At 47.3% G+C, this 136,090-nt stretch overlaps 2 protein-coding genes and 1 long non-coding RNA gene across 18 annotated transcripts in view; 1 reads left to right on the top strand and 2 right to left on the bottom strand.

Moving 5' to 3' along the window:
* The window catches only part of RIC3 (RIC3 acetylcholine receptor chaperone), a 70,983-nt gene extending 38,717 nt beyond the window's left edge, over window positions 1-32,266 (top strand). For 5 of the 13 annotated variants that reach the window (XM_045038910.1, XM_006937071.5, XM_045038912.1 and 2 more), the window contains 2 exons: window positions 11,585-11,733; window positions 29,212-32,266. In XM_045038910.1, the coding sequence (XP_044894845.1) occupies window positions 11,585-11,733; window positions 29,212-29,684 (622 nt within the window). In that variant the 3' untranslated portion in view covers window positions 29,685-32,266. Of the gene's footprint in view, window positions 1-11,584; window positions 11,734-12,377; window positions 12,466-28,930; window positions 29,005-29,211 lie in introns of all 13 variants that reach the window. The other 8 variants (XM_003993084.5, XM_045038916.1, XR_006586354.1 and 5 more) reach the window with 7 other exon arrangements.
* Window positions 32,267-33,396: 1,130 nt separating this feature from the next.
* On the bottom strand, window positions 33,397-120,806 carry TUB (TUB bipartite transcription factor). Of its 4 annotated transcripts, XR_006586352.1 has the most exons (13): window positions 120,626-120,806; window positions 47,796-47,847; window positions 47,137-47,299; window positions 45,024-45,167; window positions 43,458-43,625; window positions 42,316-42,437; window positions 41,655-41,852; window positions 41,259-41,371; window positions 40,267-40,384; window positions 38,638-38,736; window positions 38,235-38,406; window positions 37,412-37,798; window positions 33,397-35,980 (listed from the first exon to the last, which is right to left on the bottom strand). XR_006586352.1 is itself a non-coding variant. In XM_023239531.2 (12 exons), the coding sequence occupies exons 1-12, from the start codon at window positions 120,679-120,681 to the stop codon at window positions 37,665-37,667; spliced, it is 1,539 nt and encodes a 512-aa protein (XP_023095299.1). In that variant the 5' UTR covers window positions 120,682-120,806; the 3' UTR covers window positions 33,397-37,664. The 4 variants fall into 4 exon arrangements, 3 of the variants coding, with proteins under 3 accessions (XP_023095299.1, XP_011285004.1, XP_023095300.1); XM_023239531.2 differs by having other exon boundaries at window positions 33,397-37,798; XM_011286702.4 differs by lacking the exon at window positions 120,626-120,806 and adding an exon at window positions 57,368-57,663 and having other exon boundaries at window positions 33,397-37,798.
* LOC123380501 lies at window positions 77,400-101,126 on the bottom strand. The gene is made up of 3 exons (XR_006586355.1): window positions 99,093-101,126; window positions 98,519-98,566; window positions 77,400-83,581 (listed from the first exon to the last, which is right to left on the bottom strand). It is a non-coding gene; the product is annotated as an uncharacterized LOC123380501 (long non-coding RNA).
* Window positions 120,807-136,090: the final 15,284 nt, after the last annotated feature.

Raw genomic sequence — 136,090 nt, 5'->3', positions numbered from 1 at the left:
ACCATCTATTTATTTATTTATTTATTTATTTATTTTTTTTATATGAAATTTATTGACAAATTGGTTTCCATACAACACCCAGTGCTCATCCCAAAAGGTGCTCTCCTCAATACCCATCCCCCACCCTCTCCTCCCTCCCACCCCCCATCAACCCTCAGTTTGTTCTCAGTTTTTAACAGTCTCTTATGCTTTGGCTCTCTCCCACTCTAACCTCTTTTTTTTTTTTTTTCCTTCCCCTCCCCCATGGGTTCCTGTTAAGTTTCTCATTATCCACATAAGAGTGAAACCATATGGTATCTGTCTTTCTCTGTATGGCTTATTTCACTTAGCATCACACTCTCCAGTTCCATCCACGTTGCTACAAAAGGCCATATTTCATTTTTTCTCATTGCCACGTAATATTCCATTGTGTATATAAACCACAATTTCTTTATCCATTCATCAGTTGATGGACAACCACCATCTATTTAATTGCCCAAAGCAGAAATCAGATATTGTTCCTGATTTCCCTTTTCCTTCACTTCTGTGTCTTACCAATCACCATGTCTTATTATTTATTCCTAGTTAATAATTCTGTCTCTGTGCAAAATATTCTAAGCTCTGCTAGGGCAGGGATTATCTGTATTATTCCCAGAGCCTAGCATAGGCCAACAGTAGGCCCTAAAAAAGTATTAGCTGAAAGGGAAGAATGAGTGAATGAATGAAAATGAATGAATGCCTTTACCTTTTTTTTTTCTTTTTTGAGGTTGGCATACAGTGTTCCGTTAGTTTCAGTATAAACACAATGCCCACCATAATAAGTATAGTTACCACCTGTCACCATAAATCATTACAATATTGACTAAATTCTCTGTGGTATACTTTTCATCTACATGACTTTGTTATAAAATAAATAAGTTTATACCTCTTAATACCTTTGCCTATTTCACCTACTCCCCCCACCAGCAACCACCAGTTCTGTGTATTTGAGTCTGTTTCTGTGTTGGGGTTTTTTTTTGTTTGTTTGGTTTTGTTTTTTAAGATTCCACATGTGAGGGATATCATGGTATTTGTCTTTCTCTGACTGATTTCACTTAGCATAATAACCTTCTAGGTCCATCCATATTGTCAATGGCAAGATCCCATTCTTTTTTATGGCTTAGTAGTAACATTCCTCTGTGTGTGTGTGTGTGTGTGTGTGTGTGTGTGTGTGTGTGTGTGTGTGTGTGTGTACATATATACACACCACATCTTCTTTATTCATCCCATTGATGGACACTTGGGTTGCTTCCATGTCTTGGCTGTCGTAAATAATGCTGCAGTAAACATAGGGGTACGTACTTTCTGAATTAATGGTGCTGTTTTCTTTGGGTAAGTGCTGAGTAGTGGAATTACTGGATCATATAGTGTATCTATTTTTAATTTTTTGAGGAACCTCTGTACTGTCTTCCACAGTGGCTGCATTGGTGTACATTCCCACCAACAGTGCAGTAGGGTTTCTTTTTCTCTACATCCTTGCCAACACTTGTTACTTCTTTTTTAAAAAAAATGTTTTTTAATGTTTATTTATTTTTGAGAGAGACAGAGACAGAATGCAAGTGGGTTAGGGGCAGAGAGGGAGGGAGACACAGAATCCAAAGCAGGCTCCAGACTCTGAGCTGTCAGCACAGAGCCCGACGCAAGGCTCAAACTCACGAGCTGTGAGATCATGACCTGAGCCCAAGTCGGATGCTCAACCAACTGAGCCACCCAGGTGCCCCGACGCTTGTTATTTCTTATCTTTTTGATTCTAGCCATTCTGACAGGTGTAAGGTGATACCTTATTGTGGTTTTGATTTGTATTTGCCTGATGATTAGTGATGTTGAGCATCTTTTCATATGTCTGTTGGCCATCTGTATATCTTCCTTGGGAAGATATCTGTTCAGGTCCTCTGCCTATTTTAAATGGATTATTTGTTGGTGGTGGGGAGGTGGTTTGGTGTTGAGTTGTAAAAGTTCTTTATATATTTTAGATATTAACTCATGGAAATATCATTTGTAAATATCTTCTCCCATTCAGTAGGTTGCTTTTTCATTTTGTTGATGATTTCCTTTGCTGTGCAAAAACTTTTTAGGGTAGTCCTGATAGTTTATTTTTCTGTTGTTTTCCTTGCCTGAGGAGATCTACCTAGAAGAAAGTCACCAAGGCTGATGTCAAAGTGATTACTGCCTATGTTCTAGGAGTTTATGGTTTCAGGTCTCACATTTAGGTCTTTAATCCATTTTGAGTTTATTTTTTGTGTATGATGTAAGAAAGTGGTCCACCTTTATTCTTTTGCATGTGGCTGTCCAGTTTTCCCAACACCATTGATTGAAGACTATGTTTTCTCTGTTGTATATTCTTGCCTCATTTGTCATCATAGAGTAATTGACCACATAGGTGTGGGGGGGTTTTCTGGGATTTCTATCCGCTTCCATTTATCTATATGTCTATTTTTGTCTATTTTTGTGCCAGTACATACTGTACCATAGTGGATAACTACAACTTTGTAGTTTATCTTGAAATCTGGGATTGTGCTACCTTGAGCTTTGTTCTTCCTTTTCAAGATTGCTTTGGCTGTTTGGGGTGTTTTGTGGTTCTATTCAGATTTTTATATTCTAGTTCTGTGAAAATGCCATTGGTGTTTTGTTCTTTAAAAAAAAAAATTTTTTTTAACATTTATGTATTTTTGAGAGACAGGGCATGAGTGGGGGATGGGCAGAGAGAGAGGGAAACACAGAATCTGAAGCAGGCTCTAGGCTCTGGGCTGCCAGCACAGAGCCGGACACAGGCTCCAGGCTTGAACTCAAGGACTAAACCATGAGATCATGATCTGAGCTGAAGTCAGACGCTCAACTGACTGAGCCACCGAGGCGCCCTGCCGTTGGTGTTTTGATAGAGATTGCATTGAATCTGTAGGTTGCTTTGGGTAGTATAGACATTTTAACAATATTCTTCCAGTTGGTGACTGTGGTATATCTTTCCATTTGTTTGTATTGTCTTCAGTTTCTTTCATTGGTGTCTTATAGGCTGTAGAGTATAGGTCTTTCACCTTATTTATGAAAGGGAGATATATGCAAAATGACCCCCAAAGGCCTGAGGTGACATAAGATCGAAGAGGAAGGATGAGGAATCCAGATGCCAATAAAGGGTTTATTAAAAGGACCTATGAGCAGAAGTGTGTTGTGGGTGGCTGCAAAATGAGTAGATCTCCACAACCCACTTCCCATAAGACCTGCTTTTATAGCCCTGGAGATTGGGCAGTATTTCTGGGAGAACTGGGAAGAAATGTTTCAGAATCACAGTCCTATCTCCAGAGAAGATTCAAGAATTTTGTACCCCAAGGGTCTACTTAAGGGTGTGTCCAAACAAAAAGAATATGTGTGTGAGGGTAGTGCTGTACTGAAGAAGGCTTCAGGTCACAGAGTGGTCATCATAGTGGATTTGTACAAGATGGTGTTAGTCTTGTTCACACACACTTCCTTCCTTAAATGTATTCCTTGGTGGAATAAATTTATTCCTGGGTAGCTCAGTTGGTTAAGCATCTGGCTCTTGGTTTCGGCTCAGGTCACAATCTCACAGTTCGTGGGTTCAAGCCCTGTGTTGGGATTCGTGGGATTCTTTCTGCCTCTCTCTCTGCCCCCTCCCCTGCTCTCATTCTCTGTCTCTGTCTCTCTCTCAAAATAAACAAGTAAATAAATATATTTTTTAAAATTTATTTCTCTTTTATTTTTGGTGCAATCGTACATTTTATTTTTCTTTCTGCTACTTCATTATTAGTATATAGAAATGCAGGTTTCTATAAAACAGATTTCTGTATATTTTGTGTCCTGCAGCTTTACTGAATTCATTTATTAGGTGTAATAGTTTTTTGGTGGCGTCTTCAGGGTTTTCTGTATATAGTATGTCATTTGCAAATAATAACAGTTTTACTTTTTCCTTACCGGTTTGGATGCCTTCTATTTATTTTTGTCTGATTGTTGAGGCTAGGACTTCCAGTACTATGTTGAAAATAAGGGGCAAGAGTGAACATCCTTGTCTTGTTCCTGATCTTAGAGCAAAAGCTTCCACTTTTTCACCATTGAGTATGATGTTGGGTGTAGGTTCATCCTATATAGCCTTTATCATGTTGATAAAGCTCCCTCCAAGCCCACTTTGCTGAGAGTTTATTGTGAATAGATGTTGAATTTTGTCAAATGTTTTTTCTGCATCTATTGAGATGATCATGTGGTTTTAATCCTTTGTTTTGTTAATGTGATGTATATGTTGATTGATTTGTGGATATTGAACCATCCTGCATCCCTGGAATAAATCCCACTTGATCATAGTGAATGATACTTTTAAAGTATGGTTGGATTTGGTTTGCTAATATTTTGTTGAGGTTTTTGCATCTTTGCTCATCAGGGATCTTGCCCTGAGCCTTGACTTTTGACATAGATCAGGACTGTCCTGTGTGGTATCTCATGTGGTTTCCTCTTCTCTAATTTTGCCTCTCTTTGATTCGCTTTCTCTTCCAAACAAATGGATTATCTTTTTTTCTCTTAACCCTTTAACGGGTTCCTATTGCTCTTGTTAAAGTACAGAATCTTTAACCTGGCTTACATGGTGTGGGTGACATGACTCTACCTACCTTTGTTGCTTTCTCCATCACTCCCTCTGTGTTCCAGCCACAACGACTACTTGCTTTTCCTCTAAAAGACTCATCTGCTTTTGCTTCTAGGACTTTGCATATACTTTTCTCCTTTATTGAATGTCTCCCTGACCCCTATCCCATATATCCTCATTTTTAACTCTCTCTTGTAGGTCTCAACTTAGACATCATTTTTTCTCAGCATCCCTGAACCTCAAACTCAGACATCCCTCTGGTGTGCTCCCATGCCACCTAGGTTTGCTGAATATATTAAGCATCCTATTACTTTCTGATCTTCCATTAACGTTTCTGTCCTCCCTAATGCCCTATAACCTTCTTGAAGACAGGAAATTTTTATTGTTCAAATTTTTATTCCTAGTGCTGGTGCACTGACAGTGTCAGTATATGTTGAAAGAATGAATGAGGTAGATATAAAGAAAGTACTTTAAATAAAGCAGGCCATTTCAGCAATAATAAGAATATCTTCTTTGGCACCTAGCTTGATTTGTTCTGTGCAGCCCTGTGTGGTTGTCAATGGCAGGTATTATTTTCTCTATAAGGAACTATATCTCAGGTAACTATACTCCAGGGATGTATATTAGTTTTGTATGGCCACTGTGACAAATGACCACAAACAATGCCTTAAAACCACACACAATTATTATTTCACAGTTCTCTATGTTAGAAGTCTTAAACTGGGCTAAAATCAAGGTGGCAGGACTGCATTTCCTTCTGGAGGCTCTGGGGGAAAATCCATTTCCTTGTCTTTTTCAGCGTTTAGAGACCACATTCCTTGGCTCAGTGGACCTTTTCTTTCATCTTCAAGGCCAGCAATAGTGGATTGAGACCTTCTTACATCATATTACTCTGACCTCTTCTGCCTCTGTCCTCCATCTTTAAGGACCTCTTATAATTACATTGTGCCTTCTCAGGAAACCCAGGATAATCTCTCTATTTTAAGGCCAGCTGATTTGCAACCTGAATTCTATCTGCAACCATAAGTCTCCTGATATATAAAGTAGTATCATTTTAGGTTCCAGGGTTAGGATGTGGACTTATTTGGGGAGTGGAGAAGGGAACATCATTCTGTCTACCACAGAAGCTCTATGGAAAAGAAATAATTTGTATAAGCCTTTATAGGATGAAAGGATTTCCACAGGCAGAGTTCGGGGGGTGGGAATGTTTCAGAGTGAGAGGGTGGCATAAGCAGCAAACAAGGTGAAAGAGTCAATACATGGTTTTGGAATAGCATGTAGTCCTAGGTAACTAGAGTGGAGAACATCAGGGCTGCGGTAAATGGGTAGGGAGGTAAGTAAGGGGAGAAGAAATTAGAAAAGTAAACTAGGCCCAGACTGTAAGGCCCTGAATGGTAGGCTGAGAAATTTGGAATTCTGTCTTTATAGTGGAATGCCTCTGAAGGCTTTTGAAGAGAAATGTCATGATCACTAGAAATTCTTCTAGTGATATGTAGAGTGACTACATGTTAGAAGGTTACTGAAAAAGTTCTAGCAAAAGGTAATAAACAGGCCAGTGGGAGTGGAAATGAGGGGCCAAATTAAGGGGACTTGATGGAGGGGGGAAAAAGTCCTAGGCTGGGGGCACCTGACTGGCTCAGTCAGAAGAGCATGTGACTCTTGATCTCAGGATTGTGAGTTCGAGCCCCATGTTGGGCATAGAGGTTACATAAATAAATGAGTGAATAAAAACTTAAAAAAAAATCACAGGCTGTTTTCAGGGTTTCCTTGATAGCAAACAGCCAACTCTGGGTAGCAAAAACTTGGAGAAGGTGACAGAATTTATTGGAAAAGTATGGGGTAGGTCACAATATCAAAAGAATAGCTGAAGATCCAGGTTTTAGAGTGGGAACCAGAGCAGCTCTGGGGATTTAGAGGAAGGAACAAATGGACAGTCTCTTCAAGGACTGATGCTAGAATGAATTAATATGAAAAGTTTTCAGATCTGGCTTTGCTGCATTCAAGACCGAGTCTTAGGAGAAGTACAGTTACCCTAACTTGGATCCTGTATATATCACTGAATCAGTCACTGCAACCAAGGGATGGAGTGTGATGATTGTCTATGGGCCATGTGGCCACCCTTGAAGGGGAGAGGTGAGGGGATGCATAGCCTCATTGTAACCTTTGCTCTATGAGCAGAAAAGGAATTTATTCCCCCAAAGGAAAACTAGGTAAGAGCAGTGAAGGAGAAGAAAGAACTAAAGATGAGTTGGGAGGACTTATAGCCCAAACTATAAGGAAGGTTATGATATCAACCAAGATAAAAACACAGAAGAGGAGAAAGAAGATGAGACTTTTGGATTGAGATCATGAGTTCAGCTTTGAATTTGGTTGAGGTGCCATCAGAACATGTTATGTATGATCTACAACAACAATAGGAAACTTGGGTATTGAAGTCAGGAACAAGGACACAAATTTGGAAGTCATTTGGTTGGAGGTAAGAGTAAGGGCCATAGGGAAAGATGAGATCAGATTCGTAAGGCGCATCATACTGTGTGGCAGTAGCCTGCAGTCTTTTGCTGGTCTGAATTCTGTTCTAGTCCTGAATGGTGTTATAAGAAACTGTTTCATTCTCTCCATGCTTTACTTTTGGATTCAGAACTTGATGGCTCCTCTGATTTTATAAAACTTAAAAGTTCCAACTTGAACTTCCATTTTTCTAGCATCTTAGAATCTGCCATTCCCAACTTCTCCAAACCTGGCTGCTCATGCAGCTTTTCCTTATCCTGGGCCAACTAGGACCTGGAAGAGTGAATTTAAGGTTAACTTCATTAACGGCAAGACCTCTAAGTGGAAATGCCTAGATGATACTGGTTTTCATGTGAAAAGTCAAGATTAGAGGTAGAGTTTGGGCATCATCTATGTAGAGGTGGTGGTTTAATTTGTGATACTGGGTTAGCTTCCTGAAGGCATGACTATAAGAATGAAATGAGAGCCCAAGGATCAATCCCTCAGGAAAACCATGTGTTTAGGAGGTGGGTGGGGGAAAGTGAGCCAGGATCAGAGCTCCAAGGGATGGTTAAAAGAAGTGGGAGGAATTATGAATGTCTCAATGGCCAAGGGAAGAGAACATTTCAAGGAAAGGATAGTTCACAGTACAGAGAAGAATGAGATGTGAAGAAAAGATTCTTGGACTTGAGTAAAGTATCATTGATGATTTTCACAAGTTGTGGTAAAATGATGGAGTGGAAGCCAGATTTCTAGAAGATGGGAGAAAATGCATGGTAAGGAAATGGGGACCAGTTAAACTAACACATATTTATTGAGCACTTGCAATGTTCATGGCACTGTGCCTACACCATCCTGAACTTATCAGTGCCTTCCATGACTATCAAACCAAATTGAGACAATGAGGAATCTATGAAAACATTCATTACATAAATTCAGAAGATGTAAGGTGGGCCATGATTAATTGCCTAATACATGATATGGACAATAGGAATATATTTGTTCAGAGGTAAAAGAGGATGCTTTAACTTAGATTCTGAGAATGCTTCGGTTGCCTGTTTCTGCTTCTAGCCTAGCAATTCCTTTTAAAATTAGGGGTTCTGGTTTTCTAGAAGTTAGGAAACATAGTCCAGATTGTTTCATTAAGTAAAAACCAAAATGCCCTGGGGACAGTCCAGAGAAGTAACATGTGCAGCCCAAGAGTAAGAGCTTTGTGATAAACACATAGGCTTTTTTTTTCTTCCAAGTTTTTATTTAAATTCCAGTTAGTTAACATACAGTGTAGTATTCGTTTCAGGTCTAAGATTTAGTGATTCATCACTTAACATAGAAAACCCAGTGCTCATTACAAGTGCCCTCCTTAGTACACATCACCCATTCAACCCATCCTCCCATCCATCTCCTCTCCAGCAACTCTCAGTTCTCTATACTTAAGAATCTGTTTTAGGGGCGCCTGGGTGGCTCAGTCGGTTGGGTGTCCGACTTCGGCTCAGGTCATGATCTCGCGGTCCGTGAGTTCAAGCCCCGCATCAGGCTCTGTGCTGACAGCTCAGAGCCTGGAGCCTGTTTCAGATTCTGTGCCTCTCTCTCTGACCTTCCCCCATTCATGCTCTGTCTCTCTCTGTCTCAAAAAAATGAATAAACGTTAAAAAAATTAAAAAAAAAAATCTGTTTTATGGTTTGCCTCTCCTTGCCTCACCATGTTCCTCTGTGTCTTAAATTCCACATGTGAGTGAAATCGTATGGTATTTCTCTCTGACTTACTTTGCTTAGCGTAATACTCTCTGACTGCATCCATGTTGTTGTAAATGGCAAGATTTTATTCTTTTTTATGGCTGAATCATATTCCATTATATACATATACCACATCTTCTTTATTCATCAGTTGATGGACATTTGAGCTCTTTCCATAATTTGGTTATTATTGATAGCGCTGCTATAAACATCAGGGTGCATGTATCAGTATTTTTGTATCCTTTGGGTAAATACCTAGTGGTACAGTTGCTGGATCATAGGGTAGTTCTATTTTTAACCTTTTGAGGACTCTCCATACTGTCCTCCAGAGAGGCTGCACCAGTTTGCATTCCCACCAACAGTGCAAGAGGGTTCTCCTTTCTGTGCATCCTCACCAACATCTTTTGTGTCCTGTGTAGCTAATTTTAGCCATTCTGACAGGTGTGAGGTGGTATTTCATTGTAGTTTTGATTTGTATTTTTCTTACAATGAGTGATGTTGAGCATCTTTTCATGTGTCTGTTGGCCATCTGTACGTTGTCTTTGGAAAAATGTTTTTTCATGTCTTCTGCCCATTTTTTAACTGTATTATTTGTTTTGGGGTGTTGAGTTTTATAAGTTATTTATATATATATTTTTTTAATTTTTTTTTTCAACGTTTTTTATTTATTTTTGGGACAGAGAGAGACAGAGCATGAATGGGGGAGGGGCAGAGAGAGAGGGAGACACAGAATCAGAAGCAGTCTCCAGGCTCTGAGCCGTCAGCCCAGAGCCCGACGCGGGGCTCGAACTCATGGACCGCGAGATCGTGACCTGGCTGAAGTCGGACGCTTAACCGACTGCGCCACCCAGGCGCCCCAGTTCTTTATATATTTTTAATACTAGCACATAAGCTCTCTTAGCTAGGGGTGCCCTAGCTGCCCCAGATGCCCCTCATAGAGGGGGGCATCTTGTTTTAATAGTAAGAATTAGGAGTTATGTAGAGCTGATGAGCAGTTGTGACAAGTCAGGACTCCTGTACTGATAGGAATAGAGCTGTAAGAGGCCCAATAAATGTAAGATTTTAGCTGAATATGTAACAGACAGGCTTCTTCAGTTCATGGCTTTGAGGCCATTTAGTGTCGAAAAAGTAGAGCTCATGGTGGTTTTGTTTTCCTCCCACTGAGGTCTGTGAAAATGTTGCACCGTCAGTTACCATCTTTTTTTTTTAATTTTTTAATTTTTATTTTTTTTTCAATATATGAAGTTTATTGTCAAATTGGTTTCCACACAACACCCAGTGCTCATCCCAAAAGGTGCCCTCCTCAATACCCATCACCCACCCTCCTCTCCCTCCCACCCCCCATCAACCCTCAGTTTGTTCTGTTTTTAAGAGCCTCTTATGCTTCGGCTCTCTTCCACTCTAACCTCTTTTTTTTTTTTTTTTTCCTTCCCCTCCCCCATGGGTTTCTGTTAAGTCTCTCAGGATCCATCCTAACACTGGAGGGAGAAACACTTTTTTCCTGTTAGTCATTAAGGTTTAAGTTTGTTACACTAAGGATAAAAACACAGGCTTCAGACGAGCTGATTAGAAAAATTGATGGCACCTCCATGAGGCCAGTATTGAATGTCATTTTTCCTTCAGGAGTGTTATATGGCCTCTGAATGTTCTGGATTTTTAAGAAGAGAATAAGTAGCTTCTGTTAAATCCTGCTTAATACCGGTCCCAAACCAGTTCTCCATCTTCCAGGTAGAACCTTGTCTGCCTATGAGTGTGATGCAGTGCTTCTGTCTCAAAGAAAATAGTCCTGCCTTTATCCTTGAGCCTCATCTTATTTTTACAGACATGTACCTAGAACTGTCCAGTTAAATTGGGACTCAAATCCAGGTTTTCTAAACTGGAACTCGAGCACTGTGCTTTAAGAATTGCATAGAGGGATGCCTGGTTTGCTCAGCTGGTTGATGTCCAACTCTTGGTTTCAGCTCAGCTCATGATCTCACAGTTGATGAGTTTGAGCCCCGCATCAAGCTCTCTGCTGACAGCATGGAGCCTGCTTGGGATTCTCTCTCTTCCCGTCTGTCTGTCTGTCTGTCTGTCTCTCTCTCTCTCTCTGTCTCTCTCTCTCTCAATAAACTTTTTAAAAAAAATGTATAGAATGCTATCAGAAGTCAGGGGACTTCAGTCATAGTTCAAGTGCTGACATTAACTAGACATAAGAATAAATGTGGAATTCCCCCTCTGTGGGCTTCAGTTTCTCTGGTCTAGGTGATTGATTCAGAATGACCTAACTCTGAAATGTTAGGGCATTATCTTTATTTCTGCACAAATAGATGCAGCCTGGTGATTCCAGGGTTGGCCTAGTAGCATATTTTTCCCTAGTTAAGGCTAATGGGCCAGCATATTTTCTTTTAATGACCTTGCTTCAAAGAAAAGTGGCTTGTAGTAAATGGGTAATAAGAGTAATGGTGAAATTTCTTAGAGATTGAACTGAAACTGAAAGATGAAACATCTGGGTCTGGTCCCAGTATTGACCATAATTCATTGTGAGACCTTGAGCAAACACTTGATCTTTTCTGGGCCTTAGTGTCTGCATTTGTAAAATCAGAACACTGAACTAACATACCTAGTCATCAGCTATGCAATTCCATAATCAATTCCTAGAATACTTATCTGTTGCTGTTGGACTTCCTATTCTAGGATCCAGACAGATCATAGTATTGCCTATATTTATTGCCCAGCAGTATTTACCATTAAATGGCTGGGTTGTCTGATATTTCTAAGCAGAGCACAGACTGTGACTTCTGACCAAGAAAAACGTTTGCTGCATCAGCTCCGAGAAATCACCAGGGTCATGAAAGAAGGAAAATTCACTGACAGACCCACTCCAGAGAAAGAAGCTGAGGAAGCCCCTTACATGGAAGACTGGGAAGGTAAACAATGTCTTATCATTTCTTGGTTAGCTGTCAGCCCAGAAAAGAGCTCTTACAAATTTTTAAAAAATAAAACGTAGGGGTGCCTGGGTGGCTCAGTCAGTTGAGTGTCCAACTCTTGATTTCGGCTCAGGTCATGATCTCATAGTTAAGTGGGTTTGAGCCCCAGCGTCGGGCTCTGTGTGGACAGTGTGAAGCCTGCTTAGGATTCTCTGTCTCCCTGCCCCTACCCAGCTTGTACTCTTTGTCTCTCTGAAAATAAATAGTAAATAAAAACCTAAAAAAACATAAAATGTAAATACAATAAAATTCACCAGTTTTAAGTGTGTGGTTGGATGAGTTTTGACAAATGTGTCAAGTGGTATGATTATACCACAATCGTGATAACGTTAACATCTTCTCAGTAAGTTCCCTCCCCCTTGGCAACTAATCCCTTACTCTGCCCTGGCAACAACTTAACCACTTTCTGTTCCTACAGTTTTACCTTTTCTATATAAATGGATCATATTGCACATGTGCTTTTGTTTCTGGCTTCTTTGATTTAGCATAATGCTTTAGAGATTCACATGTTGAGTGTGTCAGCACTTTTTTAAATTGCTGAGTAGTATTCTGTTACACTGATATACTGTGGTTTGTTTCTCCAGGCACTAGTGTAGGAACATATGGGTTGTTTCCAGCTTTGAGCTGCTATGAATCAAGCTGCTATCAACTTCTGCATACAAGTCTGTGGACGTATGTTTTTATTCCTTTTAAGTATATACCCAGGAATTAGGTTTCTGGGTTTTTATTTAAAAAGTGTGTATTGAACATTTTTAGAAACTGTCAACCTGCTTTCCAAAATAGCTTCATCATTTTGCCTTCAGCCAGCAACGTATGAGTATTGTAGTTACTCCACATCCTTGGTAACACTTGGTATTGTCAGTCTTTTTAATTTTAGCCATTCTAGTGAATGAATGGTGGTATCCCACTTGTGATTTTAATTTGCATCTCCCCAATGATGATGATGATGATGATGATGATGAACATTTTTTAATGTGTTTATTTGCCACCTCTATATCATTAGTGAAGTGTCTGTTCACATTGTTGGCCAGTTTTTTCATTGGGTTGATTATTTTTATTGAGTTGCAAGAGTTCTTTACATATTCTGGATATGTTTATTATCAGTTATGTATTTTACAGATATTTTCTCCTAAACTGTGGTTTTGCTGTTTCTTTTCTTTTTTTTTTTTTAATTTTTTTTCAACGTTTATTTATTTTTGGGACAGAGAGAGACAGAGCATGAACGGGGGAGGGGCAGAGAGAGAGGGAGACACAGCATCGGAAACAGCCTCCAGGCTCCGAGCCATCAGCCCAGAGCCCGACACGGGGCTCGAACTCATGGACCGTGAGATCGTGACCTGGCTGAAGTCGGACGCTTAACCGACTGCGCCACCCAGGCACCCCTGCTGTTTATTTTCTTAGTGGCATCTTTCAAAGAGCAGAAGTTTTATTTTGATGTTCAGCTTATCATTTTTCTTTTATGATCTTTTCCTAACTGAAGGTTTGCCTTCTATGTTTTTCTTCTAGAAAAGTAGTTTTAGCTTCTGTTTAGGCCTATGATACATTTTGAGCTAGTTCTTCTATCTTGTGTGAGGCATTAGGACTGAGGTTAATTTTTTTCCAAGTTTATGTACAATTATTTCTACTTATTTTGTTATATTTAATTACTTTGGCATGTTGATATTCAGTTGACTGTGTATGTGTGGGTCTATTCTGGATTTGCTTTTTAAGAATTCTTTTATTTTTTTTTTTAATTTTTTTTTTTTAATGTTTATTTTGGGGGCAGAGAGAGACAGAGCATGAATGGGGGAGGGGCAGAGAGAGAGGGAGACACAGAATCGGAAGCAGGCTCCAGGCTCCGAGCCATCAGCCCAGAGCCTGACACGGGGCTCGAACCCACGGACCGCAAGATCGTGACCTGAGCTGAAGTCGGACGCTTAACCGACTGAACCATCCAGGCGCCCCGAGAATTCTTTTATTCAAGTATAATTAATACAGTGTGATTAGTTTCAGGTGTAAAATATAATGATTGAACAATTCTGTATGTTATTCAGTGCTCACCATGATAAGTGTACTCTTAATTCCCTTCACCTATTTCATCCATTGCCCACCCACCTTTCTGGCAACCACCAGTTTGTTCTCCCTAATTTAAGAGTCTGTTTTTTTTTTTTTTTGTTTCTCTTTTTTATTTGGTCATTTGTTTTCTTAAATGTCACATGTGTGAAATCATGCCTATACTTAAACCAGTATCACAATATCTTTATCACTGTGTCTTTATATTAAGTCTTGAAATCCAGTAGTGTAAATTCAACTTTGTTTTTTTCCTTTTATTACAGAATTATTTGGTTATTCTAGCCCTTCATTTTCAGATAAATTTAGGATCAGTATGTCAATTTCTATGAAAAAGCCCAATGAGATTTTGATTGGCATCACATTGAATCTTTAGGTCAATTTGGAAGAATTAACATCCTGGCAATACTGAATCTTTAAATCCATGAACATTTTATATTATACCATTTATTTGATCTTTAATTTCGCAGCAGCATTTATAGTTTTCAGTGTATAGGTCTTGCACATGTTTTGTAAACTTGTGCTTAAGTAGTTCCTATTTTCGGTGATAGTGTAAAATTTCTAATGGCTTACTGCTACTACCTAGAAATACAATTTATTTTTGTATTCTGAGCTTGTTTCCTATAACCTTTTTAAACACAGTTCTAGTAGCTTTTTTTTTCTCTTTAGATTTCTTAGGATTAGATTTTGTAGAATTTTCTACATAGAGAATCAAATTGTGAATAAAGACAACTTTACTTCTGAGTTTCCAATTTGTATGTCTCTTATTTTTCTTGCCTTATTGCATTGGTTAGAAACTCTAGCACAATACTGAATAGAAGTGGTGAGAGCAAACATCCTTGCTTTCCTGATATTAGGGGGAAGCACTCACACATTCTCCATTAGTGTGATGTGAGCTGTTTGTTGGTTTTTCACAGATGCTCTTTTTCAGACTGAGGAAGTGTCCTTCTAGTGTTACTTTGCCAAGAGTTTTTAATCATGAATAGATAACGGAATTTTGTGAACACTTTTTGTCAACTGAGATCATATTATTTTTGTTTTCATCTGTTAATCCAGTGAATTACATTGATTTTTGAATGTTTAAACAACTTTACATTCCTGGGATAAACTCTACTTTGTCATGATGTTCTATATGGCTAGATTCAACTTGCTAAGGACTCTTTATTTCTGTGTTTAGGAAAATTGGTCTATAGTTTTTCATTCTTGTAATCTTTTTGGTTTTGATTTCATGGTAATGCTGGCCTCATAAAATGCATTGCAATGTGTTCCTTCTTTTATTTTCTAGAAGACTTTGCATAATTGCTATTTTTTTCTTAAGTATGGAATTTTCTGATGACACACCATTGGGGCCTAGAGTTATCTTGGTAAGATTTAGATAACTATTAATTTAATTTCTATAATAGATACAGTGTTGTTCAGGTTATTTCTTCTTGACTGAGCTTTGATAGTTTATTTCTTTCAAGGAATTTACGTATTTCATCCAAATTGTCATATCTATTATTAGTATAAAGTTGTTTATATTACCTTATTATTCATTTAATGTATGTAAGATCTGTAGCGATGTTCTCTGTTCTGTCCTGATACTGGTAATTTGTTCTTTCTCTAATTTAAATTTTTTCTGGTCAGACTGGTGACAGGTTTATCTTTTCAAAAAACGATGTTTTGGTTTCATTTGTTGTTGTTTTACTACTTTTATGTTTCCTGTTTCATTGATTTCTGTTGTTTACTATTTCCTTTCTTTTGGTTTAATTCACTATTTTTTTTCTAGTTTCTTAAGGTGAAAACCTAGATCCTTGATTGATTCCCCTGCCCCAACCACTTTGGCTGTTATTAATGACCCCTCCCTCCCTCCCTCCCTCCCTCCCTCCCTCTCTCTCTCTCTCTCTCTCTCTCTCTCTCTCTCTCTCTCTCTCTCTCTCTCTCCCTCCCCCTCTCTCTCTCCCTCCCCCTCCCCCCCCTTCCCTCCTTCTTCTGGTTCTTTAGTTGTACATTTGTTAGACCTTTGATATTGTCCTTACAGGTCAATATCAATGTATGGTCCGTTCTTTTTTTTTCATGTTGTGCTTAATTTTGAATAATTATTCTTACTGTGCCTTTAAGTTTGTTAATCTTTTCAGTAGTATATGATCTGCTCTCCATCTCATTTAGTGTATTTTTAATTCAGATATTATTATTTCTAGAAGTTCCATTTGGATCTTTTTTAAAGATTTCATATTCCATTTTTTTTTTTTTTTCAACGTTTTTTATTTTTATTTTTGGGACAGAGAGAGACAGAGCATGAACGAGGGAGGGGCAGAGAGAGAGGGAGACACAGAATCGGAAACAGGCTCCAGGCTCTGAGCCATCAGCCCAGAGCCTGACGCGGGGCTCGAACTCCCGGACCGCGAGATCGTGACCTGGCTGAAGTCGGACACTTAACCGACTGCGCCACCCAGGCGCCCCCCATTTCTTATATATTCATATAGTCTTCTACCTTCTTAAAAATTTGGCATATTTGTAATAGCTTTTTAACAGTCTTGGCTGCTGATCTGATCTTCTGGGTCTGTTTCTAGTGAATAATTTTTCTCTCTGCTATGGCCCCTTATTTCATTGCCCTTTTTGCGTGCCTGCTAAATTTTGACTGGATGATAGATATTGCCAATTTTACACCATTGGATTCTGTATTTTGTTTTAGTACTTTACATAGCTGTTGGACTTACTTTGAACACACAGTTAAGTTACCAGAAATCCATTAAAATACTTTTAACACAGTTAAGTTACCAGATTCCTTCAGGCTTGTTTTTAAGATTTGTGAGAATGGGTCCAGAGCAACCTTTACTCTGGCTAATTTAGCCCCACTAGTAAGGCAATAACCTCAAGATTCTGTCTGATGCTCCACAATGTCTTTCCACTCTGGCTAGTAGGAACATGAACTATTCCCAGCTATGTATGAGCTCTAAGAATCTTGAGGCCTTTCAGTAGTTTTTTCCTGGCCTTGGGTAGTTCCTTCACATAGATGCACAGGTCAGAACTCCATTAAAAGCATGAAGAGTTGTCTCTGAAGATCCCTGGGGATCTTTCTCTGCAAAGCTTCTTTCTTTCTAGTATTCTTCCCTGTAAATTCTAGCTGCCCTGGTCTCCCTAAATTGTAGTCTATCTTCCCAGCTCGGTGGGACCACTGGCTCGGTTTCCCTTTTCTCGGGGATCATGCTACACTACTTAGTAATGCTTAGAAATCAGTGCGTCATATTTTTCATCTGGTTTTCTAGGTGTTTAAAGAAAAGGGTCCCCTTGTCTCCATCATTGCTAGAGCTGAAGAGCCTACACATTTAACAGTGAAGTGATTCTGGATATACTAAGTTAGGGATAAAGAAGAACCTTTAAAAAATAGAAAAAATGGTTGTGAATATGTACTGGCTTTTTAGCAGGAAAGGATTTCTTGAGCATAAAAGTATTACAAGACCCGTTCATAATAAAAACTTTCAGAAAACTAGGAAGAGGGGAATTTCATCAACTGGATAAAGAGAATCGACAAAAACCTACAGCTAGCATTATGTTTAATGATCAAAGATAAATGCTTTCCCCCTGAGATTGGGAACAGGCAAGGGTGACTACTCTTATTCAGCATAATCCAAAAAAATAGGTAGTGTAGTAAGGCAGGTAAAGGAAATAAAAGGCATACAGATTAAAAAGGAAGAAACAAAACTGCTCCTCTTTGAAGATTACGTGATTGCCTTTGTAGAAAACCCCAAGGAATCCATTTTTAAAACTGCCGGGGTGCATTCAGCATGTGTTAGATTACAAGATAAAAATACAAAAATCTTTGTATTTCTACATAATAGCAAAGAACATGTTGATATCAATTTTATTTATATATTTTTGAAAGTTTATTTTGAGAGAGTGCGCATGAGTGAGAGGCCAGAGAGATGGGGAGAGAGAGAATCCCAAGCAGGCTCTGCATTGTCAGCACAGAACTCATGAACTGTGAGATCATGATCTGAGCCGAAATCAAGAGCTGGAGGTTAACCAACTGAGCCACCCAGGCTCCCCTGGGCAAGATTCTTCTAAAATGTTGGGGCGCCTGGGTGGCGCAGTCGGTTAAGCGTCCGACTTCAGCTGGGTCACGATCTCGCGGTCCGTGAGTTCGAGCCCCGCGTCAGGCTCTGGGCTGATGGCTCAGAGCCTGGAGCCTGTTTCCGATTCTGTGTCTCCCTCTCTCTCTGCCCCTCCCCCGTTCATGCTCTCTCTCTGTCCCAAAAATAAATAAAAACATAGAAAAAAAATTAAAAATAAAATAAAATAAAATAAAAATAAATAAATAAAATGTATACGGAGGAGCAGAGAAAATAGAATAGCTAAACAGTTTTGGAAAATTGGAGGAATTAGTTTACCTGATTCCAACACTTACTATATAGCTACAGTAATCAAAACTGTGTGATACTGGTATAGGACCAGACACCTAGATCAAAGAACTGAGAACCCAGAACCACATAAATATGTACAGCTGATATTTGACAAAGTTACAAAACCATTTCAGTGGAGTTAACAAATGGTGCTCTAGCAACTGGATATCCGTAGCAAAAAATAATCATCAAACCAAGGTCTACATGTTACACAAAAATTAATTAAAAACGGGTCATCAACATAAATGTAAATGGTAAAACTATAAACCTTTTTTGAAAAAATTTGCCTAATCCTAGGTCCCAAGGATTTTCTAAAGAGTTTTTAGGCTTGACATCATAAACACAATTCATAAAAGGAAAAATTGATAAGTGGATGTCATCAAAATCCAGAACTTTTGCTCTGCAAAAGACCCCGTTAAGATGATGAAAAGACAAGCTACACAGTGAAAGAAAATATTTGCAGATCACATGTCCAACGAAGGACTTATATCTAGAGTATATAAACAACTCTCAAAACAGGGAAAAATAAACAATCCAGTTAGGAAATGGGCAAAAGATATGAACTGACTTGCACCAGAGAGGAGATACACAGATGGCAGACAAGCACATGTAAAGATGTTAAACATCATTAGCCACTAAGAAAATACAAATTAAAATCACAATAAATACCACTACACATCGAGCAGAATGACTAAAGTAAAAAAACACAACACCAAATGCTGACAAGGATGTGGAGAAACTAGATCCACTGTCCAACCTGAAAGTTGCACTCCTGGGCATTAACCTCAGAAGTGAAGACTTATGTTCACATAAAACTTGTACGTTAATATGCATAGCAGCTTTATTAGTAGTAGCCCCAAACTGCAAACAACCCAGACATCCTTCAGCAGGTGAATGGTTACAAACTATGGTACATTGATACTTTGGTATACTACTCAGCAATAAAAGTAAATTATTGATATATGCAACAACCTGGATGAATTTCCAGATAATTATACTGAGTGAAAAAGGCTAATTCCAAAAGGTTCCATACCGTGTGATTATAGGACATTCTTGAAATGGCAAAATTATAGAAATGGAGAACAGATTGGTAGTAGTTGCCTGAGGTTGAGGAGGAAATGGGGCAGGAGGGACTAGGTGTGGCAATAAAAGGGAAAGGGAAATATAAGGAATCCTTGTGGTGATAGAAATGCTCTGTATATTAATTTCATCAATATTAATATACTGATTGTCCTATTGTAGGATAGTTTTGCAAGATACCATCATTGGGAGAAGCTGGGTAAAAGGTACACGGGGTTTCTATATTTCTTATAACTACAAGTGAATCTACAATTACATTTTTTAAAAGCAGTGAGGGGATGGAGAACTGTCCTGCTACTGGAAGTCAAAAGAAAGCTGGAGTTGCCATACTTATATCAGACAAACTAGATTTTAAATTAAAGGCTGCAACAAGAGACGAAGAAGGGCATTATATAATAATTACAGAGTCTATCCATCAGGAAGAGCTAACAATTATAAATGTCTATGTGCCGAATATGGGAGCCCCCAATATATAAAACAATCACAAACGTAAGCAACCTTATTGATAAAAATGTGGTAATTGCAGGGGACTTTAATACCCCACTTATAGCAATGGATAGATCATCTAGACACAGGATCAATAAAGAAACAAGGGCCCTGAATGATACATTGGATCAGATGGACTTGACAGATATATTTAGAACGCTGCATCCCAAAGCAACAGAATACACTTTCTTCTCGAGTGCACATGGAACATTCTCCAAGATAGATCACATACTGGGTCACAAAACAGCCCTTCATAAGTACACAAGAATTGAGATCATACCATGCATACTTTCAGACCACAATGCTATGAAGCTTCAAATCAACCACAGGAAAAAGTCTGGGAAACCTCCAGAAGCATGGAGGTTAAAGAACACCCTACTAAAGAATGAGTGGGTCAACCAGGCAATTAGAGAAGAAATTAAAAAGTATATGGAAACAAACAAAAATGAAAATACAACAATAAAAACGCTTTGGGATGCAGCAAAGGCAGTTCTGAGAGGAAAATACACTGCAATCCAGGCCTATCTCAAGAAACAAGAAAAATCCCAAATACAAAATCTAACAGCACACCTAAAGGAAATAGAAGCAGAACAGCAAAGAGACCCCAAACCTAGCAGAAGAAGAGAAATAATAAAGATCAGAGCAGAAATAAACAATATAGAATATAAAAAAAAAAACTGTAGAGCACATCAATGAAACCAAAAGTTGGTTTTTTGAAAAAATAAACAAAATTGATAAACCTCTAGCCAGGCTTCTCAAAAAGAAAAGGGAGATGACCCAAATAAAATCATGAATGAAAACAGAATCATTACAACCAATCCCTCAGAAATACAAGCAATTATCAGGGAATACTATGGAAAATTATATGCCAACAAACTGGACAACCTGGAAGAAATGGACAAATTCCTAAGCACCTACACACTTTGAAAACTCAAACAGGAGGAAATAGAAAACTTGAACAGACCCATAACCAACAAAGAAATTGAATCAGTCATCAAAAATCTCCCAACAAATAAGAGTCCAGGACCAGATGGCTTCCCTGGGGAGTTCTACCAGACATTTAAAGCAGAGATAATACCTATCCTTCTCAAGCTGTTCCAAAAAAATAGAAAGGGAAGGAAAACTTCCAGACTCATTCTATGAAGCCAGCATTACTTTGATTCCCAAACCAGAGACCCAGTAAAAAAAAGAGAACTACAGGCCAATATCCCTGATGAATATGGATGCAGAAATTCTCAATAAGATACTAGCAAATTGAATCAACAGCATATAAAAAGAATTATTCACCATGATGAAGTGGGATTCATTCCTGGGCTGCAGGGCTGGTTCAACATTCGCAAATCAATGTGATACATCATATTAATAAAAGAAAAGAACCATATGATCCTGTCAATCAATGCAGAAAAAGCATTTGACAAAATTCAGCATCCTTTCTTAATAAAAACCCTCAAGAAAGTCCGGATAGAAGGAACATACTTAAACATCATAAAAGCCACTTATGAAAAGCCCACAGCTAATATCATCCTCAATGGGGAAAAACAGAGCTTTCCCCCTGAGATCAGGAACACGACAGGGATGTCCACTCTCACCGCTGTTATTTAACATAGTGTTGGAAGTTCTAGCATCAGCAATCAGACAACAAAAGGAAATCAAAGGCATCAAAATTGGCAAAGATGAGGTCAAGCTTTCACTTTTTGCAGATGACATGATCTACATGGAAAACCTGATAGATTCCACCAAAAGTCTACTAGAACTGATACATGAATTCAGCAAAGTCGCAGGATACAAAATCAATGTACAGAAATCAGTTGCATTCTTATACACTAATAATGAAGCAACAGAAAGACAAACTGATCCCATTCACAATTGCACCAAGAATCATAAAATACCTAGGGATAAACCTAACCAAAAATGTAAAAGATCAGTATTCTGAAAACTATAGAAAGCTTATGAAGGAAATTGAAGAAGATACAAAGAAATGGAAAAACATTCCATGCTCATGGATTGGAAGAATAAATATTGTTAAAATGTCAATACTACCCAAAGCAATCTACACATTCAATGCAATCCCAATCAAAATTGCACCAGCATTCTTCTCGAAGCTAGAACAGGCAATCCTAAAATTTGTATGGAACCACAGAAGACGCCGAATAGCCAAAGTAATATTGAAGAAGACCAAAGCAGGAGGCATCACAATCCCAGACTTTAGCCTCTACTGCAAAGCTGTCATCATCAAGACAGCATGGTATTGGCACAAAAACAGACACATAGACCAATGGAATAGAATAGAGAACCCAGAATTGGACCCACAAAAGTATGGCTAACTAATCTTTGACAAAGCAGGAAAGAATATCCAATGGAAAAAAAGTCTCTTCAACAAATGGTGCTGGGAGAACTGGACAGCAACATGCAGAAGAATGAAACTAGACTACTTTCTCACACCATTTGCAAAAATAAACTCAAAATGGTTAAAGGACCTGAATGTGAGACCGGTAACCATCAAAACCCTAGAGGAGAAAGCAGGAAAAAACCTCTCTGATCTCAGCCGCAGCAATTTCTTACTTGACACATCTCCAAAGGCAAGGGAATTAAAAGCAAAAATGAACTATTCGGACCTCATGAAGATAAAAAGTTTCTGCACTGCAAAGGAAACAATCTACAAAACTAAAAGGCAACCAACAGAATGGGAAAAGATATTTGCAAATGACATATCGGACAAAGAGCTAGTATCCAAAATTTATAAAGAACTCACCAAACTCCACACCCGAAAAACAAATAATCCAGTGAAGAAATGGGCAGAAAACACGAATAGACACTTCTCTAAAGAAGACATCCAGACGGCCAACAGGCACATGAAAAGCTGCTCAACATCACTCCTCATCAGGAAAATACAAATCAAAACCACACTCAGATACCACCTCATGCCAGTCAGAGTGGCTAAAATGAACAAATCAGAAGACTATAGATGCTGGTGAGGATGTGGAGAAATGGGAACCCTCTTGCACTGTTGGTGGGAATGCAAACTGGTGCAGCCACTCTGGAAAACAGTGTGCAGATTCCTCCAAAAATTAAAAATAGATCTACCCTATGACCCAGCAACAGCACTGCTAGGAATTTACCAAAGGGATACAGGAGTGCTGATACATAGGGGCACTTGTACCCCAATGTTTATAGCAGCACTCTCAACAATAGCCAAAGTATGGAAAGAGCCTAAATGTCCATCAACTGATGAATGGATAAAGAAATTGTGGTTTATATACACAATGGAATACTACTTGGCAATGAGAAAGAATGAAATACTGCCTTTTGTAACAATGTGGGTAGAACTGGAGAGTGTTACGCTAAGTGAAATAAGTCATACAGAGAAAGAAAGATTCCATATATTTTCACTCTTATGTGGATCCTGAGAAACTTACCAGAAGACCAGTGGGGGAGGGGAAGGAAAAAAAAAAAAGGGAGGGAGCCAAACCATAAGAGACTCTTAAAAACAGAATAAACTGAGGGTTGATGGGGGGTGGGAGGGAGGGGAGGGTGGGTGATGGGTATTGAGGAGGGCACCTGTTGGGATGAGCACTGGGTGTTGTATGGAAACCAATTTGACAATAAATTTCATGTTAAAAAAATAATAAAAGCAGTGAAAAAAATTTAAGGGAAAGGATAGTGTACTCTGAATACATAGAACTTTTACTTTCTGTAGATTAGAGAATACCACAAAACTTAAAGCCAACTCTAAACAGGAAATATATTTGTGACAAGTATGACTGAAAAGAAGTTGATACCTTTTAGTACATAAAGAATTCTATAATTTATAAAACACTGAAATCCTCCTACGTAAGCAGTACACAAAAAAAATGCACCTTGCTAACAAAACATTAAAAAGTATTTCAGTCTCACTAGTAATCAAGGAAATAAAAACTGGAATTCATTTTATCCTCCAGATTGCAAATCTCTTTATATAACCTTGTCCTGATATCCCGTTCATTTTCTGTCTACCTCTCAGGTGTTGAAATTATATAGAATTTAGGTCCAAGTGATATTAACTTTTAAGTATAGTAGCCTGTTTTAAGTATTTCTGAACAATGGCATTAAATTTCTAACCACAGTTTCAATTATTTTACATTGATAATTTCTACCGATTCATTGTTCAGTGCTTTCTCATATGCAGTATGTTCTTTCTCAATTTTTTTGATTTTTTTTCTTTGTATCAGAGTTCCTAAGTGTTTCCACCCCTACCCTGTCACCCCCAAGTGTACTTGACGAGTACTTGGATATCTATCTGCATATGCCATTTTTCACTTTGATACAGGTAATTTTGTGCTCTTTTTCCTTACACAGCTGAAGACGATTTGCTTCAAGATGACTTGCAAATAAAGTTGCTTTATTTTTCTTTGATGTTGAAAATGAGAAATCTTACCACAGTCTGATTCTTCTTCTCTGTAGGGAACCTGCTTTTAGTTAGCTAGTTTGTTTTCTGTCTGAAAATTCATAATCTTTTAATCCTTACACATTTGAATTTGGGCAGGTTCATTAGCATATCTGAGTGTATATGAAAATGTGGATTTTTCGTAGTATTTCTGCCTAGCATTTAGTGAGTCTTTTCCATCTGAAGACTTGAGTCTGCAGCTAAGTGATCTTTTGTACCTTTTTTTTTTTTTTCTGGTTCTTGCTTCCATTCAACCTACTCTGCCCTCATTCTGGAATTCCAGTGATTTGGAGATTGGGTAGTCCTGGGCCAGCTTTCAGTGCAGTGTGTATTTTCTCACAGTTTCGATCTCCTTTTCATTTTTACCTTTGTTTAGAAGAATTTCTGGACTTTGACTTCTAATATACTAATCTGCCTTTTAGCCATGTCCATTTTGTTTGTTTATTTAAAAAAATGGTTTTTTTTAATTTTTTTTTTTTTTAGGGTTTATTTATTTTTGAGACAGAGAGCATGAACAGGGGAGGATCAGAGAGAGAGGGAGACACAGAATCGGAAGCAGGCTCCAGGCTCTGAGCTGTCAGCACAGAGCCTGACGCAGGGCTCAAACCCACAGACCGCAAGATCATGACCTGAGCCGAAGTCGGATGCTTAACCGATTGAGCCACCCAGGCGCCCCTGTTTTTTTTGTTTGTTTGGTTTTTTTTGTTTTTAATGTTTACTTTGAAACAGCAAGTGGAGGAGGGACATAGAGGGAGAAAGAGAATCCCAAGCAGGCCCCATGCTGTCCATGCAGAGCCCAGTGCAGGGCTTGATCTCACGTACTGTGTCCATTTCAGTCTATTTTCTCCCTTTCTCAAGTTGAAATATTTTCTTTTTTTTTTTTTAATTTTTTTTTTAATGTTTATTTTTGAGACAGAGAGAGACAGAGCATGAACGGGGGAGGGGCAGAGAGAGGGAGACACAGAATTGGAAGCAGGCTCCAGGCTCTGAGCCATCAGCCCAGAGCCCGACGCGGGGCTTGAACCCACGGACCGTGAGTTCGTGACCCGAGCCAAAGTCAGACGCTTAACCGACTGAGCCACCCAGGCACCCCAATATTTTCTATTTCTAATAGTTCTTTTTTTTTTTAATTTAAATCTAAATTAGCATATAGTGAAACAATGATTTCAGGAGTAGATTCCTTAATGCCCCTTACCCATTTAGCCCATCCCCCCTCTCCCAGCCCCTCCTGTAACCCTCAGTTTGTTCTCCATATTTATGAGTCTCTTCTGTTTTGTCCCCCTCCCTGTTTTTATATTATTTTTGTTTCCCTTCGCTTACATTCATCTGTTTTGTCTCTGAAAGTCTTCATATGAATGAAATCATGTGATTTTTGTCTTTCTCTAATTTCACTTAGTGTAATACTCTCCAGTTCCATCCATGTAGTTGCAAATGGCAAGATTTCATTCTTTTTTTTTTTTTTTCAACGTTTTTTATTTTTGGGACAGAGAGAGACAGAGCATGAACGGGGGAGGAGCAGAGAGAGAGGGAGACACAGAATCGGAAACAGGCTCCAGGCTCTGAGCCATCAGCCAGAGCCCGACGCGGGGCTCGAACTCACGGACCGCGAGATCGTGACCTGGCTGAAGTCGGATGCTTAACTGACTGCACCACCCAGGCGCCCCAAGATTTCATTCTTTTTGCCGATTCTTTTTGATACTCCATTGTATATATATACATCTTTATCCATTCATCCATCAATGGACATTTGGGCTCTTTCCATACTTGGCTATTGTTGATAGTGCTGCTATAAACATGGGGGTACATTTGTCCCTTCGAAACAGCACACCTGTATCCCTTGGATACAGTAGTAGTCCCTAGTAGTGCAATTGCTGGGTCCTAGGGTAGTTCTGTTTTTAGTTTTTTGAGGAACCTCCATACTGTTTTCCAGAGTGGCTGCACCAGCTTCCATTCCCACCAGCAGTGCAAAAGAGATCCTCTTTCTCTGCATCCTCACCAACCTCTGTTGTTGCCTGAGTTGTTAATGTTAGCCATTCTGACAGGTGTGAGGTGGTACCTCATTGTGGTTTTGATTTGTATTTCCCTGAGGATGAGTGATGTTGAGCATTTTTTCATGTGTTGGTTAGCCATCTGGATGTCTTCTTTGCAGAAGTGTCTATTCATGTCTTTTGCCCATTTCTTCACTGGATTATTTGTTTTTTGGGTGTTTTTTGAGTTTAAGAAGTTCTTTATAGATTTTTGGATACTAACCCTTTATCTGATATGTCATTTGCAAATATCTTCTCCCATTCTGTCAGTTGCCTTTTAGTTTTGCTGATTGTTTCCTTCGCTGTGCCGAAGCTTATTTTGATGAGGTCCCAGTAGTTCATTTTTGCTTTTGCTTCCCTTGCCTCTGGAAATGTGTTGAGTAAGAAGTTGCTGCAGCCAAGGTCAAAGAGGTTTTTGCCTGCTTTCTCCTCAAGGATTTTGATGGCTTCCTGTCTTACATTTAGGTCTTTCATCCATTTTGAGTTTTTATGTATGGTGTAAGAAATTGGTCCAGGTTCATTCTTCTGCATGTTGCTGTACAGTTTTCCCAGCTCTAATGGTTCTTATTGCCTGTTTGCTCCCCCTTTTATAATGAACCCTGGTTGGGTTTTATCAATGCAGTATTATTTTTAATATTACTGGGAATATCCATTATAAGTTGATATTAACTCCTGTTTCCTACATTGACTATTTTGTTTTTGTTTTTGTTTTTGTTCTTTTAGGGCTGTTTACATAGTTTGCTTAGTTTGGCTCCCCTGCTGACTTCCTCTTAGGATCAGTGAGTTTTGCTCATATTTTTAACGAAGTTCTTGAATAGCCAGTAGTGTTGGCAGATAATGGGCTACCTTAGAAGCCCATTTGTGAGCCTATTTGATTTTCAGCAGGCCTCCCCCTCTTAAACTAAAGCAGATAGCCATGGAACTCCAAAGGTAGGCTTTGTTCTTGGTGTAAGGAGAAGGCAGGAACATGCCAGAAAATGGACATCTCTTAAGCATTCAGTGACTAGGAGCTAACTAGCAGGTAAGCCTCCCCAGGACCCCCTGCCCTTGACCAAGGAGGCAGTGAGGGCCTTGGGTAGCTAAACTCTTTTACCTAGCATTCCACCCACACACAGTAAGTTAAGCTTGGGAACTAAGATAGCATTGGCAAGATTCTTAACCTACTACTATCAGTGATGATGAGGGTATAAGATGGACAGTTGTATTTTTGTGTGTGTGTTTGTTTTGTTTGTTTTGTTTTTTTACATCACTGGTAAAAATAAAAGTGTATACATTCTTCTGGAAAGTAATTTGGCAGGGTGTAAAAAAGGCTTTTAAAATGTCTAATCCTAAACTTTAGTTCTCATATTTCCAGAAGTGTATCTTTTTTTAAGTTTCTTTTTGAGAGAGAGAGAAAGAGAGAGAATGCACCCACATGTAGGAGAGGGGCATAGAGAGAGGGAGAGAAAAAGGGGAGAGAGATTCCCAAACAGAGCCCAGCTCGGGGTTTGATTTCATAAACTGTGGGATCACGACCTGAGCCGGAATCAAGAGTCAGACGCTTAACTTAGCCACCCAGACACCCTCTAGAAGTGTATCTTAAAGAAATGGGGAAGTGGACATAGATTAATATTCAGAGATCTTAGCTGCTGTGTTACTTACAATAAGGGAGCATAGGAAAGAATCTACAGGTTTTACAGAAAAGGCATGGTAAGGCAGGTGAGTTATGTAGCTGTATGATGGGATATTTTGCAGACTTTAAAATGCCTAATGACATGGAGAAGTGCTCATGATCTAATATTGAATGAAAAAATGAGTATAATATATGATGAAAAGGCCAGAAGCAACACAACAAATTATCATCAATGGTGGGATTCTAGGTGACTTGTGTTTTCTTTTTAAAACTTGTCTGTGTTTTTCAAAATTTTTACACTGAGTCTGTATGATTTATGATCAGAAAAAAAAAAAAAACAGTTCATGTTGTTAAAATATGTCTCTCCACACTCTACACTGCATCAAAAAAAAAAAAAAAGACCCTTTTCAGAATTTGCAGGCAAAAAGTGGTTTGTATTAGGGTTGAAATTTGCCAATTATCATAATGTGCAAATGGATTTTGAATTCTCCGGCTTTTCACATCGTGTAGCGTGTACGGCTGCTGTTGCCAGCTCTGGCATATGAGCTCCAGCGAGGCCCATCTGCTGCTCTGGCGCAGCTTGCCTGACACAGATTTATTTCATTTCGTTCTTTAATTTGGCAACATTTTGTCTTTTCTCATTATCATAGCTGGAATTCAGTACCAGTACTACTTATTTTGTTTACCGGTTTGTTGTCTCTTTTGTTCTATTTTGTGAAGACGAAGAAGCCAACAATAGGGATTGTGTCTTGTGAAAACGCAGTTCCTGTCCTTCGGGATCTTGGGCATGTCTTGCTGGAGTGTGCGCGCGCGCGCGCGCTCTCTCTCTCTCTCTCTCTCTCTCTCTGACACTTGCAAGCCATTTCAGTTCTTTTGATTAGTGGAAGCCTTCATGGTATATTTTTTCGAAGAGCTTAGTGTTCCTTTTCTTCTCCTCTCCCCACCCAGGAAGATTTGGAAATGGTTCCAAATAGAAATTATAAACATTAGCCTTGAGCTATGCTCTCTGGTGTTTGGTACTTTTTGTTTGTTTGTTTTTAACCGAAGGCTCATGTTTGTTTAATCTTCATCACTACAGCAGAAGTTGGTGGTGTGAGACTTCCGCTCCGCCCTAAGCACCCTGCACTTAAGAAGAGTTTTTCTTCTGAATTGGTTTGTATTTCAAAGAACATGGGGGTAGTCTGCCAGATTGCTAAGAATTTACTCAAGTGAAACTTTAGAACTGTTAGAGTCCTCTTAGAGATTTCTTGAATGGATTTGTTGGGACAGGATAGCTGCTGCCCAAGAAGCCTCTTTGAGCCTAATACAAAGAATGTCTCTTCAACACAAAGTAAGACTTTTTGCTGCTTTTTTCTCTAGGTTACCCTGAAGAAACTTACCCAATTTATGACCTTTCAGATTGCATCAAGCGTAGGCAAGAAACCATCTTAGTGGATTACCCTGACCCCAAGGAACCGTCTGCTGAAGAAATAGCTGAAAGAATGGAATTGCTAGAAGGTGAAGAATCAGACCATTTGGGGTGGGGAGTGCCTACTGACCCCAGAGTCCAGGAAGATAATTCTGTTACCTCATGTGACCCAAAGCCAGAAACATGTTCCTGCTGTTTTCATGAAGAGGAGGATCCTGCGGTCTTGGCAGAGAATGCTGGATTCAGTGCAGACAATTACACTGAACAAGAGGAAGCCACCAAAGAAGTATGGCCCCAAGACTTCAGGGATAAAGGGTTGGGCATCAGCACTGATAAAGCACATACAGATGGTACATTGAGAAAGCGGAACCCCCAGGATTTGGAGTTGAAAACAGCTGGTTTGGGGAAGTATCCATTACTCTAGTCCCAAGGTGACCTTTCTCTCCCTTCTCCGATTTCATCCTTGGCCCTGTGCCCTATACTTCATTCTGTGTTTAAATATCCTAGCTAATCAGGCCACTACCATGGATATCATGTATCCTTCCTGGTGCTCAGACACCTGTCACCTTGTAAAACACGGTAGCAATTAGTATGAACATAATACAGCTTCACTCTTTATGCCTTTCTTCCACCAGAGAGTCGATCCACTGAGTAATTATGTTTGATCTATTGTACACTCAGGGACAGGGGTCTAACTCCTCGTGCTAGGAGTAGCAGATGGTTTACCTGTGAACGAACATCAGTTTACACGTGATGAGGACTTATGGTTGCAAAAGTGAAGATTTGAGAGTCCAAGATGTCTTATTCTTGGGCCTTGAGCAGGTTAGTGGTCTCCTGGGTTCAAGAAGAGAACATTTTTTGTGGGTATGATGGGGCCAGAGCAGGGTAGGACTCTGCTGTGTGAGCTGAAGCCCGTTTGCCACAGCAAGGGCCTTTTTAGGAGCACTGTTGCTGCCTCAGATACCTGCTTTTCTTCAGAGTAGCAGAAGCCCCCAGTGATTTGTGAAGGAGCCTGGAGACCTGTTGGGGGACTGTTTTGCTCCAGTATTGCCTGGATCTCTAGCTTCCTTTATCCCTGTTGTGTTCACAGAACTGCCAACCCAGAAGCACCTTTATACCTCTGGCCCTCAGTGGCCAGAAGAAGGTTTAAATAGAGACTTTTTAGGCCTTGCCCTCCAGATCCAAGGTTTGAGGCTGTTAAGGCTACAAGAAAGCCGTGTGAGAATGCTGGTCCTCCATGAGATGCGCAGGTGGCCAGAGAGCCAGGGATAGGGAAAGAATCCATGTGCTTACAGCAGTCCTGGCCTGGAAGCTATTCTAAATGTGCCCTCTGCAGCCACATGAATTGAAACAGAAGTGAGGACAACTGAGCTTGTAGACAAAGTGCCAGCCCCAAAGGGAAGTTGCAGCGTGTGTCTTTTGCAGAGAACCAATATAGCAGGGGCATATAGCCCCTATAGCTATATAGGCCAGGGTAAGAGACTATTTGTTCTCTATTCAGGTATCTGGGTCTTTTGAGAAGGGTCGGGAAAGTAGGAGGTAGGTTATGACTGGAAGGATTTTGACCAAACTAAAGACCTCATCTCTAAGGTGCCATCTGCCATGTGTCTTCTGGAGATAAAATGGCACCCAGGTATCCTGGCTAGTAAAGATGAGTGAATTCAGTTTACATGTAAGACCGGAGTTTAAAGAAGACACATTCCCAAGAACATTCCCAATCATAAAATGCAGAAGACGTGAAAATTAAATTATGTGAGGGTAGATAGAGCTTTTGGAGTTCCATTGTTCCTAGTTGTCTAAGATGCCAGGAAAATAGTTAAAATCACACATCTAAGCCTATAGACTGTCAAAAGGTATAGGATCATATTAATATGTCAGCTACCACTAGGCATTTCTTGTTGATGAAATTAACATTTTTGTTAGAGAAGTCATTGAAGACTGAGTCTGTAGGAAGTATATTGCATCTATCTCTGTGTAGAATATTTGATTCACTTTAAAGAATGTAGTTTAAAACGTACTATAAATGATCTAGATGTAATGCTTAAGGTAAAAAATAATGTAGGTGCTCTGAACTGTTTTGATAAATTGTTTTCCATTATTTCCTTTTATTCACTGTGAGGGGTTGACTTATGAGGAGTCCTGGGTCCCTGGTTCTAATTTCTTTTTTGCCTTAGTATATATGTTTCCATTATTAAGATGTGTGTGTTTCTAGCTTGTTCGTTCGTGTGTTCATTTAGACACTGCCCAGGGGTAGGCAGTGGGAGCAGGGGCTCAATTCCTAACTTTGAGAAACAAAATTTGGTGTGGGAGCCTTGTCTAATTTATTATTTTCAGTGAACTATTAACTATAAAAGGGCTCAAGATGGTGAATTCTGCAAGCAGAGAAATGTCGGTCATGATTCCATCCATGCCTATTCTGTCCATAGAGTCTTGTTGGGTCCTTAACCCTTCTGAGTCTTGGTTTTCTCTTATCTAGTGCAGGGGAGTACAAGTCCAGGTCTCATAGGGTAGTTAGGAGGATTAAACGTGAACTCCTCAGTGCATATAAAACAGCATTAGCCCTCCTGTCTCATACATAACCACTCAATAAGTGGTAGATAATTTACTTTTCTTGTACAAGGCTTTATGCTCTAATTGAGACATGGACCCAAATCTATAGAAACATAAAGATCATTTTGGCCAAAGTACTTCCAAGACACTTGACGGGCGAGTTGGATCTTGAGGCGTGCTGGGAACTTCAGGTGGCCAAGGAAGAGAACATTCTTGGCAGAAAGGGCAGTGTTAGACAAAACTGGTGTGAAAAGTGTATGGATGTTCAGGTATTTTTGAGGATGGTATGTAAGGTGTTGCCTAACCAACTCTTTAATTTTGAATGTTAATCTTTGGGGGAAATGGCTTATGGGAATAGTTCCTGCCAGAAGTACTAAGAGCTCATGACGGTTCTTGCTGCCCTAGCTCTTGGTTGGCTTAAACGGCAATAATAAATATTAACATATTTATATTTTAGAAATTTTGATTATTCACCAGTTGTTTCGTCTTTTGGATTTTCCAGAATTATTTTATCCTTCAGGGATGACAATTATGTGTACATACAACTCAGGATGACCAAATCCTAGCACTGGTTTTCGTTGTCATGCCTGCTCTCGCTCTCACCATTGTCTTCATTTTTCAGAACTGGTCTGGGCTGTGAACTTGGATGAGCCCCCAGGTACTAGTTTTCAGTGACCTTTGAGCACTGTGGCAGAGCATGGAGGACAGACAGTTGGCCTAGGAAGCCACTGCGTCACCTGGGACCATGCTTGGTTAAATCAGGTGGGTGATCCAGCCAGGAGATGCTCTTTCCTGTCCAATAAGAGCAAAAGAAAGCACCTTGCTAGCTCTAGGACTGGCAGTATACACACTCCAGAAACTACACCCAGGAAGGAAGGTGTGTTGAAGAATGGAGGCATAGTTGACCTTTAGAAGAGATGGCCTAGAAGAACCACACTGTCTGTACCTCCTAGGACTTGGGTGATCAATGACTCATGGTACAAACTAAGACACTTTGGGGAAAGGGGACTTTAATTATAATTATGCCAGCACAATAGGTGTAAACCAGGACCATCCTGGATGTATTTAAAAGACTTGTTTTTAACCTAACCACTAAACAACAAAAACCTCTTCCCTTTTTAGTAAGAACCTGTACTGTTGTTTTCCACAGAGGCAGAGCCAAGGAGATATAGGCCATGATTGAGGCAGGAAATTATCTTAGCCACATAAAAACTCCAAATCTAGGGTAAAAAATAAACCAACCCTATTTTTGTTCCCAAGGGCCGGGCCCTCAGGGCGACACTCAGGAACCAAACAGCCCATTCTTGCAGAGGACTGTGATAACCTAAGTAACTTCTATCCTTAACTATTCTTCCAGCCTTTCCAAGCCTGTGTGTGTGTGTGTGGTTCTCACCATCCTTAAATTTGAAGAGCACAGCCAGAGACAGGACAGCCTCAACCCACATGATAGTGTTTCCAACCAAGCCATGATGCCTTCCCACCCACCCCTGAGGCTCTTAGGACAGAAGGAAATGAATGGTGTAGGAAAAAAACTTTAGGTAAGAAAGGTTTTTTTTCTCCTTTTCTACAAAGAAAAAAATGCACAGTCATGTTGAAACAGTTCAAGTTTAATTTGTTGATATATGGTCTGTACTTAGACAAACACTAAGTTCTACAACATATATAATGTCAACATGGGAAAATACCAACTTTGTCATTGCACATACCAGTAAATAAATACATTTGCTCAAGAATACCAAAGAGTTTATTCAAAAAGTCACTTAATAAAAGCACAGTTTTGCAAGTTTGTCTAAAACTCCAGATAATTTTGAACAAAAATGTCTGACCACTCCAGAATAGGAAAAGACAATCTTGTGCAAACAGACATACACATTCTAGGCATTATGAAAACTGGCTAAATGTATATTCCCAGCAAGAGAAGTGCCACCCATCCTGACCAAGTCCTCTTTGTAACTCTGGCCTTCATGAGGCCAGAGTCGGGCTTCCCTTTCTAAGCCCCTCAGAATTACTCTCTAGGAAACTCTGGATCTTGGCCTTATCTATAGCTCTGCCTGGACCTTGATGGGGGGAAAAGGAGAGGGACAGGAAAACAGAAGAGAAGAAAGGGGTGTGACATGTTTCTTAGGAAAGAAAAAAGGCACAGTGATGAGCCAGAAAAGGTAGTGATGAAAGCAGGGATCAACTTTAATTCACCCTCTTACTGAAGGCTTGGACAGTCCAACCTCCTCAGCTGTAGACGAGAAAACCACCTAGAAAAACGTGCTTTGCTCAGAATCACCTAGCTACTAAGTGCAATAGTGCTCTCTATAAGACCAACTTGCCTCTCAACTTGGTCAGAAAATTAAACCTATCCCCAGTACTTCTGGGGTATTGCTTCTCCCTCCCCCTAATCCTGAGATGACAGAATTGCAAACTGGAGGTACAGAAGGACAGGTAACCAGTAAACTCAAAACAAGAGCCCATCCCTTGGCCTGTTCCTGGGGGCTGCTATAGTTCAGTGCTGGGCACGAGATCGCAGACTCCTTAAGCTATCTGGAAAAGTGTGCTCTGAGGGCCACCTGGTATCCTGAGGTCACAGGTATAGCTTAGCAAAGAATTCTAGAAAGGGAAGGCCAGTGTTAGCACAGTAAGGGAAAAGCAGGGACTCCAGATAGGAAATGTCATTTGTGCTTGCATAACAGAGCCATGGTCATGGCTCACTGCAGACCCCACTGTGAGGAAGCATGTACTTACTAGGTTTGAAGTCCTCACTGCTGCTTATTAAATTTAGAACTGCCTCTAAATGTAAACTGGCAGAGCATTTATCTGTAAGTATTTCCAGACCCAAGACAAGCTTCTGCTTCTATAATTTTGCTGCCCTTTTTTGTCACTGAAGGATGCAGGCTCCGAAGGTCCTCTTCTAGCTTGTGATTATTACACTTGCTCGCTTCCAGTGCCTGTCCTCAGCATGAGTCTGGACCTTACCTGCTCCTCCTAAACTAGTGTCGTGATTTTTAAGGCACATTCACTAGAGTATGTTCAGATTCATCCAAAAGCATGCATATTTCTTCAGGTAATGCAAAATGGAACTGAAACTAAAATTTCTTGGATGGTATCCTCCCAGTCAGAACCCCTGGGAGAAGGAGCTGCTACTTTCCCAGGTCTACTTTCTGATCAAAGAGCGTGAAATGAAAAAAAAAAAAAAAAAAATCCACAGGTGATCATAACATCCTTATTCCTTTCCTACTCATCCTTAGAACTATAATCGTAGTAAGAAACCTCAGTTGGTGATTTGCAGATTGCCCTTTTCCCCAGTTACACACAGAGACACAGACACACACAGACAGACACAGAGCACCTTGGAGCCAGAAGGAAAGAAAAGCTAGATTTGGAGAAGAGTGGGGAAGTGAACATCACTGCTCTGTAGAAGAGCTGTTTGGGGTAAGAGGGAGTAGAGTTTTGGGGTGTGGCCCCAGGAGCAGTACAGAGGAGCTGCCGAAGGTCCCAGCTGCCCACCACCCTCGGGGCCTGCTCATTTCATCATCCAGTCACCAGGTGCGTAGAGGGTATGAAGGGCAAGAGCTGTTCCCGTGGGAGATGCTGAGCCCAGATGGTTTCCAGGGGCCCTGGCAGCTTTTTGAGTCTTTGGGCCCATGGAGAGGCCAGTGGACAGGGAAACCCAGCGTCACCAGGAGTGGGGCCTTAAGAAAAGACCTTGTGAGGCTGGAGCTCAAGCACCCATCACCCACTGCTCACCAGAGCTTTTTTCCCCAGGCCCGGGCCACACCAAGTTCCTGACCCCACCAGACTATCCAACCACCCTGCTCTCCTGCACATTTGCCCCTGGGCTTCTACCTTTTCCACATGGCCACCTGGATTCCCCCCTCCCTAGGATCTAAAACAGCTCATTCTACTTTAAAATCAGAGACGCCGCTTGACCCAGACTTGGGAGGTCTAGTTTTCATCATCCCAACTGTCAGCAGGTCTCTTCCCAAAGTGAGGAGAAGAGCCAAACTAGAACTATGGAAAGGAGGAGGGCCCCACAGTACCTCATCAAGAAGTGGATCAGCCCTGGTAAACAAAAGTCTCGTGCCCTCAAGAGTGGTCCGGAAACTAGACCAGTGGAAGGGCCTCGCACATATTCACACTAGAACAGGTGTCCCTTGCTGTGAGCACTCAATGTAGGAAATCCTAGATTAGAAGGAAATAAGAACTCAGTACCTTCCACTTAGGTCAGAACAACTCCCCCTCACTACAGAACCTCACTAGAGTAGTTAGGACTTATTTAAAAAAAATTTCTACACCACCTTTCCAAGCACACCTACTCTGAAGGGAGAAGCTATTCCTCCTTGCTTCCCCTTGACTTCTGACCACCATCTGGGCGAGTAGCCGGGGGAGGGGGGGTGGTGGTGGTAAATGACAAAACAGGTAAGGGCTTGGCTTAGCGTTTCTAAGTCTTCAGGGTAGATGGTGCCATCCCAAGAGGAGGAGGATGGAGGGGGGAGATCAGGCCCAGCCCTGGAACACTCACACCCCACCCATCACACCCGAATAGAGAAAGGGGCAGCAGCCTTGCTAAGGCCTGCCCTCTGAGCCAAACACAAGCCAGTCTCAGAGTGATACCCAAAAAGCCAGCTTTCAGTCTCTGTAACCAGACAAAAGGGTGAGGGTATGCAGACTGGGTCCCAGGAAGGCCAGGAACCAGTTTCTTGGGGGACGGTAGGAACAAAGAAATCAAGGGAGCTGAACTTTGCCACTAACCAGCCAGGTGACCCAGTGCAAGTCCCATTCCTGTTATGATTCACCTAAAGTACTACTAGCTCATCACTAAAGGCCCTGCCATCTCTGAGCTCTCGTGGTTCTAAAATACTCCCTGCTTTCTTCACCCTGCCCCACTCCCACCCAGGAAGAGCCACACCTTGACTGACCATAGGAGGAGCTGAAGCACAGGCAAGAGCACTGAGCTGGAATTTCTTCCCGGAGCATGCCAGGGTTCAGGAGTAGTGCTCTGCCCACTAGAGTCCCAGGCCCGCCTACCTGTGTGCACTCAGGCTGACAAGCTGGTCCCCGTCCACATTTACTGGGGATAGTGCAGGAACTGCTCAGTAGAAAGCTCCTCCGGCAGTTGACAGGACTCCCGAGATAGCCCTAGTCCAGGGAGCCTCTCCGTGTACCTCTTGCACGTGGACCTGTGTCCTACAGGCCCCATCCTCTAAGACATCTGGCCTGGAGGCCCAGCCTCCTACTGCCTGTCTCTGTGCACATGGAGAAAACCTCCCACAGCCAGGCCCCTACAGTCCTGACAAGGTCCTGCCACTCACCTTTCCCAAACCCCTATAACTCCTCCCAGCCTGGCTGAGGCCTCCTGAAGCCAGAGGACTTTCTGTAGTTAGCAAAGGACTTGGTAGCCGATCCTTGCCCTTCTGTGTAAAGTTGATGTACCCAACACAAACACTGTGCCCTTCACGAATGGGGGACCCGTTGTCCCCTGACTCCTAGGCTGAGGGGATGGCTGGGCCACAGGAGCCCTGCATTGTGCTTCCTCTCCCTCTACACGTCTTCCTACCTTCCAGCTGAAGAGGCCACCCAGCTTGGCAAACATGATTGCAGCAGGATACTAACCCAAGAGTTGGGGGGGTGTGTGTGTGCAGCCCTTGGGGCACAGGAAGAATTCATTCTGGTCCATTCACACACACCTCCCCCATCTAGTCCTCTGTCTCAGCAGTGGAGGCCGGTCTGAGCTGGCTGGGCCAGGGAGCCACCGAGAACAGAAGGTTCATCTGGCAGGAGGCCTATGTACAGAGGGTAGGCAGGGCTGTCTCTGCAGGCAGCTCCACTCCAGGCTGGGCAACCCCAACGGGCACAAGGAGGCCCTCTACTCGCAGGCCAGCTTGCTGTCGAAGCTGGACAGGGCGATGGCGAAGGCCTGCAGCGCACACAGTGGGTAGTTGTAATCCATGGTGAACACATCCTCTGCTACACGGCCAAACTGCATCACAATGTAGTCCGCTGGAGGCAGGCACAAGTGTGCACAGAGAGGACAGGGCAGGGATAGTAGAGATGAGGAAGCGGGAAGAGAAGGAAGCCGAGATGCCAAGGGAAATCCCAAAGGAGGTAAAACACAGACCAATGGGGAGAAGTGGTGGGAAAGGGGGAGCAGATGACACAAGGAGAAAGATGTATAAACACCAGAAGACAGAAGAGAAAAAGTCCATTCAGAGGGTGTTTCCACACCTGAGACTGCTGACTAGGGTTAGGGCTCCAAAGAAGGTTCTTCCAAAGGCCTCCCCGTCATTATGGTTAGAGAGCTCTTGACATCTGACCTAAGCCGTATGACCCACGTCCTTAAGCTCTGGCCTGTAAAGGCTGGGCTGGGTGAGTGAATCCTGAGCTACAGGCCATGGCTACCACGTGGATGATAATGAGTAAGGGCAGAAACACTCACGGTCATTGCCATGGATGATCTGGAAGTTCTTCACAGAGGCCTGTGTGACACGCCCATGGAAGTTGAGTACGTAGGACTGTGTGTCGTCATTCCAGACAGGCGTCTTGTTTTGCAGCTCAATGATACTCTCCGTGTTCTTATTCTGCCAGCGTGCTAGCAGCGTCTCATGCTCCTGGGAAGGCAGCCTCCCCTGAGCCAGGCCCAGCCCTGTGCTGCCGCACCACAACCACCCTGAAGAGGGATGTGCCCTGGGGGTGGGGTTCTTAGATTTCCCTAGACCTCCACAGCTTCTTACACTGTGTCTCCTCCACAGACACAAGCCAGCTACAGTTCTGTCCACAGAAGTGCATGCAGAGGCTGGGATGATGGGGAAGGCGGGGGGGGGGGGGGGGCAGAGACTCACGTTTCGGGGCCGGATGGAGACTCTCTCATGAACCATGTTCATGCCTGGGACAATCACACTCATCTTCCGTGGCCCCTTGAAACCTAAGACGTTTGTCTCCTGGGAAACAAACACAGAGCGAGAACTCAACACTGGAGAGGACTCTACTTACCTCACGGAGAGATGGCAGGGGCGTGGGGAGAGGGAATAAAGATGATGAGCTCGTTTCCAGCCTCTCCACTTGAATGTCTAACAGGCATCTCTAAACTTGACACATGCAGAACCAAGCTCCCCAATCTCCACTCTGCCTAAACCAGCAACACCTACAGTCTCTCACTTAATTCTTCCATTTGTTCATGCTTGACTCCTCTCTTTCACTCACAACCCACTTCTAATCCATCAGCAAATGCTGTCAACTCGACCTTCAAATTATATCCAGAACTCAACCACTTTCTACCAGCATCACGTCTCACCAAGATGACAGTAATAACCTTTATCTGGATTCCTTGTTTCCAACCTTCCCTACCCCCCATCTTTTCACACAGCAGCAAGCAGTCAAGTCCCATGCTTTGCCTCCACTGTTCATTCACATTAAAAGCTGAAGGCCTTACCCTGACCACAAGGCCTCACATGGTATGGCCCCATCACTGTCCTCTCCACACCATCTGCTCTCCTCTGCACTCACTCTGCCCTCCTTGCTATTCCCCATACATGCCAGTCACTCAGGACATTAGCACTGGCTGTGTTCTCCCCTACACCTACATGGCTGGCTCCAACTTCCTTCCGGGCTTTACCCAAGTGCTACCTCAGGGAGACCCTCCCTACCATCCTTCCTAAAAGCTTACACACACCTAATATTTCATATCCCTCTTCCCTGCTTTGTTGTTTCCTCTTCACATTCATCAGGAACATTATTTTGTTTATATGTTTTATAGCTTGTCTCCCCTACCAGAGGCTTAAGGTATAAATTTACATCTCTCTTCTTCACTATTGTATCTTCAGTGCCTCAAACAGTACCTGCAACACAGCTGGGGCTCAGAAAGCATTTGGAGTTTTGGGCTGCCTCCCCAAAGGTGACCAGCAGGTGGCAGCACAGGATCATACAAAACAGCTACAGAGCTCCCAGACTGGCCACCTTAGAAGTATCCGTGCCCAGGTTAATGGAGGTACCAATCCCCCATTTTAAAATGGAGACAAATCCCCTGTATTTATATTCCAGTTTGGTCATTTAGAATCTATAGGACACTGGCAAGTGACCCAACCTCTGAGCTTCAGTTTCATCTATATGATAAAAGATATAAGACTGAGCTCTTAGGTTGTACATTCAGTGAAGTGATTATGCAAAGGGCCTTGTAGTCCATGAGGGCCTACATACCAAAGGGAGGACATGAGGGATGACCCAGGCCTCCTGTCTCCTTTCCCAGAGGCTCCCAGGCTGGGCTATATAGAGCTCACCTGGTTCCCAAGGCTCCCTGGCCAGATGGCCATCTGTGGTCTGAGCTCTGAAGACAGGGGCCACTCCAACAGAGAGCAGCCCAACTCTGTACAGTCTTGTCTACTCACAAAGCGAGATGGGAAAGCCCACAGGTGGGGCAAGTCCTCCGTGTCATGTCTAACTTGGAGACTAGAGACCAGGAATGCAGGACTCACATAGCACACGGCTGCCAACTCCTGACGCAAGGCTCCACTTTCCAAAGTAGAGGATGATGCCTTCTGAGGGTTGACTCCATTGTCATAAACGGTGAACTTAGTGCCCATGAGGTTAGACCTGAAGGACAGGCAATCGATAAAGGATCATACACCCTAAGGTGCCCTAAGGCAGGGAAAAGCTCAGTCTGTCCCATGAGGAGCCTGCAGAACATACTGGATTGAGCCAGGAACAGACCTGGGTGGGGGGGACCCCGCTCACTGAATCCCCATGTTTGATCATGGGCACAAGGCCTGGATTTGCTCTGAAGAGAATCAAAGGGCATCTTAGTTCAGTGAGGGAAATTCCAGGAGGTAAATCTGGGATCCACAAGTTTCCCTCAAGGAACAGGAGTGCTCCTCTCATGGGAGGTGAGCAAGCACAACGGCATGTGGCAAGACTGTAAAGGGGACTCAACATCCTGTAGAGAGTGGGTATCACAGATGAACTCCTCTGTCCCATCCAGCCCATGGTGTTGGTCCAGCCCCATCTCCAGCATTACCTCCTCATCTCTAAGCTTGACTTCTGTTTCCCCGATCTGGCACTCTGCTCCTCAGCAAACATTCCCCAAGAACTAGCTCAGAGCCCTTCTCCGATCCCAATTCTCTTCCCTCAAGGGCTCTAGCACAGACCATGGGGCCACAGCAGCTCTTCCATGGTGGCCTACATCTTCAATGACTTCCTGAGATTTTGATCCACCACTCTTGGCAGGCCTGTGCCCCACTCGCCTGGGAGCAGCTTAGGGTAGGGTGCGCAAGGTCCATCCCCAAGTCTGGCTCTAGACTGGCACAGACCTGGGCCTGTGGTTGGATCTGATGGACAGACGGAATTCCATGAGCGGATCTGACCCCTAACCTAGAGCTCCTTCAGGGACAAGACATGGCCTGTCCAGGGTCAGGGTCTGGCCCTGCCCCTCCCTCCCACCCCTGCCTGCTTCCCAGGGGAGCGCTAGTACCGCAGTTTCCCGATGTAGCTGTCCCCTCCTCGAGACAAGTCTGTTGGGTCCACAGAGATGAGGTAATTGGAAGTTTTACTCTTCTTTCTCTTCCTTCCCGCCAAGAGGAACACCTTGGGGAATGGAGCAAAGTCACGTTCCAGGCCCAGCCTCTGGTCACAATTACGGGTGCCCCTCACACACACGACTCTCCTTTGCGTCGGCTCCTGAACATATGTGTGTGCATGCACACATGCGCACCAGCAGACACAAAGGTACGCACCGACCAGGTACGGAGGCTTCTGTCCCTTTGGGGGAACTGAAAGGTCAGTGCTGGATCTGAGGCTTCCGGTCACATCCCAGCCCCGGGACCTCAGGCCATCCCCCGGCAGAACTGCAGGTGCAGGCCAACCTCACCTTCTTCCCATCCTCGCGGTCCAGGTGCAGGAAGTAGGTGGGGTACATCCCCCGGTCCATCCCCTTCTTGTCCCGCGTGATGCGGCACTTGATGGTGATACCTTGGGGGGCCGGCCTCAGTGCAAACTCCTCAAGATCCTGGACCTCAACATCCCCCGAGGGTTCTGGGGCTGTTGGGCTGGGGGCCGAGGCTGCCTCCTACCGGGGAGAGAGTAGGAGCCTGATGCCCCAGAGATCTGGAGCAGGTGCAGTTGGCAGTCTGGGATCCAAAGCTGCCCTCTGGGGTGGTGGTGGTGGGAATTGGGGCAAGGTCCTTGGGACATGGGCCTGGCCATGCTGGCCCTGGGGTCAGCAGCCAGCACCTCAGCCCTTCTCCCACCTCAGCTGTCCCTGGGGGTGGAGACGGAGGATGTGGGCAGGTTCTCAGGGCCATCCTGTCCAACTCGAGCCCTACCCCTCCGCCCCCCGCGCCTGGCCTGACTGGGGAGGAGGCAGGATAGGAGGACAGAAGAGCCCTGGTCCAGAGAAGCTCCTGGTGGGCACCTAGGCCTAGTCCCAGGAGAGCCAACTATCATTTCTTCACACCCATTCCCCTGCAGCCCAGATGATCACCCTCCGAAGACTGCCGTCCACACCCCTGCTGGGCAGGAGAGCGCCTCACCCTGACAGACTTCCTGCTGGTAGCAGAGCTGGGGCGGGTGTTGCTGTTTAGCTGGGAAGAACTGGAGCTATTCTCGTCCTCATCCTCCTCTTCCTCTTCAAAGCTCATGCTGCTAGAGACACCTGGGCCAGGCAGGGGAGCAGGCAGGGCCGAGGGGTCACATATACACGCCTGGACAAACACCTGTTCAGAAGCACTGAGCCACCCGTACACGTACAGCCATATGTACACACGTGGGTACACACACACACTCAAATATACGCAACGACACATTCTCTCAAGCGCACACGTGAGCTGGGGATGCTCACAGTCAGTGTGTGACCCCGCCCCAGCTTTAGCTCAGTCCCCCCATGAGTTTCCCCCAAACCCCCAGTCACAGTGCCCAACTCCTGGGTAGTGAGGCCTGAGCAGAGCTGACCCTGTGCACGGGGCCTTCATGACCACCAGAGGCCTCAGCTGGCACAGGCAATGGCATCTGCTTGGGGGAGGCCCAGTTCCTCACCCAGCCTGATGTGCAGGGGCTGCCGACTCCCCTCCCAGCCTGTCTGCGGCCTCTGTCTACGCATTGCTCCCCACCTGGAATGCTGTCCCCAGCCTCACGCTGCCTCAGTGGCCCTTTCTCCAGGAAGCCGGCCCTGATCTGACTTGTTGGAGCATGTGGCACTGCCAGGCTTCCCTCTACCACCGTGTGCCAGGGACTCCCTCAGGCAGGGCTCACGGAGGTGCAACTCTGGGCAGCAGGTTTCCCGGGAGGATGTGCCCTGCCTCTCGGCATTCTGGCTCTGCTCCCCGAGCTGAGCAGGTACAGGGGAAACATTGTGCAAAAGGAGCTTTTTCAAAGGAACCAAAGGGAAAGGAAATCTGTCTCCAAACCCAGACCTCCCTGGGGACAGGAGATGGAAGTAGGGAGAGAGGGCTGGGCTGTGGACAGGTTGCTCACTCCAGTTCACATCTATTTCCCTTAACTTGGCTTTATCAGGGGCCCCTACACCCAAGTTTCTCATTGGTGTCCAACTGTGCCCCCCTACCAGGGCCTAGGAGGGACCGCAACAGACACAGGAGGACCATGCTCCTCCAGAAGGGTACATCTATGAACCTGGGACTGAGCTTCGGGGGTGTCACTGAAACCCCACAGGGCTCACCCTTCCTCTGCATCGTGGCACGGAGGTCCTGCCCGCTGGGCTGTGCGCCCCCACCAGCTGCCGTCTCCCCTGCGTCCTGGGCGTGGTCTGACTGGCCCACAGTCAGGATCTGCACCGGGCCTCGGGCCTCACACTTGTCTTCTGCCAGTGCTGCTGGCCCGCTGGTGCCTGCAGGCCACGGACACTCCTGAGTTCCGTGGGGATTCGGGGGGAGGGAGAATCTGGATTCTCAGACATCCTTAAAGTGGGTGAGGGACGAGTGGGGAGACTCTCTGCAAAACTTTATTTGCAAAACTGATCTTTAGAAAAAACTAATGATTGCTGCCAGCCTGTTAACGATCGGTAAGCTACGAAGGGACATGGACTTCGTTTCTTCTGCTGTTCCCCCAAGTTAGCTGCCGAGGGTTGGTTTGAAATGCTTCACATCCCTATGGAAAAACAGCCATCTACAAAACCAACTGCACAGTGAAAAGGACAAGATGGAGAACAAAGATCGATCGTGACCAGACCCAAGGCCACCACTCGTTCACAGACGTGACCAGCTCCTGGTTACCAGTGCTGATCTCTCTCTCTCTCTCTCTCTCCAACACAGACACACCCGTGCTGCTCGCTCACTCACGCGCGCGCGCGCGCTCTCTCTCTCTCTCTCTCTCTCTCTCTCTCTCTCTCTCTCTCTCTCACACACACACACACACACACACACACACACACACACACACACACACACGGTAACTCATAGACATCATTCGAAACATATGGGGCCTCCTGAAAAAGGTGGGGTTTGGCATACACTCGCTTTCCCACATGGAAGATCTCCCGTCCCACATCACCCAGCCCCAGGTGCCCAAGTAACAGAAGGCCTGGCCCACACAGGTGGCAGCTGCCCTGCCTGGTTGGGCTGTGCGCCAAATGCTGCTGTCAGCTCCAGAAGCCTAGGAACCCGGACATACCACTGTCCAACCATGGCCCACAGGCCTGGCAATCACTGGTCCCTGCCCAAGGGTTGAGGACACAGAGTGTCTAGCCAGCAGAGACAGGACTCGTGGCAGGAGCCACTATAAAACTGTCCTCGATCTCTGGGGATCTTTTCTGGAGAGAGAGGAGCACAGAGAACAGACTGGTTTGTGGGCCCGGAGGCTGGAGTCAGGACTCGAGCAGAGAGTGGAGGAAGCCCACAGGGCAACCATGAGCGCTGCACAAGGATGGGCAGGCGGCCCGGGAGGCTGTGACACCTGTTGCAGGGAGCGTCCTGGGGCAGGACACAGGCAGCTGGCCAGGCAGGCACTCAGGCCGGGTGGGGGAGGGACTTCCCAGGCCTGACCCAGCCGAGATGCATGTCACTTCTGGCAGCAGGCAGAGCTTGCCCACACCCACAGGCCAGCGCAGGAACCCCATGAGCTAGACGAAGCCTATGAGCCAGCTGGGTGGGGGCCTGAGTGCCATTCCGGGCCTTCGTGGAGGCCTCCCGCCCTGTCCCTTACCTCCAAGTCTGGAGGAGAAGCCTCCCCCCAACCCTCCAGTGGGAGCCAGGCCTCCTGAGGAGGGCTGTAGTGGAGGCAAGCCAACCTTTGTGCTTCCCCTTCTTCTCCTTCCTAGAGGCCCCGCCCTGGCCTCCTGCTGCTGCGGCTGCCTTGGTTCTCTTGGCTGAGGCTGGTGCTGTTGGGCGGGCAGCTCCCAGCTGTGCACTGGTAACTGGGTCGGCCTCTTGAACTGCTCAGGAGACAGCCAGAGAGAGAGCAATGGGTGAGATCTAGGTGAGAGCAGAGGTCCAAGTGGAACTCACTTCTCAGCACAACATTTCCCAGGGCTGCACCACCACCTGAGCCCCACCGGGGCCTCTGAACCACCCATCTTGACAAGGCACAGGGGCCCAGGGCAGGCTGGGCCGGAAGGAGGTGGCACCCCCACTCCAGTGTGATAAAGTCACAGCAAGCTGGCCCACACCATGATCCATCAAGAAGCACTGCAGTCAGTCTCTGGGCCAGCAAACATTCTGAGCCTGGGCAGGGGAAGGGAGAAGATCCGGAGAATGTGGGTCACTGAAAATGGTAAAGACAGAAAAGGCTGCATCTCCTAGAAGAGCCCAGAACTAGCAGGACAAGCACGGCGGGGAGCCTGCGCTGGCCCTCACAGGACAAGTCCACAGGAGCCTGGATGCTGGAGCACCCCCAAGGCAGGAGAATAAGTCTGGGACATGAAGAGTTACACACACTGACAGAGAGGCCTCACAAGGATCACAGCTGGATGGCTTCCAAAGTCTCCACACATCAGGACCCCAACCTGCTCAAAGTCCCTGAATGACTTCTCAATGCTCATAACATGAAGATGACCAACATGCTCTTGTGAGTCTGGCCCCTCCAGCTCCCCTCCACTTGGCCTTAGCCTTAATCTCACACTCCTCACTTCTCAGGAGACCCAAGTCCCAGCCACACCAGGCTCTTTCAGTGCCTTGTGCACCCGGTCCTCCCTCTTGCCACAGAAGCCTTGCTCCAGCTGCCTGAACCGCCCTCACTATTGACTGTCCCCTAACCCCAACTGAACTCCCACTCAACCTGTGCCCTCCTCAGGGAGGCTTTCCCTGACCCCAGTCTGGGAGTAGGCTCTCTGCCATTCACTCCCAGAGCCTGGTTTCTTTCTGCAAAATACACCTGTTTCTGCAAAATACATCTGTTTAACTCTCTCTGCCCTCTGAGACCTTAAGGTTCATGCATGAACAGAGACCACACCTGTTTTGTGGTTACCCAGCACCCTCAGCCTCTAATCCAGAGCCTAACATAAACCAAGCCCTCAAAATATATTTAAGAAACAAATATTTAACATGAATGAGCATGGCCAATAAATCAAAAACCACTTGCTGGGATAAACACTTCTGATTTACCTCAAACTCCCCAATCATCCTCTGGAAACGATCCCATTGTACTTAACACCAGGAGCCAGCAGAGGGCAGGGCGGGAGACAGCTAGGGCCCCAGGTGGGGGTGGCAGGTACTCTAGGACATCCCCAGCCCAGGCCAGCCAATCACCTGTGAGGCCGCCTCCTGGGGCCCTGCCCATTGCTCAGAGCTGGGCAAACACTGGCCCTCCAGGGCAGCAGGAGGCACGCAGCCTGGTCTTGAGTCTCAGCAGGGAACAGCACTCAGCAGACTGGACTACCGTGGAACACACCATGGCCGCTTCAATGTTTCAAAGCCCCGAGAAACAGAATTATCCTCACTTTGCAATGGGAGAAAACAGACCCAGAGAGGGGAAATGACTTGCTCACAGTCACAAATGAGCAGGTGACCTATGGTGGTGCGACCAGAAGCTGTGTCTTGTCACATGGGAGGCACACTCCCTCCGGAAGGGCTGCTGTCCTTCTGCGGGCCTGGCCCTGCCCCGGGCACACAATCTGTACTCAAGAAAACAGCTGCTGAAACAGCTGCATGGCAGTGACTTACGAGACTCCCAAAGCCTCAAGATGCCTGAGCATATGCAGGGGCCCCGGGCTCCAGGCCCCAGCCTCCCTCGGCCCGCCTCCCTCCACCTGAGCTGGGAGCCGCAACCAGCCTGAGCACACCCTGATGGGGTGAGCCCCTCGCCGGCGCAGGCAGGCAGAAAGTCCCTGAGGGGCTCCCCAAAGCAAAGCCAGGGTATGAAGCCACAGCACAGGGGCCTGCGCAGGCTGACCCAAGGGCAGATACCTTGGTAGCTGGTGCTGCCACTGCTGCTGAGGTAGGACTCCACCAGGGGGGCCTGCTCCTCCGACTGCCGGGCCCGCCGGCTCCGGGGCCGCCCATCCGCATTGGCCTGCACCATCAGGGGTTCCTGACGCTTCTTCTTCTGCTTCTGCTCCAGCAGGGCCCGCTACAGAGGCACCGGACAGGCAGGGAAGTTGGCGGGCCCTGAGAGGGCAGCCTATCACTTCCGCAGGCTCCCAACTGGGAGGCTCCAGTTGGGCAGGCTCCCAACTGGGATCAAAGAGAAGGCCCTACTCGTTCAGCTCAGTTCTAGAGGTTGCGATGGGATCCACAGCCCACTCCGGACCAAGGTACCTTGAGACTCAGGGTCCAGGAAAAGGAGGCAAAAGTGAGCCCGGGGAGTTGCCCTGGCAGGACCCCAGCACAGATGTCCAGGGTTCCACCTGCAGTGGTCCAGCTGCCTATCCCACAGAAGCCCTGGGTTCTGGGGCAACGCTAATGCTGAGCTGGCAGAGAGGGCTTGCCTGTCTTCTGTGAGAGCCTCCTCCTCCCCAGACAGAGCCACCCCAGGAAGGGAGACAATCCTCCCTCCCCACCCTTGGAGACTCAGGCCAAGACGCCAAATGCTGACCACGCCTCCACCTGGCCCCAGCCCCACTCACCTGCCGGTCAAGCTTCTGCTGCCTCAGGTTGCTGCCCTCATCATCTAAGACACTGCAGAGGGAGAGAGGGGCACTCAGGGCCTGCCTACCATGTGCCAGGATGGAGCCCAGAGCCCACCCCCAGCACATCTGCATTCTTTAAACCCCTCCTGTCATGACTCCTGGGTACATAGGAGAGGGAGGAAGGGTGGAGCCACCCTCTGGAAATTGGCTCCAGACAAAAAGGTGTGAGCCATATTTTAGCCACTTTAGAGCTTTCTCCTGCTGGGATCCCTGATGATTCAAGGAATTCCTAGTCAGCCTGGCCCCAGTAAGTACAGGAGGAGACTTTCCCTTTGCGCCCATGAGCAGGAACATGCCTGAGATCCAGGAAACCTGTCCCAAGGCACCAGGCAGAAGCTGGGCCCAAGGCCGGGCTTCAGAGTCAGGTGCCCGTCCGTTCCAGGTGCCTCTCGGATCTCACCAGCTCTTCCCCTCTCTTTCCATCCTTTCTGGAGGAGGCTGGATCCTCTGGGGCAGACACCTTCCCCTTCTGTTCAAACTCCTGGCTCTCCGGGTGGCAGAATGGAGGTGCTAACACTGCCCACTCCCCTTCCCCACTTAAAGAGGGTTGAGGGTCCCCTCATTTGGGAGAGTGAAGCTAAAACACCAACCAGTCCCTCAGGGCAGGGCTGGGTGGGCATGTCTGCAAACAGACACAGCATGTCAGCACATAGCCCAGCAACCAGCCAATATGGCGCAGGGGGCACCAGGGCATCAAATCCTTGAGTCCCTAAGGTCTTAGAACAGGTAGCATCACCTCACATACACCAGACCTGCCTCCCAGGAAGGTAAGCATAATCAGCGAGCTCCAACCACTTAGCCTTCCTTCTCGTCCAAGACACATACATGAGACCCAAGCCCAAATTCTATAAAAGCCAAGGTTAAGGGGTAAGATTGGAGCCTGAGGATCTGAGCCCTGGGAATCCCCAGGCTGCCCTGGCCCAGTTATGCTGGAGCCTGCCCCTGAACCAGACCTGTGTGGGCACCTGCACAGGCTTGCCTGAGTGCATCAGGTCTGTGTGTAAAGCTCTAAGTGTATCTCATGCATGTGAACACACGGGGATGTGTGCAAATATAGGAGTACATCTACGTGGATAAGCACATACCTGGATATCAATGCATGTAAACACCTGCGTAAGAAGTGGGTGTGCTTGTGTGCAGGTGAGTACAGTGTGCATGTAAGGGGGAAAGATGAGGTCAAGTCGCCCCACAGACAAGGTAAAGCCATTTCCACCTCCTCCTGACAACAGCAGCTCTTTCTAGCTGGACCAATCATTGACTTGAAAGGACCCTTCAGCTCATTCAAACTACCTGTGCATCCATCTACTGGGGCAGCCGGGCTGGGGGTGGGGGGTGGGGGGCGGGGGGGGGGGGCAGGAAGTCCACGGATTACACAGCTCACTGCCCACCTCTGGCTTCACCCACACACCTCCCTGGCCACAAGCTATAACGACTGCATGTTTTTAACTGGCAGCTGTCCTACCTACTTGAAGGCCTTTCCTGATACCCAGGGACTGCTGTACACTCAAGAGGAGCCCTAACTGTGACCTGGGGCCATGCACAGCCTTATTCACCAAAATCCTTGGCTGCCAGAGCACAAGAGAAAACACTACTAAACAGACATGCTCGAAGTCAAGGGCTCGGCCCACCTAAAATAGTCTAGAGCTGCATGTGGGACTCCCTGAAAGCATTGCCAGGGCCGAGGACAGGGAAGAAGCTCCTAAAAACGCAAGCTGTCTGGGACAGTGAGTGCCCCATCAGAGAAAACAGGCATGACGGGAGAGTGGCAGCAAGGGTCTTGAAGAAAGGATGACGGTACTAGAGTGAGCAAGATGCCTGGGGGCCCTGCCAGGTCTGAGAGGCTACATCTCTGCCACTGGTCTCTCCACCTAAGTCAGTGGTCTGACTGAATAACACCAAGGCAAAGCGTCTGCTCCCACAGACTTCAACAGGTCAGTCCACAAACACCACTGTCTACCCTGGGCTGCTGCACGAGCAATGCATATTCATTTATAACTTCCCGGATACAGATGGAGACTGCAGTCTGGACTCCATGTGGCACCTGGCTGACAGAAGCGACGGGGCCTGAAATCCACCCGTGCTCTGCTTGCCAAGCTCTGTGCCTGGGTGCACACGGGGCGGCCTGTAATCTCAGTCACGTGCCAGTGGCCTGGCTACAGGCGACCGTGTCACCTCTGCCAGACTGCCGGCTCCACCTCCCGCCAGCAGGAGAGGCAGTCTCATGGCTTGCTGGGATGATGCGAGTCGCTCGTACTTTCACAGGACAGGGCAGGGCAGAGGGCACTCATCTGGGTCATCCTGGCACTGGGCTTGCTGAGCAGGGCAATGAAGATGCCTCCCATGGTGCTGACACTAAAATCTAGGGTCATTGAGAAAAGGGGACATCCAGGGGCGCCTGGGTGGCTCAGTCAGTTGAGAGTCCGACTTTGGCTCAGGTCATGATCTCACAGTTTGTGGGTTCGAGCCCTGCGTCGGGCTCTGTGCTGATAGCTCAGAGCCTGGAGCCTGTTTCAGATTCTGTGTCTTCCTCTCTCTCTGCCCCTCCCCTGTTCACACTCTGTCTCTGTCTCAAGAATAAACATTAAAAAAAAAAAAAAATTTTTTTTAAAGAAAAGGGGACATCCATCTGAGGGTTAAGCTGACATTAGCAAAGCCACCTCCAGAACTTCTGGGTCACACTGGCAGCTGGATGGACAAAAGGTGGCTCCAGCCATGGTGGCCTTGCTGCCCAGTGCCTCTAATGTCCTTATTCGTGCAGGAGGGTACATTCCTACCCCAGGCTACTGTCCACTGCCACGGTCATTCTATAGTCACACCCAGGTAAGGAAGCTGCCTTCCTCTTCCTCTGGCCCCATCTCCTTTCCCTGATGGAGGAGAAAGATGAAGAGCTGCAGGCTTTAGCAACAGTGATAAGATTATAAGCAGAATGGACTTCACCACCGGAGATGGATGGATGAACAGAAAGATGGATGAACTAGGGGTAGGCTTCTGAAGAGATTCCAGAAACTCAGCCTGGAGGTGCCTAGAGAGCCATCCACCGTGCCTGTTGGAGCAGCCATGGGGGCGGGGGGGGGGGGGAGGGGGGGGTACGTGCAGGCTGGGGGCGGCAGTTGGGAGAAGCAACTTGTGGCCGGTGAGTCACAACGTGCCTGGCTGAGCAAGACCCACCCAGGAGGGCCGGCAATTAAAGGACCTACATGGAGTGGCTCCGACAGCAGGCAGCAGCAGGTACAGTGAACAGGCTCCTGGCACAGCACTGTTTCTAGGAAAGCCGCAAAGGCACGAGGCGAACCACGGTCCCCCAGCAGGGATAGGCTTGCACTGCCTAACCGCAATGTATCCGGGGCACACGACACCCGTCCCTGGTGGATAACGGAATCCCCGCAAACCCCAGCTGCTGAGGAGCACAATGACAACAAGGATGGCTGTCTCCAGGGAGTCAAGGAAACCCCTCTCACCTCCTCAGCAGGCCCGGGCTCCACCCCTCCAGACAGCCCTGCCTCTCAGCTCCCGCTTCAGCACCTTCCTTTCTCACCGACACTGCCTCTGTCTGATGGGCACTATTCTAGGCAGCATTAAATGATAACCACAGAGGAGACAGTAATGGCTTTTTAACAACTCGGGCTCCAATTATGGAACCACTGCCAAGCCCAGGCTGCCAGCTGCAGCCCCGCCAGGAGCCTCGGACAGGAGACAGGACACTGATGGATGGGGCCTCCAGCTGACCCTGGTGGCTCCTTCATTACAGGCATCTCCTGCTGGGGACGAGACCAGGGAGACCCAGGAAAGCACCATAAAATGGCTATGGGCACTGGGGCCTGACTTGGTAATCCAGAACTGCTGGGGAAATTACCCCAGAGTCAATCCCTCACCTCACCCTCGCTTCTACAACAAGAGATGTAATGATGCTAATGCTCAGCCATACAAATGAGGACCACGAGCCACACTGGCTCATGAGGGTCAGAGAAACCCAGGCTGCGGTGTCCATCAATCCATCCACTCTGCCCAGGACCAACAAGGTGGCCCCTTCACCTCCCAAGGAGAGCCCCTCCATACCCTCTTGCTTCCCTCCAAGATGCCCAACAGATATCTGGAGAGAAAACTGTGCTTGACAACAAATGAGAACGGGGCACTTCTTCTCCCATGGGATGGAAGGGCCAGACAGGGACAACACATTTAGGAAGCCGGTTCCCTGCCTCTCATCTCAGACGCCACCCTACATGCTCAGCTGACCAGAGGCCTGGGGGTCAGGCTACCCAGGGACAGGCCCGTACTCCATGGCCAATTCACTCTCCCCTTTTACTCCCTCATTCCTTCCACTCAATCACAGTGGAAACTGCCCCTGTCGGACCCAGGGAATCAGGGAAATGGCCTACCAGAGTTGGAAAGACCACCCAGGGGGCCAGGCCACAACCCCTGTACCCAATGCCAGACTCCCCTACCCCCACCCCCGGCACATTCAGATCTGTGGCTTTCGTTGCTTAGTGGCTGCTTGGAACATCATGGAAACAGTACGGCTGGGAACAGAGGGAGCCCCAGAAGGAAGAAGAGTCCCAGCCTCCCCGGATGGACCCTCTCCGTTCCAACCGCTGATTCCCAAACTTAGCAGGTGCGTTAAAACTGCTATGGGCACTAGGGCCTGACTTGGTAATTCAGAACTGCTGGGGAAATTACCCCAGAGTCAATCCCTCACCGCACTCTCTCTTTTAAAACAAGAAACGTAGGTGATTCTAATGCTCAGCCATGCAAATGAGGACCATGAGCCACAGCTGGTGCTCTCTAAAGAACAAAAAAGAAATTGGAGAGTTGCTGGAAGTATGCAAATGCAGCCTTATGTTCAGATGGGGGAAGAAATTATAGCCTGCAGATCAACGAGTCTTATGTAGGCCCCAGGTTAAGATCACGGGACAGGCCAAGTGAGCAGCTAGAAGACCCAGTGACCACCAGGAGCAAGCCCAGGCCACTGTCAAGTCAGGGCACATGCCCCCAGACCTATCAGGGAAAACGGGAGGATAGCACAGCCAGGCTTCCACACGGACTCGCAGGGACCAGTGATGGTCACCCATGGGCACGACGAAGCCACATGAATGGCATGCTTCTCCAGTAAGACAGACACTCAAAGATCTTTGCAACAATAGGGCATGCCATAGTCAGAGAAGGTTTCTAGCATCCTGCTTGCCCTGGTTGGCATGTTTACTGATGACCTAAAGACAAGGCAGGCCTCTCAGCAGACTTCAAATGATGCAAAGTAGAAGTGATACTAAACTGTTCATTAAGACAGTAGGGCTTCAGGGGCACCTGGGTGGCCCAGGTCATGATCTCACGGATCCTGGGGCTCTGTGCTGACAGCTCAGGCCCTGGAACCTGCTTTGGATTATGTCTCTCTCTCTCTCAAAAATAAATATTAAAAAAAAATTTTTTTCTTTTTAAAAAGACAGTAGGACTTCAGAAGACACTGGAGAGCTAACAGAGTCTAACTAACAGAAACCTAACAGGAGAAGGTCATGTCTCACATGTGGGTCCCCGAACCTAGGTCTTCCCGACACAGGCAGAATGGGGGAGACAGGGCTTGACATCAGCCTGATGAGACTTCAGGGTTCTGTTTACAGAGGCCTCAAGGTGACTAGTCAGTGAGCCAAAGCCATTCCCCGAGATGGTGAGGACTCAAGGTCAGCCACGGCCCGGGCCAGGAAGTAACAGCCTCCCTCCACTGCTGTGGGACAGGCCACACCCTGCAGGCTGCAGGTGCCTCTAGGCCTGTGCCGGAGGAGGGCAGAGACCAACCTGAGTGTACCAACAGGATGCCTGCTCCCCAAGTCCACTCTTTCACCCCTGTGTTTCCTTCTCCTTCTGCCCTAAGCAACATCAGGAAGACTTCCCAGGGGGGTTTGGGCGGGGAGTGGAGAGAGATTCTGCTCCTCGCCCCTGCCGCCACAGGCGAAGCAGCAGGCCACAGCATCCAGGGCGCCCCGAGGCTCCCCACACAGGCAGAACTGAAAGAGTCAGGTCTTGCTTGGTCAGCGGCCATTCCACTCTCCAGAAAGCGTAGTGAGGAAGTGGTGAGAGGACCCCAAAAAGAGCCAAGAGGAGGGAACACCCAGAGGCATGCTGAGGCTCACCCCAAGGAAGAACTTTCTACTGGTCATAGCCATCTGATGGCAGGCTACTGCACAGAGCATTCGCACCGAGGACTGGACAGCAAGGGCCCTTCCAGCCGAGCTTCTCATTCTCTAACCTAGGCCCACACTCTTCCAGAAGTATTCCTTTTTCTGAGAGGGGAGTACTACATCCCTCGGGTGTGCTGACAACCTGGGTGTGGAGCCAGGAAAGCCGGGAAGTCCTAAAAGCTATCTGGGGATGCCTCTTTGATTCAAAGTAGCAGGCATCTTGTCTATGCTGGCTCATGCCAGGCACACAGCCAAGAACCAGATGAGGTCCCTGCTCTCCAGGAGTTCAGGGCCTGGCTGGAGACACACCAGACAACGGCCGCACGACCATGCGGACAGAGCACTGAGGACAGGGGCTGGCCAGCACGCCCCACTCTGAATACTCCACCTGCAGCTCATCGAAGGCTGTGAAGTCAGGAATGAAGGGCATTTAATACTCAAGAACAACACAGACGGACAGAAAATGGCAGAAGTGGAAATTAGTAGTAGTAATAACAGAAACATATCAAAAGGCAAAACGCTCTTCTAATTGTTCAAACTTTATAAACTAAACGGCTCCCTTCTGAGTCAGAATGTGAGATTAATCCATAATCATTGTAAACTGAGCCACAATTACCCTTAAGAAGATTATCACCGACTGGCGTCGCTTAGAAGAAAATGAGCCGGGCCTAGGGAACACAGGTGCAACCATCACAGAGGGAATCAAACCCCCACCAGGAGAGCTAATAAGAAATCGACCGGCTTCTCTCCCCCAAACCAAATAACACGTTCCAGTTCTGACATGCTGTGACATCGGGGGGAAGACTCATACCAAAGCGCGTGCACACGTGCCCATCCCCCTCATCTGCAAGTAAACTGCCTTGCCAGTCTTCTGCCCCAGTTTTCTGTGATCACACAGGCATGTGGCTTTAACTGCAATCAGCAGCCCAGTTAACGCAAGGAGGCAACTTGCATCTCCTCCTCTCAGCCCAGGCCTCCCCATTCTGGAAGTCTACACCCAAAGTCCAGTGCCGTCCCAGGCTCGGCGCACGCTCAGAAAGACCCCAACAAGGCACGAGAGATTCGGGCAACTTCTGACTATAGCCTGCTCCCAGCTTGAGACCCACCCTCTTGGCCACAGAGCAAAAAGGCAGGGGTGACAGAGCAATGGGACGGCAAGCAGGCAGGGCCACAAGGGTGCCAAGCTGCTCCTCAGGGGTAGTCTGCCAGGGTGATAAGATTCCGTGCTCCAGGTGCAGTGTGCGGGCCCAAGAAGGGGATGGGGCGATGGAGTGGTTGGACCTGGGCTGGAATAAGTGCCAACTCACTCCTCGAAGGATGCCAGTGCCCTGGGGATTGCTGGAGGACAATGCCACTTCCCAGAGACAACCCCACTTCTCCAGGGCCCCCTTTCCTAGGGGCAGGATTAAGCCTCCCCTATTTGAGACAGGCTTTCTCTAAGACCTATGCACTTACTCTATGCATTGCTTTGGTCTTTGGCTCCTGGGAGAGGCTTCCTTGAACCACGATCTGGCCCGGCCCCCAGTCGGCCAGACCCCAACCGCACCGTCGTGTCTGTAAGTGCTGTCCCTTCCCTCCCTCCGAAGTTAGTCTGTGGCCACCACCTGCCACCTGCTCCTCCATACTCGGACTCCCACAGCACTGGAGGCCACTCAGCCCACAGGCACTACCCCAGGCACCTCTGCTGAGTGGCTAGAAAAGGTTAATGATACTCCTTGTGGCTGCACCCCCTCAGTACAGGTGTGTCAAGAAAGCCAGGATGTTCCAGAAACTACCTGTGCCCCTAGCCTGGATGCCCAGTGTAGGGTAGCAGCTCTTCTGAGTCAGCAAAGCCCCAGTTTCTTGATAGAAATATCTCCCTGATATATGGGAGACTCTGAGGTGTGACTGCATTAGGTCTTCAGGAAATCCTAGGAGTGACTTGTGTATGTGTGCACGTGGGTATGTCGGTGGGAGGAGCACCCACAAATTCTAACTTGGGAAACCCTAAAGCCCCCAAAGGAGCTGAGATTAGAGACAACAGTTCTTAAGAGAAACCCTGAATCCCCAGGCCAGTTGACAGGTGCTTGTTTGCAGAAGGATCTGCTTTTAACAAGCCTCAGGCGGTTTCAGCTGGTTTCCATTTTGGATGCTGTCTGGACAGATTATAGAAGAGCTCGGTCAGAAGTATTTCCTATCAGTGACTGGACTCAGGTCCGTCCCTCCCCAAGAGCTGGCTGTTACAAGGCGGGTCCTGAGGGTCTGTTCCTACAACCCACGGGCCTGTGCACCTAAGCAGACACTAACATAGTGGACCCTAGCAGTCCAGCACCTATTTTACACACATGCCTCTCTGGGAGGCCTAGAGACAGCCCCGTAGCCCATGGCAACCAGGAGCCAATAGGTGGCCAAGGATCTGGCGCTGCCATGACGATGAGATCTATTCCAGTGGTAAGGGAGAGAATGGAGTGCATGGGGGAAAGGCCTGCACCTGGGTGAAACCCCCCCCCACTCCTCCCCCACCCAGACCTCCACACAAGTAGCAAAGCCCAGCCGTCCTTGGGACAGACCAGAGTCTGGAAACACAGGGTGGCTGTGCTTTCTGTGTTTTCATGAGTGTTCTTATGCATGTAAAGGCAGTTCTATGTATTGTGAGTTAGTGTGCGTCCAGGTATGGACCTGTTAGCAAGTGGATTTCTTAGTCTCTGAAAGATAGGAGTAGTATCCGTGAGTGGGTAGCAGGTGTCAGGTATCGTCCCATACAGGATGTGTATGTGCACAGATAGTAGTACACCCGTGTGAGCCCAAGAATCAGTGTGGGGGGAGACGTACAGGGTGCATGTGTATATGAGCAGCCAGTGATCTTGGTTCAGAATAACTGTCTCCAGGAATTCATGCTTTGAGTGTGTGAACCGACCAGCAGGATCATCTTTGGCTGGATGCACTCACGGAAGGTGCATGCCTGCAGCTTGTACCGGGGGGTCTGTCCACGGCTACACTGGCATGTGACCCGGTGCGCTGGGCCTAGGAGGGGGCTTAGAGCAGTGCGCTCCTTCCCCAGGCGGCCACATGGCGCTGCCGGACCCAACAAGGGCCCACACAGGCCCAGAGCTCTGGACCCTTTCAGCAACCCCGGCGGACGGGAGATGAAGCAGGGCAGCCAGGTTCAGTCCGCCCGGGGCCCAAAGTTGGGATAGGAAGGCCCAGCGCCTCCAGCCCGCGCCCGCAGTGTTGGATGGGATGGATATGGGAGCCCTGCGCCCCGGGTCGGGGTGGAGGGCACCCTCGCCCTCAGCGCTGGAGGGTAGTGGGCCGGGCCCGCGTCCCGGAGCCGAAGGGGAGGTGGGACGGGCTCCCGCGTACCTGTAGGGAATCCAGTCGGAATGCGGCTTGGAAGTCATGTCTCCCGGGGGCGGGGCGGCGGCTGCGGCTCTGGAAGCCGGGGCCCGCGGGGGCCGGCGCGGGGACCCTGCTCAGCTCCCGGGCCGCCCCGGGCCGCATCCTCCCGGGCCGGGGCGCTGGGCCCCTCCGAGGCCCGCGCTGCACGCCAGGGCCCCGGCCGCGGGCTCGGCGAGCGGCTGCCTGCGCGGCGCGACGGGCGAAGCGGCGGAGTGCGCGGGGCCGCGGCGGGCGGACGGGCGTGCGCGCGCGTAGAGGCGAGAGAGGCCGGCCCCCACGGCCCGGCGCTGCTAAAGGGGCTCGGTCCCGCGCCGACCGCCGGAGTGCTGCGTGGCGGCCCGCCCCCTCCCCCCTCGCCCCGCCCCGCCCCCCGGCGGAGACCCCACCCCCGGGCCGGCGCTGGTGTTGCCAACGCCCCCGCCCCCGCGCCTTCCCGGGAGCCGCGGGGCTCCAGCTCCACACACGTGACCGCGCCCGCGCCCACCCGAGGCTAAGACCAAAGCCGCTGGGCGGGTCCCTAGACCTCCGAGCGTCAGTTTCTTCCTCTGTGAAGCCGAGATAATTCTAACTCCTACCTGCCTGCCTAGCATACCTATCTCCGCTAAGAGATGGGAACCGCTGCTCAGCTCGGGGGTGGGAAGAGGGATGGGGGAGGGGAGGGGATCCTTCGGTGCCGGAAAGGATTGCGGTCTGGAACAGAAGAGGTCCCAGGGAACCCGCTGGTCCAAACTCTGGAGGCTGGCCTTCCCTTCTTGGCCCCTTCCACTTCCCCACCCTCCCCACCCCCTCACAGGTCCCCGGGGAACCTCTGGTTTTCTGTGAAGGAGCTGCTTCCTAGCAGCAGTAGTCTTTCCCCTCTAAGCTATAGCAGTCAAGGAGAACATAAACCGTCTATTGCATTCCCAGCCCTTATGAATTTATATTATTTAAGCTACACAACAGCCTTGAGAGGCAAGTGTTTTATTTCTATTTCTGGAGAATAAAGCCTCAATAGTGCTAAGATGCCCAAGGACAGAAAGCTACAAAGCGATGGAGCTGAAATAGAACCAGGGTCTCTGTCCTCCAAAGCTCTTTCTAGGGGCTACACTTAAAAGAAAGCAAAAACTTCTTAACAAAGGTCATCTTAAAGTCTCTGAGTGCTGAGGAAGTCTTGGCTGTGACTCACATCAACTTTAAAGCAAGCCGTGGCATGATGAGGTGAAGGCTAGTGAATCCACAGCCGGCTGACAGAAGCAGGGAAGCGAGGACAGGTGATCTGGCAGCGGTCTGCTGAGGGGCACTTTCTTCCCACTACATGTGGGTGTCCTCATGTGCGCCCTGGATTCAGCAGCGCACACACCCGGGTAACCATGCCAGAAGAGGGTCTGTGTGGTGACTCCACGACACGGCGGGGGGGGGGGGGGGGGGGGGGGGTGTCGGAGGTGGAGAGTGTGAGAAGAACCAGCTCCGCTGAAGGAGGGCCCCATCCTGCTGCCCTAGGTCCACGGCCAGGATTTCCCATCCCAGGACTCTCCCAGGCTTTCCTCCTGGCGGCCTTGCCCATTAACTATAAAAACAATAACCAAATGTGTGGAGCATTTGCTGAGCTCCAGGTGCTATCTCTACACTGTAACTGATTTCATCCTCACAACCACCCCAGGAGGGAGATGCTATCATCATACCCATTTTATAGCAGAAGAAACTGGGGCACACAAAAGGCAAAGATCTTGCCCAAAGCCATAGAGCTACTCAACGGTGAAGCTAGGATTCACACACAGCAGTCTGGGTCCACAGCCCTTGCCTTTCGCCTCCTTCCTCCCTATCACCGTTCGTGCAGTGCACATGGATGCACACCCAGCCTCTTTCTTCTGATTTCTGGAGCGCACGACAGGTTAGATCCATCTCTGTCTGGTACAGCATTGACACTCTCTGAAGGCTGTGACCTCTGATTATTTATCAACCTCCAAGAGCTATCCCTGTCACAGGGGACAGAGGGCAGACAAAAGAAATCACCTCAGAGTGAGTGCAAGGGGGCAGAAAGCAGGGCTGTTTCCTTGCCTGCTGGGACATTTGGCATAGGCCTCGGTTCTGCCGATCAGGCTCCCAGGAAGGTCAGCAGAAAGGGACTGGTCCTTGCCTTGGAGGCCAAACAAAGCACTACCCTGAGGGCCTCTGTCCTGTAGGACTGGAGGACGGAGCCCTGCCCAGCAACAGGAGACTGGTCCCACCATCCAGACCATGTTCCCCAAACTTCCATCAGCAGCTGCCACTTTGGTGATGACTAGAGCCTAGAAGATTTTCCCTTCAAGAATTTGAGGCTGCTTTCTCCCATTCCCAAATTATCTGACACCTTAAAGCAATCAAAATCAAGTTGGAAGGTCTCAGGAGCCTGAAGTAATTGAATCTATTAAATAGATACTGTAGATTCTGTCCTAAGGGAGTAAAATCTGGAGGCAGAGTGAGGTGCAGAAATAAGACAGCTCCCCATGTCCTATAGAGGCTGTGTGTGCCCATGGGATGTGTGGGAGCCAGTGGGACTGTGCCATGTACGTATGAGTGTGCGGGAGAGAGAGAGAGAATGTGTGTGTGGTAAGGTGTCCCTGCCTCTGAATGGGTCTGCACAAGAATGTTTGTTGGATGGTGTGTTGATGTGTGTGCATGGGGAGGATCTAAGTGTGTGCTTCTGTGAGTTAAAAGGGGTATGTGAGAGTTCACACTCAACTCAGAACTGCCAATGGGTTTTCCTGCTCAAATAGCTCCCCTGGTTGACATTTTATGTGTATGCCCTTGGCTTCCATCGAAAAGCCACTTCAGAAAGCCACATGAGGAATACTGTACTAGGCCATGGTTAAAATACAACTGTGCTATACAATGACCCTTGAGAAAGGGCCTAAGCTTTTCAAATTTAGCCCGCGGAACAAGGTGATCTGTACCGAAATGCTGCCATGTAGCAACCCCCAACGGCCTCCTCACCACTGTCCAAATCCTGCAAGGGTGAGATATTTTCTGTGAATTTAAATTCTCCTTGTTGCCTTTTAGGCATTCTCAGACAGGGCCATGGTTTGTGAGGGGAGTGAAAGAGTTTAGCCCCAAGGAGACCCTTGTTTCTGCCACCGCAGCCGAAGGACCCCAGTGCAAGCTGCTCTCAGCGACACTCATTCAGCCAGGGAAGAAAGTTAGCACCTTCTTCTGGCACTTTGCTACTTCCATGTGAAGTCTTAAATTTTCTGTTTCTAATTTAACAGTTTTATTGAGTGTGGCTCACCTCTAATCAATTTTAGAAACAAACGGATATGAATAATAAGTGAATACCTATTCAGATTGGGCACTAAGTCCCAAGGTGCCCTGCGTAGTAGCTTGGTGTCGCATCCTTGCAGGGTGAGGAAGGCAATTCGAATCAATCATATATCCACTGGACCCGACCGGGCTCGCAGGTCCACGCAGGGCTTGGGCAGGTGTCAGGCCGGCCCAGTGCTGCTCTTGGGGAGCATTCCATCTGGCAGGAGGGACTGAAAGCACCAAGGTGCTGGGGTTACAGTACCGGTGTACAAAGTACTGGGGGCACAGAGGAGGGGCAGCCAGTGGTACCAGAGGGAGGGGAAGTCAGGTTAGGACACATCTGTCCTGAGAGTGAAAAAGATGACATTGGAATCGGGCCTTGAAGGATTCTGAGAGACTAATAAGAAAGGAAGGGGGAAGCTTACCAGTTACTGAGATTTTACAACTGGCCCAGTGCTGTGCTGGTCTCTGACCAAAGGGCATTCCAGACAGAGAAGATGACGTGAGCGAAGGCATCAGGATATGAGAATATGTGACCGATGCACTTGAAAACCAAAATGCAAACCCGTGTGGTGGCATGGAGGGTAGCTGTTCCACGTGGCAGGAGAAGGGCCTAGAAAGTTAAGGTAGGGCCAGATCCCCTGGCACCCTGGACACCAGGCTGAGGAGTGTGGATTTTATTCTAGAGCTAATGAGGCATCACTGAGGGTTTGAAGCCAAGAGTAACCTTCCCAGATGTACTTTTAGAAAGACATACTTGGGAGCAAAATGGCGGACAGAGGGAGACAAGGCCAGAGGTATTGGCAACTGCTAGCGGGCTATTTGGAAAGTCCAGGACAGAAATGAGCGGACGCTAGACCAGAGCCCAGTGTCTTTTCAAAGCCATTGGGCAGACATCATGGCAAAACTGTAGCATATGTGGACAGCCGGACAGTGCCCACTGCCCCATTTCTCCACGATTAAAGTGAGGCAGATAGGCTTACTGACATATTTGAAAAAATGCAGGCTAAGCACTAGAAGAATTAAAAACAAAATGTGTAGGGGCGCCTGGGTGGCTCAGTCAGTTAAGCGTCTGACTCTTGATTTCGGCTCCAGTCATGATCTCACGGTCTGTGAGTTCAAGCCCCACATTGAGCTCATGCTGACAGTGTGGAGCTTGCTTGGGATTCTCTCTCTCTTTCCCTCTCTCTCTGCCCCTACTCTACCCACCTGTACTCTCTCTCTCTCTCTCTCTCTCTCTCTCAAAATAAGTAAACTTTGAAAAAATAAAAACAATACGTATATTTTTCCAAATAACTGCAGAAGATAATAGCAAATTAAAATCACTACCAACATCACCACAACCAGCACAGTCCACGGGAAAAATAAAATTGTAAAGCATAAAACAAGGTAATAGGGATAAAGTCAAAAGGAATAGTGACGAAATGAATGTAAGTGGGGAGCCTGTGAGCTGGGGTCACACGAGACCATCACTTGTTGAGTACATGCTATGTGCCTGGCACTTCTCCACATGTTCCATAAAAAGCAAATAAGGGCAGCAGGTAATGATGAAATGCAACTCTCCAGTCGAGGCTCCGCGTTAACAGATACCACATACCAAAGTGAGGTGGGATGCCCCAAATGGGACTTGGAAGAGAGGCAGTGAAGACCTGGGTCTGTGACCAGGTGCCCATCACCTGCCTCTAATACATAAAAAAATATGCAAGTCTGCAAAAAATGTTGCTGGAGGTCTAGGAGGAATTTTAGAAGGAGCCTCGGGGTCCAGCGGACTCTCAGTGGGAGCACAGCAGGGTACATGGCCTTTGCCTCAAGTCCAGGGAGTGGGGCTTGGAGACCCCCCCCCAGGATGGCTTCACATGTGGCCATAATGGTCCTGAGGCCATGGGGCACAGGCAACTGATTCATGCCTGCAAATCCAGAGAGCAGGTGGGGGTGGCTGCCCTGATGGCCAAGAGGACTCTGCCGCCTCAGGGTCAGGTTTGTGGGCAAAGGATACGTGAGTATTTTGGGGGGCCCACGCGGGTCCCAGCAAGAGGATCAGATGTGGTTGTCTTAGATCCCAGTCAAGAGGACCCCCTTGTGGGAGGAGGTGACAGTGGGCAGAGGGGACAGGCCCAGGCTTCCCAGGGCCTGAGAAAGGAACCAGAGTGTCCTATGGAGGATAGAGAGCAAGCATCACTCACATCGAGGGAGCTGTGCTTACGGAGACACCCCAAACGATGGAATGGTCTCCAAGAACCTCAAAAGGCACTCACGTGAGAGAGAGGAGGAAGAATTTTCCTGCCCCTCTCCTCTCTTCTTCCCCTCCTTCCCTTCACCTTAGACCTTAGAAAGAGTCAGAACTGCAAACTGGACCCTCTCCTGCAGGCAGCTGGCTTTCAGCAGATCATGATGGGTAACTCCGCAATTTAAGATTTGCTTATTGCAAAAGACAGGACATATTAATTACTCACAGGACAACTTTTGGTTCCCTGAAAGTGGCCAGAGAAGTCATGGGACTTACCGTCAATTTCATCTAGGTTTGCGGGGGGCGGGGAAGCAGCCCCATAGAATAAAATTAAAGAGACCGTGGGAGACAAAAATAAAGTTTGCTTTATGACGACGTCTCATGAGTCATGCCTATTCACACACATGGTTCCTCTCATTGAATCCTAACAACACTATGAGGTAGGTACTATTATTATCCCCATTTTACAGGTGAAGAAACAGGAGGTTACATAACCTGCTCAAAGTCACACAGACAGTAAGTGGGAGAGTTCAAATTCAAGCTCAGGCACCAGAGAGTTCTAGAGCCACAGGCTTAACTGCAATCCTCTAGAGAAAACCAAATGATGAGAGTCTTAGCCCTTTGACTCATTAATTCCTGTTCTAGAAATCTAGCCAGGGAAATATGCAATGGAATCAAAAGTTTATGTGGTAGGGATCCCCCCCTAAGGAAAGAAAAAAAAAAAACAACCTCAAGGCAACCTGACTATTCCTGTATGTGACAACATTCCTCACAACCTTGTAACATGAGACCACTTAATCAGACTGCATATTTGTGTGTTACCATATATGGGAGACAAAAAAATAGAAAATGTATAAAAAAACTATGCCACGTGGCATTCAGGGCTCAGTTCTTCGGGGACGAACCCAACTGAGTGGTGTCGGCACGAATAAAGTTGCTTCCTGGAAAGAAAAGCCTTGGTGTCACGACTCTGTGCAAGAATCCTGCTACGTTTATGTACAGATAGTCATGACAGCTTTATTTCTAATAGGAGAAATTGGCAGGAGTTGGGGGTACAAAATGTCTATCAGTTGGGACTCGGTTAAGTAAAGAATTCTGTATTCACAGGAGGCATCATTAAGCACCCTTTATGGGGAGTTTTTAACGACAGAGGAACAGGTTTATGGGATGGGATCCTCTATTGCAGGAAATAATGTCCTATAAAGAAGCTCCACGTGCTGGCACACACATGAATGGTCTCATAAAAAGTTGCCCGGGGTGAGAGAGACACAGTCTAGTGCCATCAGCTAGGCCACCCTAGGACCACAACCTTTTGACACGTGGCTCCTCTTTCCAGGTGCTGGGTTTCCTATAAGGTCTGGTTTTCAGCTCCCATGAGCGCCTAGTAACCCCTAAAGAGCACAGAAAATACCCCTGCTCCGGTTGGGGGAAATGAACAGTAAATAAATACTGTCAGTGCACCGTGGATGTCATAAACAAATAAATAATATTTTAAAAGCTGTGCAGTTGAAATATCCTTAGTCACCTAGTGGAGTATGATATAGCAGGAAGATGACACCCAGGTGACCACACTCTAAGCCTGCAGGCACAAGAAACGCCTGCAATTTGGGGCCAGGTTATTTATCTTGCAGGGGCACAGGGTATGTGCAGGCAGGATGCTGGATCTTAATACCTGCTCGGTCCCCAGTTCCCTGGCTCCGCTCTGAGAATCTATAGTTTCCTGCTCAGAGGGCCCCCGGACTGGGGCTGGGGGCGGGGAGACCCATCTTGGGAAAACTGTCACTCCCAGACAAGTTCTCCTGCCCACTTTCTGACAGGGCTTCTGAGCCCTGCTCTCCAGGGAGCAGGAACTGAAGTTATAAACACAAAAAGGCTTCTGAGGAGGAGCGTCCAGGCCCCTGAGCTCAGCCTGCCCGAGGGGTTTGTTTTACTGGCATTATTGGATTTGCAGATAAGCAACAAGGAATTAAGCTGATCAGGAAGAGAGGGACACAGTTCTCATTTGTTCATAATGCAGGATTTATCTAGCAGAGCCCTCTCCTTTGTCAAACAGAGAGCCAGTGCCTTCATATCCTCCAGCAAAGAACATTTTATATTGTAACCTTTCAGAAAAGCCTATGAGTGTGCGTTTTTGACCTGTTATTCTTTCTCACCTAGGAAAACCATGGTTATTTAAAATGTGAAATGCATTTTAAACAATCCTACTCTGAATTCATAAACCAATCTCTCTAGCAAGAGGAATCAGACCCTGAAATGCAATTTGAACAATTTGCAAAGCGTGTTACTTCCAATACGGCAACATTTCACTCCACGGCCTTCCCTTTTGCTGCAGATGGTTCACAAATATCAGACTAGAGCCACCAGGTTACTGAAGAAGCAGTGTCCTGAAAGGCAGTGCTATGGGACTGGAGTCAATAGTTTTACCTCTATGGCTCAGTTTTCCCATCTCTGAAATGGGGATAAAAGTTCCAAGACCTATAATAGTAGCGAGTATAGAGGAAAGAACACCTTAAGTTCCAGTGCTGGCTCTGTGCTGTGTGACCTTGAGTGAGTATGTAGCCTCTCTGTGCCTCATGAAAATCAGTGGGTAGAACCATTTTGAAGGCTACCTTCCGGTACTAAATTTCTCTGATATTTTGACTTTACAGGAGGACTGGTAGCAGACAAAGGGTTATGGTTTGCTCTACTCTGAAATAAGGATTAAAGTCTTATATTGTATAGAAGAAAGTGAACATATGCTAGACTTAGGAGAGCTAAACTCTTGTCCTCTCTGTACTGCTAACTCACTGGGTAGCTAGGGACCATGGGCCCAGACTTGCCTCAGTTTCTTCATCTGTTAAGTGCATGTCTTATACTGCACAGGGTGTGTGAGGCTGAACTGAGAGAAGGAGTGTGAACCTGTGACCGCTGGGTCGAAAGTCCAAAGCACCATGAAGAGGTGCCAACAATTAGTAATTAGAGCTCCCGCATGCTGAGCCCTCACCTGGGACTGGCACTGTGCTAAGTGTTACTGTATTCTCTCACTGATGCTCACAGCAACCCCGAGGGGCCACCGGGCCCTCAGAACAGCGAGGATTTACTCGGTTCAGGCCAAAGAACTATGCCTCAGGGCCCGTGCCAGGCTTTGCTGAGGATGAGAACAGGAAGTCCCAGAGGCGGCCGCTTTGCCCGGGCCGCCTACCCCCCCGGCACTGCCCAGCTCTGGCACAGGGAGGAGGCCATGTGTAGCCCCTTCCAGGCGCTGAGGGGAAGTCTGGAGAGCTGGTGGCATTGGGCGGGGCAGGATCCATTGTTGCCTTTCTCCAACTCCAGGCTGCTTCGGATCTCTCTCTTCATCTCTCCCTGATTCCTAGTCTCCACCACAGCCCACCTTCCTGCACATCTCCTCTGCAGGCACCACCCTCCCTGCTGCCAGAGAGCCTGCGCCTTCCTGATCCTGCCACCTTGAGGCTGGCAGGGAGCAGGGGCCCTGGAGACAGGGAGGGGTTCCACTCAGCAGCATGAGGCCCTGGATTCTGACCTGGTCATTGTAGGTCATCGTTTTGGGGGTTTTTTTGTTTTGGTTTTTTTTTTTTTTTTTTTACAGTTGACTTTTTAAAATTGTATTTGAGAGAAAGAGAGTGAGGGAGGGAAGGGCAAAGAGAGAGAATCCCAAGCAGACTCCTGTCAACACGGAGCCCGACACAGGGTTGAACCCACAAACTATGAGATCACGACCTAAGCCGAAGTTGAATGCTTAACCGACTGAGCTACCAAGGCACCCTTACAGTTGACTCTTGAACAATGGGGGGTTAGGGGCATTGACCTTCCCACACAAGCAAAGGTTCACATATAACTTTTGATTCCCCCCAAAACTTAACTGCTAATAGCTTACTGTTGAGCCTTACTGATAAGGAGTCAATGCATGTTTTGTATGTTATATGTATTATATACTGTATTCTTACAGTAAACTAGAGAAAAAAGATGTCAAGAAAATCATATACGTGTGCATTATTACACATGACATTTACAGTACTATACTATATCCGAAAAAAATCTGTGTATGACTAGACCCACACAGTTCAAACTCATGCTGTTCAAGGGTCAATTGTATACCCTGGATTCTGACCTGGTCATCGTAGGTTAGTCGGCCCTGTCCTGGCTCTCACATTTGTAGGGCTTTGGGTGTCTCTCTGGAGACAGGCAAGCTGGGCCTGCCCTCCAAATGAACTTCAGAGGTCTCCATTCCCCAGTGGGCAGGACCCTGGGAGGTGCCCAATCACACACCCGGTCACCCTCTGCTCTGCCCCAGCCTCCTGATCACCTGCTCCAAAATCCCCCAGGTCTCTATAATGTGTCCCAGCTCCCCATACCCACACCTCAGCCCGTCTGGTTTTCATGAGCTATTGGTACCCATTTCTCTGGCTCTACCAACCTGTCCTCAGCTTTGCCCCACCCCCACCTCTTGGCTGTGACACACTGCAGGATCCTCCTCTGGCCCCCCACCAGGACAGACCCTTGCTGCTCCCTCAGTAGCACTGAAGATGCCGCTAATGTCTTGGATGTTGGGAAACCTGAGTTCCAGGGCTCAGTCCCTGGCCTCCTATGACACCAGACAAGTCCCGTCCCAGTTTTCTTGGCCTCAATGTATCAATTTGTGAGATTAATGTCCGGGGCCTTCAGTATCACTAGAGTTCCATTATCTAGGGCCCCAACAGTCAATTTATATGAAAAGGACACACATTTCCAATTGCCCTTGGAGAGTAGAGTAGAGAACACTCAGATCAGGCTCACCTTGATCTCATACCCCCCGAGCCAAAGGTACGATGAGCAGACACCTATCCCTTATTCAGTCACACGCCCAGAAGACACACGGACGGTGCAGAATGCACCCTGGCAAGTGAGTCTGATTTCCCTCCCTCCCCATGAAAAAAAGTAGGGGTGAAGTGTGCATGTGAACAACCCAGTGGAAAAGTGAACATCCATGTCCCAGAGAAACTCCAAATGGCCACGAACGTGTGGTAGAATGGGTACTTGATATCTCCCCCATCCTGATATCCAATCCATCACCAGGTCCCGCTGATATTAAGTACTAAGTATCTCTTTAGCGGGTCCCCTTCTCACCACCGCCAATGCCACCACCATCATCCAAACTACTTTGTCTGTGGATGGGACAAGCTGTGGTGCTTCAGAGTGGACCCTGGAGCCGGGTCTGCTGGTTCCAGACCGGGCTGAACCACCAAGTACCTGCGTGCCTGGGAACTTGATAGTTAATATATATGAGCCACCGCAAACAGCGCCTGGCACATAGTGAGGAGACGTGTGACTTAGCTGTTGTTACATAATGCTGTGCACCCCCTTTCCCTCTGGCCGCCCTGCAGTCTGTTCTCACATGGCAGCAAGAGTGATCTTTTCACCGAGCAAATCTGCCATTGCACCTGCTGCTTAAAATCCTTACTGACTTCCTTGCTCGCAGACCAAAAATGTTAAAGTGTTACCAGGCTGATCATGCTTCTGTTCCCCATACTGGCCTGCTTCCAGACAAGCCAAGCTCATGCTCTTTCCAGGCCTGCAGGTGCCATCTCCTTGGTCTGGAATCTACCTCTCACCCCACTGCTCCCGGGCCCTGGGCCCTGTTGCCGAGCCCAAGGTTGTGGTTATGTATTTTTTAAAAGTTCCTGAGGGCAACACTGATGAATAGTCATTAGTCTACTGTATTAGAAAGGAGTCATAATTTATGTTATTGCAAGTGATATGCTGTATGGGGATCCTGAAAAAACATAAAGGGATCAACGAGAAGATCTCTAGAATCAGAAAGTTCAATAGAGTTGCCAGATAAAAAGATAAAAAGGGGAACCTGGGTGGCTCAGTCAGTGAAGCATCTGACTTTGGCTCCAGTAATGATCTCATGGTTTGTGAGTTCAAGCCCCCCATCGGACTCTCTGCTGTCTGCACACAGCCCGCTTCAGATCTCTCTCTGCCCCTCCCCCTCTTGCACCGTCTCTCTGTCTCTCTCAAAATAAATAAACTTTAAAAAAATACATAAAAAAGAAAAGCCAATAACATTTCTGTTATTACAAAATAATAAAGTTTAACAGAATGATAATGAAGACGATATCATTTACGATGGCAAGACTGTGTGTAAAGGGTTTTAAAACAATATTGATGAGACTTATTTGTGATTCATATGCAGAAAATGACAAAATAATGGAGATTCTCAGTATATTCCTATGTGATTAGAAGACCATTTTAAAGACAGTACTCCTTCCTAAATTACATTTCATTTAGTTCCAAGCAAAATACCAAGGGGATTCTGGAACTTGATAAGGTGCAGGGATTTCTTAAGGTTCCCTTGGATGGCGATCTAAAGAAAGGTGGCTGAGCAAGCTGGTTTGTGAACGTGGGCTCTATGAGAAGAAAGCCAAGGGACCCCCCCCCCCACCCCGCCTTGACTTGCTAATGTCACTCAACGGTGTTTCTAAATTTTGTCTCACAAAGCAGTTGGGTCAGTGATATAATTAGGTGTCCACTCTGTACCTCAACTGAGTGTTTTCAGCAGTAACAGGCTCTTAAGAGGAAAGGTAACAGCCCTTTGGGAGAGTGGGCAGTGAGAGGCAGAGCCTTGCACCAAAGCAAAAGGATCGAGGGGTGCAGACAGACTCATCAGGAAGTCAGGCCCGGGCCGGGGAGGTGGGGATGTGGCCAGAGACAGCGGTGCATGTGCAGAGCTCCCGTGAGCCAGGCCCGCTCCCCAGACTTCCCCACTACACAAGAGGCTGCCCAAGGGGTCCTAGTCTCAGGAAAAGCCACAGTCCCAGGAGAGCAGAACAGGGGACGATGGTGGGGGGCGGGTAGTCAGGGAGCTGGTGCCACTACTTCCTTGCTTGCCTGTTTCACCCAGTCGAGGGGCCTCTTCTGTTTTCAGAGACATGAGCTAAGAGTGCTCAATACAGGGGCACCGGGGTGGCTCAGTCAGTTAAGTGTCCGACTTCAGCTCACGGTTTGTAAATTTGAGCCTCTCATTGGGCTCTGTGCTGACAGCTTGGAGCCTGCTTGGGATTCTGTCTCTCCCTCTCTCTCTGCCCTTCCCCTACTCTCTCTCTCTCTCTCTGTCTCTCCTCTCTCTCTCCCTCTCAAATTAAATCATTAAACTTAAAAAAAAAAAAAGAGTGCTCAATTCAGGGGCATCTGGGTGGCGCAGTCAGTTAAGCATCTGACTTCAGCTCAGGTCATGATCTCATGGTTTGTAGTTCGAGCCCCGCGTCTGGCTCTCCACTTCGGCATGGAGCCCACTTTGCATCCTCCCTCTCCCTCTCTCTCTGCCCCCTCCCACAAAAATAAACAAACACTTAAAAAATTATTAAAGAGTGCTCAATTCAACTGACCTATGTCAATACTCCAGATTAGGGCAGCCTGGGATAAAGTCGTCACTGCCCTTAATTCCTGTAGAAAACCCAGGTGAAGCTATTCTGGAAGCCAAAACAAAAGTAGGTAAGAAAACAAAGAAATTCTGATAGTGACAGTTAACGAGAGGAGGACCAGTTCCACTAGATACTAAAATACATGCTAAAGCTACCACGACTCAAACTGTGTGGTGATGGACACGGATCACACAGCAAACTTCAAGGGAAGAAAATAAGTAACCCAGAAACACACCCCATTCTCCCCAAGAACTTAATTTAAATGTCAGTTACCCGAAAAAGGACACTCAATAAGATAATGAGAACGCCCAGTGGTGAAAACAAAGGGGTGAAGTGTGCACGCAGTTATCTGGAAAGCTGGGAGGACGCTGCCGCTCTAAGGAGACGGGTAACTGCTGTTACCACGGCAGGTGGCTGATGTAGAGAAAGAGCAAAGAGAAAATACAGCAGCTCAGCAACACAGCCAGGACTCTGGCTCAGAGGCCGGGCTCTGAATGCTGCCAGCTTCCAGGGCTTGCCCCCTTTCTGGGCCTCAGTCCAACGTTGCAAAGATAAAGGATTAACGCAGATGACCTCTACTGGCCCTTCCAGCTCAGCCATTCTGGGACCTGACAAGGTGGGAATCATTCCCACTTCTGGCTTCTGCAGCAGGACTCGATGGGAGAACAGAAAGACGCCTGGCCCTTTCCTGCCCCAAATCACCAAGTGACGCCATAGGCTGGCTCTGTTCATTCAGCGTTGGGGCTCGCTCGGCACCCAGCCTGTCGGTCACCGGGACCCAGAGATGAATGAGACACGGCGCCAGCGTGTGAAGCCCACCGGGCAGTGGAGGACACGGCCCGGGTGGACGCAGACACAACAGAGGATAATCCCAGGTGGACAGAAGTCGGAGGTCTGGGCCAGTGAAGGTCCAGAGCTGTGGGGGCACAGGGGAGAGGGAGGTGGGGTCTGGCCGGGGTGGGGGGTATCACGCATGGCTTTGCAGCAGAGGTGGCATTTGAGGCTGCATTGAAGTTCTGTTTGGTTTGTTTGTTTTTAAGAATGTATTCTTTTTATTTTAAGTTATTTTTTTATTGTAGGGAGAAAGAGAACAAGCAGGGAAGGGGGCAGAGGGAGGGAGACGGAGAGCTAGAGGGTGAGGGAGAGGGTGAGGGAGAGGGAGAGGGTGAGGGAGAGGGAGAGGGAGAGGCAGAGGCAGAGAGAGAGGGAGAGAGAGAGAGAAACTCCCAAGCAAGGTTCACACACACTCAGTGAGAAGCCTGACACGGGGCTCAAACTCATGAACCGTGAGATCATGACCTGAGCTGAAACTAGGAGTCGGACCCTCAACCAACTGAGCCACACCCACATGCCCCCAGACTGAAGTTTAATAAAGGTAAAGGGGGAGACACAGGAGGCAGGAGGGTGTTGAGGTAGGTGGTGTGGCTGGAACCCGTGAGCAGGAACTGAGGGGGAGGATAAAGGGGAGGTTATTTGGGGCCAGGCTGAGTGCTTGGCCTTGAATCTCTTACCAATGGGAAACCCCAGGGGTTGCTGGCACTGGGGACATGACATCGTCTAGCTCTGTGAGGGAGAAAAATCACAGCAGCCCTTGGAGCAGGGATCTGGGAGCGGGCTCACCACTCCAGAGTGGCCTGGCCCATGGCAGAGAAGGGGGCGGGGGGTGAAGGGTCCAGGTGAGCCCGCGGGACCAAGGCAGGATTACACAGGGGTAAGAAAATCACAGCCTTTGGAGACAATTTCTGAGGCCAGATTGCCTGGGCTTTTTTCCTGGCCCTATACTAATGGGGTCTTGGTCTATTTATTTAACCATCCTGGCCTCAGTTTTCTCATCTGCAAATAATCGGAACTATTTCTTAGGCATGTCAGGAGATTAATGATTTTATAGAGAAAGACAAATATCATATGAGTTCACTCATATGTGGAATTTAAAATACAAAACAGATGAACATAAGGGAAGGGAAGCAAAAATAAGATAAAAACAGGGAGGGGGACAAACCACGAGAGACTCTTAAATACCGAGAACGAACTGAGGGCTGCTGGAGGGGTTGTGGGTAGGGGGATGGGCTAAATGGGCAAGGGGCATTAGGGAGGACACTTGTTGGGATGAGCACTGGGGGTTGTATGTAGGTGATGCATCACTAAACTCTATTCCTGAAATCATTATTACACTATATGCTAACTAACTTGGATGTAAATTTTTAAAAATTAATGTAAAAAAAAGAAAGCCTTCAGAATTGTGCTGACGTAGTAAGCGCTCTGTAAGAGGTGATGCCCTGATAATGGTGATGATTAGGGGAGAGCTGCACATCTGAGGTGGGGCTGGAGTGCATGGGGACCCTCTCCAGGAATGTGGTGGGAGGAGCAGGTTTGAGTCCCTGTTTGGATGTACTAGGTTCCAGCACCTAGTACACGGAGCTTAGTTGGGGGGGGGGGCGGTCAGAAGATGGAAATTCAGGGAGTCGTGGGGGAAGGTGCAGACTGAGAGCTGGGGAGGGCTGACGGCAGAGGTTTGAGTTTGTAACTGTGGAAACAAGAAGAATCGGAGCTCCCTGAGGGCAGGCATCTTCCCTGTTTCGCTCCCCGCTGTATCCCCTGTACCTGGGATAGCGCCTGGAACAAGGCAGAAGATTGATAAAAAGTTGCTGAGTGAATAAGTGAGCGGAACTGTTCCAGTCATCCACTCCAAATATTAGGCACAGAGTGATAACAGGAGCTAGCATGTATTAGACACCTACTACGTGCTAGGCACTGTGCTAAAAAGCTGCATGTGCAAGGTCTCATTTAATCTTTATGGCAGCCCTACAGAGAAGGTTCCCATTTTACACTTGAGGAAACAGGTTCCAGAAGGTGAACTTGCCCAAGTTCTGGCACAGCTAGTAAGGAGCAGAGCAGGGTCCGAACCCAGGGCCATGTGATCCCTGTAGGTGCTCTCCTTGACACGGGTGAGCAAGAAGGAATCTGGGGAGAAAAGAGTTCGCGGACGATCCCACCGTGCTAGAGCCCCAGTGCTCAGTAAAGAGTGAGTGTTACTGATCTTGTTGGTGGAGGAAGGAGCCAGAAGCAGGAGCTGGAGAAGCAGGACCTAGTTAGTGTCAGACTTACAGACCAGTGTCTTCCTGGAACCAGATGCTGGGCGAATGGGGAGCAGATGAGGAAGTGGGAGAAGAGATTGCTGGGGTTCCAGGTTCAGAATGGACGTCAGCAACACAGGGAGAGCAAGGACGCCCACCTTTCCACGGGGATAGCTGTGCACAGGTGTGTACAGGTGTGCACATGCTGTCAGGGGATCCAGGGAGCCCACAAGATCCTGAGTCTTCCCAGGAGGTGGAGACAGGAGGCCATTTGCAAGGTGCATGTCTGTCTACCCAGCAGGGACCGAGCTAGTGCAGGCAGATTTACACGCCTTCAGAGTGGTTTTGTGACCACAGCCAAAGTCCCGAACACTGCCGGTATTATTGGTGTAACAAGTAGTCTAGTTCCTAGACCATAAACTCCATGGGACCAGGTCCAGCTCTGCCCCCTGCTGCACGCCCAGCACAAGCACAACATCTGACACATGAGGGCATTTTCCAGAAAGGGGCTCAAAGAGTCAGACAGGCTAGATCGCCTCAGGTCTCCAACTTGCAGGTGACAGAATGGGATTCAGAAACCCGGAATCCTCTTGCCCCACAGCCCTGGTGCCTAGAGCAAGGTGGCTCTGGGGGAAGGCTGAGGCCGCTTCAGGGCCTGACTCTCCAAACATCTGCATCCTTTGCATGGTCCTCCTGCCCCCAGAGAGGAGTAAGGTCCAACCCCTGTGCACAGTGAGGCACCAGGTGTGGGATCAGGCCCAGGGCACTGGCAGATGACGTGTCCAGAGACAGAGCCCAGGGCCAGCTCCCTCTGGACTGCACGGACTTGCTTGGTACCCCTATCCTCACCTACTCCTGACCTGTGCTGGGCACTCCCTAAATCCATCACCTCTCTGCTGCCTGCCTCTGGTAACGGCTCCTGCAGGGAAAAGGCTGTCCCACCAGGGGCCAAACCAGATCTCGGCCCAGCGCCTGAGCAGACTAGCTGGCACTTGCCACCGTCAGAATCCCCTATGTGAGAGAGAACTGCTGAGTGTCCCCTGGGCCCCCACAGGTTCCAAGGACTCCAGGGCAGCTTCCTCCTGGGCCCTCCCTCCTCAGCCACCTCTAGGATGACACGATCAGACAGAGTGAACACTAACCACCATGCATGTGCCCTGTTCCATGTCTGTCAGAGCCCAAGCTGGGCTCGGGGTCACAGAGAGAAACTCCCCAAGTCGATATGATTCTGGAGTCAACAGAGGTGTCAGCAGCCACAGAAACCACACTGCCACGAAAGTATGGGCCCCTGCTATGTGCATGAGTGGTCCTAGTGAGCGGTACATGTATTCTGGCTACTCTTCACCCAACCTCTGGGAAGTGAGATGTGAATATACCCGGTTTTCAAATAAGGAAACAGAGGCTCAGAAACCTGCCAGCATTTAACCCACCAACTTGCTGCTTCCCATGTTGTACACCCAACCTGAGCCCCAGGTCAAATTAACCCAGAAGCTGAGGTTCTATTCCAGCTTAGCAGGGAGCATGCTGCCCCTTCCACCATGCCCCCCCGCTTCCCCACTCCCCCACCCGAGGACCTCCTGGCCCAGGGAGGAGGTGTACCTGGGCCTAGCAGACATTCAACCTGCTCTAGGTACGTGAAGAGGCAAAAGGAAGGAAACCGGCATTTGCTGAGCAATAACTACGTGTGCTGAGCACTTTAGTGTATTTTTTTTTTTTTTAGAGGGAGAGAGACAGAAAGAGAGAAAGAGAGAATCCCAAGCAGGTCTATGCTCAGTGTGGAGCCTGATGCAGGGCTCGATTCCACGACCCTAGGATCATGACCTGAGCTGAAATCAAAAGTCAGACACACAACCGACTGAGCCACCCAGGCAGCCTCATGTATTCTTTGCTAATTTAATCTTTTCAACCATGCTGTAATGAGTATCTCCATTTCACAGAAGAGGAAACAGAGGCTCGGAGATGTTAAACTGAGGTCATGTGTAGTACCAGGATTAGACCAGCTTATTTGAATCTGAAGTCCATACTTCTGCTGCACCAAACCATTTCTCAACTCTGTCTAGTTGCCACTTGGGGATTCTGGGGGTACCTACACGTCTCCTCTGTCCATTAGCACCTGCCTCAGCCCCACCAAGCTGGCCCCATGAGCAGCAGGCCAGGAAGGAGAGGGAAAGGTGATTTGCTGACTGCCCAAAGCCTGGAGGACCTAGGTGGGCCCAGGAGATCTCCCTGTTACCCAATGACATGCTTGCCTTACCTTCAGCCTGACGCCCACGATCTGGGCTTGCCCTCTGCAGACAGGAGCCCTGGCCAAACACAGCTGTTGGGCTGGAAAGTGGATCCCCTGGCCAGCTTCTGCCGATTCCCCTCTAAGAAGCTTGGCCCTCTTGTCTGTACCATATACTGACCCTGTGTCCTACCCTCCCCCAGCATCCTGCTTCCCCATGGAGAGGCCCTTAGTACAGAAACTGAACCCCCGTGGTTGTACAAACTGCCTACTGCTACTGCTCCAGCCTGCCCAGAATACCCTGGAATGTCCATATCTGTCTCTCTGTTCTCAGGTTTTCTGAGTCCTTTGACACTGTGACTTCAGCCTCACGTGCTATGCAAGTTGCCACTGCCCACCACCCACGTCTGCTCAGACTTGTCTTCCTCCCTCATCTGGCCTGTTCCGAGATCAAAGGGTGCACCGTGGCCCTGCCTGTGACAGCTATGGCATCCCGATTTCTTTACTGGGTATTGTGCCCTGAACCTCACTGTCCCTGACTTGAGTCCCTGATTGCATGATGATTGCATTGACCCTGTCTGCATTATCTTCAGGCCACAGTCTGGGACGCTGAGACGAGGCAATGTTCCCTAATGCCTATCTTGTCCCAAACTCCCCGTGCTTGGACCTCGGCCAAGACCGAAGGGCCCAGACCTCAATAAACACTCCTGGTCTTACCCAGCTGACCTCTGGTCAACATCCTGGTCTGACAGGCAGTGGACAAACTCTGGGTGCAGCTTCCCCAATGATCTTCAGGATCAAGACAACAGGCAAGTGTGCTATAAAGCCCCACACCTGGTTTATCTCCATGCCCACAGCCGCAAGCACAGCATGGCGATCTGTGCACCCACGAGGCCACAGCCAGGCAGGCGGCTGTGTAGTTCCCCCAGCAGAGCATGCCAGGCCAGCGACAAGCATAGGGCCACGGGATTTCCCTCTTCCCTTCATTTCAGTCTTCTCCCCAGGACAAGTGCTTCTGCTTCCAAAGCGCACCCAGCATCAGAGCGTTTGGAACAGTGGTCCCGGGGTGCATGCTGGCCTCCTGCTGGGGGCTGTGAACTGAGTTAAGTCTGGAGAACCAAAACTTTCTGTTTCCAGGCCCCGGGCCAGCTCTTTGAAATGACCGCAACGTAATTCCTGTAGAGCAAATGATGCCCATCAGGTTCTCGGGGTCCTCCAGGGAACACCACACTGAAAACAAGGTTATAGCGCCACTCCTGACCAATATGGCAATGGGGACAAATCAAAACAAAGTAATACAGCTCCCAACAAGTAAAAACAATGAACCTTAATATTGGAGGGCTGTAGGGACAGCCATACATAATCGGTGTCATGGTAAACAGGCTCAATATTTCTGGAGAACCATCTAGTAATATGTGACAAGAGCTATAAAATTGCTTGTGCCCTTTGACTTAGTAATTCCACTTGGGGAATGCTTCCCAGTAAAATACTAAGAAAGTAATTTGCCCAGAGATATTCATAGCAGTGATATTTATAATAGCAAGGAACTGGAAGGAGCCCAGAGGTTCAGCACTTGGGGATTGATGCAGCAAACTGGGTCGAGTGAGCACCTCAGATGCTCCACAGCCAGGAGGCCGGGAAGTGTGCAGCGTGGGGTGATGCGAATGCATGCCCCTGGACAGGCCGGACAGGAAGGAAATGGGCTCAGACCAACTCCGACTCCAGCTTCACCATGCAAATGTCCTGGAAGCTACCTCATGTCCATTCAGTGAAGTCAGGAAACTTCGTGTTAATGATGAGGGCTTTAAGGATCATTTTAAATTAAGTGGATTCTTTTTTTTTTTTTTTTTTTAATGTAGTAAACATGTTAAAAAGCAACTCCACCAACTAAAATCCACAACTATCCTTGGGATGCCTACCTTCTAGAAGTCCACTCTCTGAGCCCTATTCTTAGTCGTGTCTGTCCTAAAAGAGCCAGGCTCCTCCACAGGACTGGATGGGGGGCCATGCAGGGGTTGCCTCATGGGTGCCCTGGGCTCTGAGCCACCGGTCCGTGAACATAGCCCCAGACACTGGGATGCAAGGGTCCTTCCTCCTGAGACCAGCCCTTCCTGAATTTCTTCTCCTTCAAGGGCCCGCCCCATTCACCATGCTTTCTCTTCTTGTGCTCCAGGAAGAGGTTACTGAAAAACACATGGGGTCTTCCCCTCATGTGAGATTCTGGATTGTCAGAGCATCTGTAAGGGTCAAAGCATGAGTGTCTAACGGTTCTGTAGGCAGAGGCCCGAGCCACCACACGCCTAAAATAAGACTGGCCCAGGGTAGGCGTCCCTCCAGAGCAATGGTTTCCTCACTCAGCTACAGCAGTCTTCAACATCACCCAGGGCAGGGGGTTAAAATGGAGATTCCTGGGCTGCATTGTAGACACTCTGGTGGTAGGGTCTGGGATATGTATTTTTCAAACCCTCCCATAGGTTCACATGAGACAAATCACTTTTCTAGAGACTTTGATGTCTAAGAAAGAAGTCATGGGCCTGCCTTCCTAGGCTTCTAAGTTCAGAGGGTTCTTAATTTGGGCCAATGGAGTCAGAAATCATGGCAGATACCACAGCCCCTCATGTGTGTGAACACACACACACACACACACACACACACACACACACACACAATGCTCAAGGGAATACCCCAGCCCGGCGGCCTTGAACACTGGGGAGCACCTGGCCTCCCCCATTCCCCAGAGGCCCAGAGCCAGCCTCTGCCTTGGCCCAAGCATTTGTGTTTCCTTGACACCAGCAGCCTCCCATCTCTCCAGGGTCCCCCACTCCCTGCTGCAGGGTCGCCTGCAGCAGGTGCTCCTGGTCCATGCCCATGTCCCAAGTGGGGCAGTGGGGGCCTGTGGCCCCGCCTGCCCAGGCCATACTTACGGAGTCATTTTATAAAGCTGCGTCCTCCTCTCAAACAGCGACCCTCCCCAGGCCCAGGGCCACACCCCAGCCACGGACGTGGCCTGGGCAGACTCCGTCTCACCGCCCCCTGTCTCCACGACACTCTTCAGCTTCACATTGGTGCTTGAGTCCCCCAGCCTGTTGTCAGGAAACACCGAGAGTCGTCACCCCTGCCCCCATGCAACCACCCTGCCAAGCGAGAACTGGTTGAAGTGGACCCTGTGGTCTGGGGAACCCTGAGAACATGGGCAAGAACAGGGAGGGACTCCAGGGTGGGCTGGAGGGGGCTCTTCTCAGGAGCCTTGGAGAAACTTTCTGAGTCCATCTAGGATACTAAGGAGAGCACAGGGAGGAAGCCATTCTGCTGAGCTCTTCCCCCAAACAGTTCCTCAGGTAGCAAGAGACCCCAGAGCCTGGAGCACCCCAAAGGCACAGTTTGAGCCTGGAACCCTGTGTGCTCTAGTTTGAGGGACAGACCACAGCCCCTCCCTTAGGGGGTAGGGTCAGGGGCTGAACCACCTTCCCAGCAATGGGAGGGGTGTATATGCTGGGACAAGAGCTTGGGCTGAAGGGGCATGGGATCTCTGGCTCCTCTAAGTTGACTGCCCCCCATCCTGCACCCCCTGCCGCAGGATGCCAAAACCAAGGTGTGGGGCAGCTGTCCCTACAGAGCTCCTACCCCAAGGGAGGGGAGCCATGCCTGGGCTTCTCGGGGATGTGAAGTCACACAGGCCTGTTTCCCCGTGGAGGCACTGGAAGGGCATCCTGTTCCCACTTGAGGGTCTCCCCTCTCATTGCTCCCCCCCCAACTAGTCTGGACCCAGCCTTGCCTCCAGTTTGCTGATAGTACCTGGCTGTCAAGGGCATTTGGGGGATGCCGGGTGGGGCTGGAGGGAAGTCAGGGCAATACCCACTGAGGCCTCCAGCACAACAGTGGGCATCAGCACTGAGGCCAAGCTCTGGGAGCAGCCCAAGTGTTTTTTGTGTCCTGTTCTGAGAACCTTTGCTCTGTCTAGGTAGAGACCATGGACAGAGCACATCAAGGGACAGGGAAGCTGACATGCTGCTTCACAGCCAACCTCACACTGCATTTGCCCTGGGAGCAGTAGAGAAGGGCTGGTGTCACACAGATTCCTCTAGGGACACACTAATGGCTGAGACTGGTGACCCGCCAGCCAGGAGGAGGAAGTAAACTGAACTGCACTGACGGCTGAAATCATCCACAAGCAGGCAGGGCTGAGTCCTATGTGACTAGGCATGACCATGACTTTGCTACATGGCAAATGGGTGCTGAGGCCCACACAGTGCTGTAGCAGGATACTTGGTTTTCTCACTGTGTTTTATTTACTCTTCATTCTCCATCAGTGTCTATGTTGACAAGGCTTCACAGACTTGGGATCCTCTGACCCAGTGGTTTTCAGTCGGCAGCCAACATAGAAAACATAAAAGCAAGTGGCTCTGGATGAAGCTGGGGGTGGGGCAGAGGTGGGAATGCCCCACCGAGAGCTCCCCTTACCCCCAGCACTTCCCTGGGGATACTTCTGGGTGGCCCTGGGGCTCCAAATGTCATTTGAAAGTCACTGGTCTGGTCCCACCTTCTCTTTGGCAGATGGAGAAGCTGAGGCCCAGAGTGAGTAGTGATTTGCCAAAGGTCACACAGCAAGTTGATAGCAGAGCCAGGACTGGAGCTGAAAATGGGGCCCTGTGACTCCTAACCATCATGGCTCCCAGCTCCTCACAGAAGACAGCCAGCTGCCTGCCCACAGTTCTGAACTCCTCCGACCCTCTCCAGCCCACTCTTCGGCTCTCCTGCATGGAGGACTGGTAACTGCCCCCCAACACCCACCTGCTTCCAGAAATGAGACCAAGATAAACACCTGGGTTCCCGGCCCTTCAGGACCAAATCTGGATGGCTCTCTGAGACACTTCTCGTTCTGTGTTCTCCCAGGCGACCTCTCCACTCCCAGAGCCCCACCACCTATCTGCAGGGGCTCCCAAATCTACTTCCTGGTGGCTCCTCTGAGTTCCTAATGCCTCTGGACTCCTCCAGAACCACCAAGTAAGTCTCCAGGTCCAAACCGCAACGTCTCTCACTCCAGACCTGCTCTTCTTCTGTTTCCAGCAACATTATGAGCCCCGCCATCGACTCAATCACCAGCCCAGAAGCCCAGATTCACCCTACCTCCTCTTCCTTCTAGCCCAGTTTGTTGGACCTACGGTGCCCTCTTTTGGTCCCCTCCCCCTGTTCCGATGCCTCTGGGTTTAGGCCTCATGTGTCTCCAGCCTCTTCCAGGCTCCCTGCCTCCAGTTCTGCCCTCTTTAAGCGCATACACCTTCCAAAGTCAATCTGAGCCTATCACCTGTCTGCTGACAAGGATCCATCGACGGCCCCTCATTCTACAGGATAGACTCCAACCCCCTTCACGCGGCCTGCTGCCCGCCTCTGTCGCCTACTCCTCTCTGCCCTCCCACCAGGCTGGCCAGCCTCTGGTTTGCTCCAGCCACCCCCACCTCCCAAAGGAACTTCATCCTCTCAGTTCACTGGAACAATGTTTCTCCAAATGTGGCCTAAGGGCCACCTCCTTCACCATCCCCTAGCATACCGCAGACTCCGCCCTGCCTAGACGTGCCAAAAGAGTCTCTGCATGTTTAATAGAGAGCCCTTACACACTCAGTGCCAAGGACCACTGCCCCAGGTGGCACACTCCCAGCCCAACTAACCTGTCCCAGTCTCCTTCCTTCTCCAGCCGGGCGAGGTATATCCTGCCTGCCCCACACTCTCCAGGGAATGACTGGCTGTGACTCGGTGTGTCCTCCCCCGGGCCATGGGCTCTAGGCAGGCAGTGAGCACTTCTTCCCCCTACCCGTGAATCCCCAGCACCGGACACAGTGGGCTTAGGACACCGGAGGGGGCTTAGGACACCGGAGGGGGCTTAGGAAGCCAGCACAGAATGAATGTGCTGCAGGTGAGCTCTGACCACCTGGCCCAGGACCAGGACGAAGTCACAGCTGAGCTGGTGACAAGCCACAGCTTTTCTGGAAGCTGCTCCAATGCCTTTGCAAGTTGCACCTGCCCTCCTTCACCTCCTTCACCTAGGATAAAGGAGACCTGTTGGGGGCTTGTGAGTAACTAGGACCTACTGAGAGCTTTCAACGGTGATGTTTAACACTCAGCTCTCCAAAACATGTTTGCATGCATACATATGTAAGTTTATTATAAATTTTACTGATCTAGGGATGTCTGGCTGGCTCAGAAGGGCATGTGACTCTTGATCTCAGGGTGGTGAGTTTGAGCCCCACACTGGGTATGGAGACTACTAAACTACAATATAAGTGAAGACAGTATAGCAGCCACAGACAAGATACACTTTGAAGTTCATCTGTTCTCGTAGCATCTCCCCCCATCTCTTTCGTAGATCTAGATAATCAACAAAACACCTCCGGTCTTCATTTGTAGCATTTCCTGACTACTATGGAGTGAATACACCCTCTGTGGCCAGTTGTGTGACACAAGGCAGAGCTGGGCAGATTATTTCCACTGCACAGATACAACAGGCACGAATCACCTCAAGGGCACAGATGTAGTCAAATGCAGTTTAAAAAAAAAAGGGGGTGAGCTTTGTGTATTTGTCACCTTTGCTTTAGATCTTAATTTTATATTTTCACTTATTTAAGTGTATATAGTTTAAGCTTAACAGCAGCTACGTTTAACAACTGGCTTGCACAAACTCTCCTCTACGGCTGGGGAGGCCACGCGGGCCAGCTGCAGGACAGTGACCCTGAAGAACTGAACGTGACCTGCCGTAACCCACCAGGCCACCAGAGGGGCCAGGCCCAACCCCCACCCTCCAGAGTCTAGGCTGTGGGCTGCCAGAGATGGGGTCCCCTGTGTGAGCCTCAGATTCTTCAACTTTGAGTGGGAAAACCATGCCCACCAACTCTTGAGGTGTAGGGAGGGTTATATGCCCACTTCCCCTTCTCCACACACACTCTGCCCACTCACATACTAGCTCATTTGCATCCCCCCCAACGCACACACACATCGCCTCAGACGTACCATGCACGCATCTTGAACCCACACATTGCCCTCCCCCTTCCAAGCCACACCACATACACTAACATGTCAGCCCTTCCTATGCCACGCGCAGACAAGTTTACGTGTATACAGCTGCCTCCCATCCATTACCTCAGACACCCCGCATACATATTTGCCTCCAGCTGCGTCTCATACACACCCAGTATCCACCTGCCCAAACCACCACACAATACTCATACGTGCGCACGTACTTGAAATGCCTTCGCATGCTCCAAACATGCACACCCCCCAGCAAATACCTATTACCCCCCAATTCACGTATCAATGGATATGTCACCTTACCCACCACGCGACCCCATCATTCCAGACCTACCACACACAGTTCTCGGCCTCCACAAAACATACACACACGCCACGCATGCATATATACCATCACCTACCTCTACTCCTCTCCACACTCACATATCACAGGCACCCACACATGCCACCCCGTAGGCTGAGCTCATACACTCAACACGTCCCCATATCACCTCCATGTTCCAAGACGGAAGACCCCCCCGCCAGCCCTTAAGCCTACCCCCTGGATCAAGGAGCATGAGGGGAATCCAGGCAGCAGGAGTTGGGAAAGCTGGGGTGAGCTTCCCTGGGTAACAGTTTGCTTTCCTGGGGGTCAGGCTCTGGTCTGAGATTCAGGGAAAGTAACAGGACTGGTAGGCATAGGGGAGTAAGGTGGGAGGGAGGGGACAAAGACTGCTGGCTAAACACCTTGGTTTCCTTTAGGCCCAGCCTCAGGCACCATGAGGGGCTCCAGCAGCCCACCTCCCGGCTGCTCTCTCCAGCATCCCCACTCCCAAACAAAAATGCCCCACCTGCTTCTGGAAGCTCCTCCCACACCCAGCAACAGCAGGCTTCCATGGAGATACGTGGGCCTTGTTCAGAGGCTGTGCTCAGGCTCTCCTGGGCTCATGGGAGGGATCAGGAAGCAAGAGGCACAGGATCCTGGGCGGGGGACAGCTGGCAGGAAGACAAACAGGGAAGTCAGGACTCCCAACTACAAACCCCGCTGACACTCTCCGGACTCCAGGCCATGTCCCCTTCTCATATCTTGCTAGACTGAGGTAGTGGCAGAGGCACATCCTGTCCTTGGCTGTCCCAACTCTGAGCTCCATCTGAAGGTTGGGGCCTGTCCAGTCCATCTGACTATCAGCCTGTACTCCTGCACTGTCTTTGCCACCTGGCCCACCAGCAGCGGAGGGGAGTCCTGGGGTGAAGGGTCCCATCACCCCAGTGTCTACGTGGCCTGGGTGAAGTCCTCTCTCCTGGAGCACCCCAGGTGAAGAGGAGGAGAAGCCAGTGTCCAGCAGATGCCAGGTGGGCTCCAGGGCACACGATGGGCAGATGTCAGCACACCTCCCAGACTACTTCCAGCTCACTCTGAGAGCAGCCTCAGACTGGACCCCGATGAACACAGGGAAGCTATTTAATGGCACAGTGCCTCTTCTTACAGCACCACCCAGCACTGATAGGAGTAACAGAGCAGGCCTTAAAAGATGGGGTGAGCATCTCCTTCTTTAGAAAGCATGTACTCATTTTCACTCTTGCATCCATGTGATCTCTCTCTCTCTCTCTCTCTCTCACACACACACACACACACACACACACACACACACACACACATATGCCCAGAGACAGGGCATCCCTAGACTGGCCCACCCTAGTGCAGCCTATTCTCTCTGGACAATGCGTCCTGGTCCTCCCAGAAGACACTGCCTTCAGGTTTCCATGGCAACAGCAGTTGGTTCCCTGATTGATGTGTTACAAGTCTTTCCCTCTGCCTAGCTTGGGGGATTTCAAGGGGACACGGGCTATGTATCTAGGTCTGGGCTTCAGACCTGGCTAGGCCATGACTCATCTTTGGCCTGGAGCAAGTCCCCAATCCTCTAGCCTCAGTGTCCCTGGGGCTCAGGGAGGGTAAGACTATACTCTGGCCCTTTCATCTCTGACACACTGACTCTAAATAATTTTCCTACATATCAGAAACATCTAGTTAAAAAGAAAACAACCAGAGATCTTACCCACAAAAGCAACAGAAGAAATAAGATATCCTGGGAAGCTTCAGAAGAAACATCTCAGATATATATGAAAGCACACTAAAATCCTAATAAATCAAACTAGAGATCTTACCTATATGAACACCCATGATAAAAAGTGACACGCCCTCTGTTCCTGTACGGTATTGTCATTTGGTCAAATGAATTTATGGATTCAATTGCCATTCTAAAGATAAGTGCAGTAGGATTTCTGTTTTCAATGGGACAAATTTATTCCAAATAAGTCAATTTTCCAAGATAACCAAGAAAATGCAGTAAGAGAAAAAGAATAAGGACTTGCCATACAGGCTATGAAACTGTACTATGAATCTGAAATGACCCAAACAGCAGCACTGGCTTAAGAATGATCAAACAAGCCCATATGATGTGTAAACATACCCACGTCTACAGAAGAAATTGGGTTGTGATGAAGATGGCCTCACAAAACTCTGAAGAAAAGTTGCACTATTTAGTATATGGCTTCAAGATCAGCTTGCTATCCACTTGGGGGGACAAAAGTATACCCCTACCTCGTGTGACTCACAAAAACACCTAACGGATTAAAGACTTCTTGTAAAGAAAACAAAACAAAAACAAAACAAAACAAAACAAAATAAGAAGACTACAAGTAGAAGATGTTGGAGAATATTCCTCCAATCATGTGTAGGAGCTCTTCTAAGCATGTTCCTAAATCCAGAAGCCACACAGATTTATTAAGCTAAGAGCAACAGTGTCCTATACGGCAAGAGGCACCATGAACTGAACTGAATGTAAAGATGGCAGACGGCACTGAGGGAGGCACTTTGCAGGCACTTGCTGCGAGATGTCCTAGTGGGGAGTCCTTCTGGAAGGAAATGTGATCCTAGGAACATATCAAAGACCTTTACTGAATATCTTTGAGGCACTCAGGCCTTTTGAGCCATGAATTTCACTTCCCTGAAGCTAGTCTAAGTAAGTAAGCAGGTAAGCATGGAAATTTATGTACAAAGATGTTCATCATTGAGGATTTTGAAATTACTGAAATAATCCAAACAGGAAAATAGTTAAATAAATTTCGGTAAGTCTATAAAAAGAACTATTATACAGCCATCAAAACAATATTCGTCTAACAATATTTAATGACATATTGGGGTGTCTGGGTGGCTCAGTCGGTTAAGCGCCGCACTTCGGCTCAGGTCATAATCTTGGGGTCTGTGAGTTCGAGCCCCACATCGGGCTCTGTGCTGACAGCTCAGAGCCTGGAGCCTGCTTCAAATTCTGTGTCTCCTTCTCTCTCTGCCCCTCCCCTAATCACTCTCTCTCTCTCTCTCTCTTTCTCTCTCAAAAATGAATGTTAAAAAGTTTTTTTAATTAAAAAAAAATAAAACAAAACAAAATAGTACCTTAACAGAACTGAAACCCAATTTTTTTAGTGAAGAATTTGCTGCAGCAACAACACAATACAAAACCACCTCACTCTTGCCATGTACCTTGCAAGGCTTACAGCTCGGCTCTGGGAAGCTCCCTGCCACTCAGGGAGCTTGGCACCTGCGACCAGACCCAGGCATTAGCTACCCGAGGCGCCCTTCCTGACCCTGACTGGAAGCTTCTCCTTTGTGACAGCAGCCTTTCTCTGAAGACTATCTGTGCAAAGTTCATAAAAACGCCTCCTCCCCAACCATCCTGATGCTGTTGGCGGAACAAGTAAAAACTAAATGGCTGAGAAAAGCATAGGAAGAAAGAGCTAAGAGACAGAACAAGAGCAGACCAGATCTTTTCTTTAAGGTCTAAGTTAGACAGAACTTACTTTTAAGTAAGTTACTTAAACTTACTTTAAGCCCACTGAAAGGGAGAAGAGCATACGACTTTATCCAGATGCTTCTGCTTTATGGTTTACCTTACTCATTCTCCTTTTTCTTTTTCTTTCTTTTTCTTTCTTTTTCTACCCCCTCCTAGTGAACTAGAGCTTTCCAGGGTGGGCACATACGTAAAAGATTTTTTTAAAAATGCATGAGGGGTGCCTGGATGGCTCAGTTGGAAGAGCATGTGACTCTTGATCTCGGGGTTGTAAGTTTGAGCCCCATGTTGGGTGTGGAGATTACTTAAAAAGAAAATCTTTAAAAAAGCATTGGGGTGGGGGACACCTGGGTGGCTTTGTTGGTTGAGTATCTGACACTTGATTTCAGCTCAGGTTGTGATCGCAGAGTCATGGGATCAAGCCCCATGGCAGGCTCTGTGCTGAGCATGGATTCTCCCTCTCTCTCCCTCTGCTCCTCTCCCCTGCTCATGCTGTTTCTCTCTTTCTCTCTCACTACAAAAAAAAAAAAAAAAGGTAAAAAAGAAAAAATGCATGAAGGAAAAGATGTTCAACTTTATTATTCACCAAGGAGATGCAATACTAATACCGCAATCAATACCACACATTCACCAGAATAAGCTAAGATAAAAAGACAGAAAAACCTAAAGTTTGGTGAGGATGTGGAGTGACCAGGACTCACATACTGCTGGTGAAAGAGTATCTGTAGAACCACTTTGGCAAACTCTGGCAGCATCTACTAAAGGTGAACACAAAACTCTACAATTTCACTCCTGGGTATATACCCCACAGAAATGCACACACATGTGCAAAGGACGTGTACAAGACTGTTCCTGGAAGCGCCATGTGATGATTGCCAAATACTTTAAAATTCCAAAATTCCATCAACAGTTAGGTGGATATATAAATTGTGCTATCGCCACACAATTAAATTCTATATAGCAGCAAAAAATGAACTACCGTGTAAGTATATACCTAACACAGATGAATCTCCCAAATATAATATTGAGCAAAGCAAGAAACATTCAAATAGGATATAGTGAATTATTCCATTTATATAAATGCTGAGCACAAGCGAAATCAATCTATGATATTAGGAGTCAGGGAAACAGCTTTGGGAGGGGGCAGTCACCAAAAGGAGCTCAAAGGGAACTTCTAGGGTGCTGGCAATATTCTGTTTCTTAGTTTGGGTTTTATGAACATGACTGTTTTCAGCTGTGGAAATGCATTATAAGCTGTGCACTAAAATATGTGCTTTATTTTTTTTAATCTTTATTTATTTTTGAGAGAGAGAAATACAGAGCAGAAGTGGGGTAGGAACAGAGAGAGAGAGGGAGGGAGACACAGAATCCAAAGCAGGATCCAGGCTCTGAGCTGTCAGCATGGAGCCCGATGCAGGTGTCAAACCCACAAACCGCGAGTTCGTGACCTGAGCTGAAGTTGGACACTTAACCGACTAAGCCACTCAGGTGCCCCTAAAATATGTGCTTTAAAAAAATTATTTTTAAGTAAGCTCTAGGTCCAATGTGGGGCTCAAACTCATGACCCCAAGATTAGGAGCCAGCCAGGCGCCCCAATTTGTGTTTTTATATATACCATATATACTTTGAAAGGTTAAAAGATAGAAATAAAAAGTTAACAGGAGTTATGTTTACATATTGGAATTATAGATAATTTAATTTTTCTTCCTTATATTGTTCACGTATTCCAAATTTACTACAATACTTCTTAAAATATTTTAATGTTATTTTATAATATATGTTCACACCACGTAATACAACCATGCTTCTAAAAAAGGTGTTGTGAAGTTGTTCTGGGTAAGAAGCTATCACTTCTTTTCCTGAGGAGTATCTACTTCCTTTCTCTGCAGTCTGGGCCAGTGGTTCCCAAATCTGTCTGGACATCAGAGTTCCCTGGGGAGCTCTTTAAAAATTCTGTTTCTAGGACCCTAGTCCCAGAGATCTGGATTCAGTTGTTCTAGGATGGGCTCTAATATGGCACCCCGCATGCTCTAAAGTACTGGGACTATGTGCCACAGTATCTGAAGAGCTCTCCCTGCTGGACAGGGGCTGGGAAAGGCTCCCCGGGGCACCCATAGTCCCTCTTGGTAGGGCTGGGAAAGCCCAAGGTAGCCCTGCTTCAGCCAGACAACAGGACAGGGAGTTAGGCAAAGCCCTTAGGATCTACTTACGTGACAATGTGACCTTGGGCAACTTACTTATCCACTCATGTCCCAGTTTCTCCTTTTGCAAAATGAGAATGATAATAGTATGTACCTTGCAGGGTGGTTGTTACCATTATATGAGCTAATATATGTAAAAGGCTTAGAACCATTCGTGATGTGCTGTAAGCCCTCAATAAATTTCAGCTGTTATTATCCATTCGACAATTATTAATGAGTTCTCAGTGAGTTGAGGACACAACAATGAAAAAGACAGACATGGCCCCTGCCTTCATGGAAGTTACAATCGAATCACAGTATACAGTTTTTTAAGTGGCTGAGCAAGCAGGACCTTTCCCAACAGAGTTACACTGCACGGCCACACATCCCAGTCATCAACGCGCTGCCCCACACCCTATTCAAAACCTCTTTTCAATAAGAATTTCCTGTGACACAGTAGGCTTCTCATGCCATAGTTTCTGACCACCATGCAGGAGATGGTGGGGAGCCAAAAGTCCAGCCCACCTCAAGACCCTCCCTGGGACCCACACTGGCTGGGATGATGTCACAGGGCTCCCTCTGAAGCAGGTACAAATGCAGCCGCTGGAATGCTCACGTACATCTAGCCCCTGTGCGGCAGAGCAAGGAAATAGCCTAAGCCCTCAAGCCCAGTACTGTCCAACTCTGGAAGGAAGGCTATCCTACACTGAGCCCTTCTGCTCTGGGCCAGAGAGCCTGGGGACATCCAGATCATTGGAAGGCAGCTGGTCTCGGGTCTCCTTGTTTCCACCAGCCATGGCTCCATACCCAGCTTTCATTCATTCCCCGCACTCATACAGAACACCTACTCTACACATAGCCCTCCGCTACCGGTACAGAGCCAAGCAAGACAGGCCCTTACCCTCAGAGAGGTCACAGCCAAGTAGCATATTTGGATATAACCCATGATTAAAGTTGAGTAAGACTTGGGGCGCCTGGGTGGCTCAGTCGGTTAAGTGTCCGACTTCAGCCAGGTCACGATCTCGCGGTCTGTGAGTTCGAGCCCCGCGTCGGGCTCTGGGCTGATGGCTCAGAGCCTGAAGCCTGCTTCCGATTCTGTGTCTCCCTCTCTCTCTGCCCCTCCCCCGTTCATGCTCTGCCTCTCTCTGTCTCAAAAATAAATAAACGTTAAAAAACATTAAAAAAAAAGTTGAGTAAGACTTAGGATAGAATTTAGCACTGTGTGTGACTAGGACAACTGAGTAAGCTTCCTAGCAGAGGTGGTACTAAGTCCTTCAGCATGATGGGAAGTTTACCAGGTGAAGATGGGGAAGGAATCACAGGTACAGGCCTGAAAAGGAAGACAGAATGTGAGTTTGCAGGACTGGTGCAGGTGGGGAAGAGATCAAATATTTGGCTCCGTGCTGACCAGCTCATGCATGTGAGGGGACTATGTGAGGCTGGGTAACGAATCACCAGGGAGGAGCAGGCCAAAGATTCCCAGAAACTCACAGAAAGCTGGGAATAGTTTGTGTTCCTACCAGCCAGACTGCAAGGACCTCCTAAAACGTAGGACATCAAGCAGAGTCCTCAGAAGAATACTGCTTTAGTAGCGAGGTTAAATTAGCCCCTGGCTAAAGGCTGCTCTGGACCTACCCTAACAAAGATGAAAAGAAAACCTCAAAAGGATCCAAATTCTAGATAATTTAACTGTGTCAGAACAAAGCCCCAGAGTCCAGCAGCCAACAATGTAAAAACGTAAAATTCACAGCATCTATCCTTTAATAAAATATGACCAGGCATGCAAAAAAGCAGACTAGAACACATAATTAGAAGAAAAATCAATCACAAGGAGCATACGTAGAAGTGACAAATATGATAGTATTAGTAGACCAGAATGTTAGAAGAGCTATTATAAGCTTACTCCATAGAGCAAAGAAGGTAGAAGAAAATATGACTATAATGAGGAGAAAAATGGAAGACGTAACTAAGATCCAAATCAAACTTGCAGAGTTGAGAAACACAATACCTAAAACAAAAGTACACTGCATAGAATTAGACACTGCAGAAGAAAAGATTATGAATTCAAAGACACTGCAATAGAAATATTCCGAAATAAAACTCGGAAAAAAGTACTGAAAAAAGAAAACCCAAAGTATCAGCGAACTGTGGAATATCAAGCTATCCAACATACACGTAAATAGAGCTCCAGGGAAAAAAGAAGGAAATAGGAGGGAGGCGGAAAAAAATATTTGAAGAAATAATGCCCCAAATCTTTTCAAACTGGATGAAAATTATAAACCCACAAGTCCAACAACCTCAAAAGACCTCAAGCAGGAGAAATATAGAGAAAACTATGCCAAGATCCCTCATAACCAAATTGTTGAAAACCAGTGATAAGGAAAAAAAGCTTAAAAGCAGCCAGAAAAGGGCAAAACTGTAAGAGACTCTTAAATACAGAGAACAAACTGAGGGTTGCTGGAGGGATGTTGGGGTAGCGGATGGGCTAAATGGGTGATGGGCATTAGGGGGCATTTGTTGGGATGAGCACTGGGTATTGTATGTAAGTGATTGATCACTAAATTCTACTCCTGAAATCATTATTACACTCTATGTTAACTAACTTGGACTGACGTTAAAAATAAATACATTTTACTTTATATGGAAAAAAAACAGCCAGAAAAGGAGAAGGGAATGCACACTGCAAACAGGAACAAAGAAAAGAATGGCAGCACACTGTTCATGAAATGATGCAAACCAGAAGACAGTGCCGCAACACCTTCACAGTACTGGGGGGGGGGGGGGAGGTGGGGAGCCCTGTCAATTTTAATTCTATTCCTGGTCAAAGTATATTTCAAAAATGAGAGCAAGACAAAGACTGCTTCATACAAATAAAATCTGAGAGAATGCATCGCCAGCAAATCCGCACTATAAGGAATGTCAAGTCCTTCAAGGAAAAGGAAAATGATACTAGAGGATAATTTACATACACATATGAAGAGCCTAAGAAAAAGTAAATATGTAGGTACTCATGAAAAATGTTTTTCTCACAAAAAAAGAAACAAAAAACACTGAATCCAGCAATATATAAAAAAGATTATACATCTTGGCCAAGGAGGACTTATGCCAGGGACGCAAAGTTGGCTTATCTAAAAATCAATCTTGGGGGCCGCCTGGGTGGCTCAGTCAGTTGAGAGTCCAACTTTGGCTCAGGTCATGGTCTCACAGTTCATGAGTTCAAGCCCCATGTCAGGCTTTGTGCTGACAGCTCAGAGCCTGGAGCCTGCTTCAAATTCTATGTCTCCCTCTCTCTCTGCCCCTCCCCCTCTCGCACTCTGTCTCTCTCTTAAAAGTAAATAAACATTAAAAAATTTTTAAAAGTCAATAATATCATATACAATATCAAAAGAATAAAGGATAAAAATCCCATTATTGTCTAGGCGATGAAGAAAAAGCCTTTGAAAAAATTCAATACCTCTTCATGATAAAATCGTTCAACAAACTAGGAATAGAAGGGGATTTCCTCAGCCTGATAAGGGGCACCTGTGGAAAACCAAAAGCTGAAATCATACTTAACAGTGAAAAACTGAATGTATTACCTACCCCTAAGATCAAAACAAGGATGCTCGCTCTTGACAAATCTGTTCAATACTGTACTGGAGGGTCTAGCCAAGGTGATCAGGTAAGACAATGAGATAAAAGACATGCAGATTAAAAAGGAAAAATTAAAACCATCTGTCTTCATAGATGACAGGATTTTGCATAAAGAAAACCTAAGGTATCTACCCTAAGAACTATTAGAGCTAACAAACGAGTTCCACAAACATATGGGATACAAGATCTATGCACAAAATCAGTTATATTTCTATACACCTGCAGTGAATGATCCAAAAATGAAATTAAGAAAACAATTCAATTTTCAAGAGCATCAAAAGGAATAAAATATTTAGGAATACATTTTTAAAAAGAAGTGTAAGACTTTACAATGAAAACTACAAATTTCTTCGACAGAAATTAAAGAAGACCTGAGTAAATAAAAAGACATCCTGTTCTTATGGATCAGAAGTTTAACTACTGTTAAGATGGCAATATTCCCCAAGTTGATCTACAGATTCAACACAATCCCCATCAGAATACCAGCTGGTTTCTCAGCATAAATTGACAAGCTGATCCTAAAATTCATATGGAAATTAAAGCACCCAGCATAGCCAAAACAATCTTTAAAAAGAACAAATTTGGAGAGCTCACACTTCCTGAATTCAAAAACTTACAACAAAGCTATAATAATCAAGACTGTGTGGTCTTGGCATAAGGACAGACACGTAAATCAAGGCAGTAAATTTACAGTCTGGGTGTAAACTCATGTATAAATCAATCAATTTGTAGCAAGAATGCCAAGACCATGTAGGGGAGGAGAGAATAGTTTTGTTCAGCAAATGGTGCTGGGACAACTGAGTATCTAAAATGAGAATGACCTGGGACCCCTCTACCTCACACTATACATAAAAATTGACTCAAAATGAATCAAAGACCTAAACATAAGGACTAAAACCATAAAACTCTTAGAAGAAAACCAAGACACAAATCTTCATGACCTTGGATTAAGCAGTGATTTCTTAGGACACCAAAAGCACCAGCAGCAAAATAAAAAATAGATAAATCAGACTTCATCAAAATTTAAAACTTTTGTGTTACAAAGGGCATCGTCAAGGAAGTGAAAAGATAAGCCATAGAATTCGATAAAATATTTGCAAGTCATTATCTGACAAAGGACTTGTATCTAAATACCTAACAAATGGTTATACCTCAATAATAAAAAGACAAATGATACATTTTAAAAATGGGCAAAGGATCTGAATAACCATTTTTCCAAAGAAGATATACAAATGGCCTATAGGCACATCATTAGTTATGATTAGTCATCAGGGAAATAGAAGTCAGAACCACAATGAGATGCCACTTCACACGCACTAGGATAGCTATAATAAAAACCACAGATAAAACATTTATTGGCAAGGATGTAGAGAAATTAGAAACTTCATACATTGCTGATGGGAATGTGAAATGATGCGGCCACTTTGGAAAACAGTCTGGCAGTTCCTCAAAAGGCTGAACATTAGAGTTTCCCAGAAGTTCTACTGCTAGGTATATACCCATGAGAAATGAAATGTGTCCATAAATCTTCACAGCAGCATCATTTATAACAGCTAGAGTGAAAATAATCCAAATATTCATCAACTGACGAATAGATAAGCAAAATGTGTGTGCCCATACAGTGTAATATTATTTGGCAATGAAAAGAAATAAACCATCGAGACATGCTACAACATAGATGGACCCTGAAAACATTCTGCTAAGGAAAGAAGCCAGCCACAAACAACCATATACTATGTGATTCCATTCATATGAAATGTCCACGATAGGCAAATCTATACAGAAAATAAGTTAGCAGTTGCCTAGGGCTGGGGGAAGGTAAAAGAGAGGAGAGTGATTGCTACTGGGTATGCAGTTTTTAGTGGTGGGGGGTATAGGTAATAAAAATGTTCTAAGATTGATTACAGTGTGGGTTGCACAACTTAAAACCCATTAAATGGAACACTATATATAGGTGAACTGTATGGTATATGAATTACATTCCAATACATTCCAACTGTATGGTATATGAATTACATTCCAATAAAAAAAAAAACAACTGGGGTGCCTGTGTGGCTCAGTCGGTTGAGCATCCCACTTCAGCTCAGGTCGTGATCTCACGGTCCATGGGTTCAAGCCCCACATCGGGCTCTGTGCTGACAGCTCAGAGCCTGGAGCCTGCTTTGGATTCTGTGTCTCCCTCTCTCTCTGCTCCTCCCCTGTTCATTCTCTGTCTCTCTCTGTCTCAAAAATAAACAAACATTAAAAAATTTTTTTGAATTGTTTAAAACAACAAAAATAATAATGTATTGTTGGGTTTTTATGAGAAATAAAAGCAAAATACATGACAACAGTTCAAATGACAGAAAGGAGGAATGGAATCATACTATCGTAAGGTTCTTATGATACTCATGAATGGTATCAGATTATTTAAAAGGTGAAGATATATCATGTAAATTCCAGAGCAATGACTAATAAAAATGAATAAAACATAAACATAAAAAGAGTTACAACTAATGAGCTAAGAATGGAGATAAAATAGACCCATAAAAACACCCAATCTAAAAGAAAGAAAGAAGAGAAGACAAAGGAACAGAGAACAAGTAGGGCAAATAGACTACTAATGGCAAGATGATAGACTCAAACTCAACCATAGTGATAATAACACTAAATGTATATGGTCTAAATACTCCAATTAAAAAGTCAAATATGGCATATTGGATAAAAATGACACAATTATATGCTTTCTAAAAGAAATCCTCTTTATTTTTTTAAATTTTATTTATTTAAGTAAACTCTATGCCCAACATGGGGCTCTAACATATGACCCCAAGATCAAGAGTTGCATGCTCTTCCAACTGAGGCAGTCAGGTGCCCCAAGAAACCCTCTTTAAATATAAAATCAGAGAGGTTAAAAAGATAAGGATAGAAAAATATATGCCATGCAAACACTAGTCAATAGAAAGCAAGAGTGATTACACAAACCAACTGGAAATATTACCAGGGATAAAGAAGAACATTTCGTATTAATGAAGGGGTTAAGGTCTTGAGAAGATATAACAATCTTAAATATTTATGCACCTAGAACAGAGCTTCAATACACATGATGCACAAGGTAACAGACCTGAAAAGAAAAAATAAAACAAAGGACGAACGTCTAGGTAGCAGCTGTAGTCATCAGCTTCGAGATAGAGGTTGAAGCCATAGCAATCAAGTAGATCAGCAGAAACAAGCGTAAGGGAGAAAGAGATCAGGACAGAATTCTGGACCAGTTCAGCATCACCAGGGTGAACAGAAGAAAAAACTCTCATGAAGAAAACAGAGAAATACCTATCAGAATAGGAGGCAGAAAAGGAGAGTGTGAGGTCATGGAGCTCAAGGGAAGAGTGCTTGGAAAGGCAAAGTGCGCTCAGCTACATCAAACGCTGCACAGATAAAGTAGGACCTCACAGGCTGCACCAGGATTTACAGTTAGAATCATTGGAGACATGGGCATGAGAAGCATGGGTAGAGTAGTGGGAGCAGAAGCCAGCCTGTAGCAGATTGCATACTCAGCAGCAGGACCTGGGAGATGGAGATCATAAGCACTGGTTTTGATTTCAATAGGCTTGGCTGAGAAAAGGAGGAGAGAGAGGAGGTTGTAAAGTCAAGGTATTTTTTATTTTAACTGGGTTACAATGGAAGGAGCCAGGAGAGTGGAGTCAGTGAAGACACAGGGGACAAGGAATGAGCAACAGAAGGAAGTACTCAGGCAGGGGTCAAGGGGAGGGTTACCAGATCTCTAGGGGAGAGGTTGACTGGAAGAGGGACACCTATCTCTCAGTATAATGGGGGCCAGAGGCACGGATGGGCATGGATGCAGGTAAATTTGGAACCCAGGGCAGAGGTTAAAGAAATTCCCTCCTGAATTTTCCTTGTAAAATTTTCTTTTCCTTGTAAAGAGAGAGTCTGGGTTGGCTGCTGAGAGTGAGTGAGGAAGCTGTGGTGTGGAAAAGAAGAGGGTTATGCGAGAGCTTTGAAACGGCTGGGGGTGGAGTTTGGAGCAGGACTGCTGGGCACTGCTGAGGGCTCAGCTGGACCATGAAGTTGCAATAGCATCAATTCACGAAGGGATTTCCACCCACCACCTCAGCCCTATAATAAGCCAGGACTAAAGAAGGATGGCAGTTACCATGTTCTAGGGGTGAGGTTGGAGGCTGAGGGGCCAGGTAGTGAATGGTGAGCCATTCAAGTTATAGGTCATAGCATCCAGATTGGAGGGGACCAAGAGCTGATTCAGGGTGAGGGGAGAAAGTAAGAGGCAGGAGCTTGAAGGTCTCTGTAAACAGTCATGGTGGAGGCAAGGGAGACAGACAGCATAAGAGGGACACAGAGATTAAGACTTCAGAGGTGGAATGGTTTCAAATGATGACAAGATCACAGTAATGGATGGCTGAAATAGAGGTGACAGTCAGTGAGCTGAAGACAAGTACCTCAGAACCAGGGTTTGGAAGAGCTGTTTTCACAGATATGGAAGCTCCTGGTAGGATGGTAGAACCTAGCATATAAACACTGGGACCAGATTCTTTTGCTTTGGCTGGGTCCCTAGGTGGCTGGACCATCTAACTTTGCCATTAATTATGACTACTCCCAACCTGCAGAGATATGCCCTTATAACTCAGCCTTCATCCCTGAGGCTGCCTGGGTCCTCACCTCCCTTGTTCATCTAGTTACAGTCTTGTGTGCCCTTCAGGACTGGTCAGCATGGGTGAAACATCATGTTTGTTGGCACCATCTTGAATTACACAGCTTTAAGAAATACTGGCAGAGCCTTTAAACACGGAAGAGCCAGAGTGTTATCAAGAGCCCTGTATGAAGTAGAGGCACCAAATCCCAGAAATTAGCCATCCCAGAAACCCTGTATGACCAGAAGTCCCTGCTAGCTAGCCATCAGCTGTAGATAGATGGTCACAGTATGCTCAGAGCTTCTGTTCACATGAAGCAAGGTCACAACCAAAAGACCACACGCTCCCAGTAAGCCCCTTGACTTCCATACAGTGAGGCTGGCTCCCTGGCCTGCAGTGTAGAGAAAGAGCCTTGAGTAGGGGGCCTGAGTTCTAGTCCTGACTCTGCCATGAACTTGCAGTGTGACCCTTCCCTGAGGCCTCGGTTTGCTGGAAAACAAGGGACTGGCTGTGGGATCTCAAAGCTTCTTGCAGCCTTGACGGTCTATGGGTTGTGGGTGCAGGAAGGAGACGCTCATCAGCTCACAGCGCTCAAGATGCATGAGCTGCAGAAAACAAATGAGCTGAAGTCTTCAAGCTTCATGAGAGTCATACTGTATAGTCCTCCCCCTAGGGTTTACTCCTTGTATCCTCCTCTTCCTCCTTCCTGAGAGCCTCTGAATTAAGCTCAAGGGATACATAACATCACCTCCGTGCCTCCCATCCTCCTCTTCATGAGATTTTCTTTAAGCTAAAAACTCTACCTGGTTTGAAGCTCTGTGTTGAAAAGGAGAACATAAGAGGCCAGCCACGGGGCCATACCAGAGACCACTTGCTCTCTACCCTCTTAGGGCACCATCATCACAAACCCCATCAGAAACCCAGGACCAACATCCATGAGAGCTCCAGATGCTACCATATTTGTCTGGCCTGGTCCCTGGGAGGCAGGCAGATTCCTCGGGTCCCAGGGATCCTCAGCATCCCGTGCTGACACTGGTGAGGGGATCCCATCATGTTGCCTATCTGCACCCAGCACTGAGCCCCCTCTTTCACAAGGCAGCTATTTCTGCCCATCGTTTGGACCAACAGTATGTCCCAGGGCTCCTGTCATGAGTGAAGAACAAATGAGGTCCTGTCAAGAGTCTTGGAAAAGACCCATTTCATGACTGTAGAAGACAGGCCTGGGATGTCAGCCTGGTGCAGGTAGCATGAGGGTCTGGGGATGTGGACAGTGGGAAGGAATTCCCTCAGTGGTCCTGGGCCACACCTTGAGGACACCTCCTGTCTGGGAAAGGCCTGGCTGAGAGTCCCAGGATAGGCTGGGGAGCTGGGCCCTCTGGGCAGCTGGCTAGAGTCAGGGCAAAAAGACCCCAGAAGAATCTAAGAGGAACAAACCAAGGCCACAACAGCCATAGTGAGTGCAGCCTTTGGAGGGGTCACCCCTCCCCAGGACCCCATTTCACACACACACACTCAGTACATATGGGGTCCATAGCCCCTGAGCTGCTCATGTCCTTCCCACCACCTCCCTGCAGTCTCCCGTGAATGGCCCATTCCAAACCAGCTCTCCCTCCTCCCCTGCCAGCTCACCTAGCGATCTCCCTTCCTTCCTTCCAGTACTTCCTCCTGGTTGTTCTCCTGGGGGGGGAAAAGAAGGGGTGACCCCACGCCCTGTTGCCTCAACTTCATCATTCCTGCCCCTTGCCTGGCCAGACCAGGTCTTTCAGGCCTCTTTCAGGGCCTTGGTCTTGGCCACTTCAGATGGGGACTCAACGGGATCAGGGTGGAAGAGCTCTGGGACAGCAAGCAGGCAGCCCAGAATGGGGGGTGGTAATGAGACCTGGGACGAAACAGGGGGCCAGGTGCAGACCAGGAGGAGAAGCCCACCAAAAGAGGCAGAGAGCCGGAGTGTGGAGCTGCCAAGGGCAGAGGCCTCACCCCCATGGCGGAGGAAGCCCCTCTGATCTGGGGCAGGTGGAGGAGCAGAGCCTCCCTGTTCACCTGCCTAGCGCCTGAGGGTTTGGGAGGGCTGTGGGGGCCCGGCGTGGTGATGGGGAAGGGAAGGTCTTGGAACTGCAAAGGGGTGAGGTCGGTGAGGGTAGGTGGGTGGGGTGGACCCGGGGGTGGGGTCCACGGGCTAAAGGCAGGGGTGTTGAGTGCTTACCGATCTCTTCGGTGGCCCCGTTTCAGGGGCCCAGGTTTCCTGTGTTGCTTTGAATGCTGAGATCCCATGGGCCGGGGAGTGCCTCCTGGGAACAAAATCCCTGTCTCGGCAAAAGAGTGCAAACCCAGAAAGAAAGGAGAGGGTCCTTCCCTCCATGGCAGCCAGACGATGGGGTGAGTCTGGAGGCTGGGGCTGCTTCAGGCGGCACACAAAGACCTGGAGCCTGTTGCAGTTCCTTATAGTACTCGGCTCCGAACTGAAGCTCGCGCCGGTGTCTCCCCCCATCACTGTGGCAACAGTCACACTAACAACCACCGTCACTGATTCACTAGGACACAGAAACCCTCTCTGCTGGTCACAGTCCCCCTTGCAAGCCCTTCGGGACCAGACTGACTCCCCAAGGCCTCCATGGCCCTGCCACTCAGGGATACCCAACCGCTCGTTTCCATGGCAACACAGAGACCAAGTGTGCCTGCCTCTGTGGTTGCTATAGCAACCCCAGCAGAGCCAGGTGCACTGAGGACAAAGTCCCCATCTGGAGGAACCACAGCCGGAAAACACATCCACTGCTGCTCCCCGTGGCCTGCCCTGTGTTGGTAGCAGTCTCTGTGCTGGCGGTCTCCCACCTTGTGTCTTTGAGGGACTCGTGGGGGATCCAGGATTTCCTTGTCTGTGTCCTCAGCCTCTTGTCTTCTCACTCCACCTAAAGGGCACGGGAGTGATCTTCCCCCTCACAGGGCCTCACCTCCCACAACACTTCTATCAAGAACATACACTGCCTGCATTGTGGGCCCACCCCTCTTCCAAACTCCAGAACCCTCCCTCCACCTGCTCTCTGGACACATCTCCCCAGATGTCCTACAGCAGCTCGCACTGAGGTATGTAGCTTAGGACTTCCTGTGAGTCCGAGCACTTATCTTCTCCATTCTGTCTCCGTGAGTGACACATCTGGTCCCCAAGGTGCCAGCATAGCTTCCAGCTCTTCCTGTCCACTTTCCCCTGCCAAGGCCGGCAGGCAATCATCCAGCCCTTTGCTGTCGGCTGGCAAGCCTCTCTCAACTCCACCCCCTTCCTTAGGTCCACATCCTCAGCAGGGTGTCCCTGTCACCTGGATCTTGGCATCAGGATGGTGTCTGCCTCCAACTTGCTCCTCTCATAAGGGCCCTCCTCCACTGGAGTCAGAGTGAGCGTTCTCAATGCAAATCTGATCATGTCTCCCGACCCTGCTTGAACCCTCCAGAAGTTCCCCACTGACTCAGGACAGAAGCTAAGCCAATGTACTCTGCCAAGTCCTGCCAACCCCTCCAGTGTCCCCGCGGTCAGGTGCCTACTGGAACTCCCGGATCATGTCACCTCTGCCTCTCTCCCCCCTACTCCCACCCCATCTCTTCCCCTTTCTTGCCTAACCCTGGCCAAGTTCTTGCGAAAACGACACACAGACTTTCAACGAGTGCCTAGATCAACAATCAGAAATCTTTGGGATGTAATTTCAAATATCTGAAGGGCAATGATGTCTAGATGAAAAACCGCACATTGCTGACCCCACTCGGACTAGATCTGAAGACCTCAGCCCCTAGCTGTGCCAAGCAGACAGACAAAGACTCGTAGAGACACCGTAAGTAGCTGTGGAGGAGAGGCAGATCTCATGGCCTCCAGAAGGCAAGAGAATCACAGACTATCAGCTGAGGAGGGCACCTCAACCCCTCCCCTTCATGTCACAGATGGGCGAATCGGGCTCAGGGGAAGGAAGTGTCCGAGCCACGTCTCCCAACTCTCGGCCTGCGGTTCTCTCCACTTTGACACGTGCCACAAAGCTCCAAAGCCAGCATGGGGCCATCAGCACAAAGGGTTCGTGCACAGATGTGTTGCAGGCGGCAGTTTCCAGGTAGGGGAGCATATGTGGGTACCCTCCTGGAACTAGAGACCTCATCCCTCCATCTCTTATAACTTGTCTTTCAGATGTCTTCTGTCCTACTGCGGGCAGAATGGAACTTTCCAGTCAGAGTCAAAGGGCATCTTAAACCAATGTTCAGGTCAGCATTTTCTCAAACACTAGGTCCTCCCCCACTCCCCCACCCCTTCCCCCCCACCCCCATTTGACTGCCTGCCCAAGTTCTCCTGTTTATACATTTGTCCATACGTTAAATCAGGGAACATGGAACAGGAAAAAGCTGTATCCACTGTAAGAGAAGCCAGCTTCCTCATTTCCAGGGTGATGGGGATTGGGGTGGAGTGGGGCAGCTTCAGGACACCCTGGGAGAGGTCACAGTCAAGGTCACAGTCAAGGTCACAGCCAGGGGCAGGAAGTCCTTTGGAAGCAAAGTGGATCGACTGGTGATTATGAAACGTCTCTGTGCACACTTCCAGCATCAGTGCGCTCACTCCTAGAGTGGTCCCTCCTTCTCAGCGACTGGCAATTTCTTCTTCACTTCAAGCCCAAATACACTTCCCTTTGGTTCCAGTTCTGACCCCAGGGCCCCACCGAATGTGACTTTTCAGTCTGTCTGTCCTGGTGCTTTGCAGCTCAAAGCACTTTTACATATGTTAGCTCTTAATGGTGAGCACAACCCTCTAGGGAGGGCACTGTCATCGGTATATCACAGAAGAGGAAACTGAGGCCCAGAGCGGGCACTGGATGGCAGACTGCCAGTCTGGGTGGTGGAGAGTGTGCTGACTCTGTGGGGCTGTGGAGAGAGCTCATGGAGCAGAGGACCAAGGGCAGGGGTGCTTCTGACACATTACCTCCAAGACCCTCAGTGACAGCAACTGGACACTGAGTGGCCCGGCTCCCTAGGCCTGGACCTTGACGTGAAAACACACCAAGTCCCGGATACGATTTGGCATCCTGGGCACCTCTTCCACATTGATTTTCCTGAAATGTCTGTTTAGCCCTTCGACAAGCCGAGCACAGCCTGGGGGAAGGGACAGGGGAGGGCGGCATCCCCTGGTGCAGGTGCGCCTCAGCTCACGTCCAGCTCAGCAAAACAGAAGCCCTTCCGGGAATTAGACCTGTCCTCTGCAGGAGGCTGGTCAGCCAGCACCCCTGGTTACTTCAGCGCTTCCTCTGCCGCCCCGTCACAAACAGATCATCGCAGCCCTCCTTTAGTGACCTGCTGTCCTCTCCCTGGGAGGGATTCGGAAACATGTGACATTCTCCATCCCTATACACGGGCAGCAGTGTGTTAGCTGCCTTTGAGATTCGTGCGTCAGGGACTCTGTCAGGCATGCCTGCGCTTATCCAGCCCTGGCTGGACCCGATCTGGGACAGAAGCAAGACCTGCACGTTCTGTCTGCCCATTAATGCAGCAGTTACCATGGCAACCTGCGGCCTCTCAGAGGGATCTGAAGGCTGAAGCAGGTCCAGAGGGATGCAGTGGAGGAAGGGCACCAGGAAGGTCAGCTTCTGGTGGGGGTCCCAGCTCAGAGAGAAGCTGAAATGGAGGGAGCAGGGGTTAGCGCCCAATTAATAGTGAGGGGGAGTTGAATGAGGAGCCAAATTTAAGGAGGTACCAAAACTCAGTGATCAAGATAACATTTAAGTCAACTTGAATGTAAAAATACTCTTGATAAGCAAAACATCGAACTTTTAAACAAAGACAGGTTCTGTGGGACTGGAATTAGAGCGAGGCAAGTGAGGCCAAATCTTGCAATCAAGGGTTGGATCCTCTATTAAAGTTTTGATGTTGTTCATTAGGGATGTTTTTGCATTGGTTTTGATTTTTAAAAAGGGTTGCATTGAAGGCGTGCCTAGGTGGCTCTGTCGGTTAAGCGTCAGACTTTGGCTCAGGTCATGATCTCATGCTTCATGGGTTCAAGCCCCGCGTCGGGCTCCCTGCAGTCAGCACAGAGCCCGCTTCAGATTCTCTGCCCCCCTCTCTGCACCTGCACTGCTCATGCACACACACACACACACACTCTCTCTCTCTCTCTCTCTCTCTCTCTCTCTCTCTCTCTCTCTCTCTGAAAAATAAATAAACATGTAAAAAAGTATTGCATTGAAATATTAGTTACATCAACTACTGAGCTTTTTGGTGGTTCCTTAAATTTCGTATCTGAGGTAAATGCCCCGATTGCCTCATCCTAATCTCAGGCCTGAAGGGGAGGACAGATGGAATCGGGGGCAAGAGGGACCCTCATGCAGTTGAAAATACATCATGTGACAAGGAGCCAGGACACATGAGTTCCTGTCTGCAAACTGCAGGGATTCCTCTCAGTTCTGACAGAACCAGATTCAGATTTCACAAGACTCTGCAACACAAAGATTGCTGTTGAGCAGCACAGATTCCCAGTGTGCACACGGGCCCCTACACATCGGGGTGATGGTGACTCAGAAGGTGGCTCCCATCTCCTGCCCTTCCTCAGTCTGGCTGCTTAGGAGAGAGGAGGGGAGAAGAAGAGAGGGGAAGAGGGAACAGAGGGGGCGGGCAGGGAAGAGGCTGGCAGTTCTGCACGGTGGGGAGCAGGAAAGGCAGATTAGCTGTAATTGCCTGAAGCTGAGAGAGGCTGTTGATAAATGTTACTAATAATCAACCTTCAGATCTGACACCCAGCTCAGGCTGGGATTACTGTTTTGAATGGAAATCGAACCCAAACCAGTAATTACCCCAGTGAACGATGCCAGTCTTACTGTGGAGCCTGTTCCAGGCAGGGAAATGGCACCTGCATGTCAGTGCCAGTCCATCAGGGAGAGGATTCTGCAAGGGGCCCCTTCCCAGGGTCACACCCAAGAGCACAGGCTGGCCTGGCCTCCACTGACTCAGTGGGACAGTTTCCACCCTTCTTCCTAGGAACTACAGTGGGTGAGGGACGCTCAACAATCACCCATAGTCTCTAGGCAGAGTCCAGACCTCAGACCTCACTCACACTGTCCGTCTGTCCTTGGGCTGGGTGGAGGTCCCTTGCTGACATCATCCCTGGCTATCAGAAGCAGTTGTTCGGGGAGGGGCTCCATCGGGACCCTAGGACGACCACACAGCTGCTCCCTGTTACACCAGGAGGCTCCTGAAGGGCATGAGCTGGGGCCAGGCGAGAGGGCAGGACCACCATAGGTTCTAGAGTCCTTCCCAGCCCCTGTCTCTGTTCTTGACGAGCATGTGCCTGCTCCCAGTGCCAGACAAGGCCAGGTATGCCTGGACATTCTCCCCAGAAACAAGCAGCATCCTACAGCCCTAGCCTGTGTCCCTCGGCACCTCCTCCTCTCTAGAGGCCCCCTAGAATGCTGGCACCAGCAGAACCAGGCCAGAGGGGAAAGGCTACTCCTGTGTCTGAACCAGCTCCCCTCCCAGGGTCTACATGTGCCTGGGTACCTCCCCCACACACACCCCCAGCTTCCCAGCAGATAGGACAGCTGGATACTAAAAAAGCACTCACTAGATGAACTGCAGCAGGGAGCAGTGATGGCAACACTCTGTCCGGCTCACATCACTCACCACCAAACACCCTCTCTGCTGTGACAAAGAGAATAAGACAATCCCTGCCTCCAGGGAGCCCTGTGGGGGAGGAGGATAAGTAGGCAGATAATGACAGATCATTAGGACTGCAGGTTATCCCTAATGATCCCTTCTGACTCTTAGGTAAAAATGACCCAAAGTACAGAGTCTGGAGGTATCGATGAGCTGCCTCAGTGGACAGACAGAGCTGGTCAGGCCTGGTGCGATTCAGGATGTGGAGGACCACAGCCTTTCAGGCTGTAATTAGACTGGGCAAGTGTCAGAACACTCAGCCCTCCCCAGCTGGAGCTGGTACCTCGAGGGTGCCACCTAGTGATGGCGCAGCAGAAATGCAGCTGTCTTCAGGCCCTGGGGTTTGTTTCCCTCTGCTCCTCTCCTTCCCCTCAACTCAGCTGTGCAGGAACTCAGGAAAAGGATTCAGTTTTGTTCACAAAGGCTTGAGGCTTGGCTTAAAGAGGGCACAATGGGTCCCAGGGTCTGGAAGCTACAGGACAGCAGGCAGGGGAGGGGCCCTGCATCCGGAGCTCCCTGGCTCCCTCCAGAGCATTCTGGTGCCCTATAATTATCTGTTCACACAGCACTGTCTCCCCACCGTTCCACTGGGACCTCAGCTGTCACCTGCTCCTGGCCCACAGGGAGAGGTGACAGGAAGCCCCTACCAAGAACTGGTCTGCTCAGCCTCTCAGGTGCCAGACTTAGTGGTCCCAGGAAAACTGTGCTCACCATCAGCTAACCCACCTTGCTCCTGTGACCTAGGAAGGGGCTCACTTTCAGTCTGGGGTCAGGCAAGGATGCCGCAGGAGCTCCACCCTCAGCTCTCAGATATCCTATTGGATTTGGGAATACCTGCTGCCCCCAGTTATTTTCCTTTCTTGCCAGAGAAAGTGATAGTGACAAGATGTGAGGTAGCGGTCCCCAAAGTCCGTGTTCCCAGGTGTGGAGAGCACTCAGCCTGGGCCAGCCCTCGGTGTGGGGCATGCAGAGGGAGGCAGGCAGGAACCAGCTCAGGGAGAGGGTGAAAAGAAGCAAGGACTGGAGAATATCTGAGGGGTGGGGGGGGGGGGGGTGGGCAAACATTTTCTTAAAGGGCCAGACGGTATATATTCTAGCCTTGCAAACTGAGCTGTACTCCACTCTGAGTTGTAGTGCGAAAACAGCCAAAGACAGTATGTAAACAAATAGGCAGGCCTGTGGTCCGTTAAACTATGTACAGAAACAGGCTGCTAATCTAATTCAACCTCGCCGCCCACCAGAATGGCTGCCCAGGCCCAACCACCCAAGGCCACAGCCCAGTGACTGCCCACTTGTGCCAGATGCTCAAGGACCACCAGCCCACTTGACCACCGCTGCCTCGCAGGGCTAGGCTGGGTGTGGTGTCACAAGGGGTAAGGTATGGGGGCTGGAGTAGAAGAGGTCAAGGTGGTGAGAAGCATGGCCAGCCGGGACCCCCAGACCTCAGTCCTGCCCTCTCCCTTTCCCAGCATGCACTCAGGGCTCCCGACACTCACCTGCAGCGGGAGGCTCTGCCCAGTCGCCGCTACTCCCCTTCCTTCCCCTAGGGGATCTCTGTCCGTCTAGCTGATGCCCCTCCAGCCCGTTCCTGAGCAGGAAACCCCCAAATCCGGGAGGGGGGATGGGACTGAACTGCCCCAAGGACAGGTCACCAGACAGATGACACCCTGGAGAGGGCGACGTGGCCCGAGGGGGGAGGAGGTGTAACCCAGCCCTGGGATCCAGGGGCCTAGGAGAGGCCAGGCTGGAACCGACGCCCCTGTCCGGAGAGGCCGGGCCAGCAGGCCCCAACCCCGTCCCGGAACAGTCTACCTCAGCTGGCGCCGGCCTCCCCACCCCAGCTGTAGTCCCCCCACAGGTGGCGCCGTCACGAGAAGATCGCCAGTCGCAGGCCGGGGCTGGTCCCTGGGCTCTCCAGTTACACTAAAAGTGAGACCGAGGAAGATGGTATCGAGGCCCTGCGAAGGCAGCGTGGGCTCATCCAACATTGATGCGGCCCCGGATTGCCTCAGGAGCCCCTCGTGGCAGAGGCGGGGATCCCGCTCCCAGCTCCTCTGGGGCGAGCCAGGAGGGTAGGGCAGGGTCTTCTGCCCGCACAGCTCCTCATGCAGGGTCACACAGACAGCTATCAGCTCTGAGATCTAACTGGCCCCTCCTACTCTCCAGAGGTGCTTCTGCAGCCCTCCACCCCTGAAGAAACTGCGCAGGCAGGGTGGGGCAGGCTCATGACCCTGACCACGCCTATCTCGCACTGGGAGAAGGGCAGTGTACCTGTCCTCCCCCCACCCCCACTTCAAGGTGCAGGGGAAGAAGACAGAGAGAGCAAGCCAGTCTCTCCCTCCCGCCTCTCGCAGTCACTTCTCGCCAGTGCACCTGCTTTCATTCAAATACCTGCCACTCACACACATCCACATAGCCACTCTTGTGGGCACATGTGCGCCTCCCTGAAAGGTGCACAAGCTCAGTGGTGCATATACACCCCGGCACAACACGTTCATACCCCACATACACAATTACTGGTGCACACGCTCAGCTGCATGAAAAACACACTCGCAGAAGCCCTCTCCCAGAGGAGCCCAAACCATCACTGCATCTGCTCTCTGACATTTGGTGATGGGGAGAAGGGAATGCCACCCAGACTCTCCCACCCAGGGCAAATCAGACTGTGGAGGGAGGGGCAGGTGCAAGGACAGTGCCCTCCTGGTACACTGTGGAATTCCTGGCCCGATTAGTTGGTCTGCAGTGCTGGAGAGGGCACAGAGGCAAAGCCAGGTTGGGATTAAATCTTTGCTGAGGAATGTGACCTTGTAAGAAGATAATACTGGGTCCCTCTTACCCTGATGCAGGCCCTGCCTGATTCCAAAGGTTCTTAGATGCTAGGCCCTCATCTGCCTGGCCTGAACTCTGGGCCCTTCATTCCGATGCTAGGTTCCAATCAGCCGGCACAGCTCTCTAGCGTTGTTCACGTGCAGAAATCTGCCTCCTTTGGCAACAGCACAGGCAAGCTATTCCCTAACGCCTGCTAACTTCCCCACAGCCTGGCCTGGCACTCATCAACAGACCCTCCCCACCCACACACATACACACAACCCTAGGATTTGCTCTGTCAATCTTCAGATTAGAGGAGACCAAAACACATGCCCAAAATATCAGAGTGAGGCTGATTGGGAACACACACCTGAGCTAGGAGATCTAACTTCTCCAACTGCAGCACAGCCCACACTGCTCGGGATGGAGAAAAAAGGTGTGCGTCTCTCCCAAGCACATGCTGGGTAAGAATGCCCCAGATGAGAGCCAGGCTCGGCATTTATCTATCATCAGGGCTCAGGATATTTCAGAACGAAGGAGTCAGATATCAGTGGGTTCCTGTGAGCCCCTGCTTAGCAACTGTCCTCCACACTGTGCCCCTCTCTCCACCTTTGGTCACAGAAATGATGTCGCCGCTCCAGGGTCTTTCTACCTTTGTTTAAAAGCATCCTGTCATCCTACCTGGGAAGCCACACTGCCTGATGACTTCAAACCTCAGTGTGGACAAGTCCCAAAAGACTTGAGAAATCTTTGTCTCACCTCCATGACTTGCTCTTCTCTCTAATCCTTATCACCCTGAGCCCCAACCACGCCGACTGCATGGGAGACAGACCACCCCCCACATTCCACCCTCCCCCAGAACTATTGCTTCACTGACCCTAGACCACCACTCTCATTTGCCCTACCCAGCACAGTCATTTTGGTCCTACACTGCTATAAATCTGTCAAAAGGATAGTTATATTCCAAAAGTTCTGGAACAAAGCAGGACCTCCAACCACCTGGCTTTGGTGTCCACCCCAGCCCCCCCCCCCCCCCCCCGCCCCGCGCCGCGCTCCACCCTGGAAGCTGGCGCTGCCTTGGCCAGGACCTCCAATCCCAGCCTGCCCTATTCGCATCCCTGCACCTTGGCCTTTCCAATCACAGAACACATAGAAGGCCCTGGGTCACGCACTCACAGAATACCAGAACTATAAGAGTGCTCAGTCAGCCAGTCCAGCCTCTTCAACTTCAGAGGAAACAGGCCCAGAGAGGCAAGTGACTTGCCCAGAGCCAGAATGGGAATTAATGGAGTAGCCAGAATGAGATCCTCGATTCCTAACTCCCTGCACAGTGCTTTTCCCAACATCCTTCCCTGCTTCATAAAACTCAGTGTACAGACAGTAAAAGCATCACCACTTTGTCTCAGAAGAAGCTGCTTGTGAACTTACATGCCACAGTGGTCAGTCTGGCTGTGCCCAAGCCTGATCTTCCCTGCTACTGCCCTGTCTCTCCCAGCCTCTTTGGTGGTTCTGACCCACCAGCAGTAGGGACTGGAGTTAGTTGGCTCATCCCTATGGTTCCCTCTGTGTAGTCTCTCAACAGCTGTGGCCTGAGTCCAAGTGCTAAGGGAAGGGGCTGTTTCAGTGTCCTGATCTGCTTGTGAATTCTCCACTGGGGCTAAATGCTTGGCCCCCTTGAGGAAGCTAGACCTTGTCACCCACACTTCAGGCACTGGCTAAGGTCCCCCCCCCCCGAGTTCTCATCTGACTTCGCTTTTCATCCCTAGCCCGGGGGTCCTGCAACTATGCCCCTCTCACCCAACTGGTCCCAACTGGTCTTCGTCAGCCATGCCTCTTCAGTCCCTGGACCGCTTCCCTAGGTACCTCGGCCTCCTTCCCTTACCTGTCCTTACACTCTCCTCACACAGCTCCACCTTGGGGCAGAGCCTGCCTGGGCCAAGGCACCTATCCCTGTATCTAGGAATGGCCTAACTTTCAGATTCAACTGGACAGGAAAATGCCGATATCAGTAGAGGAATCTCGTTCTGTGCTGGCTCGTAATAACAGCAGCCAGCACAGAAATAGCACTCACCATGTGGCAGGCACTGTTCCGGGCACTCTACATTTATCAAGCCTTACAAACATCAAGTCATTTACTCCCTACAACGGTAGGTACTATTTCCTCTAATACTATTACTTCCATTTTAGTGATGAGGAAATGGAGACTCATGGCAGTTAAGTAGCTTTCCCAAGGTCACACACACATTGTGCAAGTGATTTGAATACTGTGAAGGAACAACTTTCTGGAACGTTAGGGGACAGAAGCCAGAGCCATTGTTCGGGAACGTCCAGACACTGACTCGCTTCCCCTTCCACCTCAGCCTCGCCCTGGCCAAAAGTAGGTGGCTCTGCTGACACCAAGCTGCTGGCTCTAAAGAACCAAGAGAGCCTCGACATTTTTTTCTCATGGCAAGAGAGTCTACCTTTTGAAAACAGAATATATTTTGTTAGGGTCAAGTACTCTCAGAATGATGAAGTAAGTCTTAAGTACAAAGGGCTACTTTTACAATAAGGATTTGGGTACTCTCTCAACTTGGCAGAAACCTGCCTGTGCACAGAATGTCGGCCAGCACTGCGCGCCCTGGGTGGGAACCAAGGGGCCAAAAGAAAATCGCAGCAAGATGTGCTGTGGAGACTCCTGGCCGGTATGGTCCCTGGTCACCAATAAGCTCTGGGCCAGCTAAATTAGGAACTTCATTTTACCTAATCCTATAGTGGGTATGTGTGTGGTCTGTTTCTAATCCACAGCCTACCTGAAAGGGTATACAAACATCATCTCATTCCAGTCTCACCATGACCCTTCGCTAGAAGAAAATCATCACCCCCATTTTACAGACAGGGAAATTGAGACTAAAGGACATTAAGTAACTTGCTACTTGACACACTTCTAAACTGTTTAGACTTTGCTTCTTTTATGTCTACAAGTGGCACATAGGATTTTTATAATCAACCAAAACAATAAAGATTTCCCATACTGTGCTACATGTACACAGCTAATAAGAGATGGGGCTGGGATTTGAACCAGGTCTGACTAATAACAAAGCCTGAGCTCTTTCTACTGCCCCCTCTGTGCCATCTTGGCGACCTAGTCTCTTGGGAGTCACAGCCCTCCCTAGACATGTTTAATACAGGTCATGTCTTGCTTCCTTGCCCGTCTCTCCTATTCAAAACTTATTACAAAGCTGCAATTAATCAAACAGTGAGGTGCTGGTATAAGGATAGATGCACAGACCAATAGAGTAGAATTGCAAGTCCAGAAATAAATCCATACATCTATGGACAATTGAGTCTTGACAAGAGTGTTAAGTCCATTCAATAGTCTCTTCAACAAATGGCAATGAGACAGCTGGATACTGGATTTCTACATGCCGAGGAATAGAGTTGGACCCACATCTCACACAAAAATGAATTTAAAATGGATCAAAGACCTAACTATATACCTTAAAATCACTTAGGGGAAAACAGTGGTAAATCGTTGGATTTGGCAATGAATGTGTAAATACTACATCAAAAGTATAAACAAAAGAAAAAATAGAGGGGAATCTGGTGGCTCAGTCGGTTAAGTGTCTGACTCCTGATTTCAGCTCAGGTCGTGATCTCAAGGTTTGTGAGTTCAAGCCTTGCATCTGTCAGGCTCTGCGCTAATGGCATGGAGCCTGCTTGAGATTCTCTGTCTCCCTCTCTTTCTGCCCCTCCCCTACTCTCTCTCTCAAAAGCAAATAAATAAACATTTAAAAAAGAAAGAAAAAAATAGATAAATTGGACTTCCTCCAAATTAGAAACTTGTGCTTAAAGGGCATTACCAAGAAAGTGAACCTTTGTTCACTGTTGGTGGGACTGTAAATTGGTACAACAACTATGGAAAATGGTATAGGTTTCTTAAAAAGTAAAAACAGAACTACCATATGATCTAGCAATCTCACTTCAGGGCATACTTCCAAAGCAAATGAAATCTGGACCTCAAAGGGATATTTCCATGTTCACTGCAGCATTATTCACACCAAGATATGGAAACAACTTAAATGTCCATCAACAGAGGAATGGATAAAGAAAATGTAATATATATATATATATATATATATATATATATATATATATGGCTGAAATATTATTCAGCCTTAAGAAATAAGGAAATTGCTATGTAGGACAACATGGATGAACCTGGAGGACACTGTGCTAAGTGAAATATGCCAGACACCGAAAGACAAATACTGCATGATATCACTTTATGTGGAATCTTAAACTAGTCAAAGTCATAGGAGTGAAGAGTAGAATTGTGGTTTCCAGGGGCTGGGCAGATGGAGAAAATGGGAAGATGTTGGTCGGAGGGTACAAAGTTTTGGTTATCTTAGACGGATGAGTTCTGGAGATCAGAGGTACAGCGTGGGGACTATAGTTAACAATACTATTTGTATCCTTGAAATTTGCTGTGAGGATACATCTTAAGTTTTCTCATCACTCACACACACACACACACACACACACACACACACACACACGTGCACGCGCACACAAAGGAAAGAAAGAAAATTGTAACTGCGATGTGATACGTATGCTCATGAACTTGATTGTGGCCATAATTTCACAATGTATATGTGTATCAAAACATCAAGTAGTACTCTTTAAATATATATATTTATAGAGTCTATATTTACATGTACATGTGTGTGTATATGCTTACATATATACAAAATTCCTATGTGTTAATTATACCTCAATGAAGCTGAAAAAAAAGCCACCAAGAAATACCAACCAAAAGAAAGACATGCATTCAAATGTCCAGTGTTAATAATAACCAAAACTGGGAAACATCTCAAGCATGCATCGTAGTGGAACGGGTGAATTGTGGTAAATCCATACAGAACTCTACATAGCAGTGAGAATGAACTAACTGCAACTTGATGCAGAAACACAGATGACTCCACTGTTAAACTCAAGAAGGAAGACACGGGGGCACCTGGGTGGCTCAGTCAGTTTAGTGTCCGACTTTGACTCAGGTCAGGATCTCACAGTCATGGGTTTGAGCCTTGCATCAGGCTCTGTGCTGACAGCTTGGAGCCTGGATCCTGCTTCAGATTCTGTGTCTGCCTCCCTCTCTGCCCCTCCCCGACTGACTGACTCTCTCTCTCTCTCTCTCTCTCTCTCTCTCTCTCACCCTCTCTATCAAAAATAAATAAATATTAAAAACAATTTTTTTAAAAGAAGGAAGACACAAAAGAATACACCTGGTACTCTTAAATTAATTTAAAAATCAGCAAAACTAACCTCTCCAATTTGAAGTCAGCCTAACGGAAGTCAGGATGATGGTAACCCTCGAGTTAGAGGGCAGAGATAGGACGGTTTCTGATTATAAGAGTGTATTCACTTTGTGAAAATTCACCAAATTCTTCACTTATGACTTGTGTGCTTTTTCATATGAGGTCATACACTTCAATAAAGAGTTTATTTAAAAACAAACAAAAAAATGGGGGCAAAGGACTTGAACAGACATTTATCCAAAGAAGATATACAAATGGCCAATAAGCACATGAATAGTCATTAGGGAAATATGAATCAAAACCACAGTAAGAAACCATTTCACACATCCTAGGATGGTTTAAAACCAGAAAATAACAGGTGTTGGCGAGGATGTGGAGAAATGGGAAACTCATGTGTTGCTCCTGGGAATATAAAATGGTGCAGTTGCTGTGAAAAACAGTTGGGTGGTTCCTCAAAAAACTAAACGTGGACTTAGTATCTGATCCAGCCATCTCACTCCTACGATCCACGTAAAAGAATTGAAAACAGGGACTGGAACAGATGCTTGTATGCCAGTGTTCACTGTAGCACTTTCACTATGGCCAAAAGGTGAAAACAACCCAAGTGTCCATCAACAGAGTAATGGAGAAACAAAATGCAGTATATGCATGTAATATATTATTCAGTCCAAAAAGGAATGACGTACTCATATATGCTACAACATGGATAGACCTCGAAAACATCACGGGAAGTGAAACGGCTAGACACAAAAGGCAAAATATTGTATGATTCCCCTTATAGGCATATATCTAGAATAGGCAACTTCATAAAGATGGAAAGGAAATTATAGGTTACCAGGGGCTGGGGAGAGGGGTCAATGAAGAGTTATTTCTTGATAAGTACAAAGTTTTTGTTTGGAGTGATGAAAAAGTTTTGGAAATAGTGGTGATGGTTACACAACATTCTGAATGTACACTTAGCAATTAGTAACATGGCCAATTTTATGTTATATATATTACTACAACGATACAAACTGTATTGCTATACATTGACAATTAATTATTGGAAACTGAATTTAAAGATATACCATTTACAATATCATTGAAAAGTATGCAATACTCTAGGATAGATCTTATGAAAGAGATGAAAGACTTACATTCAGAAAACTACAAAATATGCTTGAGAGAAATGAAAGATGATCTAAATAAACACAAAGATACATTATGTTTATAGGCTGGAAAGCCCACCATTACCAAGAGTCAACTTTCCCCAGATTGATCTATAGATTCAACACAATCCCAGTCAAAATCCCAGCAGACTTTTGTCTTTTTTGGGTTTTGCAGAACTTGAAAATCTCATTATAAAAGGAATGTGAAATTAACAAGGACCCAGAAGAGACAAACAGCTTTGAAGAAGACCATCCTGGTTTCTCCAGTGCTTGGATGAAACAGCCTCTCCCAGGCATTTCTTTTGTCTTGTTTTGGGTCCACACTCACCCAGAAACCTTTGGATTTTACTTGCCAAGTAGTTTGATTTTGGCTTGGGGATGGGCCCTGTGCAGGGCTGCCAACATTGCAATAACTACAAAGAGATCTTCACAATTCTAGGTTAATAAGTGGGTCTCTGGATTTGAAAAGAAGAAGGAGGAGGAGGAGAACAGCAACAACATCAAAGTTGAGGATCCAAGCTACCTGATTTCAAGACTCTTTGCAAAGCTATAGTCACCCAGATAGTGTGGTGTTGGCATTGCGAAAGGCAAATAGATCAGTGAAGCAGAATAGAGAGTATAGAAATAAATACAACGACAATTCAGTTTTGATAAAGGTGCAAAAAAAGCAAAGTCCTTTCAACAAATGGTGCTGGAACAATTAGATAACTTTTTTTTTAAGTGAACCTCATTCTACATACAAAAGTTAATTCAACTGAAGCACAGACCTAAAATATTAAGCCTAAATTAGAAAATCCCTAGGAGAAAACCTTTTTCACCTGGAGTTAGGCCATGATTTCTTAGATGAGACACGAGAAGCACAATCCATAAAAGAATAAACTGTTAAATTAGACTGCACCAAATGTAAAATTCTGCTCTTCAAAATACATGAGACTGAAAAGAAAGCCACAGACTTATAGAAAATATTTGCAGGTCACATAGCCAATAAAGGACATGGATCCAGAATAAGCAAAGAATTCTCAAAACTCAATAATAAGGATGCATATAACCCAGTAACAATTGGGGAAAAGACTTTAACAGATACTTCCCCCCCAAAAGATACATAGATGGCAAATAAGCACATGAAATGATGCTCAATATCATTAATCATGGAGGACATGCAAATACACTCACAATGACACATGATTACATACCTATTAGAATGGCCAAAATTTAAAAGACAGAACATACGAAGTTGTCCCACAGATGTGGAGGAATTGGAACTCTCATACACTGCTCATGGGAATGTAAAGCGGTACAACCACTTTGGAAAAGTGGCAGTTTTTTAAAAAAGTTAAATGCATACTTACCAAGAAAACACATGTGCCTACCATGTGATCCAGCCATCCCACTCATAGATATTTACCCAAAAGAAATAAAAACATATGCCCATACAAAGACTTGTACATAAACAATCACAAAAGTTATATTTGTAATAGCCAAAAACTGGAAACCACCCAAGTGTCTACCAACAGAGGAATGGCTAAACAGACTGTGGTATCTCCATATAATGGAGTACTATCAGCAATAAAAAGAAATGAATGACTGAGTCATGCAACAACATGGAGAAATAGCAAAATAACTATGGATGCATGAAAGAAGCCAGACCAAAAAAAAAAAAAAACCCAAAAAACAAAAAAAGAATACACACTGAATGATTTCAATTATATAAAATTCTAGGATATGCAAACACATCAGATCAGTGGTTCCCTGAGGATAGGAGGAGGGTAGGGTTTGGCGGAGGAGCAAGAAGGAAGTATTATAAAGGGAAACAAGGATACACTGGCCTCTTTGCTGTTCTGAAATACACTAGGCACACTTCTACCTTAGAACCTTTACACTTGCTGTTCCCTTCTATAGAACATTCTTCCCCATTCACTCCCTTGTTTTTTACCTGTCTTTGCTGAAATATCACCTTATCAGAAAGAGTTTCCCCAACCAGATAATATAATACAACATATTCACCTCCACCCCAACCTCCATGTAGTGAGATTCTCTTCCTTTTGCTCAGCTCTATTTTTCTTCTTTGCACTTAGCATATTAGGTAAATCACTTAGCACTGACATATTATATACATGTTTTTGTCCAGGTCTATCTCCCCCCACTAGACAGTAAGAGTTGTGGGACCAGGGAATTTGTTTTGTTCACGGCTCTGTCTCCAACATCTATAATGTTGCCTGGCATTTAGGAGGTGCTCAGAAAATACATGTTGAGTGAATGGACCACGTTCAAAGGCAGGTATCATTATTATCATCTTTCTGTATGCAGAAGTTAAGTTGCTTGTCTAAAGTCACACAACCAATTATTGAGGGAGCTGGGCTTCAAAGTCAGGTCACTGTGACTCCAAAATCCAAGTTCCAAGCAAGTTGTGTACACTGTCTCAGAGTCTGGGGGGCCAGATTCAAAACAAAGAGATCACCATGAAACAATGCAGTTAGAGCCTCTGAGCGTGAGAATACACATCAATCCACCTCTTCTAGAGGATAATCTGGCAACAGTCACCCAAATCTGAAACTAGCAATCCCTCTTCAAGAAGTTCATTCTAATCAAATAACCAGATATGAGGAAAAAATGTTACGTATATAAGGTTGTCTACTGTGGAATTATTTATAACAAGAGATTTGGAGATGACAAAAAAGTCCCTCAAAGGGTGTGACTGAGGTGGCGTGGCAGTGATGTGGAATCAAGAAGTTACAGAAGATTGAGCCCCATGTGAACAGTTCTCAAAGGAGCAGGAGGCAATATCATTTGCTTAGGGGCTGGGGGTGTGGAGTAAGGGTCAAGTAAGAGGGGCCCTGAGTGTGACACAGAAGAACTGCTGTGGGGGATGGGAGTGATGCTAAGCCAGAGAAGGGAAAGACTGCTGATGGCACAGCTCAGGATGAAGCCCCAGAAAATGGCGACGATCATCACGGTCCTGCAGTTTTTGTGGCAGTGCTCTGATGCCCCGGATAAGAGAGGGGGTGGGGATCCTAACGCTGGCCCACACGGGGCTGGAGTTGTGGCAAGCATATGCAAGGAAACAGAAAGCGATGGTAGTGAGTGGTTCAGATAATCTGCCAGGTGGTCCATGATAGGAAAGGAAGAAGAGAGGCCAGGAAAAGGCTGGCAGGAGAAAAAGCAGACATGAAAGCGCTAGATAACTCGATAATGTGGTGGGAAGAATATATGAGGGAGACGCATGAGGCCAGAGATTGGGATAGTAGTGTGTATGATATCAGGGGTGAGGTGATCCCAGGAGCCAACATGTAGGAATGTATTCTGTGAATAGCTGAAGAGAAGTTTCTAGAATGGGAAGGTCCAGAAATTGTGAGTGAAGAGGGCTAGTTGGTAATTTACATAAACCCTGAAATCTTTGGGATAATGACTAGAGCTTGAATGGAGGCAAGATGGTTAACCAAGTGCCAAGCTCTTGAGAACACAGGGACTTGATGAGATGTACTCCAGGCCACTCATCTTTCATAGTTCATTTTATCTTCATAACAATCAGTGATATACATAAGAATAGACAGAATGGTTACCCTTGGAGAGTTCAAAATCAGTCAGAGTTTTGAGGAGTTCATTGGCTAGAGGGATGCTGGATAGAGAATACAGAGTTACCAGTGAAGGATCTGGCTTTGAACCCATTGAGTTAGGGGTGTTGGTGGAATATCTACAGAATACCCACATGGAGATGTTTACAAGCCTTTACAGAGGCATGGTTAGGGCTCGACAAAAAGAGTGGAGTTGAAGATATTGATTTCTGTGTTAAAAGCACTGAGGTGATAACTGGGACCAGGGTGTAGCCTGAGAATAGAATGGAACACAGCAGAACGGGAGAGAGGGGAGCTTTGGCATGTGCTCACGTTGGGACAGTGGGGACCAAGAGGAGTGAGCAATTAAAGAAATGCAGGCCTCATATTGTGGTAGATTGCAAAAATGGCCATGAATTCTTTGCAGCTCCTCCCTTCAAGAGGTGAAACTTATTCCTCTATCCTGAACGTGCGCTGACATTTTGACTCACTTTGACCAATACAGTGCGACAGGGTGATGTGCACGTCCTAAACCTAGGCCTCAAGAGACTTCGTACCTTCTGCTTTCTCACTGGGAAACTTCTACCAGCATGTGAACAAACCTGAGCGAGCCTGCTGGAAGACGAGAAAGGATTTCTCTCTTTTTGGGGAGAGAAGCTTCAGATGTGTTAGCTTTCACAGCTGAGGCACCACACACGTGAGTAAGCACGGCCAAGAGAAGCCAAGCCTAGGCCAGACCACAAACACTGCCCAACCGAGCCCAGCCCAGATTCCTGATGCACAGAATCTCGAGTTAACTAGAACAATTATTATTTTAGGCCATTAAACTTAAGAGTAATTTGTTACACAGCAATAGATGACCGATACATACATGACCTGAAAAGCAAAGAGGGGAACAGATTAAAAAGAACACGCTATATAATGCAGAGAGGCCAACTTCTAGGGGGGTGTGAAGGAGAGTTCAAATGTTCAGAGATGTGGTGGGGGCAGAAGTCAAAGAACAGAGTCAGAAAGTGCTAACTGTTAACAGTGGTTTGCTTCTAGGGGTTAGGGGTGGGGACGGGGACAATCACAGAACTTCACTTTTAATATGGGGACTACATATATGTGTAGCTTATGTAGTGTTTTTAAAAGTTTACTGAGGACTGTGCAATTTTAAAATAATTCAGTCCTTATGTTTTAAAGACTAAGCACTAACTGGAAAATGGAGGTGAGTGATATAGACCAATGGTTCCCGAGTAAAAGCCAAACCAGCTGTATCCGAAACACTGACTCTTGAGTTCCACATCTGGAGATTCTGATTCAGTTAGTTTGGATACGGACCAGGGAAGCTATTTTCTTCCCATGGCTCCCCAGGTGTTGAGATGGTGTGGGTGAGAAGAAAAAGGTTCTGAGGGTAGAACCCCAGGAAAGGTCTTTATTTAGGGGTCTAAAAAGGAGAACACTGCTTTTCAAACTAAGCATCTATGGAAGACAGGGTTCTCAGAGACATTTACAATATTTATTAATACAACAGTGATAGATACCACTTATTACTATGTTCCCATCTAATTCTTATATTACTTCCCACTTCACAGAAGAAAAAACTGAAGCCTAGAAAGGGAAAGTGACTTGCTGCAAGTGAGCTAGGTGGAGTCTGGATTTGAACCCAGGCTGTCTGATTCCAGTGTCTTGCTGTTGTTTGTTTTTACCGGAAAAAAAGTCTAGTTACTATATAGAATTGTCTCAATTTAAAAATTCCCTCCTATACACGTATTAGGTCCTTGGCATATGTTGCCACTTCTTTCTACTAGGATCTAGACTGGGAGCTCCTCTGGGGGAAGGAATTATGTCTTGTTATCTGCTTATCTCCAGGGCCCCACACACAGTTTGCAGTCAATACATGTTTGCAGAATAAGCAAATCCATGTGTGGTTTGGGATCTGAAGGCAAGCTCAGAGGGTTTGTTATTTTAAGTTGAATACTCCAATCATTTTAGAGTTCCTCTCCATAGGAAACACTATTTTTAAAAAGGGCACGTTCGCTGCAGTTGTGAGCTGGACAGCGAGCAGACGGCTAGGACCGTGCAATGCAGGGTTGGTGAGGAAACAGAATCAACCAATTTAGACATGTTCTCCCAAAGAAGGCGATGAAAGCAGAGAGGTGGACCAGTTGCACCCCTCTTGAGGGAGACGTCACAAACTTGAATAGGTTTACAGGCTGAGAGATCACCAGTTAAGAATGGAAAAAGACGGAATCAATTGGAGGGCGAGTTAAAGGGGTCCCAGGGGGACCCTGTTCTCTGAATCTCCGAAGGTAGGGGTGTCAAAGATGCAGGAAAGCTTTTAGCAGTGAAGGGAAGGAGAGCACAGGAAGCAGGACTTCAGGGAGAAGAGAGCAGCCCAGTTAATGAAGTTTCTCTTCCAGCCCTCCCCAATTAGGACCATGGATCAGAAAATGTAACTCCAGAGATCCTCATGGGGTTGTGAACTTTAACAACAACAACAATCTACTATCTACTATCGTCATGGTTTCATTTTTAAAAGAGAGGGGACATTTAACACACCAAAAATAGGTAGAAAGGACAAAAATCTCAGAATGAGTCTCCGCTTGATGACCGACTCATTCTGTTGTCCTCATTTTTCTCATTTCACCTGGAAGGATGATTCCTCCCGGCAGGACGGGTGCGTGGGGAGCGCGACTCCCGGCCGCCCACGCCCGCAGCCTCTCCCGGTGCCCGCGGGGCGGGCGGGGCGCCTGGCAACACTGCGGGCGCCCCGACAGCCCGCCCCGGGCCGCCCTTCGGCTCCGCCCAGCCCGTGGCGACCCGCAGGTCCCCGGCAGCAAGCTGGGGCGCTCCGGCCGGCCGGCAGTCCTCACCCACCGCCCCGGGGCCCCTCCTCGCCCCACCGCGCGGCGCCGCCCGCCCCGGGGCCCCTCCACGCTCCCTCGTGCGGTTGCGGCGCGGGTGGACACCGCAGGGCAGCCGGGCTGGGATGGGGGCGGGGTGCGAGGTGGGGAGGCAGCTCGTCGGACCCGGTGCCCTCCTCCGCCGGCTCTGCCCCGCAGGTGTGAGGACACCCTCGCTCCGCTCCGGCTTCGCATATCCGCCGCTCCCGGCACCGACGAGCCGGACGCTCGAGGGTCCGGGTGCAGCCGGGGGTCTGAGCGCTGGCGGCCGCGCTCCCCGGGAACTCTGCTCCTCCCGCCGGGGTGGGCGCAGGGGAGGGCGCCCACGCAGGGCCACGCGGAGAGCCCGGCGAGCCCATCCTGCAGGCGGCCGCCCTACCTGTCGTAGCTCCAGCGGCTGTAGGACAGGGTCCGGTGGCTGCTGACTCCCTCCATCGCCACCTCCGGGCTCGGCTCCGGCTCCGCCGCGGCGGCAGCGGCTGCGTTGGGCTCGCCTTTCGCTCGCTGCGGGCCCGGCCGGGGCGCGGGCGGAGGACTGTACCATTCGCCCCCCCTCCGGGGGGGTGACCCCCCCCTCCGGCTCTGCCAATGGCTGGGACGCGCGGGCTGCGGGGACCCGGGCCCGCGGGGCCCCCTCCCCCGCGCTCCAGTCCCGCGGGGGCGCGGCTGCTGCAGCCCGCACGGCTTATTTATTTATTTCCGATGTGCGCTCCGTGTCGCCATGGCAACCGCTCCATCTTTTCCGGCGTCACTGGGGCACCGCTGCTTTCAAACCTTCCCGGGACTAGGATTGCTAACAGGCTGTCTCCTCTCCTGCTCACCGTACTCAGGCCCCCTCTGCAGAGCCGCCCCCTCCTTCCTGGCGTGGAGTGTCATCCATTGACTCCTCTCACCCTTCCGCTTCGATTGACCCCCTTCTCAGGAATGGAAATCCCCATCCCCCGAATTTTGAGGACTCCCGCCATCTCCCAGCCCCTTTTCCCCTAGTAAGTCTTTTAATTACCGGAGTCCCCCTCGCCTAAAAGTGGTGAGACTCAGCCCCCTCCTTACCCGAAGGAAAACCCACTTCTTCCTCCCTCTTCCCCCACTGGATTCCCTTGGCCCCGCTATTCAACATACAGTGGCCCCCTTGGGTTCCGAGGACCGGGCTCTGTAAACACACCCATTTCTAGGCCATGTCTGTTTATTTTCCTTGTGCTTTCCCTTCATTACTACTAAAAATTCTTTGGAAAAAAATCCAGCCTTGTTGGTTCAACTAGCGGAGAGTGTCTTCTTCATCTACACCTGGCAGCAAAAGGCCCAGGGAGGGCTATGGGGAGAGGGGCGCAGACGTGGAGAGGGAAGACTGTCCCCTCCTTCTCTTCCCTTCCCCCACCCTGGCTGCCGGCTGCGGGGATTTACAGGTATAATCTTCTTGCAGAGGTCACGGAAGCCTAAGAAGGACCTTTCAGTGCAGCTGTTGTGACAGCAATAACATGCTGAGACCCGGGTCAGGGTGGAGGCGCCAGCGGTGGGGAGGAGGAGCGCAAGGCAGTAGCCTTTGAGCTACACTAATCCAAGGATCAGGGGCAACTCTGTGAAACCAGACCTTCTGTGAAGCCTGTGGGTTCCTGGCTTGCAAGGGACAGCACACCTGTTGCATCCAGCCCACAAATGTGGTTGTGTTTGTTTTCATTGACTAAGTTGACAACAATTAATGGAGAGATTTAATAGATTGAACCTTTTGTCCTCTCTTGAAAACTAAGAAAATCTGGCAAGCCTTGGGCCGGCCTTCTGCATGGCAGGCATACAGCCGAGAAGTGGCTGCTCTCCGTACAGGGAGCATGTGTTCTCCTATGGGCCTCAGGCCCCAGCCAGCGTTTCTTCCACTTACATAACTGGTCCCTGTAGCTTTGGAGTTTGCCACCCTGGGCAACAGTCCTCTCTGTAACCAATGGTTTCCCTGAAGCCCTCAGAGTTGTGCAAATGCATCATTAAGCAGTATTTACCAAGGATCAGCAAGATGCTGTAAATAGCAAGCAGACACTGTCACTCCCCTGTGGGGTTTATAGACTGACATGCATGGACTGACTCCCAAAGAGAACCACTGTTTCGGAACCACATCTTGATGGTGAGTCTCTTGGCCATGGGAGTGGTGGATTGGGACTCCAGAATCAACTCATTACAAGTGCGGGAAGCCTTATTTCATTGTTTGGTTAAAGTTGAGGGGAGAACACTCCTATCTGGAGAATGTGTGGTGTTTGTGGGACCTCCCACAGACACTGCAGAACCAGAAGCCACAGCTCCTGCCCCATATGTTATCAGACAAGCATCCAAGGATGTTCTTTCCCCAAAACACTGATGGAAGAGCAGTAGAACCTAAGAAGGATATTCCCTCAATGAGAGGAGTCCTGCTCCAGCAGCATCACCCCACTCCAACACATGCTCACAGAGACCCACTGGGGCTGACGTTGGGCACTGGCTGCCAGGCCCTTCCTTGCAGCCTGCCTTGGAGGTCACTGGGGCCAGTGGTAATAAACACCTATTCTACATCACCAGGGAACCAAGTAGTTGGTGCAAGACAAGAGTTCTATAGCTGTAAGAGTCAGTAGCAGGTGTACTGGATTCCCAGACCCTCATCTCCAAATCCTGACACCCTTAGGTACAAATAAGAAGCCCAAAGTCATGTTTCCTAGGCCTGGGCTGAGAGCTGTGGAGAAGCTGCATCCCAGACATGAGCCCTGAGCTAGGCAGATGGAAGAGCCTACCAAAGCCCCAGAGAATGGACCTTTGACCCTTATCAATTCCAGAAGTCATGTGTCAGCATTCTGTTGGGGGGAGATAGTGGCAGATTTAAAGTACAGTTGCCGAATCTTTGACATTCCTCCTATTGAGCGGGAAGGGTTATGTTACCTTACCATGAATCTCTATGCTATGTGATTTCTGAGGTTAAGTAATAGATGGCCTTTTAGTTTACCGGAAACTAAGAAGGCCACGTAAGAAGTCCCACAACCATGTAGCCACTATGCTGTGAGGAAGCCCAACCTATAAGGGAAGGTCATATGTAGATGCTTCAGTTGATAGTCCCAGCTGAGCCCAGTCTTCAGGTCACCCAAGCACCAGACATGTAAGCAAAAAAGCCTTCAGCAGATTATAGCCCCTAGTCCTTCGAGTCATTTCCAGCTGCTTGAGTGTTCCCAGCTGAGGCCCCAAACATTATGGAGGAGAGATAAGTCACCCTTGAGTGCCCTGCCCTGACCCAGAAAATCGGTGGGGACATAGAAATGGTTGTTTTACACCAAAGATACTCAGACAGGCAGAATTCATCTCAGAGGAGCTGGTTCTTTTTCCTTGAAAGCTCATGAATGGGGCCTTTTGGTTATGATAGGAAGGGTCCCAGTTAGTTTACACAGAAGAGTGGCAACAAAGAAACTCGATTGTTCTGCATAGTAAAGCACTAGGAAAGTGGGAGTTGTCCTCTGGTGGCTAAATGATGAGTGGAAAGAAGGAGGTGCCAGCTGCCTAACTCTTGAGTCCTATGACTTGACAGTCCATTAGTGCCAGAGGTCTCCGTTGGACAAGAACACTGTATGGGGTCTGTGGAAAGTTCCACTATGAGATCTTTCTGGCTTGAGAGCTAAGCCTTGCCTTCCACAGCACAGAATTACTCATATTTGAAAAAGCAGCTCATGGTTTGCTACAGGGCTCAAGCAGAGTCTGTGAATACCTGATAGCAGGGATATCAAGACACTATATGACTAGAGATGTCTGCTGTAATTTGGGCCACCAGTCATAGACTGGGTAATTTCTGTTGACTAGCTCACCAGTCATAAGTGGGCAGTTCATTGTATGATGGGAATAGTACATTCGGGATTGGATCCAGACAGAACAAGAAGTGAGCTGCATGGAAAGATGACTCTATGTGTACAGCCCTGTTGACCAACCTGCCTCCACAACTCACATTCATGCTTGTGGGGGTGTTCCTTACGACCACTGTTATAGGAGGAAAAAATGTGGAGCCTGGAGTCTGTTTGGGTTGACTTCATACAATGGTACAAAACAAAAATGAATTGCAGCTGTACCACATACTCAGGACAAGTCCTAAAGGTGAGCGGTGAGGGAAATCCTTCTACTGAGCAGTACACTTGTCCATCAACTTCGCATGTAGGGAGGCATGGCCTGAGGCAAGAATGTACATGGACTTCTGGACAGCAGAGAATAACTCAATCACATGAAGCAAGACTGGAATACTGGAGAAGGAAGCCTGGGGAAAAGGTGCATGGATGGACTCACAGGAGAGATGTCAGATTGTGCAGATCTTTACGTGTCATGTCAATGCTCATCAGAAAGCTTCTGCTGCAGAGGAAGGATCAATAATTAGGTACACAGAATGACTGGTCTGCTGGTTTCTGTTTCAACCAGCAAAGTGCACGGGCCCATGAATGGAGTGGGGGTGTGGCCGAGAGGGAGGCGCGCTGCAGAATCTCACCACCAGCAGCTCCCTCTCACCAAGGCTGATTTATCTACTGCAGCCGCTCAATGCTCAACCTGCAGTCTCAGTCTCAGGGGCTGGATCCTCATTATGGTGTCATTTCTTGAGTAGATTGCCCCAGCACTTGGTGGTAATTTGATTACATCATACTCCCTCCACCCTGCAGAAGGCAATAATGTGTTCTTACTGGAACTGAAATCTTTTTGGAATATGGATTTATCTTCCGTGCCTGTCGTGCTTCTCTAGTGGATTATTGAACATCTAATTATCAACTTGGGATTCTGTATCATGAAGTATCAGTTGAAGGGTACATTTTATGGTAAAGGACATGTGACAATGGTTTTGTAAAAGAAGGGGTATCATATACTTCATTGCCTGGAAACGAATGGTAGAAAGTGGGGATGGCCTTGTATTATTATTTTTTTAATGTTTGTTTATTGAGAGATAAAGAGAGAGAACACACGCACAAGTTGGTGAGGGGCAGAGAAGGAGAATCCCAAACTGGCTCTGTGCTGTCAGCACAGAGCCCAACACAGGGCTCCATCTCACGAACCATGAGATCATGACCTGAGCCAAAATCAAGAGTCAGACGCTTAACCAACTGAACCACCCAGACACCTCAGGAATGGCCTTTTAAATTAAAGGCTTAGCTAAGAAGCCAGCTTTGGAGTGACATCCTGTGGAACAGCTGACATATAGTGCTATGTCCCCAGTAGTTAGAAGACAACAGGGTTGGGCGCGCCTGAGTGGCTGAGTTGGTTGAGCGTCCGACTTCAGCTCAAGTCATGATCTCACACTCCGTGAGTTCGAGCCCTGTGTTAGGGTCTGTACAGACAGCTCAGAGCCTGGAGCCTGCTTTGGATTGTGTGTCTCCCTCTCTCTCTCTGCCCCTCTCCCGCTAGTGCTCTTTCAAAAATAAAATTAAAAAATTAAAAAAAAAAAAAAAAGATGACACAGGGCCAAGTAACCAAGTGGTGAAAATAGGATTAGTCCCTTTCATCATCACTCTGGTGAGGTCCTTACAGAAACGTTTTCCCATTTCTGTGACTGGCTCTGTTGGATTTGAGATCCTGATTCTCAGGGAGACATTGCCAACTGGTTAACACAGGATTTTTCCACTTTGGGCCCCTCAAGGCAGTGGACCATCAAGTAAAAAGAGTTTTATTATACTGAAGGGAGTAATCATCCCTGACTGTCCAGAGGAGCTAAGGATGCTGCTGCATAGTGGGATCAGTGGAGAGTCATCTGGAACTGTGTGCTGGAGTGTCTCTTTGCGCTTTCAGCCCTGGGGATGATGCTAACTAGGCAATCACAGCCAACAAACCCTGATAATGGCAAGGCAGACAAGGGCTCCCCCCCTCAGGATGAGCCATCCAGACCAGCTTTGATGTTAGGGTTGTGGGGAAAGGAGATGATGAATATTAATTGTGGCTTAGGAGCAGCTGCAGGAGGGGAACTATAGTTTATTCCACTAACCCTCCTGTTGAAAGTTTTTTTTTTTTTTTTTTTAAGGAGCTTACAGCTGACCACTGCCTTAAAGAGTCAATGACAGAGTGGACTTATGTGGGGCAGGAGCAGATCTTAGCAATGCAAGGGGTGTATCTCTGCAGAATCTTTTGGTGCCCTGTGTCATAGCACGTGGCCTCCTGTCTTCTGCCTGGTGGTAGTGGACAGTTTCATGCATATTACTCTTATCTCAAGTTCTCCTTATTGGCCAGGAAACGACACGTCGTCCACCTGTGGATGCAGTCTACAAGTAGGAGGAAGTTAACCTTCTAAGACATTCTTCAACCAGTGGAAGAACTGATTAAATGTCCCAGCTTTCAGGTCTTTCAGAATTCTGAGGGGTATTTTACACAGTTCCTAGAGGGTTCTCAGTGGCACGTAAATAACCAGTTTAATACCTTAGATTGTATTGATTTTCCTCCCTCGTCTTCACGTCTGCTTCTTGGATCATATTATGGGTTGACTGTCTCCCCCCAAAAGATATGCTGAAGTCCCAAACCCTGGTTCTTGCAAATATGGCCTTACATGGAAACAGGGTCTTTCCAGATGTAATCAAGTTGAGAACATTAGGGTGGGCCATATCCAATATGACTGGTGTCCTTATAAGAGGCAAATTTGGACACAGATGCACAAGGAGAGTGCCACATGGTGACAGGCAGAGACAAAGCGCTGCAGCTCTAAGCCAAGGAACATCTGGGGCTACCAGCATTTAGGAAAGGCAAGGAAGGATCCTCTTCTAGAGGCTTCAGAGGGAGCATGGCCCCACGAACATCTCGATTTCAGACTTCTAGACTCCATAAATTGTAAGAGAATAAATTTCTATTGTTTTAAGATAATAAGTTTGTGGTATTTTTCTAATACAGATCACCTTCCACATAAACTACCTTCTTCCCCCAAGTCCTTGTCACATGCTCTGCTTTCAGGGGGCCCAAATTAAGTATGTCCCCCCTCCAGCTGAGATTTTAGATCTGGATTTGGGGTTTCCACCCTCAGCTAACCCTTACCTCAATCCTTCTCTTGCTCTCTCAATCAGCTGAGTGGTCTTACCTGGGATGGTTTGGACAGGATACCGCCTTGCACCTTCTTCCAACCTTCAGAGTTGTCGAGGGTTCCTCATTCACCTGCCAAAAACTAGTACCATGCAGAAAGTCCATCTTATTTTGTAGGGGTCCCAGGGCTATACACTAGCTCTGGCACCATCCCTTCCCTGGATAGAAAGCCCCAGAAACCCCTTCTTGATCGTTAGGGCCTGGGCCAGGGTTTCTCCTGGGAAGTGGCAGCTCCAGGATTTTTGTATAGAAGGGCTTGTATATTATAATCTGATTAGAAAGGGAGTGGTCCCTATGAGTTTCATTTAAAACTGTGTTTCTAAACCATGTTTTGAAAACTATTATGTGTTTATAGTTATTTTGTGGTGGGGCTACAGTAAGATAGTTTGGTGTCTTCACTCTGTAACCACATCAAAGGTAACCAAAGGTGGTTCTGGAGGCGAAGCATATCTATGAGCTTTGGTCACTCATTTTGCACCAACCTAGTCTTTCCAAGGCAAGAAGTGCTTTTTCTGTACCAGGCCCTTAGAAAGCTTCCCAGGAACCAGGAGTGTGAGCTGGCAACCAAAGGCTGTTAAGTGGTGCAAGGGAGCCCTCCAGTGGCCTGACTCAGGCCTCAGGCATAGAGCTGGGCTCCATATGGGACTATTGGCCCATCCATTATAGACAGAAGGACCAACATGGTGGGAGAGACCATTATTAAACTGATGACCACCAACATGGGACAGAAACATAAGCATGGGGCTGGCATTCCCAATGAAGCAGAAGACAGACCTGGACAGATCAGGAAACAAGTAGCCCTAATTACAGCCTAGATCACCACCAAACAATTATCTTCCCATCTGGGAGACACACTGGTGTAGCCGGTGACAACTGGAATTTTGTTAGCCCTGTAAAGAATTGCATTACTGATCATGCATGGATTCCTAGGCATTGCAATGAGAAGCAATGCAGTTCCAGCAGTTTGGCACTGTTTGAACATTCTTGGAAATGCTGACCATGGCTAGTATGTAGGAGAAATGCTACTTTTTTCATCAGATATGCTAGAACCTGGTATCACAGCAATAAGCTGTGAAGTCAACTGGAGTATGAATGGATCCCTTGATTCCTCAAGGAGGACTGAGTGAAGCTTTTTGGGGTTAAGTCTGGCTATTGTTAGCAATTCTGTGGGTGTTGGGAGGTGAAATGGTCTTGCCATCCAGGATGGGCCAGGTAGAACCAAGCAAGACGCCAATCCCCTGCTGAAGGCCTTGTCTCATACTCCCTGCCTCAGGGGAACAGGAAGACTCAGTTTACCTGTTCAACTACTCTTGTCCAGAGCAAGTATCCAGTAAGAGCCCACACCTGCTTCCCTCAAGGGTCCACAGATCAGTGGACCATGTTCTCCGCAGGAGCCAGATCCTTGCTAAAGACCCCTCTGTACCAGCCTCCCAAGACTTCCCTGGCCCACCACAGCCAAAGTCCTAAAGCAATCCTCTCTCAGGACTCCAGCAGAGCCCAGGGCCTCTCTTGCACCCAAGCAGCCTATAGGCTCAGGAGAGCAGATAGGTTGGGGTTGATTAAAGGGAACCACATTCAGGTTTCAACATCCCTAGAATCCTTTGCTCTCCAAAGCTACTTAGAGTTTTCACAGGGGCTCTAGTTTAGGCTGATGGAGGCAGACAGGACTGTGGCACTTATGGACCCACAGAAGGCAGAGGATCAGATTTTCTCTGGTTCCCTCTCAGCTTCCTACCCCCTCCCTCCACAGTAGAAAGAGGGTAAGCAGAAGCTGGAGATGTACTTTCGTAATGGCCTCCTTCCCATGCAGTGGTTTGGATGGTTTCTCAGGTGAGAATGTGCGACAGAGTAGGGGATGCAAATTATTCTAAAGAAATAGAAATGTAGACATTTGTGTCTACACACACCTGTTCACCACGGAATGATGTATTAGCACAAAATTGGAAACTCACGTGTCCAACACTAAAAAATGGTTTAAATAAGTAAGTTTGGCTACGTAATAAAAACTTATGAACCTATTCAAAATAAGGTTTTTGAAGATTTAATGACATGGACATTATTTTACAATGTTTAAAAATTATTTTATAAAATTCAGTTAAACTTTCAAAACACAAAGTTGACCGTAGGTTCAAAGAACTTCTAAGATACCCCACATGACTTTTGGGAGGACCTGGAAGCAGGTACATAGGAGCAGGACAACAATCTGTTTCGTGGCTGTTATTGCTACCTTATTTTACCTCTGGGCTGCTGTATCCTTTGAAGCACGATACTCCATACACGCCCCGAGTCCAGCTGTAGGCTGACAGCTCAACGCCTGGAGCTTGCTTCGGATTCTGTGTCTCCTTCTCTCTCTGACCCTCCCCCACTCATGCTGTCTCTTTCTCTCAAAAATAAACATTAAAAAAAAAAAAAGTGGCCAAAATAGAGTCTCTTACACCAAGCCCATTTAGCATATGCTGGTCACCAAACCAAGACTCAGTTATAGTTTTCACCTTTCCCGGAAACAGACTCCAAAACCGAAGCACCTGGTCAGCACTAGTGAGGTAATCTGACAGATCCCTGCCATCTCCTAAAGGAAAGTGACCTTGCCACAACCAATCTAATGCTTGCTAATATAACTTCGTTGTTCTCACCTCCTTCTGCCTATAAAAGTCTTTCATTTTGTACAGCCCCTCAGAGCTCCCTTCTATCTGCTAGATGGGATGCTGCCCAATTTCTGAATCACCGAATAAAGCAAACAAGATCTTTAAAACTTACTCAGTTGAAACTTTTTCCCTCTCCCATCCCTGAATTTATTTTTTATTTTTAGTAATCTCTACACCCAAGGCGGGGCTTGAACTCACAAGCCCGAAATCAAGAGTTGCATGCTCTTCTGACTGAGCCAGCCAGGCATCCCTTTGAATTCTGCTTTTTAACAAGAGTAAACACACAAGTCCAAAATGGTGAGATGAATGCTAAGATGTAATCATGCTACAGGAGCACCTTCCAAGAGGAGGTTTTCGGTTTAGACCAAAACCTAAAGGAAGAGCAGAAGTGAGCCAAAGGGGCATATATTTTAGGCAGAGGGCAGAGCAAATGCAGAGGAAGCTCGATACTCCATATGAGACCCTCCCAGCTATGGAGGTGGAAGATCAGTCAAGGCCATGATGAGCTTTACAGGCTGTAGTAAGAAGTGTGAACTTTATCCTCGGCTGTGAGGGGAATAGATCAAAGAGAGTGAAGAGGAACTGTTTTTCTCTACACTTACTACTCACATCAAACAATTCTGCAACCAGGTGTGCAGGTAATTTTCCCACACCAAGCAATTCCCAGATATCAGCTGAGTGTCCTACAGTTTAACTCAATTCTGACACTATGATAGAAGATAGGATTCAGTAGGCAGGGAGGGGAAGATTAGGGCCTGAGGTCCCTGGGTGGGGGAAAAACACCTATTTTGGAACGATGCTGGGCGTGTCTGACCTCAAGAGGCATTAAGGTTCCTCTTAAGGATGTAACAGACCCCCCCCCCCCCCAACCCCGGCCTCAGATTTCCCCTCTGGAATTTGACAAAAGACCTAAGTATGGTCACAGATAACCCCTCACACAGTGGAAAGGAGCCAATCAGGAATGGACAACCCAGCACCTGGAACTATCAAGCCAATAAGGGTAGAACCTGAAAAGGTACAAGGGGGAAGGGATGGGGGTGGGCTGACCAGAACCTTGTAAAACAAGGACCCTTGCCTATAGTCCTGGGGCATTTATTTGTGAATGTCCCCTCTGTAAAGAGAGCTTTTCTACTATTCTTCCTTTCTAATCTTATATGCTAATAAACTTGTCTGCTGCTCATTTTGTGCCCACCTCTTCATTCTTGGAAGCTGCAAGGCAATGAATCCCAGGTATTGTGGTAAAAAAATATCCTGCACTAACACTACGAATACCTGGAGACAGTATCAGATTCCAAGGTTAGGGGCTCAGTACTACAAGGCTGCCTTCCCCTGCCCCTTCAGATACACGTCACAAGTCCAGGTTGTCACCTGTGCTTCTGACACACCAGATATAAATTGGACCTCCTTCTTGGGTTTGAGTAAATTACTGCAGCACCTCACAGAATTCAGGAAAACAGTTTACTTACCATTACCGATTTACTAAAAAACATTAAAGGATTCGAATGAACAGCCAGATGAAAATATACACAGGGTGAGGTCTGGAAGGGCCTAAAGGACAGGAGCTTCTGTTTCTGAAGACTGGGGGGATACTACCTTCCTGGCATGTAATTGTTCCTAGATACATTCTTATTCACCAACCCAGAAACTCTCCAAACTCTGTTGGACAGAAGGGCCACTACATAGGCATGACTGATTAAATCATTGGCCATTGGTGATTAATTCAATTGGTGACTTTCAGCCCCTCTCCCCTCCCCCCAAGCTGAAAATTCCAAACTCAAATCACTTCATTAACATAAACTCGGTGTGGTTGAAAGGGTCTGGTTAGGAATAACAAAAGACTCTTTACACCATTTATAGCTCTTATCACTTAAACAAATTCCAAAACGTTTAAAAGCTGTGTTCCAGGAACCTGGATGAAAAGCCAAATATGTGTTTCTGTATTTTTGGTACAGTATCACAGAGGGCAAGACTGAAGGCAGAGTAGTAATGAACCAGTTGAAGCATGGAGGGGAGAATCAAGGATTCATCCAAGTTTCTGGTTTTGACAACAGAATACCTGATGGGTCATCACCTGAGAAGGGAAATTCAGGTGTTGTGGAGGAGGAAGAGACAATCAGTTCAATATTGAACATGTTGAATTTAAGATGCTTTTGAGACACCCAGGGGAAATCTAGTGTTCATTTACCTAGTCTGCAATCAGCTCTGAACATGGGCCAGAGCTAGAGCTGAAGACTGGGCACCTTTAACAAACTGGCAATAATCGCAGTCAAAGGCTTCTATGAGACCTTCCCAGCACAGTGTGTAGACTGTGAGAAGGACCCAGGATGGAAGCCTGGGGAATGAAACCTTAAGGGAGGGTCAGAGGAGGAAGGATGAAGCAGAAGCACAGAAAAGGGGAACAGGAGAAAATAAGAGAACTGTGGTGTCTTAGAACTTACGCGACACATACGATCTGAGACCCTTTCTGAAATGTTTCTAGCACATGCACAACCACACACAAAGAGAATGTGTGAACACACATTCACAGTAAAAACAAACTTGTGCACACATTAGCACAGGCTGTAAGGAAAAAAGAGTTCCAGTATCATCCATTTTCTGTCAACCTAGGCATAGGGTATTTCTTTCCCTACAAACACCTCCCTAGCCAAGAGTCAGCAACCAAAGAGCCACGTGGTCGACACGGTCTTTGAGCCTTTGGCAGTTTTCTGTGCCTACAATGCAATTTCCCTCTCCTTTTTCAGTCTGTTCCTTCTTCATTCTTCAAGTCCAGCTTGGATCTTACTTCCTAGATGGAAGACTTCCATGACCTCCAATGCCTCATGACTCCCAATGCAATCATCTCTTTACTTGTCTGCCTCTCCAAAAGGTTCTAAACAGGATTCTTGCTTAGCACCTCGCTGCCATTTGGTATTACGTGAATAAATGAATAACTTCATTAACTCCATTGAGTAAATTCTTCAATCTTTCCTTAAAAGATTTGGTGCAGCCCCATAGTTGATCAAATAAGTCACAATTACTTAGTTGCATTTAAGACCTCACCATTTGGTCTGCTAAAGAACAAAATTCACCTGAGCAAATCTGAAGATCTAATTGGCTTTGCTAAACAATTCATAAATTGGGCAACATCCCATCTACCAAGCAGAGATGCTCCCAGGAGTTGTACAAAATGGAAGGTCTCATAGGAAAGGGGGAGGGCAAGTTACTGGCAAGGTTTTTATCATGCAGACTACCTCACTAGTGTTGGTCAGAAAATTTCATAGTTGGCTGTTAAAAGGTGACATTCCTGGGATAGGCTGAAACTAATTAAATCTTGGGGGGGGCAAATGACTTCACTTTGGGCTTTTTAAAACAGGTCCCAACCTATCCCTCTAACCTTAATTCTGGACACATCTCCATATGCTGTAAGCTTCCACCACTCTGGAGTAGCCAGCTTTTCCATATACTATCCCTTCAATCATCTTTATAAAATACCAGGTAACGTCTTAGATTCCCGTATCTCACCATTCAAGTTCAACCAGTCTCCAAGCCCTCCTGAGTCTGCCTCTTAACATCCTCTTCAATCACAGTCTTGTCGCCATCCTTGTTGCCACTGTCGTGTCCTCTGAACAGTCACAGTGGCCCCGATTCACCTTCCTGTCTTCTGCTTCTCTCCCTTAGCAGGGGATCTTCCTGAAATGCCTGATTAAATTATGCAGCCTCCTCCTCCCCCAAATTCTAGGATAATGTCCAACCTCCATAGTCTTGAGGGCTCTTATGGTCTGCCCCCAGAATATGCCTCGTTGGTTTTTGAACAGGTGTTTGCATGTTTCCTTTGCCCCGTTTTTCCTTTCCCAAGCTCCTCGTAAAAAAGACTAGCCCAGGTATTTATGTCCTGGGTAGAATCTTCCCAGACTCCCTAGGACAGACCTGGTCAACCTTTGTAATATGCTCCTGTAATGTTTCATTTTTGCCATATTATCTTACTGAGTCACTAAACTGTGAAGCAGAGGGCTACAGAGGAAAAAAAAAGAAAAATCCAGACCTGAATTAAAATCCCATTTCTTCACTTCCTAATTGTGTAGCCTACCTCGAGTAACATACTCCACTTCTCTGAACCCCAGCTCGTTCTGTGATATGAAGAGAAGACTGACCGAAACAGAACAGGTGCTCATTGAGGGCTAGATCCACACTCATTTTCTATTTTGCAACTACTTACTCTTTTCTCCATCAAAATGTGAACTCCTTAATGCCAGTAGCATGGAGTGCACACTTACTGACCTAGTGCTAGCATACTATTTGGCAAATACTAAACACTTAATGCTTGAGTAAACAATATAGAGCAAATGGTATTAGTGTACACGGGGTTACTATCCACTATCAGTGTCGACATACATTCAGAGACTCATTGCCATTTGGCATCAGTCTGCCCATTGGATTAGATGCTCCAGAGGCTCAGTGTGCCTGAGGATGCATTCCTGTGGGATCTATCTGTTCCTAAGATCAAGATGTCCCCGGGCTCAGAATACTTTATTTAGGGTTAGGCCATCCATTGATAAGGACTCTCCAAAGGTCAGAATGTTCACTGAAGCCCATCAGGGGAGGTACAGGAATATGCCATTTATGTCTAAGAAGCTAATGCTATCAAACCAACCATCAGAATGAAGCTCATGGACACTGGGTAACTGGTGTTGCCCAGCTTCTGCAGGGAAGAGGGAGTGAGAAATGGAGAGGTGGTGGGGCCATCACTTTAGTAGGGCTAGTTGGTTGCATAGTTTGTTGGATTGATTGAAAGGACTAATCAGTTTGGGTGGCTAAGGTCTGTGGAATGTTTGGACAGGATTTGGGGGATAAAGAAGATGGATTAGTATTTGAAGGTTGCAGTCTGGTTAACGCTTTGAACTCGCTAGCGGGGTTCTTTGGAAAGTTGTTTGAGGAGTAGGGGAAGGGAGACTTCTGCTAAAGATTGTTGAAGAGCCCTGAACAGGGAACCTCTTGTGGTAGGATGGCCGGGTGGGGTGGGGTGGGTAACTAGCCAGTTGCGGAGCATTATCTTCACTGGTGTAAGCTTGTTCCATTTTTGCTTAGACTGTACAAGTCCCATCTTAGCCGTAACTTCTTAACTGTCCCCCATGGCTTGTTGCTTCTCCCAGTCATGGGATCCTCAGAACTGCTGGGAATCACTGCTCCCACTCCCCACTCAGTATGGAATGGTATCGTGAGGGCGGGCAGGTGGTAAAAAATCCTCGATGTGTGCTGAACCAAGGCATGTCAGGCCATGGTCTCCCATGCGTTCTGCTTCATTTCCTGGGCCTCTTATGGTTCTAATTCAGGTTACTTGCAGTTCTCACTTGGACCACTCCAGCTACCTTTCTGATGACCAATGGCATCATCCTGAAAGGCACTCCTGCTTCTTTCAGAAACTTTTTGGTGGTCTCCCTTAGCTATTCTGGTGGTGACAAGCCCTCACCAACCATCTCTTGCTAGCTGCCCTTTGCACAGACCCGCCACACCATGTCTCTTCACTGTGTCCAGGCCAGTCTATCTCTGCCTCGTTCAGCTTATTCTCACCCCAGGGACAGCTGTGGTCATCCTTTAAGCTCCATTCCAGGGTTCTAGGTTTACCTCGTCGGTGAAAATCTTCTCCAGTGACTCTTCTGGGCTTCTGCAGCAGTTTATACTTTCAATTCCACAAGGGATGCTTTTGGCTGCCCTTGGCTTGAAGACCGCATGCCTCCTGAGAGATGGTATTTCTTTTGTCCCCTGTCCTCTACTTCTCAGGAGGGTCAAAGCTACCAGGCTCTGGGCAGCCTCGAAGGAAAGAGGAAGGATTAGATTCTGCATTCTGACCCTATAGTATGCACTGTCTTCTGAGACTAGTCTTTTTCATTCAATGTTTTAAGATGTCCTGCTTACAGCTGCATGACAATTTTCTGTGTCCGTATTTCAGGTGTATCTCACACATAAAATATAGGTGGGATTTGTTTTAAAATTCAATCTTTTTTTTCTCTCATTAGTTTAATCCTTTTTACATTTAGTGCGGTTACTGTATTTGGATGTATATCTGCCATCTTTACTTGCTTTACCCAGTTTTCCCATGCTTTCTCAAGTAAAAAAAATTCTTTCTTTTTTCTTATTCTATTATTTCCCATCATTTTCATTTGGAGATTATTTCCAGCGAGTAACCCTGGAATTTT

This window comes from Felis catus, chromosome D1 (assembly GCF_018350175.1).
Source record: "Felis catus isolate Fca126 chromosome D1, F.catus_Fca126_mat1.0, whole genome shotgun sequence".
Classification (NCBI taxonomy): Eukaryota; Metazoa; Chordata; class Mammalia; order Carnivora; family Felidae; genus Felis; species Felis catus.
Note: the sequence above shows the minus strand (reverse complement) of the source record. Positions and strands in the feature narration are given on the sequence as shown.

What these genes read in the sequence shown, in the direction of transcription:
- TUB (XM_023239531.2), bottom strand. Translation starts at nt 120,681, where the DNA reads ATGGAGGGAGTCAGCAGCCACCGGACCCTGTCCTACAGCCGCTGGAGC. An exon ending in TGCCACGATGCAGAGGAAGG is followed by an intron (nt 42,438 to 43,457) that starts GTGAGCCCTGTG and finishes TGCCTGGCCCAG; the next exon opens with GTGTCTCTAGCAGCATGAGC. An exon ending in ACCGCGAGGATGGGAAGAAG is followed by an intron (nt 41,372 to 41,654) that starts GTGAGGTTGGCC and finishes CCATTCCCCAAG; the next exon opens with GTGTTCCTCTTGGCGGGAAG.